General features: G+C 42.2%; 2 protein-coding genes across 4 annotated transcripts; both read right to left on the bottom strand.

Annotated features, from left to right (window-relative positions):
- Positions 1-3611: 3611 nt before the first annotated feature.
- On the bottom strand, positions 3612-18327 carry RAE1 (ribonucleic acid export 1). 3 transcript variants are annotated; one of them, XM_075278617.1, is made up of 13 exons: positions 18228-18321; positions 17947-18043; positions 17766-17870; positions 16673-16765; positions 14929-15015; positions 14743-14829; positions 8627-8698; positions 8389-8496; positions 5695-5801; positions 5529-5604; positions 5014-5208; positions 4850-4935; positions 3612-4458 (listed from the first exon to the last, which is right to left on the bottom strand). In XM_075278617.1, coding segments are annotated over exons 2-13 (1107 nt in total). In that variant the 5' UTR covers positions 18037-18043; positions 18228-18321; the 3' UTR covers positions 3612-4457. The 3 variants fall into 3 exon arrangements, with proteins under 3 accessions (XP_075134718.1, XP_075134717.1, XP_075134716.1); XM_075278616.1 differs by lacking the exon at positions 3612-4458 and having other exon boundaries at positions 4849-4935; positions 18269-18327; XM_075278615.1 differs by lacking the exon at positions 3612-4458 and having other exon boundaries at positions 4849-4935.
- Positions 18328-30847: 12520 nt separating this feature from the next.
- Positions 30848-102369, bottom strand: SPO11 (SPO11 initiator of meiotic double strand breaks). The gene is made up of 14 exons (XM_075276872.1): positions 102316-102369; positions 61461-61599; positions 59197-59310; positions 57083-57171; positions 54218-54284; positions 38434-38542; positions 38260-38346; positions 37779-37815; positions 36733-36842; positions 36556-36655; positions 34437-34474; positions 31271-31347; positions 31060-31171; positions 30848-30967 (listed from the first exon to the last, which is right to left on the bottom strand). The coding sequence occupies exons 2-14, from the start codon at positions 61589-61591 to the stop codon at positions 30848-30850; spliced, it is 1191 nt and encodes a 396-aa protein (XP_075132973.1). The 5' UTR covers positions 61592-61599; positions 102316-102369.
- Between the last annotated feature and the right edge of the window lie 18171 nt (positions 102370-120540).

Here is a 120540-nt window from a genome sequence, read left to right as displayed (position 1 = left end):
TGCCACCTCTTCATCTATAGCGAGAGAATGATAAGTAATGTATACAGTATGTGGTGTTATACAAGTCTCTGGCGTTACAGAGATTTGGCTGCTGCCACCGGAGTCCACCCTAGTAGAGGGATCCCTCCAAGTACATGTCTGTATAGTGGCTTTGAGCGGTTTTCACAATCACAGAAGGTGAGCCTTCATTCATGTGATTTTCGTACGTCCTAATCCATTACAATACCACACTATTCGTGCTGTGCATTTTTTTTCTCTTCTCGGTACATTCCCACATTGTGGGTCATTTATCATTTGCACAATTTTTCATGCCCATTTTGGCATTCGCCTTTTTATCTTAACTTTCTGTGCACCTAAATTTCCTAAAGTGCAACTGCATCATAAATTTGTACAAAATTCATCTTATGTGATTTCAATGATATACTGAAGGTTTTTTTTTATTTTTTTATGCTGCAATTGTTCTAAAGTGCAGGCAGCAGTTTTTGGGCCTTTAAAAAAAAAAAAGTCACCAATGCAGTGTAAAAATGTTAATCCAGATACTCATCTCCAATACTTAACTCATGCATCCCCCATACTCTGCAATGCACTACCACAACACATGACTGTTCCCCACAATCACAAGTTTCAAGAAGAACTTGAAGACTCATCACTACAGGAAGGTCTACAACGTCCAATAAACCTACTGCCGCTGCCACCACCATCTAAACAGATTGTAAGTCCTTGCTGCAGGGCCCTCTATCACACTGTATCAGTTGGTCAATGTTAGTATTGTACTTGTTTTGTGTAGCGCATGTAAATTCTCAAATGTACACGACCATGGAATTAATAGTGAAAAATATTATAAAACTCAGTTTATGTATATGCAAATGAGGGGAAAGAGCTCTGCCTTAGTATACTTGGGCTTTGGTCTCAGCTTAGATTCCCATTCAGTGCATATGAATAAAGCAGCAATTTATATGCAAATGATGCATAAGGCATATTTTGAAACTCTAGAAGATACTGTGATAAGCTATATAACCAATTTACTGAATGATCCCCACAAAAAGTTAGAGGGGGGAAGGGGGAGGTGGTGAAGATGTTCCCCATGCACAATCTATTAATTTTGACAAATCCTGCTGGCAATACCGCTATCATCACAATACATTAGACTGAATTTAAAGGGACACAAACCTCCACCAGTATCAAACCTTAGGGAGCCTTCACACAGAGTTTACGCTCGCTCATTCTGAACGTAAAAATCGTTCAGAGTGAGTGGCGTGAAAAACAGATCGCATTGACTTGAATGGGTGCCGGCATACGTGCGTATCACATTGAAAGCAATAAGTTTTTTTTTTTTAAAAAAGCCTCCCATTGATTTCAATGGTTAGCGCGCGTATGCCAGCACCCATTCAAGTCAATGGCATCTGTTTTTTACGCCGCTCACTCTGAACGATTTTTACGTTCAGAATGAGTGAGCGTAAACTCTGTGTGAAGGCTCCCTAAGTGGACTGACCACTTAAGACACAAAGGCACGCCCATCTATCTTCAACTCAATCTCACTGACCTTTAAAACTCAGCACCTCTAATGACTGAACGACTAAGATTTATTTACCCCCTACACACTAGTCCAAATGGAAAATTAAAAATTAACCCCTATGCTATCTGGGATGATGTTAACCTCTGAACCACCTTAAAAAAAAAAAAAAAAAAAACCCCACAACTTAAGACACCCGGCTTAAGGTTGCAATTAATCTTTAAGATGCCCTGGAGCATAACAGCAGCAGAAATATCCAAAACCTCCCTATGCAAAAATACAGTATATGTTGTATATAGTGCATGGGCTCCACTGAATTAATGCTACCTCTGAACTTGCAAAGCTAACAGAAGTGATCTAAGGACAGTTGCATGTTGGTTCCTTCATTGCATGTAAAGAGTTAACATTGAAGTCTACTGTAGAACCCATCAGACCCCCCACATATCCTTCCTTTCTGCCTTGATTAATATCACCAAATATAGCATAAACTACCTAGATCGGCTTCTCTGCTACAGATAAGAGCATCACTGCTGCCAAAATGTCTTTTGTTTGTGTTGGCTGGAAAGTACTTGATAGAAAGCAGCAATTTTAATATTCCATAGAGTCTAAGAACAAGACAAGCATAGAAGTTGCCATATCGGCATAACCTGAGCAACTTCAGTTTAGATTTACAGCTGGTATTGTTGACTTCACATAAGGTAAGAAAAGCGAAGGGTCAAGGCATTTAGAGAAGGTTATAGTGCAGATTTTGATCAATGAAGAAAAGATAATGCCCATCATAGAAGTTGCATTGCCATCTAGTGGTGAACCTGGTATGTTACAATATATTTTTTCAAGTGCTGCCCTAAGGGTTAGTTCACAAGTAAATTACGTGTGGAAAACGCCTGAAGAAAGGTCGAGACGCTTCTTTTTTTCTGATAGCGGCGGAAAACTGTTAGCAGAAAAAAAAAAAAAAAAGCTAGCGATCTACATAGACCACTATTGTAATGAGGCGGATTTTGAGGCAAAATCCACTGTCAAAATCCGCCACTGCCCCTGTGTGAACTAGTCCTAACAGGTTCACGTGTTATCAAAGACATTTGAGAAATGACAAGTTTTTTTTTTTTTCTTAAGCCCCTTTATTAACCCTTAAGGTAAATAAATATATAATGTATATTTAACACACACACACACTTGACTGCAAGGCAAATACTGCCTGTAGTTAACCTCTTAATAGCGAAGCAGCAGGCGGCTGCTAACATATGTAATAAGCCCCATAAGGATGCTGTCAACTTTACACTGGGATATTCCAGGAGCTATAACTTTAGAACTTTTGCACCAACAAAGTCATGGTGATTTGTTGTTTTTAAAGAATGCTTTGCATTTTAGAAGGTACGTCTTCAAAGGGTATAGATCTACAGTATTCAAAATAAAGCAGAATCAGGTTTATACCAGGTCATGACTAGAAAATGGCAAAAACGTGGCACAGCGAGATTGGAATAAAACCTTTCCTACTAAGTAGACATGTAGATGTAAATTAAATGTAACAAAATGGTGGTGTAAAACTCTGTCTTATAACTGATAGTTGACAAACTTAAGTCTAGAAGCACCAGATTTATCAACTCGACATCAGCCACAGGGAAACCTGGTGCAGTTTTACACTACCTAGGTTTACAATGTCCAACTATTGATAAATCTGGACCAGCACTTTCTGTATGAATAGGGGCCAAACTATCAATGCATATCTATGGGAGTTAGACCATATTGATGCCTTATTAGGCTTGTATTGCGATTTTGACTGCCTGCTCATACAAGAAACATTGGAGCAGATTTATCAAGAGTTTATGCCAGTAAAGTGGCAAGTTTTTAAGTGCCGCTTGCGCAAAAAAAAATGTTTTAACATGATAACCAATACCATAGCCACTTTCTGAAAAAGGTGAGTAACAATGGTGTGCTGTGAGTAGAGCCACTGACCTATCATTTACACTTCATTTGGTGTATATATATATATATATATATATATATATATATATATACATATACTATTGTGGCTGCCTCCTATTGGCACCTATGAGCTGGCATAGATGCCAGTAGATGACTCATCATAAATAAGGCGCATTCAACATTGATACAGGGCTCATCAAGACTGGTGAAGAATATACCACGATTGATAAAAATTTCCCCTGGTGTGTACATCAGAGAAGCAGGGAGTTCAGTGCGCTGGAGGGGAGCACACGACTACACAATAAAAGCTTTTATTTGGTTATTCCCAGGCTCTCCTCAGGGGGAGGAGGCAGTTTTGTTTTTATATTTGATTGGAGTGTTTCTTTAAGTGAAGAGGTGACAAATGCAAGGAATTGTGTGAAGTGTAAATATACACAGTAACTTAACTGAAATCAGCAAAACAGACCATAACAAGGGAAAGCAATTGGGGCGAGGAATCCAGAGTAGCTGACTTGTAAGTTAAAAAAAAGAAGAAGACATAGTGACAGATCATTCAAACGTTATTAAACCAAAATGTTATTTAAACATCTCAATTCTGTGCATACATTGCTACAGGCAACCAGCATATCACAACATGGCAACAAAAGTATCTGGGGATGATTGGCATAACCTTCACTTATCAAATAAAAAAAAATGACGTTTTATTAAGATAAAAAATAAAAACCAAAGTTAGTTTTCATTTTACACAGAGGATTTAAGGCAGTTTTAGCTGTCCGCATGCCAAGGCCTCTCCATCCCACAACATTTGAAAAGTCTCACAGACGCGGCAGGGGATGCAGAAACATGGAGGATCTGAAGACATAAGGCCGCAGCTGATGTCTTCATACTTACAGAGTTGAACTGTACACAGTGAAGCTGTGGCCTCCAGGATGCAAGTCACCATTCTGGGTTATTTTTAAACATGAAGAGATATTGTAGAGTTTGTAAGTGAAACCCAACAAAATGTCTGTTATACAATCCACCTGTTAGATAAAGAAGCCATGATGAACTATTTCTTTATAAAGCATTTTTTTGTCTGTACTTTAACCATACAATTTGTAAAGTTTTGCAGAATATGTTGGCACTATATAAATAACATGTAGTAGTATAAATATGGGGTAAATTAAATGTCCTATGATGTAATGGACTAGATGTGCAAAGTTTGGAGTTTAAGGAGTTATTTAATAAATAACATTGTATAACAACGTCTTCAAGATCTTTATCAACAAATTGCAAAGTCTGCATGAATGAATACAAAGGATTTCAATCTGTCCTTGTCATGTGGTGAACAAGAGAGATGTCTGTAAGGCTAAGGTGTTTTGTTTTGAGTGTGCTGGAGGTGGTCAATGTGAATATATATATTTTAACACTTACTATTTCTTGTTCCTGGGTTTTAGTTCCTCAGCAGCGTTGCGCAGGAAGATGTAATTCTTCTTTTGTGGATTGTAGAACTCATGGCCCTAGGGGGTGGGAGCAGGATTAGCAAATGATAAGCAGATAGCTGCACTGGGCAGACAGTATGTGATGGTATTGCTCACCTTGGACCAATCATAACTGGAGGAATAGGCAAAGATATTTCCATTGTGATTGAAGCAGCAGGCAGAGATGGGCTGGTCTAGTTGCTCTGAAGTCTTTAGTTTCGTCCGAGCGTCTTTGTCCCAGAAGCTGAAGCGTCCATCAGAGCCAACGGTGGCCAGAGTGCCATGCACCGGATGAAAGGCGATGCCATTTACCTGATAAGATGGAGACAGGATAGTGTGTGAACTATGACGGATGTACAGAAATAATTCTGTGACTCTGGCATCAATAGTACTAAGTCCCCTCACATTCCTGTTATAGTACAGCTGCAGTCTTCTGATCTCATTCAGTACTGGACATCTCTCCTGAAACTGTCCCAGGCATGTGAAATCCATGCATATGTTTCAGAAAAACACTTGATCAGGTGAATGGAACAAATTTCAGTTAGAGAATTTTCTGCAACAAATATGTCCATACTCTGGGGCTCAAAATAGAGAGGCTAAAAGCAGGAAAAGGAACGTAATGAAAGACTTACTGCATAGATGTCTTGAGGGGCTGCAGTGTTTGTTCCGTTTGATCGATGACATTTAAATGTGAAGTTGTCTTTAGCTCTATAAGAGGAAGAGACTAATGTCACTGCTTCTAAATGGAACCACAATGCGGCTGCTTAATTTCCCCCACCACCAAAGTGGAATACTTACGGATTTGGGGGATTGATGTAATGGATGGCAACTCTACCTTCAATGCTACCTAAAGCAAAGCCAGTGGGCTTGTTCTGTTTATCCTTAAATATGGCCACACATCGGTGCTGGAAAAAAGGAAGACACACAATTCCACAAATTATTTTATAAGTTTTATGTAAATAATGAACAGTTGTGGCAATTTTAGGGCGATTTTGTGTTTCAATATCTTGTATTTTTGAGATTTCTGCTTGTTGTCAACCACATTGTAATTTGATCTGTGAGTGAGCTAAATCCACCTTCCACCGTGAAAACAGATCTGCTCATTTCACAGAGTTTTCCACGCAGGAGCACTTTACTCTCATAAGATATATTACAAAGTTACTTATATTCACCTGAAATACACAATTGCAAAAAAAATAAATAAATACATTTTTAGGGCTAGTTCACACGGGGCCAAAGGGGCGGATTTTGACAGCGGAATCCACGTCATAATCCGCCCCTTTACAATGGTGGTCTATGGAGACCACTAGCGTTCTTTTTTCCGCTATCGGCAACTGCCGATAGCAGAAAAAAAGAAGCAAGCTGCCCTTTCTTCAGGCGGCCTGGCAGCCGCAACCTCTGGCGTTGGCCCATTCATTTGAGCCGACTCCGGGGTGGGGGAAGCCGCGACATCGTGGCAGGCGGGTTTTGACCATATTTTGACTTGGCTCCCCGAGTCAAAATATGGTCAAAACCCGGCCCACAGCCCCCCCGTGTGTATGAGCCCTTAATGACATCATCAGACTGGATTTGGATGGTCATATTCAACCCAGCTATAGGATGCGCTACAAAATGTATATACCGCAAGTAGAGCTGGGCAACCAAACTTAATTTAACTCACTGCTGGAACAGCCGGCGCAAAATGGCAACGGAACATGTGCAGTCGGCTGTTCAGGCAGCCATTTTGCGGTGGTCTCCTGTAAGAAGAGGAGCAGAATAGCTGACAGAGCAGAAGAAAGGCGGCATGGGATAGATGACAACACTGTGCTCAGAGCACAGGGGGAATGCCCCCTGTGTTTTCTGAGCAAGATTAGCATAAAGAAGAAAAATTCAAAAACAGCGGCGCAGACCTTCAAGATAAAGGTAAGAGATGAATAGCCGTTATAAAAGCTACATGCTTTCAGTATAAAATGTGTTTTTTTAGGTGATTGAAAACTTTTATATTTTACATTAAAGGAATTCTAAGCATTTCAAAATATTTATCCTCTGTTGTTGTAGATTGGACGAGACTCCCACCGATCCTGAAAACTGGGTATTTTACCCTTGTTGCAAACATAGCTGCGTTGAACAGATACATTCCTGCTCCCAATACATTTCAAGGGGAGTGCTGGAAAGTGTGTTCTCCACAGCTACGATCACAACAGGGTTAAAATACCCCCACACACACACTCTTAATATCAGTGGTCTTAGCAGTCAGCCTCCACTAATCAGCAATTTAACCTCTATTTTTCATGGCATAACCATAATCCACATGAAAAAAAACAAAAAACAAACTAAAATTTCAAATTGTCCCCTTACCATAAATTTTATATAAAAGTAAACACACTTTAGGCATCCCACATCCAAAAATGTCCAAACTAAAAAAAAACAACACCGTAACTGTTAAAAAAAAAAAAAAAATCTAAATAATCTCTATTCTATCAGTCTTGCCTACCTCCCCAAAAATATCAAATAAAAAGGTGATCAAAACAACAAATATTATCTAAAATGGTATGAATTAAAACTACATCTTCTGCTGGGGAAAAAAACAAAAAAAACACCATGCCAAAAATGGACCATTTGTGTCAGTTTGCAGCCAATCTTTTTTTTTTTTTTCGCCATCTACATTCTGAGTATATGCAGAGGAAAAACGGATTGCAAAATGTACACAAACAGATGACTATGCATTGCAATTCACCTTCCATAGACCTCAATGTTAAACAGAAATTAATAAAGAATTTTTTTTTACGGACACAAAGACCTGCAAGTCCAACTTTGTTCTCCGTTCAAAAGAGTGTATACACGGTAGAAAGACTCAAAACGTACACCTGTGGATTATTTTAAAAACCCATAGAAATGGATCCCATCCACTTTTCCCAGGCCTAAAAGTATGTATTCTATCTAGCCTATTTCCAGAGGTGTGCATTTCAACGTGCGATGTTTGCCTCTTGTACTAGTGTAACATAGCTGAAGTGGTTCAGCATCCCTTCTGCTGCGTCTTTCTCTTCCATACTGGCTCAAGGAAGTCTGTGACACTGGTATCGTTTTAATGGTGAGACTCTGAATAGACCAATAGGGATACAGCCAGTTAAAGAAACAGGAGTGTAAGCTGCATATATGAGCTAAAAAACAGAATCTCAGCTTTAAAATGGATGGCAGCCTTCAGCCGTCTGAAGATCCCCCAGACTCAATCTGTGTGCCCTATTAAGTGCAGACTATTCAGGAACTGCCCATGTACACAAAAACAGCACAGTCAGTACTGAGAAATGGTATATAGCCAACAAATAAGAAATAGAGAAGCAAGGAGGCACGGACCTAAAAGATATAGTAGAATTTTAAATAACCACCAAAAATGCTATGGAAATCTGAAAAATTGTTACAAAATTTACCATTTAAAGCAGTTTCCCCACTTTATATAGGGAAAGTGATAAGTGTAAGAGTGCTGTGACCTGGGCACCACATTTAGTACATTACCTGGTGTTTTAAGGGGGATTCAATTCTCCGGAATTCAGAAGGCTGGTTCTCTAGTTGGTAAACAATTAACCCTCTCTCTGCAGTGGCTACAACTGCCATTGGATAGACCTGACAAGAACATCACAAAATATAACAAGCAATAAGCTATGCAGCTCATTTCTGGTAGAACTTTCAAACAGCAAACTACTGAAATTAAATGTATGTACTAATCGAGAAACTACAACTACTGAGAGCTTACCACATCTGCACAGTAACATCGCTCAGGAAGCTGGAGTGTCATCAGAGGGTTCGGGGACCGTGTGTCCCAAAACTAAAGGAAGAATAGAACAGTGGTTCAGACCTAAACAGGTAACACTACCAGTTAAACTAAAAATATACAGCAATTTTTTTTTGTTTGATTTCATTTTTTAAAGGCTTCATACATTAACAAAAAACCATGGAGTATTTTCCATTACCTCTTCCAATTCTTAGTTCTTGTCTGCTCATTCCAGTACAGTTGGACATTTCACTGTAGCCCCCACTGATATCAAGCAACAAGCATTAGTTTTAGTTCCTTGATGTGCTACTTCAGCTCTATAATATCATAAGGGCAGTGTCAGGCGGAGGTGCAATTCAGAGCTCCTATTAAACGCAGCCAGTGTCAGAGCTCAAAATCATCCCCTTGTCTACTGTCTGACACCACCCTCCTAACAGTACAGAGACTAAATAGCATGTCAGACACCAAAAATAACAGCATTGATTGCTTGCGATTAGTGAGGGCTAGAGAAGAAATTCCAAATGTGCCAGAATCAGTGGAGCGGCATTTATTAACAGATGCCAAGAACTGGAGTTTGTGGGATGTGGTAAAAGATCCTCTATAAATCTATAATATTGTAACAATTATTCACTTCAACAATAACCGCTCTGTGTCATGGCTAGACAAGAGATATCGACTAAGTGGCCTCTCCACTGGAAAAGCCACTCTCAAATGCCAGAAAACTATTTTTTTTTTTAAGTGTTAGTCCTATTAATGGGTTAAAAGGGCTCTATCAGCAAAATCATGCTGATAGAGCCCCACATATGCGTGAATAGCCTTTACAAAGGCTATTCAGGCACCGTAAATGTTATATTAAACTACCCCGCCCACCCGTTTTAAAATAAAACCCTAAAAAAGAATGTTATCTACTTACGCATCGTGCACTGTGGGCGGGCATTCCGGGTGTGTCTCCATCTTCATCCCCGCCTCTTCTTCCTCCGATGTCCTCCGGTCCCGTCCTCCTCCGGCGCTTGCGAGCGGACACTGATAGAAAAAAATGGCCTGGGCGCATGCGCAGTAGCATGCGACTGCTACTACGGCTACTGCGCAGGCGCCCAGGCCATTTTTTTTTATATCAGTGTCCGCTCGCGAGCGCCGGAGGAGGACGGGACCGGAGGACATCGCAGGAAGAAGAGGCGGGGATGAAGGAGACAGCGCACCCTGAATGCCTGCCCAGCGTGCACGATCCGTAAGTAGATAATATTCTTTTTTAGGGTTTTATTTTAAAACATGGGGGGGGGTAGTTTAATATAACATTTACGGTGCCTGAATAGCCTTTTTAAAGGCTATTCACGCATATGTGGGGCTCTATCAGCATGATTTTGCTGATAGAGCCCCTTTAATAAATGCAACCAAATACCTTTAGCAGTGTTTTGAGTGATTTCTGGGAGCACATGGCATCTTCGGCATTTGTTTATGCGGTGTAGCTTCCTGCTGTCTTACCTAAGGCAATGCATTATGGTACAACCAGTGGCCAAAAGTCACGGGAAGGCGTGTCCCAGTGTCAGATATGACGCTCACACAGTGTGACGCAGACAAACAGGATTTTTCATGAACATGGCAACACATCACGAGTTAAAGTGATTTTGAATGTGGGATGATAATCGGTGCAAGACTCATGGGGCATAGCATTTTGGGTTTGCGAGGTCAACAGTGTCTCAGGTGGACCTGCAACATCACAGAGACAACGCTGGAAACCCCGTAGCGCACCGGTTGACCACGAGTTTTCGATGAACGGACGTCACGTCACTTCCGCAGAGTCGTACAGGGTTCTTGACAGTCTACTGTGAGGCAAATCGCCGCCGATTTGAATGTGGGGCGCCAGAACCCCATTACCACCAGGACTGTACGAAGAGAACTACACCGCATAGGCTTCAACAGTCGATGCCCGACCCGAGTCCCTTTGCTGACGCTGCAACACAGAGCTCGAAGACTGGCATGGGCCATCATCAATGGACCATGGAACAGTGGCGGTATGTTGCATGGTCTGATGAATCATGGCTCAAGTTGTACAGAGTCGATGGGCGTGAGTGTGGCGTATGCCCCATGAAGCATGGATCCTGCATGCCAACAGCGGCGTGTCCAGGCGGGAGGTAGCTCCGTCATGTTCTGGGCCGTGTTCACATGGTTGCAATTGGGCCCCACTGTCCCTGGGTGCAGGGATCAATATCAACTTATGGCAGACCATCTGCACCCCTTTCTGATGTTGGAGTTCCCTGGTGGGGATACTGTGTACCAACAGGACAACACAACAGGTCATCACTCGTTGGTGGCACGGGACTAGCTTAATGAACACACCAGTGACCTCACGACCCTCTATTGGCCTGCCTACTCGCCCGACCTCAACCCCATAAAGCATTTATGAGATTGCTGTGGATACCAATGTCCGCTCCATGGATCTAGGACCAACCAAATGTGTGCTGCAGTGCAGACTGCGTGGATCAATATCCCTCCAGAACTCTTACAACAGCTCATGGAGTCCATGTCTCGTCGTCTTGCTGCAGTTATCAGGGCTCGTGGCGGGGCAACCCACTATTAACCCCTTCCCGACATTCGCCGTCATAGTACGGCGCTGCTGGGAAGGGCTTCCCGCAAACCGCCGTACTATTACTGCAGATGCATGGTGCGCACACAGAAACTGTGTGCGCACCATGCACTGCGTGTGTCAGCCGTAATACACGGCTGACAATGCCCCGTAACACCCGCGGTCGGACCCGGGTCCGATCGCGGGTGTTAACCCCTGATATGCCGGCGATCAACATGACCGCAGGCACCTCTGGGGTTCCGTTCTAAAATGGTGCCGATCGGCACCCCCCGCGCCGGTTTCGGGGGGTGCCGGTGTTCGTAGGGGGCAGCCCGGGGTCTGATCAGTGATCCCGGGTCTGCCCCTTCACTTACCCCGTCCTCGCACCTGGCTGATCCTGCCGTAAATGAAGCTGTCAGCCTGTGCGTCTACACAGGCTGACAGCTTCCTATACAATGCAATACACGTGTAACACGTGTATTGCAGTGTATATGTAGTGAAGCGGTGATCAGCAGATCACTGCTTCAATCCCCAATGGGGACAGAAAAAAAAAAAAGTTGGACAAAAGTAAAAATAAAAAAGTTTAAATAAGTTTAAAATAAAATAGAAATAAATAAAGCCCCAAAAATCCCATTTTCCCCATATAAAATGTTTTAATTATGTAAAATAAAGAAAAATAGAAAAAAACATTACATATTTGGTATCGCCGCGTCCGTAATAACCTGAACAATAAAATTAAAACATTATTTAACCCAAACGGCGAATGTCGTAAAAAAAAAAACGTAGAAAACCGCACAAAATAATGATTATTCACCACCTTTCCCTTACAAAATGTTCAATAAAAAGTAATCAAATGGTCAGATGAAAACCAAAATGATACCAATAAAAAGAAGAGGTCTTCCCGCACAAAAATAAGCCCTCAACCAGCTCTGTCTACTAAAAAATAAAAACGTTATGCTTTTCAGAAGATGGTGATGCAAAAATAATTGATTTTTTTCCCTGAATTGAATTCTATTCTGCACAAATAGCAACGCATTAAAAAATCATATAAATGAGGTATCGCCGTAACCGTACCAACCCGCAGAATAAAGGTAACATGTTACTTATGCTGTACGCTGCACGGGAAAAAAAAAAAATGCTAAAAAGCAATGCCAGAATTGATGTTTCCTTTTACATCCCACCCAGAAAGAGTTAATAAAATGTAGTCAATAAGTTACAGGGCCCAAAATGGTGGCATTGAGAAGTACATCTAATACCGCAAACACCAAGCCCTCATATGGCCACATTGCCAGAAAATAAAAATAAAAATCTACCTTGTACAATGTGAAGACAAAAACCTCAAAAGTCGCCAAATCATTAGAACGTAAGCGGCTGGGACTAGAAGGAAATGTGTAAGCGGTGCAAGCGTTTTCAGGGGACACCCCATATTTAGAGCTTATGACAGATAATACAGCAGCGCTGATCCCCCAGAATGCCCCTCCTCCCCGTCCGCGTCATAGGAGCTGGTGGGAAAATAGAATGGGATTTGGTGTACCCAATTTACCCTGCACAGCTTACATATTCACTTCCGGGTTACTAATGCTCACTACATCACTTGATAAATTCTTTGAGGGGTGCGGTTTTCAAAATGGGGTCACTTTCTAGAGGTTTCCACTGTTTTGACTCCTCAAGGGCTTTGTAAATGCGACATGGTTCCTGAAACTGATCACAGCCAGATCTGCCCTCTAAAAGCTCTTTGGCGCGCCTTCCCTCCTGCGTCTCGCTGTGCGTCCATATATTAGTTTACACCCACAAGTGGGGTACTATGGTAGTCGGGAGAACTTGCATAACAAATTGTGGGACGCGTTTTCTCCTTTTAACCCCTTGTGAATGTGCAAATTCTAGGGCTAAACGAAAATATTAGTAAAATAAATTCAAATTTGAAAATTTCACCTCCATTTTGTATTAATTCCTGTTAAGCACTTATAGGGTTAAATTACTAGGTATATGTTGTTTTGGCTTATTTAAGGGGTGCAGTTTTGAAAATGGGGTGATTTATGGGGGGGTTTAATACAAGGGACTTTCAAAACCCCTTCATAACTGGATTAGTCCCTTAAAAAATGGGTTTTGGAAATTTCTTGAAAATTTTGAATATTGTTGTTTCACTTGTAAATCTTATAATGTCCGTAAAAAATAAGAGGGTGATTAAAGTTTGATGCCGACATAAAGCAGAGATCTGGGACATGAGACTTATGATATAATTTTGGCGGTCTGACTATCTGTATGTAATGCACATCATTTCAAACTTTATAAAATGCATATTTTTCAAAATTTCCACCAAATTTCCAATTTTTTCATAATTAAACACAAAACATATCAACCAAAATTTACCACTAACATGAAGTACAATGTGTTACGAAAAAACAATCTTAAAATCACTTTGGTAAGTTAAAGCGTTCCAAAGTTATTGCCACATAAAGTGACACATGTCAGTTTTGAAAAATCGAGCTTGGTCAGGAAGTCAAAAAGTGCCATCGGCGGGAAGGGGTTAACGGTGCCTCCGGTACCTTCCCATGACTTTTTGCCACTAAGTGTAGTTGTAGGCTCTCACGGTATCTCACTCTCTAACACCCCCTTTCTGTCTCCCTAGCTATCCCGCCCACTACTAGCTCTTCCCAACTAACTCAGCCCACCCCTCCCTATTATACTTACCTGTCTATTTCCTGTCCAGGCTTCCTTCTGCAGGGAAAGGCTCCTCCTCTTTTGTGACTTTGCCAGCATGCAGCAGTCCTGGAACTGTGCTGTATCCTTCACTCCATCTTTACTGCGCAGGTGTGGGCAGCTACTTCGGGCTCCCACACTTGCGCAATAGAGATGGAGTGTCTGATTCAGTACAACGCTGGAACTCCGGCTCTTTTGTGCACACGCAAGCAGACTTCACAGAAGGAGGAGCAGCCATTCCCCAAATGAAGGAAGCCTGGTCAAGAAGAAGACAGGCAACCACGATGGGATGGATGGGGGGTAGTAGTGACGTTCTGTTTCCAGAAACGGATCGTCACCTGATAATCAGAAAATATCCCTGGGGTGGTTGCACAACCGCCCCATGGATATGGATAAATATACATTTTTGCTTAATTATGTGATTTAGAAAGTAGGTAGGGGGACAGTGTTTAGAATTATGTAGGAATTTAATTTTTACACTTATTGGTAATTATTTTCTGGAAAACAATGAAAGCACCCCTGTGAGTAGAACTGCCCAAACGTTACAAGAAACCTTAAGTTATAAAAATTTCACACCACCACTACACCTCAGAGATTGCCAAGATGGAAATCCTCAGTAGTGGAAAAACAAGAAGCAAAGGTTCAGATTGCAGGTGTTGAACCCTTAGATGCTGAGATCAAACATGACCACAGCATCTAAGGGGTTTTGGGGTTGTACGTTCCAATAAACCGTACCAATAAGAAGCACAGCTCATCCCGCAAAAAATAGGACAATGCTAAAATACAGCAGATTAATTTTACTTGTGAAAATGCATTGTGCAGTGAACTCTACTACCTTGAGGGTTTTGTCCCAACTTCCAGTCATGACGCAGCTGTAGTTCGGAGCCTTTATCCAATGAACTGTCTTGATTGGAGCATCGTGCTAACAGGAGGAAATTAAGAGGTCTTAGTAAATGGTCCTGTTATGTTCAAGAGTATGTTATCAACAAACCTCATACACAACAGTGAGGAGTCATTTTACCTGAGCAATCTGTAGGGACTGGTTACTGTTTAGATCCCACATTTTGGCAGTTTTATCACAAGACGCTGTAAACACTTTACTGCCATCCTGAGCAAAGAAGAGAAACAGGAATAACTTAGACTCTCTGGGGACTTCAAGAGCTACTTATATCAGCAGATCGGTTAGTCCTATGATCTTTGTACATCCACTCCCTTTATATAGGAAGCCCAACCTAAAACTGGACCTCTTATACACATACTGGTCTGTGATTACAACTGGTAACTATTTGGTATGGGGATGCCAGAGTCCTCAGTTACTAGTATTCTGGTCCCTGGGTAGTAAAATGTAGTACTTCAGCAACACTAACAACTTGCCCACTATAGTATGGTTTATGCTCTATGGCAGTATTCTTACAGGGCTATTCCAGTTACAGAAAGTTGGCCCTTATCCACCCCAGTTCCAACAGGAGCTCCTGATTGTACAGCCCGCCAATCCATTCATTCAAATGGGGACCACTGGAGGCAGCCAAGTGCTTATCCTTGGTGGTGCCTATTTAAATAAATGGAGGGTGCACTCTATACAACCCTAAGCCTGGTTCTAATATATATGTGGGGGTACCAAAGGCAAGGCACGCATTAATCCAGCAACTTTCCTATCTTTAACAATCCTTCAGATAGGTCAAAACTTGCTCTAACCTGTATACCCCTTTAACAGTACAAATGTTCATAGAAGTGCATATATCTATTAATGATCCATAAAGAGTTATTATCATAGATCATAACCTGTCGTTATTGATTATACAGAGATGATGTTTCTAGCTAGGTAGTTGTAGCTACCAGATGTACCAAAATCCGACCTTGTGCAGTAACGTTTTCCAAACAGTGAGTATTTGTTTTTTGTATATTTTTCTATATGGTTTATTATGGTAATGGTAATATATTAATAATTATACATATTATTACTCCCTCCTGTCATGCAGCTGTAGATGTGTATGACATGAGGCGGAGTCAGAACAGCCTAAAGTAAAAGGTATTGCAGCTACATCTCCTTCTTGTCTTTTATTTACAGCAATAGGTTGGAGCTCCATATCTTCTCATGCAACAAATCTTACGTGATGTTAAAGGGGTTGTCCAGGCAAAATTGGATAACCCCTTTAACTTTTAAAATCAGCCAAGGCAACGATAAAAATAAAAAATGCATACTCGCCTGTCCCTGATGCTCTGGTGTCCTTCTGGCACATTCTGGTTCTTCTGCTCCAGCAGCTTCTCCCGGGTCTCACTGAACAGTTAGTGCCCATTACATGCCCTTCGCTGATTGGCCTCAGTAGCCACATGACCGCTGAGGCCAATCAGCGATTTGAGCGGAACTCCGGAAGAGATCTTTGAGCAAAAGGACCAAAACGTGCCAGGAGGACACCAGAGCATCAGGGAACAGGTATGAATTTTTTTTCCCCACTGCCCTTGGCTGATTTAAAAGTTAACACAATTGTCCATTTTTGCCTGGACATTCTCTTAAGTCATTTTACAAATGAAGGTAAAAATGTAAAATTATGATCTAAGTTCTAAAATCTAAGATTTTAATACAACTCTAAAGTGAACAGTACATGCTATAATGTGGTTGCATACATACATATGAATTAATGTGACCCGATTACTCTTATGGGAACACTGACTTTTAGGAAGATGTTTTTATTTCTGTATAGTCTCCTACTAAATAATACCCTAACACCACAAGTAAAGGGGGTAACGGTAGAAAACATGCATACATCACTCCAGCACACATCTAGGACTGGTCCTGTGTGCATTTGCTGGGCCTTAGGGATGGTCTGACCATTGTCTTGCACTTCCCAACAACGAACCTACAAGAAGGAAAAGTTCGGTCACAAACATGCAAACCATGAAATGGCATGATATACAAAGACTAAATGAGACAATGAATACAATTTATGTCTGAAGAAAACTCACTACTGACCATCAGGGTCATAATTAGCAGAGACACCCCCCCCCCTTCCCCACAGTGTCCCCTTCATTAGCCCCCACATGATATAAACTCCCCCACATTGAATATTGCCTGCTTATTGGACCCATACAGTATGCCATCTCCATTACTGGCCCTCCACAGTATACTGCCCCATTATTGTCCCTCCCACCCAACACACACTGTATACTACCCCTTTATTAGTCCCTATGTAGTAAAAGTCCCCTTGTCACAATAGCAGGGAAAAAAAAATAAAATAGGTGTTAAACTTTAAAAGGATTTAACTCCCCCTAACTATAACCATATTTAAATTTGTCAGCAACTAAAAGTTAACAGTCTTAAAGGGCTTACGTCATAAAAATATTTTCCTCTGGTGGAGGATGGTGATCCCATTCGTTTAATGTGAGAGCTGGAGACAGACATGTGCTGTACTTCAGCTATGTCTGATGAAAGGGATAAAGGATTGCCATCCACCACCAATCACATCTATACTCAGCCTGCCTGTGGTCAGTCAGACCCCGACTGATCAGGTATTTATCTGCTATCCTATGGGCACGAACAATTAAATGTCTACAAATTCACATATGGTTATATTCTTGAGAAAACCCTTTTAATGGTGCATTCACACTGAGTCTATGCTCAGCTGATTCTGAACGTAAAACACATTCGGAATGATCGCGTACAAAGCACATCCCATTCATTCCTATGGGAGCAGGCATACGTGTGCTCCCCATTGAGATGAATGGGCTGCTTTTTTCACCTATTGCTTTCAATGGGATACGCGGCATGCTGGGAACCATAGGCTTCTCCGACACCACCACAATTTACCTAGGAGGAGCCATAATTTCTACCCATAACATCTTACTGGGGACAGAACTTACGTCATTGGCCCAGGAGCCTGCAATGAGAAAGTTTCCTGGTAATGTTGGGGGGCTGAAGGAGAGGCAGGCAATGCTGTCATCAGGAGGCGAGGTGACCTCAATGTCCTGCAGAGGAGAAGAGATTATTAGCGGCTACACACCATACACCGGCGGACCAGGGCCAGTAACACTGGGAACAGACCTTCATTGGGTTGTGGTTGTCGGTGGCTGTGCTTCCAAACATTCCTGTCCCTGCAGTGCCAAACCCCCCAGTGGAACTGAACAAGCTCATTGTGGTCCTGAGACGAAAAAGATGTCAACACAGGGGTGAAGGTAGAGTACAGAAATCTATACATACAATGCAATGGGCAGGAGACTGCACATGTAAATACACAGCACCACCGGGCTCTAGAGCAGGATCATTACACAGTCAGATATTTTAGACAACCCCAGCCTCTCCCCGCGCAGCCTCCGACTCGCTACCTCTGTATGTCCGGTTATCCAACCGTCCCCGGTGTCTTCACCTCTCTCGTGTAGCTGCTTGTCAGACTCGGCCGGCAGCACCTCCCGCGCTTCACGACTCGTAAGCGACAAGTGACGTCATGGGAGCGCCGCTCTCTACTCTTGGCAACCTTATCATCACCTAGTGGTCAAAGTGTGGAACTGATAGAAAGCCGATTGTAATTTCGTGGTATAGCGCGCCATCTACTGATCACTAGCTATTATTGTTGTATAAAATCATAGGACTAATAGAAAGCCACCTGCTGGAGCACACGAGGAACTGACCCATGAGGATGGCAATCAAGACACTTCAAAACTTCAAGACTGAAGATCATAGAGTGAAACTAATAAAAATGGGGTATATTTATCATTCCCTCTACACTGGTTTTCTGATATTGTTTTCTGGTGTGAGTTACAATGGAAATCTCCACCAGTTCCTAACTAGCATAGACTTCCATTCTGATGGTGGGGTGTGCAGCTGATTTATGAAGAAGCCAGAACCTCTTCACAAATCACTCGTTCATATGCCCAAGTTGAATCTTGGGCATATGAATGATATGATACACCAGTCCCAATAAATATGCCCGATCTTGTAAAGGTTCAAGATTTAAAGGGGACCTAGTGGCAGCACAGTGGATCAGTGGTTAGCACTGCAGCCTTGCGAGTGCTGGAGTCCTTGGTTTGAATCCCACTAGGAACAACATCTGAAAGGAGTGTGGATATTCTCCCTGTGTTTGCATGGATTTCCTCCCATTCTACAAAGACATACTGATAGGAAAAATAAAAGAATATGCATTGTGATCCCTGTAAGGGGCTCATAATCTACATATATTACATAGAAATTTTCAGTTGTTTCACACTTTTTGTTAAGTATATAATTCCACATGTGTTAATTCATAGTTTTGATGCCTTTGGTGGGAATCTACAATTTTCAGTCATGAAAATACAGAAAACTCTTTGAATGAGAAGGTGTGTCCATACTTTTGGTCTGTACTGTATCGGCCACTTTATTAGGTACACCATGCTAGTAACGGGTTGGACCCCCTTTTGCCTTCAGAACTGCCTCAATTCTTTGTGGCATAGATTCAACAAGGTGCTGGAAGCATTCCTCAGAGATTTTGGTCCATATTGACATGATGGCATCACACAGTTGCCGCAGATTTGTCGGCTGCACATCCATGATGCGAATCTCCCGTTCCACCACATCCCAAAGATGCTCTATTGGATTGAGATCTGGTGACTGTGGAGGCCATTGGAGTACAGTGAACTCATTGTCATGTTCAAGAAACCAGTCTGAGATGATTCCAGCTTTATGACATGGCGCATTATCCTGCTGAAAGTAGCCATCAGATGTTGGGTACATTGTGGTCATAAAGGGATGGACATGGTCAGCAACAATACTCAGGTAGGCTTTGGCGTTGCAACGATGCTCAATTGGTACCAAGGGGCCCAAAGAGTGCCAAGAAAATATTCCCCACACCATGACACCACCACCACCAGCCTGAACCGTTGATACAAGGCAGGATGGATCCATGCTTTCATGTTGTTGACGCCAAATTCTGACCCTACCATCCGAATGTCGCAGCAGAAATCGAGACTCATCAGACCAGGCAATGTTTTTCCAATCTTCAATTGTCCAATTTCGATGAGCTTGTGCAAATTGTAGACTCAGTTTCCTGTTCTTAGCTGAAAGGAGTGGCACCCGGTGTGGTCTTCTGCTGCTGTAGCCCATCTGCCTCAAAGTTCGACGTACTGTGCGTTCAGAGATGCTCTTCTGGCTACCTTGGTTGTAACGGGTGGCTATTTGAGTCACTGTTGCCTTTCTATCAGCTCGAACCAGTCTGGCCATTCTCCTCTGGCATCAACAACGCATTTCCGCCCACAGAACTGCCGCTCACTGGATGTTTTTTCTTTTTCGGACCATTCTCTGTAAACCCTAGAGATGGTTGTGCGTGAAAATCCCAGTAGATCAGCAGTTTCTGAAATACTCAGACCAGCCCTTCTGGCACCAACAACCATGCCACGTTCAAAGGCACTCAAATCACCTTTCTTCCCCATACTGATGCTCGGTTTGAACTGCAGGAGATTGTCTTGACCATGTCTACATGCCTAAATGCACTGAGTTGCCGCCATGTGATTGGCTGATTAGAAATTAAGTGTTAACAAGCAGTTGGACAGGTGTACCTAATAAAGTGGCCGGTGAGTGTATATATATATATATATGTATATATATATGCGAGTATATATGAATGTATATGTATGAGTGTGTAGGTAACTGTTGCAGTTTTTGGAAATCGCAGCATGTCAGGGCTCGTTCACATCTGCGCCCTGGGTCTCCGTTTTGCAGGTTTCCATTTCCTGCCCGAAACTGGACAGGAGACAGAAACCTGCACGCATTTTTCAAACGCATTAATTTGAATGAGTTTGAATAGTGTCCGGCCGTGAGCGCCGGCGAGCGTTTTGTGCTCTCTGCAGCAAAACAGTTTTTTTTTAAATTGGACATGCAGGACTTTGTGTCCAGTTAAAAAAAAACAACCTGTTTTGCCACGGAGAGCACAAAACGCTCACCGGCGCTCACGGCGGGACACGGTCTGTCAGCAGAAGACGGAAGCCTGAAAATGTAGATTGGGCGCTGGTGTGAACCCAGCGTCACTTATACCTACAAAATCACTTACAGTGACCCTATAGGTATAATGGAAGCAGAATGTCCTCAGAGGAAACCTCTGTGAAGTGTCTGCAAAAAGCGTAGCAGGAAAAACTGATGTGTTGCCACCGGGGGTTTTCCCGCAGCTCTTTTTTGCTGCGGGACGCTGTGTTAGGCCTTATCCTTATAGTGTGATGTACAGTATATTGAGATGTTAAAGAGGAGCTCTCCCCTCCTGGGGCACATGTGGTTTAATACACAGCTAGAAAGCCGATAGTGCGGTGAATTCAGTGCACTGTCGGCTTTCATATCTTGTGCCCCCAGTGAAGAGCTATCAGTGTCGGTACCATAGCTCTTCACTGTCAGAAGGGCATTTCTGAACGTCAGTCAGGAACGCCCTTCCTCACAGTAGAGCCTATTGCGCTGTGCTGTGAGATCAGGGAGGAACGCCTCCCTCCCTTCCTGATAGTGCTCGTCCATAGACTAGTACTGGGGGGGGGGGGGGGGGGGCGTTCCTCACCGCTCAGCGTCATGGTTGGGCAGTAAGCAACACCCACTCTCACAGTACAGCGCAATAGACGCTACAGTGAGGAAGGACATTACTGACTGACTGTTATAAATGCCCTTCTGACGGTGAAGAGCTACGGTACCGACATGATAACTCTTCAGTGGGGGCACAGAAAGGGAAAGCCGATAGTGCGCTGAATTCAGCACACTGTCGGCTCTCTAGCGGTATATAAAACTGCCTGTGCCCCAAGTGATGAAAGGTCTAGGTCTAAGGCCTAGTGATGAAAGGATTAGGCGCAACAGCGAGATGCAGCTAAAAAACACTGTGGAAAAAAAATAGCAGTGAATCTCAATGTATTTTTTCCACAGTGTTTTTCATTGAACTTTTGTCCCCAGCACCCCGTTGTCCCCCGCCTGTGTCTGTTCGGTCTCATGGCCTCATTTCTGAAAATCCTGTACCTAAATAGTCTCAGCGATCTTATGAGGTGCAGGACTCCCAGCAAGCAGGCGCCGGCATGAGACTAAATGGACACTGGCAGCAGACAGGTGGACAGGTGAAGACGCCTTTTATTTATTTATTTTTTTATTTTACACCTCCCGCCCTACACATGAGTTGATCCAATTCCTGGACAAATCGTTAAAGGATCTATCCTTCTTTAAAATATTGATGGTCTGTCCTTAGGATAGGCTATCAATATTACATCTGTGATGATGCAACAGCCAGGACCTCTGCAGATCAGCTCTTCCAGGACAGCGTGGCTACAAGTAATGGTAACATTTCTAGGAGCCATGCTGATCACTTTCCATACAGTGTGTAGCAGTAGGTTTAGGTAGCGCGTTGTTGCACATCATATGGCGGGTGAGCAGCATGGCTCCCAACATATTATTACCTTTAGCCGCTCTATCTCACTATCGCTGGTCTGCAGGGGTCCTGATGGTGGGCCCCTAGAAAAAATTCCATTGGTGGGCCCTAGACACCCCAGTCTGACACTGGTCATCTGTAACATAGTGAGGTGCCAATGGGTTGTCGTGGATGCAGAGAGTCTAGTAATGGCTCCTGCATCTGATATATTTGTTAAAGGGGTTCGCAAGGTTTCTCATGTTGATGATCTATCTTCAGATTGATCGGGGTCCAACGTCTGAAACCTACAGTGATCGGCTAATATTGGGTGCCACTGGAACTATATAGTGCACAGAACAAAATAACTGCAGTTATGCTACCATTCAAGATGATCTGTAATAACCCAGTTCTGCTAATGGTTCTGTCCACTCTATAGTTCAGATGCCGGCGGCTCCACATATCAGCTGATCAGCAAGAGTTCTGGGTGATGGACTTCTACTCATCTCATGACCTATCCTAAATTTATTTAATCTCAGCTCAATCCGTATTGCTAGAATAAGACAAGCTACAGATGACAGAAGTACAGTATTACTGCTCAGAAGTTTATGGAGAGCGAAAGGGAGATGACTGAGCAGGATCCCAATGGGAGAGCGAGACACAGACAGAAACTGCTATAGATAAGGGTTAGCTTTGTATCTCATTCTAAGTGCTTAATGTACAATAACATTTCTCAGTAAGTGACTTACATTATCCTGCTAGGGCTTCTCTGTGAGAGTTATGGAGCAGGTTCCTCTCTCCCTTTTGTATGCAGTCTATAGCAGACATCACAGCTCTGAAACAACTAAAAATGAAAGAATTTTCAAATTAAAACAGCTAAAAATGTAGTGTACAAATTATATAACTCTTCTTTAAAAGTTAGGTAAATAATAAAAAAGTTATAGCTCTCAGAATATGATAGAACTATAACAAGCTTTAGCAATATGCAAAAGTATTAAAAAACAAACAAACACATATTTGGCACTGCTGTAATTGTTCTGATCCATAGATTAAAGCAGGGGCACAACTAGTAAAGACTGTGCCCAATAGCTAAATTTCAACTTGCCCCCCCCCCCCTCCACAGCATAGTGCCCCCTTTCCTGGACCCCACGTTATATGGTGTGTATACACACCATAATGTCTAACAGTGGCCCCTTCACTCAGTATAATGTCCCATAGCAGCCCCTCCATACAGTATAGTGTCCCAGAGTGGCCTCCACACAATATAATATCCTGTAGCGGCCCCTTCACACAGTATAATGTCCCATAACAGCCCCTCCACAAGGTATAATGTCCCATAGTGGCCCCTTCACACGGTATAATATTCCATAGTGGCAAATTTTGGGGGTTCACCACCCACAAACTATTATTATACTTTGGGGTCTCTTCAGACCAAGGGAGGTGAGTAAACATAAAAACCAGTCTTACTCACCTCTAGTGGGCTCCAGAGCAACTCCCTGCTGTCTGGAGGGCTCAAGGGGAAGTAGAGTTGGCCATGGCATGAATGGTATTGGTAAGTAGGGCTACATTACGTGGTATTTATTGGGCAAACCTTTCCAAGATTCCTGAGTCACAGACCTTAAGTGGGTCAGGAGAGTGTCGCGATGCATGATAACGTCCACATAACCCATGTCTGTGATGTCAAAAACACCATAGACAGCAGGGCATTCCTCTGGAGCCCACCGGGGATTGGTAAGTAAGTAGGGCCTGTTTAAAAATCAGCAGAGGCCTACTGGATTCCTAAGGGTGTGGGCCACTACAGCTGCTATGGTGGTAGTTTCACAAATAGAATAAAGGTAACAAATAAAATAAGACCATAAAATTGTTGGTATATACATATATGCAACAGATATAGACTTATTGTATTATACTGTGTTGGAGGAACTTACAGCTTCCGGACACTAGATGGCGATGTTATTATTGTTATGTGCTGAATACATGTAATGATATGCTATGGAAACTTGTCTATATCTCAAATGCTGCATATCTATGGTTAAGGTCCTTTCCAGTGTATTCCTGTTATATTGCTGTATAGACATGCTGATGTTACCTCATGTTCTGATAGAAGTAAACTGAAGATTAACCCATATAATCTACTCTGAAGCTTTCTTCTGCGACTGCACTCTGCAACAGGTTATGGGCCCAGGCACCCAGACAACCCAGATACCCAGGACCAAGACACCCAGGCACAGGCACACAACCCAGGCACCCAGACAGACACAGCACCCAGGCCTAGCAACCAGGCAGAGAAGACAAGAGGACTCTGTGAATGCAAAAGAATTCTCCAGAACAAGTCTCTACAACCAAGTAAGATAAGTTAAAGATGAACAGCAGCTCAGAGCTCAGACTTACAGTAGCTAAGCTGAACAATGAGAACTATCAGTTATGGAAGTTCAAAGTGGAGATGTTGTTGTCTAAGGATGATATATGGGAGGTAATCACCACAGATAGACCCAATGAGAATGATCAGACATGGGAGAAGAAAAACAGACAAGCTAGAGCTACTATCAGCTTATTAGTGGAGGATGATCAGCTCATTCACATAAGAAATGAGAATACAGCAAAGGGAATGTGGCAAGCTTTAAAAAAGTTACATGAAAGATCCAGCTTAAATCACAAGTTATTTCTACTAAGGAAACTGTACAAGATGAGATTAAGTGCAGAGAGAGACATGCATGAGCACATAAAAGCCATGATGGAAGTGATAACACAGCTGAGATCTATTGGTGAAGATATTCAGGAAAGTCATATAGCAGCGATATTATTATGCAGCTTACCAAATTCGTATACTGCTCTAATAAACGCTCTAGAAACAAGACCTGAAGCAGAGATCACACTAGAGTTTGTAAAGACCAGACTCATAGATGAATACCAGAGAAGGAAAGAGCAAACCAAAGAATCCACAGAAGAGGTTAGTGGGAATGCTCTTAAGGTTACAGATAAAAAGCGCCACAACACAGAAACAAGAGAGTGTTTCAGATGTAAGAAAAAGGGTCATTTAAAGAAAAATTGTACTATATGGAAAGCAGAACATCAAAAATTACAACAGAGAGACAGTAAACAGAAAGTGAAAAGCTCCATTTCTAACTCACATGCAGATCACTGCAATGGTACATTTAAAGCAGCTGATAAAAAGTCATCATCATCAAGTTGGTTTATTGACTCAGGAGCAACAAGTCACATGACAAGTAATAGAAGTTTCTTTACTGAGCTTGATTTAGATAAGAAGGAAGCCATTTATCTTGCAGATGGGAGCAGAATAACAGCAGAAGGTGTTGGACAAGGAATGTTGATCTGTTCTGATAAATCTGGAAATAATGTAAAAGTCCTAGTAAAGGATGTATTGTATGTTCCAGGACTAGAAGGAGGGTTGTTATCCGTAAAACGTCTAACAGATAAAGGACTTACTGTAAAATTCAAAGATGATAAGTGTACAATCCTAGCAGGAGACAAGGTTATAGTCAGTGTAAATGCAGGAGAACAATTATATCATCTAGACACAGTACAGGAACAGGTGAAGTTATGTACACATGATCACAAGAATTGTATTCATGTATGGCATAGACGTCTAGGACACCGACATCCTGAAAGTATAATGGCATTACAGAAGAAACATTTGACAAAAGATCTATTAAAATCTAATTGCTCAATGACCATGAAGTGTGAATGTTGTATAAAATCAAAAGCTACAAGAGTGTCAATGTCTAAAGAAAGTGAAACAAGAAGCAAAAGACCACTTGACTTGGTACATACTGACGTATGTGGACCCATGAAAGTGACCACATCAGGAGGTAATAGATACATGGTGACCTTCATAGATGACTATTCAAGATACACAGTCACATACTTAATAAAGAACAAAAGTGAAGTTTTCAGTAAATTACAAGACTATGTGACAAAGTCGAGTAACAAGTTTCGTAGGAAGCCAATCATCATTAGAAGTGATAATGGAGGTGAATTTACAGGACACCAAATAGAAAACTACTTAAAACAGAATGGAATAGAGCATCAAAAGACTGTTCCATACACACCCGAGCAGAATGGGGTAGCAGAAAGAAAAAACAGAACTTTGACTGAAATGATAAGATGTATGCTGACAGATTCCAAACTACCAGAGAAAAATATTGGGGTGAAGCAGCAATGACGGCCACTTATCTGCAAAACAGACTTTTTTCAAGGAAACTGAAAAGACCCCATATGAGCTATGGCAAGGTAATAAACCAAGTGTGAATCATTTAAGAGTTTTTGGTTGTAAAGCCTTTGTGTTTATTCCAGAAGAAAAACGATCCAAACTTCAAAACAGAGCCGTAGAAGGAATATTTGTTGGATACTGTGAAAACTGCAAAGGATACAGAATCCTAGATCCGAAGACAGACAGAGTTACAGTGAGCAACAGTGTAACATTCATTGAGGATCTAAATGATGACGTAATGACATCACTGGAAATGAGAAATGACGAAAGCATCAGTGATATCAATGCAGAAATATCTGATGAGAAAGAAGTGGAAATTGCAGAGAATCAAAACTCTGAAAGTAAAGAGATACAAGAACAGGCAAACAATGAACCAAGACGTTCAATAAGAGAGAACAAGGGAAAACCACCTGTACGTCTTTCATACAAAGCGAGTACAAACAAGATATATGAACCTACATCTTGGGAAGACATATCAAAACTCTCAGAAGAAGAAGCTAACAAATGGATAAAAGCAACAGAAACAGAAATGAAATCCATGCGTGATAATAAGGCCTGGACACTGACAGAATTACCAGAAGGAAGAAAAACTATAGGATGTAAATGGGTTTTTAAGGTAAAATATCAAACGGATGGCACAGCTGAACGATATCGAGCGAGACTCGTAGCTAAAGGTTATACTCAGAAATATGGAGAAGACTATGATGAAGTTTTTGCACCAGTCGTCAAACATACTACAATTAGAACCTTGTTTGCAGTTGCAGCAACAAAACACATGCAATTGAGACATCTGGATGTAAAGACAGCGTTCCTAAATGGAGATTTAACAGAAGATATCTACATGGAACAACCTCCAGGATACAAAGATAAAAGAAAACCAAACATGGTTTGTAAGCTACAGAAAAGTATCTATGGTTTAAAGCAAGCCGCTAAAGCATGGAATGATAAAGTTACAGAAGTGCTCACAAATGAACATTTTCAAAGAAGTAAAGCAGATCCGTGTCTATACTCAAAGAAATTGGGAGATAGATGGATCTATGTACTGATATATGTGGACGATATTTTAGTTTGTTTTGAAAAAGAAAGGGATGTAACAGAGATACAGAAAATTCTGGATCAACACTTTGAGATCAAAGATTTAGGAAATGTGAAACAGTACCTAGGGATACAAATAGAAAGAGAAGAAGACGGGAGTTATCTTCTTAACCAAAGTCACATGATTCAGGACATCATTGAAACATTTGGTTTGAAAGATGCGAAACCAATAAAGTCTCCAATGGAAATCAACTATCTGAAGGAGATGAACAGTGAACAAAATATGTTACCAGACAACGAACAGTACAGAAAGGCAATGGGAAAATTACTGTATCTTGCAACTGTTACAAGACCAGACATTGCAGAAGCAGTAGGAATTTTGAGCAGAAAGGTGTCAAAACCAAATAAAATGGACTGGAATGCCGTGAAGAGAGTAATACGTTACTTGAAAGGAACTATCGATGTTAAACTAAAACTACCTGCAAGTAACAAATGCATTTTAACTGGATATGTGGATGCAGACTGGGCTGGAGATACACTTGACAGAAAATCTACCAGTGGTTATGTTTTCTTACTCTCAGGTGGACCAATTAGTTGGGCTAGTAAAAAACAATCAATAGTGACACTGTCGACAACAGAAGCGGAATATGTTGCCACAGCACAAGCAGCTCAAGAAGTCTTATGGTTGAGACAACTACTGACAGACTTAGGAGAACAACTGTTGGAACCAACAAAGTTGTATGAAGACAATCAAGGTTGTATTGTTCTTGCTCAGACGGAAAGAGTTAATCCAAGAACAAAACACATTGATATAAAGTTTCATTTTTTTGAAGGATTGCCAGGAGCAAGGAATGCTGAAGTTAGAATATTGTCCAACTGAAGATATGACAGCCGATATTCTTACTAAGGCATTGAATGCTGAAAGACATCGGAAACTGATGAAGAAATTAAGTTTGACTGAATAAGTCTTTATTGTTGAGAAAGGGTGTTGGTATATACATATATGCAACAGATATAGACTTATTGTATTATACTGTGTTGGAGGAACTTACAGCTTCCGGACACTAGATGGCGATGTTATTATTGTTATGTGCTGAATACATGTAATGATATGCTATGGAGACTTGTCTATATCTCAGAATGCTGCATATCTATGGTTAGGTTCTTTCCAGTGTATTCCTTGGTATATTGCTGTATATAGACATGCTGATGTTACCTCATGTTCTGAGAAGTAAACTGAAGATTAACCCATATAATCTACTCTGAAGCTTTCTTCTGCGACTGCACTCTGCAACATTAAAATAACCATGGCAAAATTGCTGTTGTTTTCCATTTCCCCAGGTAAAGTTAAAAGCTACAGTAAACAGATGTCATACAGAAGACCTTGTGTTTTGCGGCCCATGATGGCACAGTTGCACCTGTCATGAAGTGATCTGAGACAAATGTCTTTTTTTAATCGACTGCTACCTATTAGATTATTGCCCTACGTAGCAGCCAATAAGTTACACATCTATCCAGGGTCCTCTCCAGGCCGCCATCCACTACCTTTTCTAGGCAGCCCTGGTGGTGGCAGGGGAGGCCAGCCTGAATAGTAGCGTAGATAGGTGAGTAAACTATTGGCCGCCACTAGTGTTGAGCGAATGGTATTCGTCGAATACCTCGCCGGCATAGGAATGCGTGTAATCGGCCGAACACCAAAGGGATAAACACTTCCAAGATTCAATGCGTTTAACCCCTTGGTGTTCGCTCCACACTAGCCGCTACCTTTTGCAAAAATCCCATAGGTAACAAAGGAAGAAGTTTCGACAACTTTATAAACTCTTGTACAATCCTTTGCTGTGCAACCCTGTCTCATTTCGTAGCAGCCATGATTATGCTCCATTATTGAGATACGTATGGGTGCTAGAGATGGGACCTGCATCTATCAAGCATTTATGGCATATTCTATGGCTACAGCTATAAATTACAATATGGGAATACCCTAGCTTGATACTTTATTGATATTATTGAAATACAACTATCAATTTCTAGAGGGTATCTGTTCATTGGGCTGAGTAGGTCCTGGAGATTATTGCTGTTGTGACCAATGGAGGAGGGTATGCAGACCCACAGTACATTGCCATATTCAGATGGTGGAAGATTGCAACAAGTGTTGGACTCAATCAAACTCAAACCGTTCACTTATCATAAGAGAGATTCATCAATATTCCAGTCCTAGAAACCATCTTTAGGCTGGGACCTCATGTAGAAAAAACACTGCACTTTAGCCATGCAAAGTGAATGGGAATCTGGCTAATCCCGCAGAGGAAAACTGTGAAAAATGTTTTGAGGAAAAAAAATGAGTTGCATTTGCGTTTTTTGCTGCAGCTTGTTATGTTGGGCCTTAGCCTTAAAAAGGATCTGCTGCAAAATTCTTCGTGCCACACACCTCACGACACCTTCACAGATCTTGTAAAATCTATGCCATGACAGGTCAGAGTCGATGACAAATAGAGTAACTGTTGATTGGGGCCACACGGTGGCTCAGTGGTTAGCACTGCAGCCTTGCAGCGCTGGAGTCCTCATGTTCAAATCCTGCCAAAGGCAAAAAACCATCTGCAAGGAGTTTGTATGTTCTTCCCATGTTTGCATGGATTTCCATCTCCTATTCCAAAAAAGACATACTGAGAGAAAAAATGTACATTGTGAGCTCTATGTGGGGCTCAATCTATATTTAAAAAAAACCCCTGTCAATTCAATTCTCTTTTGTAACTTATGCATCTAGATTCCTTAGACTCCTTCCCTGCTCAGAACAGTCTTCGGGCCATAGTTGATAGAAGTCTAAGGTCTGTGTTTGTTTTTAACTTACTTGGATTCTTCCCTTTCCATCGACTTCTATGTAACCTGATCTGTTTGTAAGTCTTCAAATCTGGCAGTGAATTGAGTAGTTTAGCAGACAGGAGAGCATCTTGTAACAGGATATGGAAACTTTTTCCTCTGATAAGATATATTACAAAGCTTATAGTCACTTACAAAAAACCTTAAAGACAGTTAGGGCCAACTGAGTGCCATCTGTCGAAAATAGTGTGTGTGCTGTATTTTTGGACTGAACTGTGTGCATACATCAGTAGTACTTGGCCTGAACTCACCGTGTGCATAGGAATCACAGTACCCTGTATTTCATCTTTAATATCAATTATTTATTTGTCGAGGAACACAGGTTAATGAAACTGGAAATATTGATAACAATGAAATAAATGCTGAGCAATAGCCCCATTTACTATACTTCAGACAACTTAGAAAATATGAAACTTTAACAACTAGAACTGGTTCTCCTGCTAGAAATCATGGATTAAATTTCCTCCAACTTAGATCCATCCTCCGTACTCCAGCTTGTTGGGTAGATAGATACTAGTAAGAAATGTAGGGGACAGCGATGTCAACACTTGGATTTCTGCTTTCATTTTCCTCATAGTCATAATCTCCAGCTACAAAAAGAAAAACAATTAAGACCTTTAATTTCTGTTGGTAAAATAATTTCCTTACTATTCCAATCAGAAATGCTGTATATTTTATACACCTCTTGCTTCCACAGCGGCTGGCAGGAAACATACGGTCTCTTCTGTAAACTCAGCAGCTTTCTCTCATCCATTGCAGATAATGGAATCATAGCTTCTGAAGAGACATGTAACCTAAAACAGGTAGCATCAAACATGAAGATCAACTTGTAATGCATGAAGTGAGAGGAATCGTAGTGATGTGCCATTCTTACTGTCTGCATTATTCCTCACCTCTCCATGTCAGATGGCAACAGGCCAAGCCAAGCTATAGACGGGACTGTTAAATTATGAGCCTCAAATGACATTGACTAAAGAAAGAAAAAAAAGGTCTAATCTCAGAAATGAACACTAACTCAACAAAAAACAGACACAAAAAGCTAAATACTCAGTCAGGAAAATGTACTGCAGGGGTCACTTGCTGCAGAACCACTTATAGGGCCATTAGGGGCACGTTGTCATTAAATATCTATTTCTATCTATTAATATCTCTTTTCTCTCAGATGAAAATCAGTCACACAAAGTTTGCAGCCTAATGTAGGAGAAAAATAGCTTCAACTAAGTTCACATCTGCGCTGGGCTCTCCAAGACAAGAGGGACCTGAACAAAGGAGAGCCGGACCGCTAAAACCAGCGCTGCACCTCTAATGAGGCGACTGCCTCAGGTGGCGCTATGGCGGTGGGTGGCCTTTTTACTGACCTAAGCCAGTCCAGGACAAGCTGCATGCGAACTGTCCTGGACTGGCTTAGCGTCACAGCAGCCCAGCAGGGGAAGCGAGCGGTGGCTTTGGGCGGGTCTGTGGACGCAGCGCTGCTTTAACTCACACCTATTAGCAGCAGCGCTGCTCCAGGAGGCCGCCCCTCATCCCTAGCAGAGAGCAGGTCGTCTCCCTGCCTGCTCTCTGCATGGTAATGCACTTATCTGTGTCCCAAGAATGGCAGATAACAGCGGACAATGGCGGTTGAGGTTCTTGCAGAAGTGATGAGCAGGAGATGCAGGCAGGATGAAGATCACTTTGGTCCCTGAAGAGATGAGGAGCCTCTGCAAAAGTACTGGAAGCAGGGAAGCTGAAGCTCTGTAACAACCTAGATGGATCTGAGGATTCAGTGCTTTAGTAAAGATGGCGGCACCCAGTTTTGGTGCGCGGGGGAAGTTTTGTGGGCGGAGTTTACTCCTGATGAACTGCTCCAGCGGTCAGACAATCCAAAATGGTGGAATACACAGTCACAAACCATGAAATACAATAACACAGTCTCGATAAGGCTTTCACCCCCACTTTGTAGAGAGCACTGGTGATTTGGGTTATTCTGGGAGCAGTAGTTCAACAGAAATAACATACAGTCTTTAGGCAGGCACAGAGGCACAATCCTGTTCGTGACGCCACAAAAAAGAGGAGCTTGCGCTTGTAACACTCAGGAGGGCCAGGGCTGATATCACAGGTAGTATGTCAGATGTGGCCGGCTTGTAGAGAGGCCCTGGGTCCCCAAATGTGCACAAAGCCTCCTTTTTGATGTCCCCAACTACCCGCCCCCACGTGGTACCTGACAATGACAACAGACAACCAGGTCTTGGGGGTAGTCGTTGCTCTTTTGCTAGCAGGACAAGGTAATGCAAATATACATATGGAGTAATTCTTCACATACAATACAGTGATCTTTGCAGGTAGCAGCCAGGAAGCAGGTGATGGAGCTTGGAGCAGGAAATTGCTTGGGTGGTTAAACTTGTATATACTTGTAAAGATGGCCTGTATCCAGGGGGTTAGTCCTCAACAAACTGGGTACACGTATGTAGGAGAGGAAATAGGGGTGTTGACAGCGGGAGACCCTCAAATTCTGTCAGACTAGCTATGGGCTTCTTAAATATAGATTTGTCCCAAAGACTTACTTGAATAGAGATACGTGTGAGGTCCCAGATGTATGGATAAGCAGGTCTGTAAACTTTAGTACTTGTAGACTTGGAACTTCAGAGGAAAACACTCTCTGGGGAGAATCTTGAGCCCAGAGGAAAATACATCTCTGGTTGAAGTGCCCTGATGCTTGGCTGCCATTTTCAGCTCCACATGTGTAGATCTCTTCACACAAAAGAACACAAAGGGTTCCCAACCCCCTCTAGAGAGGGGTGTAACTCCTCCTCCTCCAGGCCAGTCAAGGGAGCTTGATTGGTCCTGAAGGTCACCTGATCATACTGGACACTTCTTTACATTGGCAACATAAATTACAATGGCAAGTACAGGCAGGCGAAGTTCACAAAACATCCACAAGATGGCGCATTATTAGACCCCCATGTGTACTGGCTCCGGTGAAATAGAAATACTGCTAAATATATAGGAAGGAAGGGAGAGAAACCTCTTTACCTTATATGCAAATGTCCATACCATCTCGGTCTGCAAGGACTATTAAAGGGAATTGGACGAGCAGGACCGGGACATTACACCCCAACTCATGAAAGGTCTTCTTTAAGGGGCTTTGTGTATGTGAGGACAATATGGGTCAGGTGCCTGGAGAAGTGAGGAGTCAAAGATGTCCGTGTCTGTGACTGTATTCAGTCCAGGGGGGGGGGGCGCCTTTCTGTCATCCGCCTCAGGCAGCAGAAAGGCTAGGTTCTCCACTGGCTACAACAACGGATTTTTGTCAGCAGTCTGCTGTTTTCATACTGAAAGCAGTGAAGGACTTTTCTCCCTGCCGCTTTCTAGTGGTTTCTGCGGTGGAGTCTCTAACTAAGACTCCGGCGCAGATGTGAACTTGGCTTTGAACTAGTCAAATTGATTGAGTCTGTGAGCATTCCTACAATGTTAACAAGATCCATGTACATTAATTTCACCCAGGACATGTAGAAGTAGTTAATTTGGTTGTATTCCTTATTTGTCCATGGATTGCCCCATATCCTCATAGCATAATCATGTTTAGTACACAGCCATAATTGTAATAACAAACATGCTAACGTGGAGCTTTTGTATTTTGTATTATTATTGTATTATCTATGTTGCTTAACACACTGAATTAGCCTATGGTGGGACTATTAAAGGATTACTTTATCTTATCTTATGTTATTAATGTAGCATGTTAGTTATGCTGCATGGTGAAAGGCACAAAAAATGGTAAAATTGCAAAGAGTTAATAAAAAGTAATCAATAAGCTTTATGTACCACCAAAATTGAAAAATACAGCACATACTGCAAACCACCAGCCCTCATATGGTTTTGTCAATGGAAAAATAAAAATAAATTATGGCTTTTTATATGTGATAATGACCAAAAAAACGATTACTTGGATATTCAGACTTGAAACAACCTAGTTGTGAAGGAGATAAGATTCCTAATGATTAATCTTATTGCATCAAAAAACAAATACCTTTTATAGTAAGGCTTCCCTCAATTATCCTTATTATTGTCTATACTCACCAGAGAGCCGTATTTGTAGATGCACATAATCTCTATCCCTATAACAAAAAAAAAATCGTCACCACCATGGTGTCTCAAATTAAAGATGAGTCTCATCAGCCGCAAACAAACTGGGATACATATAATTGTATGCACAGGATAGTTGAATAGTGGAGATACAGTCATGGCCGTAAAGTGTTGGCACTACGCTCTGTACTCTGCTGAACTACAGGAACGTACTCCGCATGCTCGCATAAGTGGGCGCAAAAACATGGCCACCGGCACATGCATTCGGCTCTGCTTGTGGCCCGATGGCAGAGCTGACTGTGCAGGCGTACAAGTGTGGCCCCAGCGCCGGAAGAAGACGCATGAAGAGGACGTTCCAGAAGAAGATGAAGGCGGCACTGGAGAGAGTTCTCTCGCAGTATTGAGGACGCCCCCAGTGCTGCGAGAGAGCTCATTTGCATACCAACGGAAAACTGAATTTTAACCGAACGGCGGGGCAAAGAACACATCTAAAGGTAGGAGAAGAATAGCCTTTCTTAAGGCTATTTCTACGTGTCAACCAGAAAGAAAAAAGTTTTTAAGGGTAGAATCCCTTTAAGATCTCTCCACAGTTATTCAATGGGAATTAGATCTGGACTCATTGCTGGTCACTTCAGAACTTTCCAGTGCTTTATTTCCATCCATTCGTGGGTACTTTTTGAAGTAAGTTTAGGGTCATTGTCCTAGGTCGCAAACCAAACCGAACCAAAAGCCTTTGGTATTAAAGGATTATCTTATTAAAGGATTATTTCATGATTCCTTGCACAGTGTCAAGGCACCCAGTGCCAAAGGTGGCAAAACAATCTCAAAACATCTTGAACCTCCACCATATTTGCCTGTTGGTACTGTGCTCATTTTCTTTGCAGGCCTCATTCCATTTTCATTAAAGAGTAGAATGATGTGCTTTACCAAAAAGCTCTTTCCTGGTCTCTTCTGTTCACAAGACATTTTCCCAGAAGGATTTTGGCTTGCTTACGTACATTTGGGCAAACTGCAGTCTAGCTTTTTTATGTCTGTGTCAGCAGTTGGGTCCTCCTGGGTATCCTGCCATAGCGTTTCATTAAAATGTCGACGAAGAGATTGTGCTGACACTGATGCACCCTGAGTTGGCAGGACAGCTAGAATTTCTTTGGTACTTGATTGGGGCTGCTTGCTGTCTTGCAGTGTAACATTTCATCATTTTTTCTCTTCCTTCCATGTCCAAGGCGATTAGCTGCAGTGCCATGAATTGTGAACTTCTTGATTATGTTGCGTACAGTGGACAAAGGAGCTTCAAGATCTCTGGAGATGGACCTTTAATCTTGAGATTGTTCTACATTTCTGGGTATCAAGTCCTCAAAGAATTCACTTCTCCTTTCTGCTCTCCATGTTCAGTGTGGCACACATAGAAACAATGCAAAGATTGAGTCAGCTTTCCTCCTTTTTATCTGGTTTTAGGTGTGATTTTTATATTGACCACAGCTGTTACATGCCACAATTGAGTTTGAATGAGCATCATGTGCTTGAAATAGTTATTTACCCACAGTTTTTAAAAGGTATTAACAATCTTGTCTGGCCCGTGTGTGAAATTACATCCAATTTGCCTTTTTCTGGTTTTTTTTGTGTTGTTCCAATACAAAGTAAATAAACATGTGTATAACAAAACGTGTAGTTGCAATAATTTTCTGGAAAAAATTCAGGGGTGCCAACACTTACGGCCATGACTGTAACTGTTGTAGCTGGGCCTTAGGTATGTAAAACGGGTCATACTGCACAATGCATTTTTAACTGATACACAAAGTTTTATTCCTCTGTTTTCTTGAGTTACAGTGAGAATCTATACAGGAAGTGATAAAGAGTGGTGGATCAGAGTCATTTTAAAATTTGCTGTGATTACATGTTACAGTCATATCCAGTTGTCCAAGCTGAGTAACTCATTACATAACTGGACATTTCAGTCTTTCATACACATGTGTCATCAATATGCCTTCTTGGGAATATTTATACAAACAGCCAGTAGCTGGAGATTTCAGCTAATCTTCCACCTTGATGGGTCAGATGAAACCAGATTATTAACAAATTGCTGTAATTATCCATTGTTTAAAAATCATCATACCATGAGGATCTGCGTCAACCAAGGTGAATATAGGGATCTTAAAAGTGTCCCATAACTTCCTTACAAACAGCCTGGTATTCAGATCTGGCACTCCTTTCCCCTGGAATCAGAATAAAACAATACACAGGTTTCAGGCAGGCTGCAGAAGGCTAAAAAGTGAATGTGGTGCAATCTTACCGTAATAAGAATGCAGGGGCCGCATTTTCCACAAAAGTCGTCATCAAGAAGTCGTTGGAATGTTGCATCTTTTTCAATAATGAGGACAAAGTGAGCTGCACTTCTTAAGTCTTATATGTTAAAGAGAGCAGGTAAATACATGGATACAATAATATTCAAGTTTCTAATATTTATCCCAGCAATGTAGTGAGCTATATGGGAAACAGATTCTGGTTGTCAGCTTCTCAGGGCTGTTACTGCTGTAGTAATAGGGATGGCAGACAACTTTTCACAGAACCTTACTGTCAATACAATGTGGCATTTTTTTGTGTTCTTCTCCTACTGCTCTGCCTGTGTAAGTGTCAGTCTTCACTGTAACAATGGTCTTCTCAGTTTGAACAGGAAGCTCAGATTAAACAATTAGGTTCCTATTATATAAGGAAATACTGTATAACAATAATCACGAACATCATCTGTTCCTTTTGGAATAGAAATACTAATTTGGCAACTAAATCCGCATCATGACAGTAGACTTTTTAACTGAGTCATTCATGATGTTAAGGATGCTGCCCTCTAGAGGGCGGCATACAGAGTGCACTGTTCTCCTAATTACATCCTGGAGAATAGATTTGCATATTTTTTCACCCATCATCTATATAGTGATAACATAATCAACAGCACGTCACTTCTTATTAAGCGAAACACCAATTAAATTCAGCTATATATCATTATTGTCCATGTGCTTACAGCACTACCGCAGAGACAGTAATGATATATACTTCACTTGCTGACGCTAGGTTCTCCGTTGTTTGCGTCTGCATGGTGAGCTGAAAGGCAGAGAGCTTGTCCACTTAAAAAGCGGTTGCCTGAGAAAAGCTGTAGACCCCAACGTCCTTGCAGGACTCTTCTCTCCACGATTTTAGGCAGAATCCGTGGCAGAGATTCCAACGCATGTCTGAACCTAGCCTAAGAAATGAAAGTACCAACGGCCTGTAGCCTGGATGAGGCTGTAGCAGCATTCTTCACATAGTGTGGTTTTATTTTCACGTCTGGCACTTAAAGGATACTTGTAATCCCTTCAACATTCGATGGCACCAGGACTCCCTATAATGAAAGAAAATGGGTTTTCTTTTTAAGGCTTTATTCACACAGAGTAACACCAGGCGTTTTTTGTGTTTTTTGCACATAGCGCCGCGTTAACGTCGCGTAGTGCCGCGTATACGCCGGTCAACGCCACCGCAAAATAGCGCAGCGTTAACGCCGCGTATACGCGGCGCTACTCGGCGTTAACGCGGCGCTATGTGCAAAAAACACACAAAAAACGCCTGGCGTTACTCTGTGTGAATACAGCCTTACATTACAATAGTTCTTCATCATGGTAAATCATACAGGAGTGAATGCTCTTTGTTATTACAAAATAAATCCTGAAAATATTATAAAGAGCTCCAGCAGTCTCCCCACCTGAGGTTGGGTCCGATGAGTGCTAGTGACCCTTGTAGCCACCTGTGGCTGAACTTGAGAAATGCACTAAATGCAGAGAGTTCTTACCGAGGTGTTAGAACTGCAGTCTACTTTAGTCCCATCTTCCTCTATATATAGCAGGTTTCCTGCCACACAGCCCTTGGATGTTGAAAGCTGGGGATGAAAATCAGTATCCATACTAAAGTACAACGTTTTTTGATTATAGCAATCAAACATTAATAAGTGTAAATGTTTACATACGATATGTAAGCTTCTTCTTGGGACCTTTAACATACAGGAAATATCTGTCACTATTTTGTCCACCGTAGTCTGGCTGCCATAAAGCTGAACATTTTCATAAAAAATGTCCCTATGGTTAAGAAACACATAAAAACTTAAAAACATTTTGGGCTTTTTTTTTTAACTATATAGCGCACGTAATGGGAAAAGCGCCCTTTTTATTAGGAAAATCTTGATAAAAAGTGGCTGCATCTTAGGGTGTCAAAGTGACCGCTGTAAAACAGAATCCAATAGACTTCAATGTGTGTCGGTCTTACACACGCTACACATTGAAATCAATAGGGAAAAAAGCAGCGCATTCATGACTATGGGGAGCGCACATATGCCGGCTCCCATAGAAAGCAATGGGATCTGTTTTAACGTCGCTGATTCGGAACGGGTTGCAAGTTCAGAATCAGCGAGCATATACTCCGTGTGAGTGTGAAGGGGCCCTAAGGGATAAACGCCCAAGACCAGTAGTTTGTTGAGTACACAGTCTAGGCACCTGCGTCTGAAAGTTTGGGAGATCCACATTATTCCACAACAACAGTCATGGAAAGTGAATTGTGGAGGAATAAGGCACATTAGTGACTAACACTGAAAGGCTACATGTTGGTTGCTAATGGGTTAAACTGTGTTTTTCCCAGGAACATAGCTATATTTAAAATTGTACACCATTAAAAGTTAAACATTTTTAAACAGTTTTTTTAAAAAAAAAAAAATTCTATCCATCTTAATGGTTTTCTTTTGTTTTGATAGGTTACCAATGGATAGAACCATAACTGGAAGAACTTTGTATAGTATGACACTTGTTCAAAACCCAGTCATGATTTCCTTATTGTGGCGCAATTCTCTTCTCATGCATGCACTGTGCTCCTGCAAGAGAAGATAAGCAGGCCAAAATAAGGTAATCATGGCTGGGATTTGGACAAGCGCCAGGCCATAAGTACATACATTCCTGATCATATCTACGGTCAATCTATCAAGACTAGAGATGAGCGAACAGTGTTCTATCGAACTCATGTTCGATCGGATATTAGGCTGTTCGGCATGTTCGAATCGAATCGAACACCGCGTGGTAAAGTGCGCCATTACTCGATTCCCCTCCCACCTTCCCTGGCGCCTTTTTTGCTCCAAAAACAGCGCAGGGTAGGTGGGACAGGAACTACGACACCGGTGACGTTGAGAAAAGTAGGCAAAACCCATTGGCTGCCGAAAACATGTGACCTCTAATTTAAAAGAACAGCGCCGCCCAGGTTCGCGTCATTCTGAGCTTGCAATTCACCGAGGACGGAGGTTTCCGTCCAGCTAGCTAGGGCTTAGATTCTGGGTAGGCAGGGACAGGCTAGGATAGGAAGGAGAAGACAACCACAACAGCTCTTGTAAGAGCTAAATTCCAGGGAGAAGCTTGTCAGTGTAACGTGGCACTGACGGGCTCAATCGCCGCAACCCAGCTTTCCCAGGATCCTGAATGGAATACACTGTCAGTGTATTCCCGTATACCCGATATATACCCCGATACCCGTTCCAACGGTGTGCCCCCCCACCTTCACCCCAGAAATACCCTGCAAGTCCCCTAGCAATAGAATTGGGGCTATATACACCCACAATTTTTACTACTAGTATACAGTGCCATTGTCTGACTGGGAATTCAAAGAATATATTGGGGTTATAAATACCCTCATTTCTTGCTACTGCCATATAGTGCCAGTTTCTGACTGGTAATTCAAAGAATATATTGTGGTTACGTGCACCCACAATTTTTACTACTGGTATACAGTGCCATTGTCTGACTGGGAATTCAAAGAATATATTGGGAATACAAATACCCTCATTTCTTGCTACTGCCATATAGTGCCAGTTTCTGACTGGTAATTCAAAGAATATATTGGGGTTACGTGCACCCACAATTTTTACTACTGGTATACAGTGCCATTGTCTGACTGGGAATTCAAAGAATATATTGGGAATACAAATACCCTCATTTCTTGCTACTGCCATATAGTGCCAGTTTCTGACTGGTAATTCAAAGAATATATTGGGATTACGTGCACCCACAATTTTTACTACTGGTATACAGTGCCATTGTCTGACTGGGAATTCAAAGAATATATTGGGGTTATAAATACCCTCATTTCTTGCTACTGCCATATAGTGCCAGTTTCTGACTGGTAATTCAAAGAATATATTGGGGTTACGTGCACCCACAATTTTTACTACTGGTATACAGTGCCATTGTCTGACTGGGAATTCAAAGAATATATTGGGAATACAAATACCCTCATTTCTTGCTACTGCCATATAGTGCCAGTTTCTGACTGGTAATTCAAAGAATATATTGGGGTTACGTGCACCCACAATTTTTACTACTGGTATACAGTGCCATTGTCTGACTGGGAATTCAAAGAATATATTGGGAATACAAATACCCTCATTTCTTGCTACTGCCATATAGTGCCAGTGTCTGACTGGGAATTCAAAGAATATATTGGGGTTACGTGCACCCACAATTTTTATTACTGGTATACAGTGCCATTGTCTGACTGGGAATTCAAAGAATATATTGGGAATACAAATACCCTCATTTCTTGCTACTGCCATATAGTGCCAGTGTCTGACTGGGAATTCAAAGAATATATTGGGGTTACGTGCACCCACAATTTTTACTACTGGTATACAGTGCCATTGTCTGACTGGGAATTCAAAGAATATATTGGGGTTATAAATACCCTCATTTCTTGCTACTGCCATATAGTGCCAGTTTCTGACTGGTAATTCAAAGAATATATTGTGGTTACGTGCACCCACAATTTTTACTACTGGTATACAGTGCCATTGTCTGACTGGGAATTCAAAGAATATATTGGGAATACAAATACCCTCATTTCTTGCTACTGCCATATAGTGCCAGTGTCTGACTGGGAATTCAAAGAATATATTGGGGTTACGTGCACCCACAATTTTTACTACTGGTATACAGTGCCATTGTCTGACTGGGAATTCAAAGAATATATTGGGGTTATAAATACCCTCATTTCTTGCTACTGCCATATAGTGCCAGTTTCTGACTGGTAATTCAAAGAATATATTGTGGTTACGTGCACCCACAATTTTTACTACTGGTATACAGTGCCATTGTCTGACTGGGAATTCAAAGAATATATTGGGAATACAAATACCCTCATTTCTTGCTACTGCCATATAGTGCCAGTTTCTGACTGGTAATTCAAAGAATATATTGTGGTTACGTGCACCCACAATTTTTACTACTGGTATACAGTGCCATTGTCTGACTGGGAATTCAAAGAATATATTGGGAATACAAATACCCTCATTTCTTGCTACTGCCATATAGTGCCAGTTTCTGACTGGTAATTCAAAGAATATATTGGGGTTACGTGCACCCACAATTTTTACTACTGGTATACAGTGCCATTGTCTGACTGGGAATTCAAAGAATATATTGGGAATACAAATACCCTCATTTCTTGCTACTGCCATATAGTGCCAGTGTCTGACTGGGAATTCAAAGAATATATTGGGGTTACGTGCACCCACAATTTTTACTACTGGTATACAGTGCCATTGTCTGACTGGGAATTCAAAGAATATATTGGGGTTATAAATACCCTCATTTCTTGCTACTGCCATATAGTGCCAGTTTCTGACTGGTAATTCAAAGAATATATTGGGGTTACGTGCACCCACAATTTTTACTACTGGTATACAGTGCCATTGTCTGACTGGGAATTCAAAGAATATATTGGGAATACAAATACCCTCATTTCTTGCTACTGCCATATAGTGCCAGTGTCTGACTGGGAATTCAAAGAATATATTGGGGTTATAAATACCCTCATTTCTTGCTACTGCCATATAGTGCCAGTTTCTGACTGGTAATTCAAAGAATATATTGGGGTTACGTGCACCCACAATTTTTACTACTGGTATACAGTGCCATTGTCTGACTGGGAATTCAAAGAATATATTGGGAATACAAATACCCTCATTTCTTGCTACTGCCATATAGTGCCAGTTTCTGACTGGTAATTCAAAGAATATATTGGGGTTACGTGCACCCACAATTTTTACTACTGGTATACAGTGCCATTGTCTGACTGGGAATTCAAAGAATATATTGGGAATACAAATACCCTCATTTCTTGCTACTGCCATATAGTGCCAGTGTCTGACTGGGAATTCAAAGAATATATTGGGGTTATAAATACCCTCATTTCTTGCTACTGCCATATAGTGCCAGTTTCTGACTGGTAATTCAAAGAATATATTGGGGTTACGTGCACCCACAATTTTTACTACTGGTATACAGTGCCATTGTCTGACTGGGAATTCAAAGAATATATTGGGAATACAAATACCCTCATTTCTTGCTACTGCCATATAGTGCCAGTGTCTGACTGGGAATTCAAAGAATATATTGGGGTTATAAATACCCTCATTTCTTGCTACTGCCATATAGTGCCAGTTTCTGACTGGTAATTCAAAGAATATATTGGGGTTACGTGCACCCACAATTTTTACTACTGGTATACAGTGCCATTGTCTGACTGGGAATTCAAAGAATATATTGGGAATACAAATACCCTCATTTCTTGCTACTGCCATATAGTGCCAGTTTCTGACTGGTAATTCAAAGAATATATTGGGGTTACGTGCACCCACAATTTTTACTACTGGTATACAGTGCCATTGTCTGACTGGGAATTCAAAGAATATATTGGGAATACAAATACCCTCATTTCTTGCTACTGCCATATAGTGCCAGTGTCTGACTGGGAATTCAAAGAATATATTGGGGTTACGTGCACCCACAATTTTTATTACTGGTATACAGTGCCATTGTCTGACTGGGAATTCAAAGAATATATTGGGAATACAAATACCCTCATTTCTTGCTACTGCCATATAGTGCCAGTGTCTGACTGGGAATTCAAAGAATATATTGGGGTTACGTGCACCCACAATTTTTACTACTGGTATACAGTGCCATTGTCTGACTGGGAATTCAAAGAATATATTGGGGTTATAAATACCCTCATTTCTTGCTACTGCCATATAGTGCCAGTTTCTGACTGGTAATTCAAAGAATATATTGTGGTTACGTGCACCCACAATTTTTACTACTGGTATACAGTGCCATTGTCTGACTGGGAATTCAAAGAATATATTGGGAATACAAATACCCTCATTTCTTGCTACTGCCATATAGTGCCAGTGTCTGACTGGGAATTCAAAGAATATATTGGGGTTACGTGCACCCACAATTTTTACTACTGGTATACAGTGCCATTGTCTGACTGGGAATTCAAAGAATATATTGGGGTTATAAATACCCTCATTTCTTGCTACTGCCATATAGTGCCAGTTTCTGACTGGTAATTCAAAGAATATATTGTGGTTACGTGCACCCACAATTTTTACTACTGGTATACAGTGCCATTGTCTGACTGGGAATTCAAAGAATATATTGGGAATACAAATACCCTCATTTCTTGCTACTGCCATATAGTGCCAGTTTCTGACTGGTAATTCAAAGAATATATTGTGGTTACGTGCACCCACAATTTTTACTACTGGTATACAGTGCCATTGTCTGACTGGGAATTCAAAGAATATATTGGGAATACAAATACCCTCATTTCTTGCTACTGCCATATAGTGCCAGTTTCTGACTGGTAATTCAAAGAATATATTGGGGTTACGTGCACCCACAATTTTTACTACTGGTATACAGTGCCATTGTCTGACTGGGAATTCAAAGAATATATTGGGAATACAAATACCCTCATTTCTTGCTACTGCCATATAGTGCCAGTGTCTGACTGGGAATTCAAAGAATATATTGGGGTTACGTGCACCCACAATTTTTACTACTGGTATACAGTGCCATTGTCTGACTGGGAATTCAAAGAATATATTGGGGTTATAAATACCCTCATTTCTTGCTACTGCCATATAGTGCCAGTTTCTGACTGGTAATTCAAAGAATATATTGGGGTTACGTGCACCCACAATTTTTACTACTGGTATACAGTGCCATTGTCTGACTGGGAATTCAAAGAATATATTGGGAATACAAATACCCTCATTTCTTGCTACTGCCATATAGTGCCAGTGTCTGACTGGGAATTCAAAGAATATATTGGGGTTACGTGCACCCACAATTTTTACTACTGGTATACAGTGCCATTGTCTGACTGGGAATTCAAAGAATATATTGGGAATACAAATACCCTCATTTCTTGCTACTGCCATATAGTGCCAGTTTCTGACTGGTAATTCAAAGAATATATTGGGGTTACGTGCACCCACAATTTTTACTACTGGTATACAGTGCCATTGTCTGACTGGGAATTCAAAGAATATATTGGGAATACAAATACCCTCATTTCTTGCTACTGCCATATAGTGCCAGTGTCTGACTGGGAATTCAAAGAATATATTGGGGTTACGTGCACCCACAATTTTTACTACTGGTATACAGTGCCATTGTCTGACTGGGAATTCAAAGAATATATTGGGAATACAAATACCCTCATTTCTTGCTACTGCCATATAGTGCCAGTGTCTGACTGGTAATTCAAAGAATATATTGTGATTACGTGCACCCACAATTTTTACTACTGGTATACAGTGCCATTGTCTGACTGGGAATTCAAAGAATATATTGGGAATACAAATACCCTCATTTCTTGCTACTGCCATATAGTGCCAGTTTCTGACTGGTAATTCAAAGAATATATTGGGGTTACGTGCACCCACAATTTTTACTACTGGTATACAGTGCCATTGTCTGACTGGGAATTCAAAGAATATATTGGGAATACAAATACCCTCATTTCTTGCTACTGCCATATAGTGCCAGTGTCTGACTGGGAATTCAAAGAATATATTGGGGTTACGTGCACCCACAATTTTTACTACTGGTATACAGTGCCATTGTCTGACTGGGAATTCAAAGAATATATTGGGAATACAAATACCCTCATTTCTTGCTACTGCCATATAGTGCCAGTTTCTGACTGGTAATTCAAAGAATATATTGGGGTTACGTGCACCCACAATTTTTACTACTGGTATACAGTGCCAATTTCTAACTAGGAATTCAAAATGCGCAAGGCTCCCGGAAAGGGACGTGGACGAGGCCGTGGGCGAGGTCGGGGGAATGGTTCTGGGGAGCAAGGTAGCAGTGAAGCCACAGGGCGTCTCGTGCCTACTCCTGTGGGGCAGCAAGCATTGCGCCACTCCACAGTGCCAGGGTTGCTTGCCACATTAACTAAACTGCAGGGTACAAACCTTAGTAGGCCCGAGAACCAGGAACAGGTCTTGCAATGGCTGTCAGAGAACGCTTACAGCACATTGTCCAGCAGCCAGTCAGACTCTGCCTCCTCTCCTCCTATTACCCAACAGTCTTGTCTTCCTTCCTCCCAAAATTCCGAAGCTTTACAGAACAATAACCCAAACTGTCCCTGCTCCCCAGAGCTGTTCTCCGCTCCTTTCATTGTCCCTCAACCTGCCTCTCCACGTCACGATTCCACGAACCTAACAGAGGAGCATCTGTGTCCAGATGCTCAAACACTAGAGTCTCCTCCATCTCCGTTCGATTTGGTGGTGGATGACCAGCAACCCACCCTCATTGACGATGATGTGACGCAGTTGCCGTCAGGGCATCCAGTTGACCGGCGCATTGTGCGGGAGGAGGAGATGAGACAGGAGTTGGAAGAGGAAGTGGTGGATGATGAGGACACTGACCCGACCTGGACAGGGGGGATGTCAAGCGGGGAAAGTAGTGTGGATGTTGAGGCAGGTGCAGCACCAAAAAGGGTAGCTAGAGGCAGAGGCAGAGGTCAGCAGCTTAGGCGAAGCCAGGCCACACCCGGAATCTCCCAAGATGTTCCAGTTCGTACCCAGCCCCGAAAAACTCCCACCTCGAGGGCACGTTTCTCGAAGGTGTGGAGTTTTTTCAAGGAATGCGCCGAGGACAGATATAGTGTTGTCTGCACAATTTGCCTCTCGAAATTGATTAGGGGCTCTGAGAAGAGCAACCTGTCCACCACTTCAATGCGCCGTCATTTGGAATCCAAGCACTGGAATCAGTGGCAGGCAGCAACGGCAGGACAAAGGCCGCCTGCCGTTCACGCCACTGCCACTGCCACTGCCTCTGCCTCTGCCACTGCCACTGCTGACTGTGCTGGCGATGCACTCCAGAGGACGAGCCAGGACACCACTTCATCTGCCTCCGCCACTTTGTTGACTTCTACCTCATCCTCCCCTGGTCCTGTCTTATCTCCTTCTCCTGCACCATCAAAGGCACCATCAGGCGTTTCTTTACAACAACCCACCATCTCTCAGACATTGGAGCGGCGGCAGAAATACACTGCTAACCACCCACACGCGCAAGCCTTGAACGCCAACATCGCTAAACTGCTGGCCCAGGAGATGTTGGCGTTCCGGCTTGTTGAAACTCCCGCCTTCCTGGACCTGATGGCAACTGCGGCACCTCGCTATGCCGTCCCTAGCCGTCACTACTTCTCCCGGTGTGCCGTCCCCGCCTTGCACCAGCACGTGTCACTCAACATCAGGCGGGCACTTAGTTCCGCGCTTTGCACAAAGGTCCACTTGACCACCGACGCGTGGACAAGTGCATGCGGACAGGGACGCTACATTTCACTGACGGCACACTGGGTGAATGTAGTTGAGGCTGGGACTGCTTCCCAAACTGGCCCGGTGTACCTCGTCTCCCCGCCTAACATTCCTGGCAGGGACACGAGAAGAACACCCCCCTCCTCCTCCTCCTCTACCGCCTCCTCCTCCGCCACCGCCTCCTCCTCCGCCACCGCCTCCTCCTCCGCTGTTAGATTGACCCCAGCTACGAGTTGGAAACGTTGCAGCACTGGCGTTGGTAGACGTCAGCAGGCTGTGCTGAAGCTGATCAGCTTGGGGGACAGACAGCACACTGCCTCCGAGGTGAGGGATGCCCTCCTCGATGAGACGGCAATATGGTTTGAGCCGCTGCACCTGGGCCCAGGCATGGTCGTTTGTGATAACGGCCGGAACCTGGTAGCAGCTCTGGAGCTTGCCGGACTCCAACATGTTCCATGCCTGGCCCACGTCTTCAACCTAGTGGTGCAACGTTTCCTAAAGAGCTACCCCAATGTTCCAGAGCTACTGGTGAAAGTGCGGCGCATGTGCGCCCACTTTCGCAAGTCGACAGTAGCCGCTGCTAGCTTAAAATCTCTCCAGCAACGCCTGCATGTGCCACAACACCGGCTTTTGTGCGACGTCCCCACACGCTGGAACTCAACGTTTCAGATGTTGAATAGAGTGGTTGAGCAGCAGAGACCTTTGATGGAATACCAGCTACAAAACCCTAGGGTGCCACAAAGTCAGCTGCCTCAGTTTCACATCCATGAGTGGCCATGGATGAGAGACCATTGTGACATCCTACGGGTCTTTGAGGAGTCCACAAGGAGGGTGAGCTCTGAGGATGCGATGGTGAGCCTTACAATCCCGCTCTTGTGTGTTCTGAGAGAATCCCTGATTGACATCAGGGATAACTCAGATCACACAGAGGAGTTAGGGATAGCATCCGATCCGTCACAGCTGGAGAGTAGGTCCACACATCTGTCCGCTTCACTGCGTTTAATGGAGGAGGAGGAGGAGGAGGAGGAGGAGGAGGAAGAAGAGTTGTCCGATGATGTGATGGTGATACAGGAGGCTTCCGGGCAACTTCGAATCGTCCCATTGTTGCAGCGCGGATGGGTAGACATGGAGGATGAGGAGGAAATGGAGATTGAACTTTCCGGTGGGGCCAGAGGAGTCATGCCAACTAACACTGTGGCAGACATGGCTGAGTTCATGTTGGGGTGCTTTACAACCGACAAGCGTATTGTCAAAATCATGGAGGACAACCAGTACTGGATCTTTGCTATCCTTGACCCCCGGTATAAAAACAACATCTCGTCTTTTATTCCGGTAGAGGGGAGGGCCAATCGCATCAATGCTTGCCACAGGCAATTGGTGCAGAATATGATGGAGATGTTTCCAGCATGTGACGTTGGCGGCAGGGAGGGCAGTTCCTCCAGTAGGCAACCAAGTTCTCACCGGTCCACACAAACGAGGGGCACACTGTCTAAGGTCTGGGACACCTTGATGGCACCCCCTCGCCAAAGTGCCGCCACGGAGGGTCCTAGTGTCACCAGGCGTGAGAAGTATAGGCGCATGTTGCGGGAATACCTTTCCGACCACAGCCCTGTCCTCTCCGACCCCTCTGCGCCCTACACGTATTGGGTGTCGAAGTTGGACCTGTGGCTTGAACTTGCCCTATATGCCTTGGAGGTGCTGTCCTGTCCTGCCGCCAGCGTCCTATCTGAGAGGGTGTTCAGTGCAGCCGGTGGCATCATCACTGACAAGCGCACCCGTCTGTCAGCTGAGAGTGCCGACCGGCTCACTTTGATAAAAATGAACCACCACTGGATAGAGCCTTCATTTTTGTGCCCACCTGTGTAAAGCACCCCAACATGAAACTCCATGTCTGTACTCAACCTCTCCAATTCCTCCGCATCCTCATACTCATCCACCATAAGCGTTGCACAATTCTGCTAATACTAGGCTCCCTCCAACATGATTTCCCCCAACTCTGCTGGTTAGAGGCTCCCTCCACCCTGATTTCCACCAACTCTGCTGGTTAGAGGCTCCCTCCACCCTGCTTTCCCACAACTCTGCTGGTTAGAGGCTCCCTCCACCATGAATTTGCCCAAACTGGGCTGGTTAGAGGCTCCCTCCACCATGAATTGGTCCAAACTGGGGTTTTTAGAGGCTCCCTCCACCATGAATTTGCCAAAACTGGGCTGTTTAGAGGCTCCCTCCACCATGAATTGGTCCAAATTGGGGTTTTTAGAGGCTCCCTCCACCATGAATTTGCCCAAACTGGGCTGGTTAGAGGCTCCCTCCACCATGAATTGGTCCAAACTGGGCTGGTTAGAGGCTCCCTCCACCATGAATTGGTCCAAATTGGGGTTTTTAGAGGCTCCCTCCACCATGAATTGGTCCAAACTGGGCTGTTTAGAGGCTCCCTCCACCATGAATTGGTCCAAACTGGGGTTTTTAGAGGCTCCCTCCACCATGAATTGGTCCAAACTGGGCTGGTTAGAGGCTCCCTCCACCATGAATTGGTCCAAACTGGGTTTTTTAGAGGCTCCCTCCACCATGAATTGGTCCAAACTGGGGTTTTTAGAGGCTCCCTCCACCATGAATTGGTCCAAACTGGGGTTTTTAGAGGCTCCCTCCACCATGAATTGGTCCAAACTGGGGTTTTTAGAGGCTCCCTCCACCATGAATTTGCCCAAACTGGGCTGTTTAGAGGCTCCCTCCACCATGAATTGGTCCAAACTGGGTTTTTTAGAGGCTCCCTCCACCATGAATTGGTCCAAATTGGGGTTTTTAGAGGCTCCCTCCACCATGAATTGGTCCAAACTGGGCTGTTTAGAGGCTCCCTCCACCATGAATTGGTCCAAACTGGGGTTTTTAGAGGCTCCCTCCACCATGAATTGGTCCAAACTGGGCTGGTTAGAGGCTCCCTCCACCATGAATTGGTCCAAACTGGGTTTTTTAGAGGCTCCCTCCACCATGAATTGGTCCAAACTGGGGTTTTTAGAGGCTCCCTCCACCATGAATTGGTCCAAACTGGGGTTTTTAGAGGCTCCCTCCACCATGAATTGGTCCAAACTGGGGTTTTTAGAGGCTCCCTCCACCATGAATTTGCCCAAACTGGGCTGTTTAGAGGCTCCCTCCACCATGAATTGGTCCAAACTGGGTTTTTTAGAGGCTCCCTCCACCATGAATTGGTCCAAACTGGGGTTTTTAGAGGCTCCCTCCACCATGAATTGGTCCAAACTGGGGTTTTTAGAGGCTCCCTCCACCATGAATTTGCCCAAACTGGGCTGTTTAGAGGCTCCCTCCACCATGAATTTGCCCAAACTGGGCTGTTTAGAGGCTCCCTCCACCATGAATTTGCCCAAACTGGGCTGGTTAGAGGCTCCCTCCACCATGAATTGGTCCAAACTGGGGTTTTTAGAGGCTCCCTCCACCATGAATTGGTCCAAACTTGGCTGTTTAGAGGCTCCCTCCACCATTAATTGGTCCAAACTGGGCTGGTTAGAGGCTCCCTCCACCATGAATTGGTCCAAACTGGGTTTTTTAGAGGCTCCCTCCACCATGAATTGGTCCAAACTGGGGTTTTTAGAGGCTCCCTCCACCATGAATTGGTCCAAACTGGGCTGTTTAGCGGCTCCCTCCACCATTAATTGGTCCAAACTGGGCTGGTTAGAGGCTCCCTCCACCATGAATTTGCCCAAACTGGGCTGTTTAGAGGCTCCCTCCACCATGAATTTGCCCAAACTGGGCTGGTTAGAGGCTCCCTCCACCATGAATTGGTCCAAACTGGGGTTTTTAGAGGCTCCCTCCACCATGAATTGGTCCAAACTTGGCTGTTTAGAGGCTCCCTCCACCATTAATTGGTCCAAACTGGGCTGGTTAGAGGCTCCCTCCACCATGAATTGGTCCAAACTGGGTTTTTTAGAGGCTCCCTCCACCATGAATTTGCCCAAACTGGGCTGTTTAGAGGCTCCCTCCACCATGAATTGGTCCAAACTGGGCTGGTTAGAGGCTCCCTCCACCATGAATTTCCCAAAACTTGGCTGTTTAGAGGCTCCCTCCACCATGAATTGGTCCAAACTGGGCTGGTTAGAGGCTCCCTCCACCATGAATTTGCCCAAACTGGGCTGTTTAGAGGCTCCCTCCACCATGAATTGGTCCAAACTGGGTTTTTTAGAGGCTCCCTCCACCATGAATTGGTCCAAACTGGGCTGTTTAGAGGCTCCCTCCACCATGAATTTGCCCAAACTGGGCTGGTTAGAGGCTCCCTCCACCATGAATTGGTCCAAACTGGGCTGGTTAGAGGCTCCCTCCACCATGAATTGGTCCAAACTGGGCTGTTTAGAGGCTCCCTCCACCATGAATTTGCCCAAACTGGGCTGGTTAGAGGCTCCCTCCACCATTAATTGGTCCAAACTGGGCTGGTTAGAGGCTCCCTCCACCATGAATTTGCCCAAACTGGGCTGTTTAGAGGCTCCCTCCACCATGAATTTGCCCAAACTGGGCTGTTTAGAGGCTCCCTCCACCATGAATTTGCCCAAACTGGGCTGGTTAGAGGCTCCCTCCACCATGAATTGGTCCAAACTGGGTTTTTTAGAGGCTCCCTCCACCATGAATTTGCCCAAACTGGGCTGGTTAGAGGCTCCCTCCACCATGAATTGGTCCAAACTGTGTTTTTTAGAGGCTCCCTCCACCATGAATTTGCCCAAACTGGGCTGGTTAGAGGCTCCCTCCACCATGAATTGGTCCAAACTGGGTTTTTTAGAGGCTCCCTCCACCATGAATTTGCCCAAACTGGGCTGGTTAGAGGCTCCCTCCACCATGAATTGGTCCAAACTGGGTTTTTTAGAGGCTCCCTCCACCATGAATTTGCCCACACTGGGCTGGTTAGAGGCTCCCTCCACCATGAATTGGTCCAAACTGGGGTTTTTAGAGGCTCCCTCCACCATGAATTTGCCCAAACTGGGGTGTTTAGAGGCTCCCTCCACCATGAATTTGCCCAAACTGGGCTGTTTAGAGGCTCCCTCCACCATGAATTTGCCCAAACTGGGCTGGTTAGAGGCTCCCTCCACCATGAATTGGTCCAAACTGGGGTTTTTAGAGGCTCCCTCCACCATGAATTTGCCCAAACTGGGGTGTTTAGAGGCTCCCTCCACCATGAATTTGCCCAAACTGGGCTGTTTAGAGGCTCCCTCCACCATGAATTTGCCCAAACTGGGCTGGTTAGAGGCTCCCTCCACCATGAATTGGTCCAAACTGGGGTTTTTAGAGGCTCCCTCCACCATGAATTGGTCCAAACTTGGCTGTTTAGAGGCTCCCTCCACCATTAATTGGTCCAAACTGGGCTGGTTAGAGGCTCCCTCCACCATGAATTGGTCCAAACTGGGTTTTTTAGAGGCTCCCTCCACCATGAATTTGCCCAAACTGGGCTGTTTAGAGGCTCCCTCCACCATGAATTGGTCCAAACTGGGCTGGTTAGAGGCTCCCTCCACCATGAATTTCCCAAAACTTGGCTGTTTAGAGGCTCCCTCCACCATGAATTGGTCCAAACTGGGCTGGTTAGAGGCTCCCTCCACCATGAATTTGCCCAAACTGGGCTGTTTAGAGGCTCCCTCCACCATGAATTGGTCCAAACTGGGTTTTTTAGAGGCTCCCTCCACCATGAATTGGTCCAAACTGGGCTGTTTAGAGGCTCCCTCCACCATGAATTTGCCCAAACTGGGCTGGTTAGAGGCTCCCTCCACCATGAATTGGTCCAAACTGGGCTGGTTAGAGGCTCCCTCCACCATGAATTGGTCCAAACTGGGCTGTTTAGAGGCTCCCTCCACCATGAATTTGCCCAAACTGGGCTGGTTAGAGGCTCCCTCCACCATTAATTGGTCCAAACTGGGCTGGTTAGAGGCTCCCTCCACCATGAATTTGCCCAAACTGGGCTGTTTAGAGGCTCCCTCCACCATGAATTTGCCCAAACTGGGCTGTTTAGAGGCTCCCTCCACCATGAATTTGCCCAAACTGGGCTGGTTAGAGGCTCCCTCCACCATGAATTGGTCCAAACTGGGTTTTTTAGAGGCTCCCTCCACCATGAATTTGCCCAAACTGGGCTGGTTAGAGGCTCCCTCCACCATGAATTGGTCCAAACTGGGTTTTTTAGAGGCTCCCTCCACCATGAATTTGCCCAAACTGGGCTGGTTAGAGGCTCCCTCCACCATGAATTGGTCCAAACTGGGTTTTTTAGAGGCTCCCTCCACCATGAATTTGCCCAAACTGGGCTGGTTAGAGGCTCCCTCCACCATGAATTGGTCCAAACTGGGTTTTTTAGAGGCTCCCTCCACCATGAATTTGCCCACACTGGGCTGGTTAGAGGCTCCCTCCACCATGAATTGGTCCAAACTGGGGTTTTTAGAGGCTCCCTCCACCATGAATTTGCCCAAACTGGGGTGTTTAGAGGCTCCCTCCACCATGAATTTGCCCAAACTCTGCTGGTTAGAGGCTCAATCCACCCTGATTTTCAAAACAAATGTTGGTGCCAACCTCAACTTACTACAAGGGCCAAATTCACTGCTGGTGACAAGCTCTCCTCACTGCAAGTGCCAAATACACATGTTTCAAGGTGTTTTCCTACTGTCAGAGATGTGGTATTGAGTGTGTAAAGTGTGTAGTTGTTAGGCTGTGATGTTGGGGTAATAGAGGGTCTTTGGTGTGTTAGATGCCCCCAGACATGCTTCCCCTGCTGTCCCAGTGTCATTCCAGAGGTGTTGGCATCATTTCCTGGGGTGTCATAGTGGACTTGGTGACCCTCCAGACACGGATTTGGGTTTCCCCCTTAACGAGTATCTGTTCCCCATAGACTATAATGGGGTTCGAAACCCATTCGAACACACGAACATTGAGCGGCTGTTCGAATCGAATTTCGAACCTCGAACATTTTAGTGTTCGCTCATCTCTACTCAAGACAAAAGACTATTAACCCTGTGATGGTTAGAGAACATCTTTAAAATTCAGCAACATTTTCAAATATTTATTTTTGCAAAAATGTTTAAAGAGCACCCACACTTTCATGAAAAGTTGAAATATCCAGGTATGAGCATACCTCTTGGTGGCATATGTATTGGTCTGCACAAGTTTGTAGATCACAGATAAGATTTTCATGGTCAGGGCTGTGGAAAAATAGGATAGTAGAGAAATAACATGATTATTAAAGGGACCCTCATAGTAGGAAATCAGTATCAAACTAATGACAGTACATTATAGAGCTGCTTACACACTTTCCAAAATTGCTTTTCTTATTCTGCATTGCAGCCCCATTTTCATGAATGTCAGTGATATATTCTTATGGAAATTAACTGAAAAGGGCTCTATTCTCTTGCCAGAGTTGCCCCTCACAAGCTGAGCAAGTGACAACGGCAGAAAGAAATGGTAAGAAACAGCTAACACCTGCATATAACACCTGTGGTTGGAGCTAAGATCATAACTGCAGCACCCAAGGGATTGCCCTAGTAACCTCATACCTATCCCCCCTTTCCCCTCGTGCCTTCTTCAGGGAGCTGGGAGCCTGGTCCATGGGCCTCGGTCTGCAATCGTCTTCTAGTGTCTCAATCCTGGCTCTGGCAGGATCGATTAGTTAGGCCTATCATTTGCATAGATTAAAAGATGATGCTATTATAAAGCTGAGAAAAGGTAGACAATATTTATTAATGTATTTTGGTGGTATGGCTATCTGTCTGAAACACAGAACATTTCACATTTTGACTTAAAGCAGGGCCTTAAATGCTGATACACAAACAACGCCATCATTTTCAAGTGGCAACACCTTTAATAATGCCTCCTTTTTTTAATGTAGATTGTGAGCCCCATATAGGGCTCACAATGTACATTTTTCCCTACCAGTATGTCTTTGGAACATGGGAGGAAATCCACGCAAACAGGGGGAGAACCAGGGACTCCAGTGCTGAAATGCTAACCACTGAGCCACTGTGTTGCCCCAATAATTCTGACCCCAAAACAGTAGTAACAACTCCAATTTTCCCACACACAATTCAAATGATCACCTTTGTACCCCTTCTAGATTTTTGCACCCACTCATCAGTTATTCTAGTGCCTCCTTATAATAATAGTCCCTGCTTATAAATAATATTATATCCTTATCAGTAATAGTTCCCTTATGAATGATAGTCCCTGCTTATAAATAGTGCCCTGTACCAGTAATATTCCCCCTTATCTGTAATAGTTCCCCATTATCAGTAACCGCTTAAAAGTCTATTCAGGTGCTGCTACTCTTTTTTTTAAAAGACCCCCGTCTTTATTACATACCTGTAAAACAATATGTAAATGAGCCTGCCCGTGCACCTTGGGCGTTCCTCCAAGCCTATGTGCACCCCCCTGTGTCATACCTTCAAACAGCCCCCTCTTTTGCTTGTGTTCCGAAAATTCCTCCTCCTCTTCCGTGTAACTGTCTCCAGAGTCTACTGCACATGCCCAAGCACCAATTTCTTGTGGACAGTGGAAGAAAGCGCACAATAAAATGGCACTTGGGCATGTGCAGTAGCGCTCAGAAGGGAGCGTTACTACGCATGCCCTTGGTTTCAATCTACAGGAGCGAGATTAGAGACTCTGGAGGCAGTTAAACAGAGAGAGGGGTGGTTTGATTGTATGACACAGGGGGGTGCACAGAGGTTTGGAGGGACGCCCCTGACCCCCCATAGTGGCCCAACATGGTATATAACACTCCACACAGTATAATATGCTCTACAAAGCCCCAACACAGTATAATGCTCCACATTGGCCTCACACAGTATAATATCCTCTCCAGCTACCCCACACAATGTAATATGCCCCACACAATTATAAAAGGCTCCCCACAACATCCCCCAGTATAATGCTTCACAGTGGCTCCACACAGTATAATTTGCTCCCCACAGTGGCCTCACATTGTATAATATGCTCCTCAGAGCCCACTTCCCACCACAGTATAATGCTCCACAGTGGCCCCCAAACAGTATATGTTCCCCACAGTGCCCCCTTCATATAATGAACTACAGTGGCCCCACAGAGTATAATATGCTCTTGAGAAGCCCCAAACAATATAATATGCTTGACCGTGGCCCCACACAGTATAACAGACTCCCCACAGTGCAGAGAAATAACTCTCTATGTAAAATAGGCTTTCCTCACTGCCCCCCCCAGTGTAAAGCTCCACAGTAGCGCCACACAGTATTATGCTTGACAGTGGCTCCACACAGTATAATGCTTCACAGTGGCCTCATGCAATATAATATGCCTCCCTATGGGCCAACCCAGTATAATACTCCACATGGAGTCAATCCATGACCTTCTAGCTGCCATGTACAAAAGAGTAATAGGCCTTGGTCTACTACATGTAGACAGTAATGTACAATACACTGCATTTCATAAGTATTGTAGTGTATGGCATAGGGGATCAAGCGGTCCCAGCTCCAGCTCCCAGCACCTTGTTAAACAGAAAATAATTTTTTGAAAAAGTATACAAAAAAGTTATTAAAAAAAGTTCAAAACCCTGTTCCATTTCAAAACATAACAATAATAGGTATTGTCATGTTAGAAGACAAGAAAATTATGATATAATCTGATAGCTGAATGCAGTAAAATAAAAAAAAAAAAACACAAAGAACAAATTAATATGTTTTGGTCATCTTACCTTCCCTACTCCACCAAATAAAGGCTATAAAAATTGATTAAGAAGTTGTACATGTTTTGTTCACCTCGATTCCCCCCCCCCCCCCAAAAAAAAAGCAAAAAAGCAATAGAACAGAACTATCACATCACTTCATCTGTAAGAAAGATATGGGTATCAGAAAATGGTGCACCCCAGCAAATCATTTATTTTGGAAAAGTAGTGAAACATAGGGCAAACTTGAAACCTGTACCAACCCCTTTAATGTTTGCTAATAATATACTGTGCATAATTGAAGACTCTCACCAAAACGCTGTGCAGACTTTGGATGGTTGCTTCTTATTTTTTGAGTGGTACAATTTTTAGTCATTTGTAATCCAACTGATTCAGTAAACCTGGACAAGAACAGTTGCACACATGTTTATGACAAATCCAGGACACATAGAAAGGCCAATTTCCTAAAACGTAACTAAATTTTCAGACAACTTTTGATTCTCTGGCAGTATTTGTGTCATTAATACATTTTGTAACATACTTTTAACAAATTTTGGCTCCTTTCTATGAAATTCTGCATATTCTTATTTATTCACTTGCTTCTGTATTGAGAGCTGTTTCTGCCTCTCATTGAATGTCATACCTCCCAACCAACCCGGATTCAGCGGTACAGTTACAGATTCTGGGTCCTGTCCCACTGTCCCAGTCCGCATGAAGTATGTCCCGGTTTCAATTCATCTGCGTCCTTTCCGGGTACAGATGACTTGAATACAGCTGTGAAGCAGGAGTCGTCTGTGGACAGCCCCTTGTTTTACCGCTCTGCCCTGTGTGCTCCGACCGGGAAGCTGTAGGCGCAATGTGATGACGTCACTCACATCGCTACGGGGCTGGCGTCACGTTGCTATGACAGCCTGAAGCCTTGTGAAGGCTCTCTGGCCTGTCATTCTATTGCTTCTATTGCAGGCTATGCTAGGTACCCTGAAAAAGAAGCCCCGGTATTTTGCAATACATTGCATTACTGATCAGACCCCCTGGGGTTCAAGACCCCTAGGGGGTCTATCAAATGCAAAAAAAAAAAAAAAAAGTTTTAAAAAAGTAATAAAAAATATATATATATAAAAAAAATTAAAAATATTAAAAGTTCATCACCTCCCTTTCCCTAGAACACATATAAAAGTAGTTAAATCCTGTGAAACACATACACATTAGGTATCCCTGTGTCCAAAAACGCCCGCTCTACAAATCTATAAAAATATTTTTCCTGTACGGTAAACACCGTAGTGGGAAAAAAAGTCAAAAGTGCCAAACCACCGTTTTTTCACTGTTTTGCCTCTGATAAAATTTTGAATAAAAAGTAATGAAGCAATAGCAATTCCCCAAAATGGTAGAACTAAAAAGTACACCTGGCCCCGCAAAAAAAGACGCCCTATGAATCCCCGTACACAGAAGTATAAAAAAGTTACGCACCCTGTCAGTATTGAGGGAGAAGCTATCTCGCCGGAAGAAGCCTTGGCTGGTAAATATAATGGAGTGGATGGGGATTACATAACCACCCCAGGGATATGGGAAAATATATATTTTTAAAATTACTAATGTTATTTAGAAAGTCGGAGCGGGGAGGGTGTTTAGATTAGTGTAGGGATTTCAAATCATCCTGGACAACTCCTTTAAACTGGGAGCCAGATGAGAGGGGAATTATACTGTGGGGCCAGAATACAGGGACATTAAACTGGGGAGGCCAGATGAGGTAGACATTAAACAGGGGGACCAGATAAGGAGACATTAAACTGGGGGTCATATACAGGAGAGAATTAACTTGGGGGTCAGATGAAGAACGACATTAAACTGAGGGAAGATGAAGGGGGGAATTAAACTGGGGCAGATGGAGGGGGACAGTAAACTATGGAAGCACCAGGAGACTGACATTATAATGTGGGAGTGAATGTAGGGGCATTATACTGTGTGGGAGTACAAGAGAAATGGATGGGAATGGATGAAGTCAAAGTAGAAGTGGGTTGGAATAAAGATGTCGTGGAGCGCATTGTGCGCTGCACATTCTGTCCCTCTTTCGGTTCTTTGAAAATTGGGAGGTTCAGGATATAGTACTGGCTGTATAACGTAGAGAAAATGAGAGGAGGGGAGGGTTACTTTAAAAACAGTTATATCTTTATATAACATTATAAACTGTAAAAATGTATATCTTTATATAAGACATTATAAAATGTACAAACTTGCTTTTTATTAAGAGATGCAGGATTTCACAGAAAGAATCCAAAATTTCTTAATAAAGCATATTAAAAATGTAATTAATGACACAAATACTGTTAGAAAATCAAAAGTTATCTGAAAGTTTAGTTGTGCTTTAACCTTTTTCCTTTGCATTTTATGCACTCCAAAATAGCAGCATCCAGATGTCTTCCACTTACTCTATATTGGTCCAATTTGATCTGTTTTCCACTGTGAGAACTGGGGCTTCATTTTTCGAGAGACTCTCCAAAACCTCTTGCACGATCTGGTCAATTGCAGCAACAACCTGAGAACTGAGGTAAGAAGATTTTGATATACAGATTTCAAAACAAGAAGTACTATGAAGGTATTGCTGGCATTAGTCAGTGCATAAGGATTGTAAAATAACAGAGTGACATGTGACATCAGGAGGAATTTTTGAAAAGTGTTGGCCATAATGGTAGATAATCGTGCAAGTTTAATATTGAAACAACTGGTCAGACTTTCTACTTTCTATCATGATTAAAATGACACCAATAAAGATCGTGGTAGTTCTTATTAGTGACAGCTCCATGGATGATTCTCCATAGAGAGATAAACTTCACCGAGGAATAGTACATATATCCAAGTAATTTTCACCGAAAAATATGGCCAATAATAAAATATTCAGTGCTTTATTGCTATACATTAGAAGTATAAAGTCCCAAATATAAACAATTATGAGCAGAGAAAACAAAAAACAGAGGTGCGTGGTGGGAAGAAGACCTGCGCTCACTGGAAATGATGTACACAAGAACTAGAATGTCCAATTATGGAATCTTTATTGTGGTAGGTACAACCACAAGATGCGTTTCGGGCCAAATCGGGCCCTTTCTCAAGTGCAAACATGCAAGTCAAATGGCAGGTTTTCCAGAATCTTTTTCTAAAATACAATGAGGCAGATAAACTAATAGATATGTTTTTTTTAAAAACAGTTTTTGATTAGTTTGTGCTCTTTGTACAACATGTGGAGACGGCTTATTGAAAAGGGTTTTAGTTTACTATGCTAAACAGTGACACAGTACTTGCACCAAAATTTTATCCAAATTTTTGCATCAAAATTTTTAAATTCAAAGTTTTAACTTTTAACTTGCTTAGCTTGCAAAAAAATGTATGTTTAACCAGATCGCCAGGGCAGTCATGTGCCCGTCCCCAGTACATTTTCAGATTTTTCGGTGATGTTTCGTTTCCAGAAACAGAACATAACCTATAGTAACCCCCTCACCCCATCATACCTACCTGTCTTCCTGTCTGGATCTTCAGGGTACAGGACATCACTACCTTCAAGGGAGCCATCTGCCGGCCGCCCACACCTGCGCAATAGAGCCAGAGTGCTGGCTACAATGCATGCCGGCCCTACAGCTCCATTCAGGCACCAGCAGACGTCAAAAAGAAGAGGGGCTGGCCCCAGAGAAGGAAGTGATCTCCTGTGACCAGAAGACACAGGAAGACAGGTACATATGCTGGGGTGGAAGGGTGAGCTTTCTTAGTTAGTTGGGAAGGGCTGGTAGTGGTCTGGCTAGCTAGGGAAACAGGGAGTGGGTGTGTGAGATGGAAGTAGTGTGAGTCAGCTCTAAGTGAAGCACAATGCATCATGGTAGTTGTAGGAAAACAAAACAGGAAGCTACCCATGTAAACAAATGCAGAAAATGACAGGAGCTCCCAGAGGAACCCAGTAATCACTCAAAACACTGCGAAGGGTATTTGGTTGCACTTATTAACCTATTAGTAGCAATTTACCTTTTTTGAAAAATATTTTTTTTGCCCTGAAAACCCCTTAATCCACAACCATCAGTTTGGCCTGGATAATGGCATGTGCTCGATAGTTGAGCCTGTGCCATCCATAGCGGATATCACCTGTCACATATATGATTGGATTGTTTACTGTGAGCCAACACATTGGAATACATACATCTGGATCATGTATTCTTGTACCAATTCTGTACTATATTGTAATGAGCTTGTAATATACTCCACATGCAGTACAAATGCAGATGCACATGTGCACGTGCAGTACATTACTTATCTTGTACTGATTCTGAGTTCAATCTTGTATTATACTTCAGAGTTACGCCTACTATTCTGCTGGTATAGTTAATGGAGGAGAATCAAGAGTTTATAACCCCATCACCAGGCTGGGAGCCTGGACCAAAATACTGGAGGAAATCCATAAGGATCTCCAACATTATTTAGGGCAAATTCACATGAGAGAATCAGATTCCCCCGATTGTTCCTCCCATTGTTTTAAATAATGGTCCTGCTTGATCTAGCTATTCCATGGGAAGCCATGGGGCGGAAAATGAATAGGAATCTTAGATGAATGTTTACCTTAAATTCCTCTTCATTCTCCAAGTTTGAACAAGCCCTTATGCCAGACTAACAGATCTGAAGATCGGATTCCAGTTACAGTAACTGACTCTCTTACCTAGTAATAGGTTCTTGTTTCATCTCCTTTACTTCTGGATTTTGTCTTTCTCTTCTCTGTATGGATCTTAGCAGGGATTTTCGGTGTTCTTCTACACAGTGGAAAAAGTCAGGACTCTGCATAAAAGCCATGTGGAAACCTGCAAGTATGAATACACATATAAGGGATAATTAGCAAGGCAGAAAATGAAGAGGATTCCTCTTCATTTTCCGACCCTTCGGAATGGGGGTAATGTGCTGTAATCTAGGTCAGGATTGAGCAGCGGGTTTATTTTTTTTTTTTGGAGTCCTGCTTCAATCTCGTCCTCCCACTGAAAATGCTGATTTTTTAGGCCAGGACGCCACTTACTGTAAATGCTGAGGTTTGCCCACGGTGTGAACACCTTGGAAAAAAGGGTGTCATTTTACAGTTACTGAAAATTCCATTCCGACTTTGTATTAAATTACGAGAAACCCTGCGGTATTGGAAATCGCAGCATGGAAATTATACCTACAAAAACTTCAGCAGTTTCCCCATAAGTATATTTGAAGCAGAAAGTCCACAGAGGAAAGAACCGCCTTATTTTGCCGCCATGGTTTTCCCACAGAACTTTTTTCCTGTGGGATGCCATGTGGGGCTTAGCCTTAAGGTGGGGTCCACCAAAAAAATAAAAAGCACCAATGATTGCTGTGTGAACATACTAAAATGATATTATAACATTAATAAAGAGACTTCACCCTTCACATGTGTATTAGTTTAGCTCTATTTGTAATTTGTACGTTTGTAGGTGTGAGTCCTCAGCATTCTGTACCTGTGTTGTCCCCACCATATACCATTTAGGTCTGCCTGCATCCTGCAAAGAACCATGGCTTCATCTGATATCAAGTGAATGTGGCCTCCCTTTCAGTGATATGATTTATAATCATGTCCTTTTCCAGTGAAGTGTTCACAACAGTATTGACTTATATGTACTGTATATATGGCTCAGTTTGTTAATGAATATCTACTTATTCCTTTGTATAAGACTACCCAAAGATAAAAGGTAACCTTTTTCTTGCCGAGGACATCTCTCTACGTCCTCCGAGGGTGGCATTTCTGTAGCGGAGGACGTAGCTAAAATGTCCTCTCTACTAATGCCGATATCTCAAGATTGAATGCAGCTATCTTGAAAATGATACCAAGGACTTCATGATAAAACTTATAGTTTCGGAGTGATTCACTGTTGAAAACGCTATTTGGCATTGAGATCCAACTGCAGATCTCAATTCCTGACAGCGTTTCAACAGTGAATCGCTCCCTAACTCTAAGTGCTATCATGAAGACCTTGGTATCATTTTAAAGATTAATGTTTAACCCCTTAGTGACCAGCCTGTTTTGGACCTTAATGACCAAGCCAAATTTTTGAAATTTGCCCTGTGTGACTTTATCAATGAATAATTCTGTAACAGTATATTGCATCCAAGCGATTCTGATATTGTTTTTTCGTGACATGTTGTACTTTACTGAGAAGGTAAAATTAGACTGATATAACTTGTGTAAATTTATTAAAAAACTCGCAAATGCTGAAAATTTTGAAAATTTTTCAATGTTTTCCATTTTTAGCTGCGATATCTCACATATACACAATAATACAGGGCAAAAAAGTTAGTAGTTATATATTTCCAAATGTTCCTTTTGTGTTTCAAGCATATTTGAGATAATTTTAGCATATTTGAGTAACTTAGACAATTTACAAGTTTATCAAGTTTATAAGCAAATTTTGGAAATTTTGAGTGTGTGATTTTTTCCTGTACCAAGCTATGTTTGCAGACAGGAATAGGTGGCATAATGACAGAAACTCCCATTAAATGACCCAATTTGGAAAACTAGACCCCTTCAGGTATTCTTTGAGGGGTATAGTGAGCATTTTGATCAAACAAATATTGTTTTGCAAGAATTATTACAAATGATGAAAAAAATTTCATTTTCATTTTCTTCAAATATGTGTCATATTAAAGCCAGTTTTTTTGCACACAACACATCAAAAAGAAGAAACACACCCCAAAATATATCACCCCACTTCTCCCGTGTTAAAAAATGTTCACTTTGTGGCCTTAGTCCTATGTACGCACATACAGTAGGGCCTAAGAGGTATGGAGGGCCAAATGGATTTCAAAACACAAATTTTGCTTGCAGATATTTTATGTCCATTGCACATTCAAACAAGATTTGAGTTACCAAAGCAATTGAAAACACCCATAAATGACACCATTTTATAAACTAGACCCCTTAGGGTATTCATTGAGGGGTATAGAGAGTACTTTGACCCTATAAGTTTTGAGAAAATTTGCGTCAAACAAAAAAAATTTCATATTTTTTACACAAGTGTCATTTTATAGGCCGTTTTTTTTGCACATAACACAAGAAAATGAAGAAAAACACCCCAAAATAGATGACCCCATTTCTCCCGTGGTCAAAAATGTACACTTTGTGGCCTTAATCCCATGTACGGACGCACAGTAGGGCCCAAAAAGAAGGGAGCACCAACTGGATTTCAAGACACAATTTTTGCTTCTAAATGTTTCAGGCCCATTGCGCATTCAAACAAGATTTGAGTTACCAAAACAATTGAAAACCCCAATAAATGACACCATTTTATAAACTAGACCCCTTGAGGTATTCATTGAGGGGTATAGTGAGTATTTTGACCCCATAGGTTTTAAAAGAATTTGCGTCAAACAAAAAATTCTCATATTTTTTACACAAAAGAGTAATTTTAAAGGCAGTTTTTTTGCACATAACACATGAAAATGAAGAAAAACACCCCAAAATAGATGGCCCCATTTCTCCCGTGTTCAAAAATGTACACTTTGTGGCCTAAATTCTATGTACGGACGCACGGTAGGGCCCAAAAAGAAGGGATCACCAACTGGATTTCAAGACACAAATTTTGCTTGCAGATATTTCAGGCCCATTGCACATTCAAACAAGATTTGAGATACCAAAACACTTGAAACCCCCCATAAATGACCCCATTTTATAAACTAGACCCCTTAAGGTATTCATTGAGGGGTATAGTGAACATTTTGACCCTATAGCCGTTTCACAGATTTTACTAACTTAGGGATGTGTAGGTTAAAAATTAGTAAAATGTCCCTTTATCCCCAAAGTTTTCATTTTCACAAGGGGTTAAAGGAGAGAAAGCCCCCCACAGTTTGTTACACAATTTCTCCTGAACACGGCAATACCCCATATGTGGCCATAATCTGCTGTATGGGGACATGGTGGGGCTCAGAATGGAATGAGCGCTATTTGGATTTTGGAGGGCAGATGTTGCTGGAATAGTTTTCAGGTGCCATGTCGCATTTGCTGAACCCCTAAAGTACCAATACAATGGAAACCCCTCAAATGTGACTCCATTTTAAAAACTACACCCATCAAGGAATGTATCAAGGGGTATTATCATTTTGAGCCTAAAAATGCTTCCCAAAAATTAATGTACAAAATGAAAATTGAAATTTTTAAAGAAATATGCCATTTCGGTGCCCAATACGTTGCACCCACTTTGTGTTGTCAGAGACCTGCACTCCTAAAACTATTAAGGGGCCATCCCGAGGGTCAAAAAATTATATATGTGGGTGTAAACTGCCGCTTGGGCACACAGCAGGGCTCAGAAGAGAAGGAGCAGTGCGCTTTTTAGCTATTGGGGTACAGTGTTAGAGGGACTTTCGGGGCGCCATGTTGCTTTTGCAGAGCCCTGAAGGTGCCAGTAAACTGGAATTCGCCAAGAAGTGACCCCATTTTGTAGGGGAAATTTTAGGGTCTCGGCAAATATGACATGGTGTCCAAAAACCAACAATCTAAATCTGCACTCCAAAAGCACATAGCGCTCCTTCACATCTGCGCCCTGCTGTGTACCCAAATGGCGGTGTATGCCCACATGTATGACACTGGTGTACCCCGGATAACGGACTTAATGCCATATGTAGGTAGAAAGGCTGTTTGGGCACAGCCGGGCACAGAAGGAAAGGAGCGCTATATTGGTTTTTGGAGCACAGTTTGGTTTTAGGACACCATGCCACTTTTGCAAAGCCCCTGAAGTGGAATCTGCAGACATGTCACCCCATTTTGGACACTACCCCACTGATGGCATTTATCAAGCGGTGTAGCGAGCATTTTAACCCTTGAGGGTTGCATTTATTTGGTTTCCAGAAATGAAATTGCGGCTGATAATGAGAAGTTAAAAATGAAGTTTTCCAGAGATTCGCCATTTCAGTATCTGATATGTTGTGCCCAACTTATGTCAGCAGAGATACACACTCCAAAAACTGTTAAGTGGGTATCCCGGGCATAACAGCTTTCAGAGCGTTCATCTCTGATACGAGTCGGACACAACATATTACGCACTGAAATGACCGATTCTTGGAAAAATTGGCATTTTCACTTCTCACAATCAGCTTTGTATTCATTTATGGATAATATGTTATAGCAACACTTGGGGGTTAAAAATGCTCTCTGTACCCCTGGATAAATCCTTCAGGGGTGTAGTTTCCAAAATAAGGTCACATATCAGGGGATTCCACTTTACTGGCACTTCAGCTCTGCAAAAGTGTCATGGCATCCAAAAACCAAACCGTCTGTGCTCCAAAAACCCAATAACCCTTCTTTTCCCTTCTGTGTCCGGCTGTGCCCTAATATCAGTTTATACCCACATATGACATTACGTCCGTTATCCTGGGTACACCAGTGTCATACATGTGTCATACATGTGGCATAAACTGCAGTTTGGGCGCACAGCAGGGCGCAGAAGGGAAGGAGCGCTATGCGACTTTTAGAGTACAGATTCAGATGTTTGGTATCCGGACGCCATGTCATGTTTGTAGAGCCTATAACGTACCAGAAAACTGGATTCCCCAAAGGAGTCACCCCATTTTGAAAACTGCACCCCTGAAAGAATATATCAGGGGGTGTAGTGAGTATTAGTATCCCGGACGTGATTGCAGAGGGGATGGCGAAGAGGGAATATATAAGCGGTGCGGAGGACATTGCAAACACCAAATTCCCTACTATGTCCCATGATTGGGGGAGTCACTCTGGGGTCACTTCCGGTTTCTTTTCCCTCGTAAGCTGTAAATCTGGGGTGTCCCCTGATATCCGCTTGCACAGCTTATATATTCCCTACCTGACGCAGCCAGTTGTATTCTAATGATTTGGCGATTTTGGGGTTGTTTGTCTTCACATTACTAGATGCTATATTTTCTTTATTTTTCTGGTGACGTGGCCATATAAGGGCTTGTTGTTTGCGGGATGTGATGCATTTTGTAATGACACCATTTTTGGGTGCCTACAACTTATTGAATACATTTTATTAACCCTTTTTTGCAGGATTTTTTAAAGAAAAATCAATCCTGGCATTGCATTCTACCTTTTAAATTTTTCGCCATGCAGCGTACAATATAAGTAACATGTTCCCTTTATTCTGCGGGTCGGTACGGTTACGGCGATACCTCATTTATAGTATTTTTTTATGCGATACTAATTCTGTAGAATAAAAACACATTTAGGGACGTAAATCAATGTTTTTTGCATCGCCATCTTCTGAGAAGCGTAACATTTTTATTTTTCGGTTGACAGTGTTGGTTGAGGGCTTATTTTTTGCGGGACAATGTGCGCTTTTTATTGGTACTGTTGTGGGGTGTATATGACTTTTTGATCACTTTTTATAGCATATTTTGTAAGGTGAGATGGCGAAAAATCACTACTTCCGGCGGGTTTTTTCCGGGTTTTTTTTTTTACGTTCACCGTATACATTAAATATTGTTGGAGTTTTATTGTTCAGATTGTTACGGACGCGACAATACCAAATATGTATTGTTTTTATTAAGTTTTAGGGTTTTTTTTAATATAATTCATTTTTTATAGAAAAAAGGAAATTTTGGGGCTTTATAAGTTTATTCATTTTTATCAGACACTTTATTTATTTTTCACTTTTTATTTTTTACTTTTACACTTTTTACTTTAGGACACTTGGATTAGTGATGCTTTGATGCAGTTAGTGATGCGTGTGCAGTTTGACAATTTGCTTAAGGTTTTTAGTTGCACTGTATGAACACGGCTCTAGTCCTTAATTGGATTTGCACCACACCCGTCTTCTGCCAAGGTTGCCCCTGTTCATTAAGTGGTTAATCTGTCTTGCCTGTGATTGACAGCTTTTCTTCCTGTCAGGTTCTGGGCGGGTTCTTCCTTCCCTATTTAGTCTTGGCTCACAGTCACACTGGTGCCGGTTATTGCCTCTAGCTTTCTGGTATCTCTTGCGTTTATTTACTTGTATGCTGATCCTTGACCTCTGGCTTTCCTACTGACTATTCTCTTGACTCCGATTTGGCACTGCATCGCTCTCTTGTTACCGAACCCTGGCTACCTGACCTCCCTTTGTTGTTGTACGTCTTGTCTGCGTTTTGTGTTTCACGTATTCAGGGAGGGATTGTCCTCGTGGTTGTCGCCTATCACCTAGGATAGGGTCTGGAAATAGGAAGGGAAAGCGGGGGGCTTCAGTTTAGGGCTCACTGTCCCTTGTGCCCCTCCCTCCAGGGTTCACCAGCAGCTTCTGGGGAATTATCATCTGGCTATTCCCTAACACATACAAGTATAATGTAATTTTCCCCTGAGCTTTACTAGTGGGGAATTCTTATGTAATACTCTCTAAACATAACCAGGAAGTTTATTGGCGCTGTGACTCAGGCGTTTACCATTGTCCAGGTGGCAGCGCCAAAAAAAAGTCGCACCAAACACTTATACATCACATAAACAAAGTCATGAGTCATGAGTTTACATTTCACCCAATCCCTGTCCTGTCCATACCTGAGCTTTCTAGAGTAAAATACATCTCTAGTGATATCCGTTACACGCTAAAATAATAGTAATAACGATTATCACTAGAGATGAATGTATAGGTTGCTAAAATTTTTATAGAGGGATGGAAAATAACATTTATATGTAAAGTCCTATTTAATTTGCATGTACAAAATGGTATGGCACATTTCTGCGATTTTGGCGATTCTTTACCACCCAGCCCTGTAAATATATACATGTGTGGTATGCATGAACTCCTGACATATGGCAGTTTTTTAGAAAGTACATTTTGTTTGCAGAAAGGGATTGCTTGAGCTGCACTTTAGTGGCGAATTTTAATTTTTGTGCAATTTTTGCTAGCGATCTCTGTTGCAAAGTTGCATGAAGGTGGTTGTATATATGGAACATTAAGTTGTATTTTTATATATGGTATGCTGTTCAATCTGAAAAAAAGTTAGATTTTAGTATCACAGTCACAGTTTGCTAGGTGCAGTATAGATTTTTAACATATTAGTGAATAACAGCAAAATCCTGCCTGTCTTCTGTATTAGTATTTTTGGGAGTCTGAGCTCTTGTTGTAGTTGATGTTTGCGGTACATATAGTATATATATATATATATATATATATATATATATACACACACTTTGACTACACCTTAAGCTATTATTTTAATTGTATTTTGCATTTGAATGTGAGATTGAACATGAGCTTTAGGTGCAAATATGTGTTTTAGTGCATTTTTTCAAAAAATTATTTGTGTTTGTCACAAAGTTGCATGAAGGTGGATGTGGCTATCGATGACCCATTGAGACATATGTAATCTTTAGGTTCTCTATTTTCAAAAAATTTATAGGGTTTAGGGGTTCACTTACTTTTCATGGTGTGTAATCCCTACATTTTATAGGATGATACTTTTTTTAACACTTCCATTTTCAAAGTAGATTTTTGTTCCTTCCAGTTCCGGTGATTTTCTGAAGAAACGTGCATGCGGGTGTAGGCCATAGTGGTATGAATGAACTCTGCACAGGTTGAACTCTTATCTTTAGGAGGTTTTGTGCACATAATTTTTGTTTGGTTTCTGCTTTTAGCAACTAATATACATTTATTGGCATTTTTTTATAAAAAAAATTCACTTTAAATCAAAATTGCATGAAAGTGTCTGTTCGTATACAGTACCAAGTGGCATTCTGATAATGCTGCAGGTGTCTACTTTAAGAAAATATATAGGTATGGGGGGAGGGTTGGATGATTTTTTTAATGTTGCAATTTAGGCTTAATTTGTCCATCTCAAAACTGTGAAAATTGCTCTGGCTACTGGAGGTGCAAAATTTCCAAAGACCCTCTGGCAGTGAAAGGGTTAAAGGGGTTGTGCACATGACTTTAAAATATGGCTGCATTCTTCTCAGGAAGTGACATCATGTCTGTTGGACACATTGTCATGCTGCAGCTCAGTCCCATTTTAATGGGATGGAGATGTGGCACTGCCATGTGACCAAAGGACATGATGTCACTTCCTGAGAAGAGGAATACAGTGATGTTTTGAATTCCTGCACAAAACTCTTGATCATGATAGTGATCAGGGAAAGCCTGGTTCACTGGGAGCCACAGTGGAGCATATAATACTGTGTGGGGCCACTGCGGAGCAGATAATACTGTGTGGGGGCCACTCTGAAGCACAGAATACTGTGTGGGGGCCATTGTGGAGTATATTATATTGTTCCCATATTGTTTACATGCCAGGCGCTGCTCACTCACCGTATTCTTGATAACTGCAGTTGTGGGTACTAAAGCTGTATCCCTTTCAAGTATCTGAGATATGGCTGCAGCACCCATAGCCGTCACTATCACGAATTCGCTCTAGGGAGGGTGTAGGGGGAAAAAAGTTTTCACCAGGGCCCACAAGATCTTAGTTACGCCACTGGGCAGAAGCTTATTTGATTATGTTATTAACTGCTTATATTACAATAATTTTTTATTTGCTAATAAAACCTACAGGGCGTAAAAGGATTGTCCCAGGTCAGAAACTTGAATGCAGGCAACAATAGAGGGCTAGAAAATAAAAAAGCAGTGATACATACCTGTATAATTCCTTCCGCACCTCCACTGCTCTGTTTGTATACAGAGTCAGTCACCGCTCTCAGCAGTATAAAGCGGCGCCTGGCTGCAGCTGTTTGGTTGACATGTCATCACCAGTGGATTTGCTGTTATCACTACTATACAAACATAGTAGCAAAGGCAAGGGCTGGCCCACCGCAGAATTGAAGGGGAGGATGAATGTATCAGTTTTTTTTTACTTTCTTTACCTACCCTGCTGCCTGTATTCAAATTTCTGATCTTGGACTACTCTTTTACCCTGTACAGGTTTTTACCAGCGTGTAAAAAAATCATTATTCCAATATCTGTTGTTTTACAAACTTACACTAGATGGAGCTCTAGGATTACAGACAAAATGACAATCCTTGTATAGACCCATTTATCCATTATATCAGCTTTGTAATTGTATAATCTTCAACATGAGACCAGCAGGATGATATAACCCACCCCTCTGTCGAGAATAAGGCCAGAGCTACACTGTGACGTTCTGTAGCAGTGACTGCTGCAGTCCCCAAGATTGCATTCAATTCAATGCATTTATTTCTACTGCAACTGGAGTTCAAAAGTAAATATCAGTAAGTGGCAGTAAAAAGACCTGCAGAGTAGCCCTGGCCAAAAGGGCACAGTGGTACATTGTAATGTATTCTTAACCCATTCCCATTGCAAGCATTTTCCAATTTTTGTTTTTAACACCCCATCTTCCAAACCCCATAACTTTTTAATTTCTCTGTTCACAGAATCATACAAGGGCTTATTGTTTGCAGAAAAGATTATACTTTGTAATGGTATAATTTATATTCCATATGATGTATTGGGAAGCTTAAAAAAATTAAGTATGGGGTGAAAGGAGAACTAACTTTGTACTGGGTTTCGTTTTTATGGCGTTCACTGTGCAGCCAAAATGACATTTTACTTGTATCTTATGGTTTGGTATAATTCCAGGGATACAAAATTTATTTAGTAATTTTTTTTTTTACATTTTAACCCCTTTAAAAAAAAAAAACCTTGCAAAAAAAAAATTCTTGAAGTGGAGACCCAGTAGCAATGACGGCTGCTCAGCTCCTGAGCGACTACCACATTTAAACACCCGACTTCTGCCTTAATAATACAAGTGATGTTGGTAAAGGGTTAAAGGGCTTCTCTCTGATGTTATAGTAAACAACTAATTATAAACTTGTACTTTCAGTTAAAACTTGGTTCCAAGACAATCACCTGCTACTGTCCAGTAGGCAGTGCGTTGGTACGAACCCTGCACAACAGTGACACCACCTTGGATTTATCCTGGATGGATACAAATCAAGCCAGCCCACTGATTCTATAGTAAACTAAACTTGTATGTCCATTTCCTTAAAAATGACCTTTCACCACCTCCACCAACTCCAGTTCTTAGCATTTGTTAATAGGTGCCAATTCACTGATTCTGATGCAGTTTCTCTAGCCCCCACTGTTCTGGAGTAATAAGTACAGTTAGTTTTCATGCCTGAAACTCTTAGGGTAAGTGCACACTGATCCATTTCCTCTTGGGATGTGGTCATGAATTATATTTTAAAAAAACGCCTGGCGTTTTCTGATCAGGCTTTTGCCAAAAACGCTTCAGGTTCCGCTTTTGAGCAAAAAACCGAGAGCAGGAAAAACCGGCTCACATTGACTTGCATTGAAGTCGTGAGCCAGAAAACGCTCACGGCTTCAAAAAGAATGGACATCTCGCTTCTTTTTTGCCGCTAGCGGAAAAAAACGCAAGCCGAAAAGACTCAAAAGCGTTTTGTATACTTTGAATGGTGAGGCGTTTTTTGGTTCAGGGTTTGGAGGCGGATTTCTACCAAAACCCTGACCAAAAAACTCTGTGTGAACTTACCCTTAGGCTCTGTAGTGTCAGGTGGGCAGTGTCAGGCAGGAGCAGGCAAGGGGGTCATTCAGAGCTCCAATCAGAGGCAGCCAGTGTCAGAGCTCAGAATCACACACCTTGTCTGCTCCTGACACCGCCCTACTGAAAGTACAGAGCCTAAATAGCATCAGGAACCAAAAACAGCATTGATTGCTTGGGAATGGTGGGGGCAAGAGAGAATTCCAACTGTGCAGAAATCAGTGGATAAGAGCCTATGGAATGATGCAAAGAGCTGGACTTGGAATTTTATAAGTTACTTTAGTTTCAAAAGTATTTATTGAATGAAAACACATCATGAACACATTGTGTCACAATACAAATCAGCATTGAATATAAAAGAGAAGATAAAATAGTGTAACGTTAGATTCCGGCAAAGATGTCAGGATATGTGAAAAAGTTACCCACTTAACAGCTAATAATTAGAGATGAGCGAGTACTGTTCGGATCAGGCGATCCAAACAGCACGCACGCATTGAAATGAAAGGAAGCATCTGGTACTTCCGCTTTGACGCCGGCCGGCCGCTTAATACCCCGTGTGCCGGCTACGTCCATTCATTTCAATTTCTACTAATAATGTAATTAAATACACTACCTATAAATTATTTTTAAGGGACTTTCCAGTGTTTAAGAATTTTTGATAAAGGGCTCAGAGTGGGCTTAGGAATAGTCGTTTCATAAGAGATGACTGCTCAGTTACTCACTGGCTGCACTGGTGACTTGCCATTGACTGCACATTTCCTGTGAAGAGGGACCAGAAAGTATAGACTGACAGCGCCGGCATGGCTTCTTTTATTTTTGAATCCATTCTGAGCCCATTGTCAAAAATTTACAAACATTTGTGAAAGAATGGGTTACTCTAAAGAGCTCAGCGAGTTCAAGTGTGGTAAGAGGATGCCACCATTGTAGCAAGAAATGAATCCCCTAGATATTCCAAGATCGGCTGTGGGTGTTATTATTGAGAAGTGGATGCATTTAGGAACCACAGATGCTCAACCACAAAGTCACAAACCACATAAAGTTACAAAGTGGGGTCACCAAGTAAGTACTTTAATGGAACCTTCATAAAAGTCACCAACACTGTGATGGCTCAATAACTACCGAGCTCTGAACCTCCAATAGTGTTCATATCGGCAACAAAACTGTGAACCAGAGCTACATACAAGTCTTACACCATTAAGCACAATGCCAAGCATTGGACACAGTCTTTGTATTGTTGTAGAAAACCTTTACAGAAGACTGAAAACTATTTTAACTGGAAAGGGAGACCAGACTACAAAATAAATAATACCTAAGGGTTTATAGGGTTATGGGGATAATGTCACTCCCTAAGGAGAGATCACCTTCTCAGGTGTATGGAGGCTTACAAAAAGCCATTTTAGCTCCACTGGGGGGATTATAGGAAAAAAAAGCTAATCTGTTTCCCAAGATGTAAATAGGGAAACAGTGCCTCTGTTTGCTGCCCTCTAGAGGTAGCTTCCTTGAACATCATACCCGACTTTCCAACAAAGTATAAAAGTATAAGTTCTAAAAGCATCACATGTAGATGTAATGTGTCCATATAGTTTACATTTGTATACAGCTCTTCTGAACAGAACAAGTCCTATTTGCACATACTGCCGCTAACTCCCTCATGTTGCTACTACAGTCTGTAAATAGAAGAGAGATGTCTCTCTGTGTGTGAACTGAGACCTCTGTTTGCGGGTCACTTCTTATATCGGATGATTTACAGAACACATACGTTAAGGATAATGGATTTTACAGGCATAGTGTTGGGGAAGGAAAAGAGTCTTTTTGTCTTTTGGGAGAGCGGAAGGCTGCCAGCTTGTCTGATCTGCAGGTACAGGAATGTCACATTCCTGCCTAATGCATAGATCAAAAATCTCAAGTTAAAAGTCTACAATAAGCTCATCTGAAAACCTTATTTTACAGTTTATATACTGAATCTCCATAAATAGTTATAGGGATCTGACAGCTATACTAATCTAAACATACATATGGTGAAGGTCATGCAAGGAATCCAGGTGCTGCAACTGTAGGCGTCAATGCCGAAGAATGATTGGTGAAGAAGTAAAGGCTACCATAAGTACTGTGTCATGCCAACAGTAAAGCATACGGAGACCACCGATGTGCGGGGTTGCTTTTCATCCCAAGTGGTGGGCTCACTTACAATTTTGCCTAAGAACACTGCTGTGAATAAAGAATAGTAGTCTGAGGGTCCTCCAAGAGCAACTTCCCCTTACAATCCAGGATTGATTTGTTAATGAACAGTGCCTTTTACAGCATGATGAATCACCATGTCAGGGCAAAAGTGAGAACTAAGTATCTTAATGAACAAAACATTGACATTTTTGGTGAATAGCCAGAAAACCTCTGAAATCTCAATCACATTGAGAAGTTGTCAATTCTCAAAAAAGTGAGTGGATAAACATAAAATACAAACTGTGAAACTCCAAGCACTGGTTAGACAAGAATGGGTTGTCTACAGTTAGGGTTTATCCCAGAAGCTGAGGGAGAATTGTAGAAGCCTTGTAAAATAAGAGTCAACACTGTAAATATTGAGTCTCTGCAAAAACTTATTGTATTTATCAGTTAGCATTTAAAGAAGACCTTTCATGTCCTCCTCGATGTGTGGTATTATACTGTATGCCACTAGAAAGCTGACAGTGTGCTTTCTCACATTGATGACATCAATGAATATGGTCGAAGATTTGCGCAGGAGCCCAGGAGAGGTAAATAACACTTTTTTTATGTTTTATCACCTCCACTGGGTCTCTGATCCTTATACTTCAGTAGTCTGAAAAGACCGCCAAATATAATAATAATTCATGGCTGGTGAACCCCCAAAATTTTGGGTTTTGTCAAACCCGAAATATTTGCAATGTACACTGTAGGGGCCACTGTGGGATATTATACTGTGTGCAGGAGCTGCTTTGGGACATTATACTATTTGAAGGGGCTGCTTTGGGACATTATACTGTCTGGAGGCCACTTTGGGACATTATACTTGATGAAGGGGCCACTGTGGGACATTATAGTGTGTGTAAATAGGGTGATATACTATGTGGGGAGCCAGGAAAAAGAGCACTAGGCCATATGAGGAGTAGAGGGGGGCCAAAGTTAAAAATCTGCCATGCAGTGCAAGCATTTATAGAGTTCGTTGTGTCATGTATTGTCCCATTAGGTGCAGTGCTTGACCTATATTACAATGTATTAGTTCTCCAAACGGGTGCTCCTTAAAAAAATGCACCAAAGAAAACATAGCAGCTCCACAGAAAGGTCACATAGTAGCTGACGGTCTATATTTTATATCTTTGTTAGGAAAACAAAAAAAACCTCTTTAGTGTTCGGTGTGTAATAAATTGCAGAGAATGCGTCTGACATGCTGTCCATATATCTGCCAAGAAGCACTTTCCCATTAGGAGTCTGCCACAGAAGGGTTGTCTTGGCCTAGTTAAATCTCTCTGTTCTGGCTGGTAATCCTCTCTGGGCTTGTCAATGGACAGAATAAATAAAGACACTGCGCACCATTGATAAATGTTTGCCTAATCTCTTTAGGATGAATGTGGTTGAATTCCATTAGCATTACAGGATGGTGCAGGTTTTATGCACAAAATCGTGATTTAATAGACTTCAGTGAATAAAGAAGAAAAACAACAGCAGACACATTACCTAGTAACAAACTGGCCTAAGGATGTTGCTCAGGTTTATCATGTATAATGAAAAATTCAGCACCTTTCTAGTAGATTCACTTCTTAAACATTTTCGAGATGTCTTTGGAATCAGGATATTAATGACCTATCCTTAGGATGGATGAGCACACTGACCTCTTCGTTGTTTACCTCAGTCTAATATATACATGACTACCTACTTATAGCTTAACCCTATGCACTTGTAGCTGCTAAACCCTGCACTGCTAAATACTAAGCATGTAACTAGATAGACCGAGGCAAACAGTGAATGAATGAGGCCGAGATGCTTGTCCAAGATGATCAGTAGGGGGTGCCAAGAGTTAGATATGATCTGACTTTGATGGCCTATTGAAACAACTCTTCATCAATATTCTGATCCTTGAAAAATCTATTCGACCCCATTCCAACATCCGCCGTACTAGTACGGTGCTGCCGCACCATGCCCTGCGAGTGTCAGCCGTATGTTAAGGCAGACAATGCCCTGTAACACCCGCGGTCGAAACCGGGTGTTTGGTGTACCCAATTTACTCCGCACAGCTTACACATTCACTTCGGTGTCACTAATGCTCACTACATCACTTGATAAATTCTTTGAGGGTTGCGGTTTTCAAAACGGGGTCACTTTCTAGAGGTTTCTACTGTTTTGACACCTCAAGGGCTTTGTAAATACGACATGGTTCCTGAAGCTGATCACAGCCAGATCTGCCCTCTAAAAGCTCCTTGGCGCGCCTTCCCTTCTGCATTTCGCTGTGCATCCAAATATTAGTTTACACCCTCAAGAGGGGTACTATGGTAGTCCGGAGAACTTGCATAACAAATTGTGGGATGCGTTTTTTCCTTTAACCCCTTGTGAATGTGCAAATTCTAGGGCTAAACGAAAATATTAGTAAAATAAAATCAAACGTGTAAATTTCACCTCCATTTTGTCTTAATTCCTGTTAAGCACTTATAGGGCTGAAATACTAGGTATATGTTGTTTTGGCTTATTTAAGGGGTGCAGTTTTGAAAATGGGGTGATTTATGGGGGTTTTAATACAAGGGTCTTTTAAAACCCCTTCATAACTGGATTAGTCCCTTAAAAAATGGGTTTTGGAAATTTCTTGAAAATTTTGAATATTGTTGTTTCAATTGTAAACCTTATAATGTCCGTAAAAAATAAAAGGGCGACTAAAGTTTGATGCCGACATAAAGCAGAGATCTGGAACATGAGGTTTATGATATAATTTTGGCGGTCTGACTATCTGTATGCAATACAGTACAGTACAATGTGTTATGAAAAAACAATCTCAAAATCACTTTGGTAAGTTAAAGCGTTCCAAAGTTATTGCCACATAAAGTGACACATGTCAGTTTTAAAAAATCGAGCTTGGTCAGGAAGTCAAAAAGTGCTATCGGCGGGAAGGGGTTAAGGCCCATGTAGTGAACCTCAACATAAAAAAATGCAGTAAAAGCATATAATTTTTTTTCTGCATTTTACATTGTATTTTTTCTGTGTTCTCTTTGGTTTTTCTCCCCTTATAAAAACTAAGGTAAAATTGACATGATGTGTTTTTCAAAAACACATGCATCTTTAGAAAATGCAGCTTTTCCGCAATGTGTGGATAGGATTAGCCAGAACCTCATTCACTTGGCTGGTACTATAAAACGCTGCTTTTCTGCAAGCTGGGGCTTCAGCCTAAGGCCGGGGCCCCACTGGGCAGAGATGCCGAGATTTGTTAAAATGTCATTGAAGTCAATGGGAGTCTGATTTTTACACATGTATTCTTTACAAGTGTACTATGCAAATGTAATGTCCTGGTACTGCTCGTCCAATTCCCTTTAATAGTCCTTGCAGACCGAGATGGTATGGACATTTGCATATAAGGTAAAGAGGTTCCTCCCCCTTCATTCCTTCTATATTAACAGTATTTCTATTTTACCAGAGCCAGCACACAGGGGGGTCCATTAATGCGCCATCTTGTGGATGTTTTGTGAACTACATCTGCCTATACTTGCCATTGTAATTTATGTTGCCAATGTAAAGGAGTGTCCAGTATGATCAGGTGACCTTCAGGACCAATCAAGCTCCCTTGACTGGCCTGGAGGAGGAGGAGTTACAGCCTCTCTAGAGGGGGTTGGAAACCCTTTGTCTTGGTCTTTTGTGTGAAGAGCTCAAGACATGTGGAGCTAAAAAATGGCAGCCAAGCATCAGGGGGCTTCAAACAGAGATGTCTTTCCTCTGTCCTCAAGATCCTCCTCAGAGAGCGTTTTCGTCTGAATTTCCAAGTCTACAATTACTAAAGGATACGGACCTGGTTATCCATACATCTGAGACCTCTGCACGTATCTCCCTATTCAAGTAAGTCTTTGGGACAAATCTATATCTAAAAAGCCCACAGCTAGTCTGGCAGAATTTGAGGGTCTCCCGCTGTCGACACCCCTATTTCCTCTCCTACATACGTGTACCCAGTTTGTTGAGGACTAACCCCCTGGATACAGGTCATCTTTACAAGTATATACAAGTTTAACTACCCAAGCAACTACTAATTAAACTATCCAAAGCATCCCTGCTCCAAGCTCCATCACCTGCTTAATTGGACACTACCTACAAAGATCGCTGTATTGTATGTGAAGAATTACTCCATATGTACATTTGTATTACCTTGTCCTGCTAGTAAAGGAGCAACGACTACCCCCTAGACCTGGTTGTCTGTTGTCATTGTCAGGTACCACGTGGGAGTGGGTAGTCGGGGACATCAAAAAGGAGATTTTGTGCACATTTGAGACCCAGGGACCCCCTAAAAGCCGGCCACATCTGATATATTACCCGTGATACCAGCCCGGCCCTCCTGAGCGTTACAAAAAAATGAACGCGCGTTTACTCCGTGTGCATGGGCCCTAACAAATTGCCAGCCCCAGATGTCACTCCTGGGGCCAGTGATCCACCCCAAAATAGCGGTACCCAAGTGTTGCTGGAAAAATTTCACCTCGGTCCACTTTGACTGAGATGTTAGGGGGGGTTTTAATCACTGACTGTGGCCACTACCACCAGGTATCAGATGTATAGCACAGCAGAAACACAGCAGCTATGGTGGCCACTCAGCTCCTGAGCAGTCGCCATATTTAAATATATGCCAAACTATTTCTGGCTAATCCCATCAACACAATGCAGAAAAAAATCTGCAGCAGAAATACTGTGACTTCAAAAACAGTCACGTTTTTGTAAATCACAGTATGTCAAATATACCTATGGAAATGCTGGTGTTTTCCATATAAGTATAATAGACAGAAATTCCGCAGAGGAAAACTCTGTGGACTTTCTGTAAAAAAACGCTGCGGAAAAAAAAGTGATGCGTTTCCGCCGTGGCCTTTTACATGGTGTTTTTTGGCTCCTTCTCACTGTGTGGGGCCTTAGCTTTAGGATTGAAAACTCATACAGCTACTTAATGGTATGTAGTGCTCCTGTCTGATCCTCTTGACAGTACATAGTCTAAATAGTATATTAGGCACCAAAAATAAAAGCATTGATTGCTCAGGATTGGCAAAGGCTAAAGAAAAAATCCAACTGTGCCAGAATCAGTGGAGCCACCACTATTAATTGATATAAAGAGCTGGAAATGGTGAAAGGTTTGCCATCTTGGACTTCTTCTTACACGAGCAGGCGCAGAATGCCTGCTCACGTAAGAAGGAAGTAAAGAAGAGGAGGAGGAGGCTTCAACTACAATGAAGAAGTGGGCGGGGATGCAGATTGAGAATAATGCCCTGTACTCTGTAGACACTAATTTGCATAAGAAGAAACCGGTTTTATCATGAAAACACCGGCAACATAACTGAAACAACAGATTCACCTGATTTAGCCTTTCTAAAGGCTACATGAAGATAGGTTTAGTTAAAATTAAAAAATCCCAATGATAGCCTCCCTTTAAGAACAGGACAACTCATCTGATAGAAGAGACCTCATTTAGCATATTCCTATTGGTTGGAATTTGTTACATGGATATTTTTTGCCCCTTTTTAGCTCTGTGTGCCTTTATTCTAAAGTACCATATTTACTAAAACAGTACAAGATGTGTAACAAATCTTTGCCTTTTTGTATCTTCTAAAAAAATACAAACATTATAAATGCTTTGTAAACAGTTTCAACAGATTAACAATGTGCCCTTTCCCAAACAAATTAGGCACAAACACATGAAACACCTTGCAGACACAATAGAAAATAAGGGCAATATTAAAATAAAATAGACACAAAAGGCTTACTAGATTCCCCAGTACAACTGCAGCTGCACAGAATCGGTGGAGGAGCATTTATCGAGGAAGCAAAGAGCTGAAATTCGCGGAGGCAGTGATAGGTCCTCTTTAGGCTGGCTATATACATGGCTTTAAAGTTGACCATGAGGCAGCTATTCGATCGATTTTGGGATCGATTCAACCAACATTGCCAGTAAACCTACCCAATCAGGGGTCAGTTTAGGAAAAAACATGTTCAGAGTCTTTGCAAAATGGCAAAAGATTGGCCAATTTTGATGATCATGACAGATACTTATATTTCCACCCACTGCTGAAAATTTCCAACATGGGATCAGTTTTTTTGGCAGACAGAAGCTTGCCATAAGCCATTGCAAATAATGCTTATTGTCTGACATGGCCAATATTGTCTGACATTTGCCTTACGTGTATGGCCAGCTTAATACAATTACAAGATCTGTGATGCTATTGGCTGCTTTTTCTTACAATTTCTTACATGTGTTAAAGTTTGCAGTGATCAAATGTACTGTGCCCTATTATGTGGCAGTGAGTTGCAGAACTTTCCTACTGAAATGAACGTCAGTATATTTGTCAGGCAACAGTATTGTCTCGCCATACTTGCATTCCTATGAAATCTTGTCATACAACTAGAATGGACTGCATTTCTCCCGAAGATACACCAAATCCACAGAAACCTGCCTATTTCTATCAGTTTTCTCAAAGCTAATGGTCGTTTTGTTGAAATCACTTGCCCTATACTAATCCAGCCATTCAGACTTCTGTTTCTTAAAGTGCCCACAGCCTCTGACCTCTTTAATGTCTAATTGGCCTTTAGCTTTTATTTCAGAGGAAAGCAGTGACTCTCCAGGATCTGGGGGTAATCTTTCCCATCTGAAAAGAAAACGCAGCAATTACCAATTCGACATGCACGTTATAAATGATGCAGACTTCCTTTATGGGGCTGAACATTTCACTTTCTACTTATCCTGTGATGTAACATTGAGCTTAGCAATATGTTGGGTAATGCTCCCGTTTAGTGCATTAGTTCTCCAGATCTCAATATGAGCAAAGACAGAATGAAATGTTCACTGAATACAATGCATAGTAAGATATATAGCAGCAAGCACTTGTAGTCTGTGTCCTCAAGAAATTCCGTAAGTGATATACTGTATGGAAAGGTGCTGCTTTCAATAAACTTCATGGATACACATCCAGAGATGCTGCAGGTAGTGCAAGGGCCATAGGCGACCATAAGAAAGAAGGCCCATTGATCAATTAGCGATTCTGTCCTTCAGGGACAATGGAACAATGGAATTATTTTTGCATCTGATTGTAACATAGATTGGGATACCCTGGCTCCTATTTTCTGTGCGGACCCTCTGACTGGTAGTACATACAGGGGCACGGTTAATGTGGGTAGTCTGGCTATTGTTATGAACACAACCTGGAGGATGGGCTTGTGTGTAAAAATCTCCATGAAAGCAATTTCTGAAGTTGTATAGAGTAACGTTCCCCTTTAATACAATAGTCATGAGGACAGAATATATCTTTACTTCTCTTCCAGCGGGTCCTTTAATCAGCAGAAAAGTTTCTGTGTGATAACAGAGGGGAAGAATTCCTGCAGACAACATGAAAGCCGCCACAATCTGCACGGCCTAATGGGGGCTGCAGCTTGTATCAGGAAAGGCTTCTGCTGGCCTGTTCTGTTTGCAGCACCCCGCGGTACAGTATCTGGGATTCCGGGCTACATTTGTTAAATGAGAGGAGGACACAGCTGGTTTGTGTTTAAGGCTGGATGGTAACATATAATAAAGAGGTAATAGGAGCTGAAAATAAAATGCTGTCATCTGTTGTTTTTTTTTCTCTCTGACTGGAAAGTCAAGTGTTTGGCTGCCAGACAAAAATGATCAAAAGCTTGTTCTCTCTTAACTAAAAATGACTAAAACGGACTGTTTTCCCCTTCACAGCACTGGGCAGGGAACATGGAGACTGTACACAACAACCATGTCAAGGAGCTCAACAAAAAACATCCATTACAAAATGGGCAGAAGATCATACACCTGTGTCCAGTGTGGAAACTGGAGACATATCCGAGAACAACCATTTGCAGTTTTTAGAGGCATAGACAGAGAAGACATGTAACTAATAAAGTAGGTATATTCTTGTATATGGGAGGCAGGATTATAGTAGTTACACTCTAGTCCATGGGAGACAGTATTCTAGCAATTATATTATTGTACATAATGTGCAGTATTATAGTAGTGATACTTTTGTCCATGGGAGGCAGTATTCTAGTAGTTATATTCTTGTACATATAGGACAGTGTTATATTGGTTATATTCATGTACACAGAAGGCAGTATTCTAGTAGTTATATTGTTGTCCATGAAAGGCAATATTATAGTAGTTATATTCTTGTAAATAGGTGGCAGTATTCTAGTACTTAAATTATTGTACATATAGAGCAGTGTTATAGTATGGTAGTTATATTCTCGTACATAGGAAAAGGTGCAAGAAAAGAACATAGAAATGTAGACCGTGCTGCTTGGATGGAAACAACTGGTGCAACAGCAACGTAGCAACACAACTTTATTCGGAAATATGACAACACATGTTTAATTTCAGGAATCGTTATTTATTTAATTATTGTTAGTTTTCCTTGTACCTGATATTCTTAATATTGTATATCCCCTTCTTTGTATTTGATACATTCTTTGAGTACTACTGACCTCCTGGTGATTACTTATATTAATTCCTTAGTCTACAGTGGTTTGGTCTTGCTGATGAATAGTTCTGCACAAGAGCAGGCCCACTACTGTTAAATGGGACGCTGAGTTACTGTGGCTTTGGCATGGCATGAGCATGCACCATCCCCTTTCAGTAAGAGTGCAGTGGACCAATTAAACAAACTGGTGGGCCCAATGCAAAGTTTCCATAAATGGACCACCCACCCCCATCAGTACCATTTAGTAATACCTCACCGGAACAAATTGTAATGCTCCCTCAGTGGCTCCCACACAGTATAATACCCCTTAATATTATATAATGCCTCTCAGTGGCCCAAACCACCAACTAATGCTCAGACATCAGATATTAACGACTCCCCTCCCAGTGGCCCTTCAAACATTAATCTGTCTCACCCTGGTGGCCCCTCAGACAAAGCATTACAATGTTCCCCTCCAGGTTGCCCCTACAGTATTGTGTCCCCTTTTCCACCTAATACTTACCCTGTTGCTCTGATGTCTTCTGTCTCTGCTGCTGGCAGCTTCATTGAGCAATACGCTTGCTGTAAGAGACATCAATACATTGCTAGTGCCACTGAACAGTACACTGAATGGTGAAGCAGGCATCGGATGGTTCCCTGTCTCAGCACTGCACTCTACTCGTCTGCACACATACACAGATGAGTTGGAGCTGTGACATAGCAGGGTGGCCCGGATCAGCACTATAAATGCATATCTGCCTCACTGTCCCTGAAGGCCACTGCTATCATAGGGTTATCACATGTGAGTATAGACATTAAATGAATGTATATGTGTGACTATGCACAGTATATAGATGTCTGTGAGTATATATGGTATATAGTTATATATGTGTGAGTATTGTGAGAAGGTGACAGGCGAAGTCCTAGAGTCAAGGTATATTTGTCCCAGGTTCCTGACTTATGTGTGGTCCAGGGCGGATCAGGAGTGGACCTCAGCCCAGGTGTAGATGCTAGGCCCATTGGTGAGTCATAAAAGGCTGCTGTTCCTGCAGATCAGGGCAGGACCTGGTAGAAAGAGGAAGTGGGAGCTGCCCTGACATTTTGAGTCTGGTAAGACCAAGTTGGACTAGCTTGTTTCTGTTTGTGTGGCTGACAGTAAGCCACATGTATAGTTTGGTATTTTTTTGTTACTGTTTAGTTAGAGCTCAGACGAGCAGAGATTTGATTTATTTTTGTCTGAATTTAAGGCTGTGTTTTGTTTTGTATTTTTTATGCCTGAAGCCAAGTTTTCTTTGTTTTCTGTCTTTTTTTTTTTTTTTTTGCAAATAAACCAGTCTTCTGCACACTTTTGTGTCCCTGTCTTGACTATTTGGGTCTGAACCACTGCTGCTACCGAGCTAACTTCCTCTCAGTATATATGGTAGATAAAAGTATATGTGTGAGTACATAGTGTATGGTATATGAATATATATGTGTGAGTATATGTTTTTTTTTGTTTGCTTGTTTTTTTAAAAAAAAAAAAAATACAAAGGTTTTGAACTTGCATATTTTCTACATCTTTTTTTTCCCTGCAATGTGTGTATGAAATTAAATCAAACCTCATTCACTTTGCTGGTACTATAAAGCACATCATTTTTTTCTGCTACTTTTCCGCAACATGGAGCCTTAGCCTTAATGGCTTTTTCTACTAATCAAAATTTATAACCTAAAATAGGTGACTACTTCTGTGTCACAAGAACAGGTTCCTTGAGTTTTCCCTTTTGAATAGTTTGCTGGTTGAATGAGCACACTGCCATTCTGTGCAAAGTGTATGGAAGTGACGGAGGTAGAATAGTTCAGAATGCAGCTGTTGTCATCTGTCCCACAGACTTTGAATGGAACGACAATATGCATGAACGCCAATCCTTTCAGACAGGTGAACATGGGAACTTGTGTTTGTGATTAATGGTAATTTCAGTCATAGGACCCCACTGATCAGACACATATAACCATTTCTGTGGACAGATAACAAGCTATGGTTATAGGAAAGCCCCTTTTAGAGTACGTCTACATAGGATGTACACAGAGAGTCACTGCAGACTTGTCAGCAGCTAATTTGATGCATTGTACAATCGAAGCAAAGTGGATGCTATCTAAACAAATCCCATCCACCCTCTGCATAAAAATCCCATTGAATAAATTGAATTGATGTGCAGAATGTGTAGGAGCAGACTCATGTCATCTCATTCTGCAAGTCATTCTGAGTGTTGTCTGTTGTGGAGTAGTTCAGGAAAATCCACTGTTGGTTTCCTGCAATGGAATATCAGCAGAAGAGACAGGCTATGTGGAAGTATCTGCAAACTGTAAAAAAGAGTAGCTACAGAGAATTTACTAATATATGTGCTCTGAAAGTTGTTTTGTTGAATCACAGTGTGAAGTGCAAACCCTTTGTAGCCTAAAAATGGCCGATGGTCATGTCATGCTGCAGCGTCCACTACCACATCCTATTTAAATGTACTTTATCTGAATCAGATTCCTAGTTGTCCAGGACCATTGTCCAGCCAGGTAACTGGCAGAGGTGCAGTGTATGTCATTGGAAGGCGCTGGCCAGGGCTGCTTGAACTATTGGGCCAATGGTACACTTCCATCGGGCCCTATGGTAGGAGGGGGCCCCTTTGGACAGGTGGACACTCCTGCATTTGCTGTCCCACTGTCCAGGGCAGTGGGTTTGGGCTGCCCCAACTCATTAATGTTCGGAGGAATATATATTTAGAAATTTGTTTCATAAGCAACAACTATATAAAATGCAACTATAATTATATAAATTTCTGTTTTTATAATAATTATGCATTTTTTATTGTAAATAGTATAGCATATTTTACTGTACATTCTTGTATTGTTTGCATTAGATTCGACCTGATGAGGGGGGGGGGGGGGTGCACCCTTGAAATGTGTTGTCATATGTCTAAATAAAGTTGTGTTTCCACGTCACTATTGCGCTAGTTGTTTACATCCAAGCAACGCTTTCCAAATACCTATACTTTTCTTGTACATTCTCTGTATTTGACTGGGTACTACTACCCTATGAGTTTTGGGTAGCGCAGCAGTTTTAGTGAAAGCATCAGGGCAACAATTAATTCTACATACTTTTTTTGGCATTAGGTAAATAAATATATACGGTACATACATAAACAGTATAATGCTTCACAGTGGCCTCTGCACAGTATAATGCTCAACAGTGGACTCTGCACAGTATAATGCTTCAAATTGGCCACTGCACAGTATTATATGCTCCACAGTGGCCCCAGCACGGTATAATGCTTCACAGTGGCCCCCACACAGTATAATGCTCCAGAGTGGCCCCCACACAGTATAATGCTCCAGAGTGGTCCCTGCAAGTGTAATATGCTCCAGAGTGGCCCCTGCACAGGGAAATACACTCCACAGTGGCACCACACAGTATTATATGCTCCACAGTGGCCCCAGCATGGTATAATGCTTCACAGTGGCCCCCACACAGTATAATGCTCCAGAGTGGCCCCCACACAGTATAATGCTCCAGAGTGGTCCCTGCAAGTGTAATATGCTCCAGAGTGGCCCCTGCACAGGGAAATACACTCCACAGTGGCACCACACAGTATTATATGCTCCACAGTGGCCCCAGCACGGTATAATGCTTCACAGTGTCCCCCACACAGTATAATGCTCCAGAGTGGCCCCTGCACAGTGTAATATGCGCCAGAGTGGCCCCTGCACAGTGTAATATGTGCCAGAGTGGCCCCTGCACAGTGTAATATGCTCCAGAGTGGCCCCTGCACAGTGTAATATGCTCCAGAGTGGCCCCTGCACAGTGTAATATGCTCCAGAGTGGCCCCTGCACAGTGAAATACACTCCACAGTGGCGCCACACAGTAAAATGCTCCACAGCGGCCCCTTCACAGTGTAATATGCTTCACAGTGGGCCCTGCACAGTATAACGCTTCACAGTAGCCTCCGTACAGTATAAAGCTTCACAGTGGCCCCCACACAGTATAATGCTTCACAGTGGCCCATGCACAGTAAAATATGCTACATGGTGGTCCCCGTATAGTATAATATGGATTGCACATGTACAGTTCATATTATACTGCGTTAGATGACAGAAGGAATGAAAGCAGATTCTGCATGAAAAATCCACATGCAAAAGACTTTATTTGAACTTAAACGTATTAGTGTTATGGTAGTTCTATTCTTGTAAATAGGTGGCATTATTACAGTAGTTATTCTTGTCCATGAAAGGTAGTATTATAGTAGTTATATATCTACACAGAAGCAGCATTATAACATTTAGATTTTGTAGAGCAGTAATATTACAGTATTATTTTTTTTTTACATAAATAGTTTTCTAGTAGTTTAATTCCAATGCATAGTGCACAATATTATAGTAGCTACAGTGTTGGCCAAAAGTATTGGCACCCATGCAATTCTGTCAGATAATACTCATTATGATTGCAAATGATTGCAATCACAAACTCTTTGGTATTATTATCTTCATTTATTTTGCTTGCAATGCAAAAACACAAAAGAGAATGAAAAAAAGTCAAATCATTCATGATTTTACACAAAACTCCAAAAATGGGCCTGACAAAAGTATTGGCACCCTCAGCCTAATACTTGGTAGCACAACCTTTAGACAAAATAACTGTGAACAACCGCTTCTGGTAACCATCAATGAGTTTCTTACAATGCTCTGCTGGAATTTTAGGCCATTCTTCTTTGGCAAACTGCTCCAGGTCCCTGAGATGTGAAGGGGGCCTTCTCCAAACTGCCATTTTGAGATCTCTCCACAGGTGTTCTATGGGATTCAGGTCTGGACTCATTGCTGGCCACTTTAGAAGTCTCCAGTGCTTTCTCTCAAACCATTTTCTAGTGCTTTTTGAAGTGTGTTTTGGGTCATTGTCCTGCTGGAAGACCCATGACCTCTGAGGGAGACCCAGCTTTCTCACACTGGGCCCTACATTATGCTGCAAAATTTGTTGGTAGTCTTCAGACTTCATAATGCCATGCACACGGTCAAGCACTCCAGTGCCAGAGGCAGCAAAGCAACCCCAAAACATCAGGGAACCTCCGCCATGTTTGACTGTAGGGAACATGTTCTTTTCTTTGAAGGCCTCTTTTTTTTCCCTGTAAACCCTATGTTGATGCCTTTTCCCAAAAAGCTCTACTTTTGTCTCATCTGACCAGAGAACATTCTTCCAAAATGTTTTTGGCTTTCTCAGGTAAGTTTTGGCAAACTCCAGCCTGGCTTTTTTATGTCTCTGGGTAAGAAGTGGGGTCTTCCTGGGTATCCTACCATACAGTCCCTTTTCATTCAGATGCCGACGGATAGTACGGGTTGACACTGTTGTACCCTCGGATTGCAGGGCAGCTTGAACTTGTTTGGATGTTAGTCGAGGTTCTTTATCCACCATCCGCACAATCTTGTGTTGAAATCTCTCGTCAATTTTTCTCTTCCGTCCACATCTAGGGAGGTTAGCCACAGTGCCATGGGCTTTAAACTTCTTGATGACACTGCGCACGGTAGACACAGGAACATTCAAATCTTTGGAGATGGACTTGTAGCCTTGAGATTGCTCATGCTTCCTCACAATTTTGTTTCTCAAGTCCTCAGACAGTTCTTTGGTCTTCTTTCTTTTCTCCATGGTCAATGTGGTACACACAAGGACACAGGACAGAGGTTGAGTCAACTATAATCCATTTCAACTGGCTGCAAGTGTGATTTAGTTATTGCCACCACCAGTTAGGTGCCTCAGGTAAATAACAGGTGCTGTTAATTACACAAATTGGAGAAGCATCACATGATTTTTCAAACAGGGCTAATACTTTTGTCCACCCCCTTTTTTATGTTTGCTGTGGAATTATATCCAATTTGGCTTTTTGACAATTCTTTTTGTGGTATTCCATTGAAGACAAATTAAATGACGATAATATTACCAAAGAATTTGTGATTGTGATCATTTTCTGGAAGAAAATGAGTATTATCTGACAGAATTGCAGGGGTGCCAATACTTTTGGCCAACACTGTATATGGTTGTACAAAGGGTAGGTGTTACAGTGGTTACTTCCTGAACACAGGAGGCAGGATTATAACAGTTATGAACATAGGGGGCAGTACTATAGTAGTTATAATCTTGTATGCAAGGAGCAGTGTTATAGAAGGTATATTACAGTACACAACTGACAGTACTATAGTAATTATTTTCATACTGTGCCCAATGAAAAGTCAATGAGATCCTCGGATTCATAAGAAACTGATTCCTAAAGTCTTTTCTATGAATTTTACATTGCATACTGCTTCCTGTTAAGGGCTTCTAGAAGCTAAAGCCAGGAAAAAAAAATGGAAAAGCAACTTAATTTTTTCAAGGTCTTTCTAATTGACCTCACTCAAATCCTATTTGTGAGTCCAAAGCAAGGAACACTTAATGCTGACAATATGCTAACTGCTCCAGGCAACGTGTCTCACGGGGAAAGCTCTGAAGTGTTTATAAAACACAACTCTGCTCCATTAACGTCTTAGCACTGTGACCATCAGCAGTTCACTGGACGTTCAGAATGTAAGGATGGTTACCAGGGCACAGCTGATATGTTTCCTTTAGGAACAAGAATAGAAATTTAAACTCAAACAGCAGAAACAGAAAAGACTGCTAGCTGTGTGGAGGATTGGGGAGCAGCTCACATCCATGCGCACTAAAAATATTTTATCAAAGTCATTTCGTTATTACTACAGAAACCTGTTACTGATGGTTATGGACAGCTATTGGGCGAAAGTTATGCTTGAACTCTTGGGGACACAGCCGAATAGTTCCTTAAGGACCAGGCCTCCATTTTTTTGAACTGACGTGTCACTTTATGGCAATAACTTTGAGATGCTATAAAACACCACTGATTTTGAGATTGTTTTTTCGTGACTTTGTACTTTATGTCAGTGGTAAGCATTGATCAATATTTTTGTATTTACTTCTAAAAAAAAAAAAAGAAATTTGATGGGAATTTGGAAAACAATGCAATTTTCATACCACCCAAATAAATGAATAAATACAGTGAGGGAAATAATTATTTGATCCCTTGCTGATTTTGTAAGTTTGCCCACTGACATAGACATGAACAGTCTATAATTTAAAGGGTAGGTTAATTGTAACAGTGAGAGATAGAATATCAAAAATAAAATCCAGAAAATCACATTGTATAAATTTTATACATTTTATTTGCATAGAGAGATAAGTATTTGATCCCTCTGGCAAACAAGACTTAATACTTGGTGGCAAAACCCTTGTTGGCGTGCACAGCAGTCAGACCCCCAAAACATAATGTTTCCATCTCCATACTTGACAGTAAGGATGGGGTTCTTTGTGTCATAGGCGGCATTTTTCTTCCTCCAAACACAGCGAGTTGAGTTAATGCCAAAGAGCTCAATTTTTGTTTCGTCTGACCACAGCACCTTCTTCTAATCACTCTCAGAATCATCCAGATTGGTCAGATGAGACAAAAATTTGGCTCTTTGGTATTAACTCAACTCACCGTGTTTGAAGGAAGAGAAATGCAGCCTATGACACAAAGAACACCGTCCCCATAGCCAAGTATGGAGGTGGAAACATTATGGACATATGCGAAAACCTCATCAACTGTAAAAAACGTCTGACTGCAGTGCTTACCAACAAGGGTTTTGCCACCAAGTATTAAAGGGGTATTCCCATAACTCTTGTTCTGCAGCCTGCAGGGCTCTGTGCTCTATTCACTTCCTGGATTTCTCGGCACATTGATGGGCGGGGTTTCACTTGCTCTGCTATCTGCAATGTTTGCAGTCAGTAATGAGGGATTGGTTGTAAATGCATTACCATAGTATAAAGCGGATGTGGAAACTGATGTAGCAGAGCTGGATTTGAGTCAGCTTGCATTACATATAGAGATAACGGACACCCTATCTCAGCCCTTATCAGCCAAATTTAATTAAACTGGCTGATAAGTGGAAAAGCTGAAGATAGACAGCACAGTAATCCCGTAGCTCTCAACTCCCCCCTCCCCTATCTGAGGAGCTCTGTTGCTTGTCAGCCCCTCCCCCCCTGAGAGCAGGGAGCTACATCACTTGGGAAATGAGCAGATATGCCCAGTGGCCATAGAAACGCAGTGTCAACAATGAAGTGAATAAATTAAGATAGCCGCCAAATAAAGCAGTTTTGATAAAGCAATGTATTTAGGAAAGTCTTAAATCCACATAAACTAGCAGTATAAATAAGATGCTTTTCATGGGACAACCACTTTAAGTCTTTGTTGCCAGAAGGATCAAATACTTATTTCTCTATGCAAAATGCAAATACATTTATAAAATGTACACAATGTGATTTTCTGGATTTTATTTTTGATATTCTGTCTCTCACTGTTAAAATTAATCTACCCTTAAAATTATAGACTGTTCATGTCTTTGTCAGTGGGCAAACTTACAAAATCAAATAATTATTTCCTCCACTGTACCATCTACCATATCTCTGCTTTATATTGGCATCATCTTTTAATTGTCCTTTAATTTATTTTGGACGTTAAAAGGCTTACTAGAGATGAGCGAACAGTGTTCTATCGAACACATGTTCGATCGGATATCAGGGTGTTCGCCATGTTCGAATCGAATCGAACACCGCGTGGTAAAGTGCGCCAAAATTCGATTCCCCTCCCACCTTCCCTGGCGCCTTTTTTGCACCAATAACAGCGCAGGGGAGGTGAGACAGGAACTACGACACTGGGGGCATTGAAAAAAATTGGAAAAAGTCATTGGCTGCCGAAATCAGGTGACCTCCATTTTAGACGAATAGTGGATTTCAAATCCGGGTCATATGAGAATGTGAACTTTGTGACTATGAGACAGGGATAGCTGTACAGGCAGGGATAGCTAGGGATAACCTTTATTTAGGGGGGAATGTTATTAAAAATAACTTTTTGGGGCTCTATCGGGTGTGTAATTGTGATTTTTGTGAGATAAACTTTTTCCCATAGGGATGCATTGGCCAGCGCTGATTGGCCGAATTCCGTACTCTGGCCAATCAGTGCTGGCCAATGCATTCTATTAGCTTGATGAAGCAGAGTGTGCACAAGGGTTCAAGCGCACCCTCGGCTCTGATGTAGCAGAGCTGAGGCTGCACAAGGGTTCAAGCGCACCCTCGGCTCTGATGTAGGAGAGCCGAGGGTGCACTTGAACCCTTGTGCACCCTCGGCTCTGCTACATCAGAGCCGAGGGTGCGCTTGAACCCTTGTGCACACTCTGCTTCAAGCTAATAGAATGCATTGGCCAGCGCTGATTGGCCAATGCATTCTATTAGCCCGATGAAGTAGAGCTGAATGTGTGTGCTAAGCACACACATTCAGCTCTACTTCATCGGGCTAATAGAATGCATTGGCCAGCGCTGATTGGCCAGAGTACGGAATTCGGCCAATCAGCGCTGGCTCTGCTGGAGGAGGCGGAGTCTAAGATCGCTCCACACCAGTCTCCATTCAGGTCCGACCTTAGACTCCGCCTCCTCCAGCAGAGCCAGCGCTGATTGGCCGAATTCCGTACTCTGGCCAATCAGCACTGGCTAATGCATTGTATTGGCGTGATGAAGCAGTGCTGAATGTGTGTGCTTAGCACACACATTCAGCTCTACTTCATCGGGCTAATAGAATGCATTGGCCAGCGCTGATTGGCCAGAGTACGGAATTCGGCCAATCAGCGCTGGCTCTGCTGGAGGAGGCGGAGTCTAAGATCGCTCCACACCAGTCTCCATTCAGGTCCGACCTTAGACTCCGCCTCCTCCAGCAGAGCCAGCGCTGATTGGCCGAATTCCGTACTCTGGCCAATCAGCACTGGCTAATGCATTGTATTGGCGTGATGAAGCAGTGCTGAATGTGTGTGCTTAACACACACATTCAGCTCTACTTCATCGGGCTAATAGAATGCATTGGCCAATCAGCGCTGGCCAATGCATTCTATTAGCGTGAACTGAGTTTGCACAGGGGTTCTAGTGCACCCTCGGCTCTGCTACATCAGATTGCTACATCTGATGTAGCAGTGCCGAGTGTGCATCAGATGTGTAGTTGAGCAAAACTGACTCAGCACTGCTAAGTCTCTGCATTCGCATAGGAATGCATTGGCCAGCCTTCGGCCAATCAGCGCTGGCTCTGCCGGAGGAGGCGGAGTCTAAGGTCGGACCTGAATGGAGACTGGTGTGGAGCGATCTTAGACTCCGCCTCCTCCAGCAGAGCCAGCGCTGATTGGTCGAGTTCCGTACTCTGGCCAATCAGCACTGGCCAATGCATTTCTATGGGGAAAAGTTAGCTTGCGAAAATCGCAAACTGACAGGGATTTCCATGAAATAAAGTGACTTTTATGCCCCCAGACATGCTTCCCCTGCTGTCCCAGTGTCATTCCAGGGTGTTGGTATCATTTCCTGGGGTGTCATAGTGGACTTGGTGACCCTCCAGACACGAATTTGGGTTTCCCCCTTAACGAGTTTATGTTCCCCATAGACTATAATGGGGTTCGAAACCCATTCGAACACTCGAACAGTGAGCGGCTGTTCGAATCGAATTTCGAACCTCGAACATTTTAGTGTTCGCTCATCTCTAAGGCTTACAAGTATAACAGCGATTTTCCAGAGTTACAATAAAATTCCCCTAACCCATTTGTTGCTAGGGATCACTTCAGTTCTGAAGGGTATTTTAAAGGCCTATATATTAGAAACCCCCATAAGTCACCCCATTTTCAAAACTGCACCCCTCAAATATTTCAAAACAGCCTATAGGAAGTATAACGCTAGGTTCACACCTGCATTCTTCTTTCCGTTCTGTGCTTTCCGTCTTCTGCATGCCAGAAGACGGAAAGCACAGACCGGGTCCGGCCGTGAGCGGCGGTGAGCGTTTTATGCTCTCCGCCGCAAAACCGGATTTTTTTATCCGGACACAGAGTACTGCATGTCCGACTCTGTGTCCGGATTATAAAACCCGGTTTCGCGGCGGAGAGCGCAAAACGCTCACCGCCGCTCACGGCCGGACATCTCTCTCACCCATTCAAATGAATGGGTGAGAAAGACTCCTGCAGGTTTCCGTCTCCTGCCTCTGTTTTAGGCAGGAAACGGAAACCTGCAGTACGGAGAGGGCAACGCAGATGTGAACGAGCCCTAACCCTTTAACCATTTCACAGGAAATTAAACAATATTGAGGTTTAAATGTAGACATTTCATTTTTTTTCAATATTACATTTATTTATCCCTAAAATTAACATATTCATAAGGGGTTAAAGGAGAGCATGCACCTCACAGTTTGTTGCACAACTTCTCCCAAGAATAGAAATCCCCCACATGTGGATATAAACTGATGTTTGGGCAGACAGCAGCACGTGGAAGGGAAGGAGCGACACTGGGTGTCTCAAAAGCAGATTTTGCTGTCATAGTTTTCAGGTGAAACACAGCAATACCTGATATGTGGTCATTAACTGCTGTATGGGTACATGGGGTAGGAGCTCTTTGGCTTTTGGAGGACAGATTTTGCTGAAATTGTTTTCGGGTGCCATATCACATTTGCAGAAGCCCTTAAAGTACTATTACAATGGAACCCCTGCCCTTCAAAAGTGACCTCATTTTGGAAACCAAACCCCTCAAGGAATATCTGGAGGGGTATTATCATTTTGTTATGCCATGTTGTTTTTGCTGCGCTCTGGAGGTACCAGTAAATTGGAAATCCCCAAGAAGTCACCCCATCTTGTAGGGGCAATTTTAGGGTATCCGCAAACGTGTCTAAAACCCATCAATCTAAATCTGCACTCTAAAACCACATTCACAAATGTGCCCTGCTGTGTGCCCAAATGTCAGTTTATGCCCATATGTATGACACTGTTGTACCCAGGATAACGAACTTAATGTCATATGTGGGTATAAACTGCTGTATGGGCACAGGAGGGCATAGAAGACACAAAGTGCTATTTTGGTTTTTGGAGCACAGTTTGGTTTTTATATGTTATGCCACTTTTGCAGAGCTGCTGAATTGTCAGTAAAGTGCAAACCGCAGACATGTGACCCCACTTTGGAAACTACACTCAATACATTTATCAATTAGCAATATGAACATTTTTAACTCTTGATTGTTGCATTGATTTCATTTCCAGAAATGAATGCGCAGCTTATTATGCAAAATACGTCATTTCAGTGACCAATATGTTGTGCCTTGCTTGTTGTCAGCAGATGCACACTCCAAAAACTGTTTAAAAACAGCATTTGGAACATTTGTCTCTGATAAAAGCAGGCCACAACATATTGAACATTGAATTGATGTATTCCTCGAAAAACTGCCATTTCCCCCTTTCATCATAAGGTGTGTATAAATTTTGGGAAACTAAATTATAGCAACAGGGTTGGTTTATGGCCATGGGGACATTAAATAAGCAGAACAAATATAAGAAATATGACTGTGGCATTAAAGGGGTTAAAACTGTATAGTAAAATGGCTCCCTACTTCACCACTGTCTTCAAGTCATTGGGGTTCAGAGGTCATCAGTGAGTTGGAGTTGGGGCAGCCCGGACCCACTGCTCAGGACAGCAAATGCAGGACTGTCCCACTGTCCAAAGGGGGTCCCTGTTACCATAGGGTCCGGTGCAGGTGTACCGTTGGCCCTATGGTTAAAGTTGCCCAGCCCTGGTATTTAGCTCATAGTAAAATAGCTAGACTGATATATTGTAGCAATCACTCAGTGACAGGTTATCCACAATTTAAAGTACACAATGAATGATTCCATTTAAAGGGAGTCTGTCAACAGGAAAATTGGTATCAAACTAATGACAGTACATTGTAGGGTTGCTTCTACACTTTCTAAAGATGCTTTTCTTATTAAGCATTGTAGCTTCATTTTCATGAAAACCAGTGTTTTATTCTTATGGAAATTAGCTGAAAAGGTCTTTAGGGACGTTTCTTTATTGCCAGGGTTTTGCTCTCCGCTCCAGATAAACACTCCTAACTGCAGATAAAGTGTGACAAAGTGGAAGATGTCATTCAAGCAATGCGGTGCGGAGATAAACGGCAGTTATGGGCGATTATCTAGAGCAAAGAGTGAAGCCCTAGCAAGAGAAGAAGCGCACCTAAAGCCCTTTTCACATAACTTGCATAAAGCTGGATTCACATTAGGTTTGGAGTCTCCGTAGAAGACTCCGCCTAAAATAGCTGCAGAGAGAAGTCCTGAAAGGAGGACTTTTCTCTCTACCAGTTTTATACTAAAATTAGGGCAGACTATATTACAGGCTATGGGGTCCACAGGTTTGCACGTGTAACCAGTTTTTATGCCATTACAGAAGGACATGCAGATCTAGGTCAGAAACCTAAACATTAGTGTGAACCTAGCATAAGAATAAAACACTGATTTTCATGAAAATGGAGCTGAAATGTAGAATAAAAAAGGTATCTTTGGAAAGTGTAGATGTAACGTTTCTGCCTGTTCGGGTCTCTGCACCACTGTCCGCTCGCACACTGTGGCGCAGGAGGCGTGTTCAGTTTGATGCTTTGCTTAGTGATTTTAGTTGCACTGTGTGAACACTGCTCTATCTCTGTAATTGAATTGCCACCACACCCATCTCCTGCACCTTGTTTCTCCCTGTACTTACATCAAATGGTTATTTCTAGCCTTGCCTGTGTGATTGACAGGCTGTCTTCCAAAAAAGCCTAGGTTGGGTCTTGGGCTTCCTATGTACAGGCCATCAACCCACATAGGCTGGCTGTGTGACTGTGTCCTTAGACTTTGTCCCTGTTAAGCTCCTCATTCTGCTACTATTGTATTACTGATCTCTGACCCTTGGCTTCCCTTGTGACTATTATCTTGGATTACAATTTTGTACTGCATTGCTTGACTGTTACTGGACCCTTGGCTAGCTGACCTCCCTTTGTTGTTATTTGTCTTTCTGCGTTCTGTGTCATCACATCTATCTAGGAAGGTCTTGTCGAACAGTTGTTATCTGCCGCCTAGGGCAGTGAAGCAAGCAGGTAGGGGCAGCGGTGGGTTCAGCTTAGGGCTCACTGTCTGGTTGCGCCCCTTTCCCCAGAGTTCACAAGCAGCTCTGCGAAATTGCTCCTCTAGCAATTCCCTTACAGTAGAAGTTGCCCTACAAGATACTGTCATTAGTTTGATACCAATTTTCCTGCTGATAGACTCCCTTTAATGGCAGCAAGCAGAGATCTTGAAAACCTGAACCATATGAAAACTTTGATTTGAAAATCCCTTTAATATAACTAGTCATGGGGAAAAAAGACAATTTTATCTTTCCAACTGAGAATCAATGGGCAGGAAACACATGTAGCAAAGTACACAGTTAATCTTTCCATCTTGTCTAATAAACCAGTAACAGTCAACTGTGTACATATATAGCTATAATAAAAAAATGACCCTCAGGTTAGGGAGGTTAAAACTCGTGAGAAAAGCATAAAAAAGAAGTGTAAGTGCATAACATACCCAGAATTAGAGAAAAAAAAAACCCATAAAAACTATCCAGGGAAAATGTTGCATGGATGAGCAACCATACTTGACAGAGTACCAGTCTATTAAACACTAGTGGACGTGAAGCTAGAGGTTAGAAGAAGCGTAACGGGTCATTGCCTCGAGGTGCTTGGCCCTTGGATCGGCCATTAAATCACCAGGACTGCTTTAACAAGGCAACCATTCTCAGGATCTGTAAACTCCTTCTGAGAATACAAGATTAAATCACTTGTTACAAGGTCCGGCATGTCTCAAGTCATAAAAAGAAAAACATGTAGCCCTGTGGTAAACATGTCAAATAACATGTTATAAGTGAACACAGTACAGCTCAGTTTCTCGGGCTTGGGTGCTATAAAGATGTCAGTCAATGAAGAACATACAATAACAATATGGCCATGTTGTAAAATAGACACAAGAATGAAAAGATTTACAGAGAAAAATCTGTAAGAAATAATTTTTGACTGGCCGCCTTTGTCAAGCTTTTAAAGGGCTTCTATCATTAGAATTCCCTTTTTTAACTAAGCACACATAGGAATAGCCTTTATTATTCTGATCTGTGCTGCCGTTCCTGGGAAATATCTTATTTCTTCCATATGTAAATGAGTTTTCAGATAGTGCTGGGGGCGTTCCATGCGCTCAAACAGGATGTGGGGTGTCCCATATGCTGTTCGAAAACTCTCCAGCGACACCTCCATCTTCTTCTCTGGACCACCTCTTCTCCCACGTCACCTTTGTGTATTCATCCAAAATATTGTTAATGGAAAGGGACCCGGAATTATGTCGGCCCCTTTCCAATGATGCTATTATTATACACTAGGGTTGCCTCAGACCCCAGAGTATAATAATCGGAGGACCATGGGAGGTGATTAAATATAACAAATACTGATTCACCTATCCTGGGACTCCAATGGCTCCCGGCATCTTTCTCGGGGCTCTTCCAGCCTGTTACTTAAGTCACACACTCCAGATGTCACTGCTGTAGCCTATGCTTGGGCCCCAGCAGTCACATGGGGTGCAATGGTGTAGTGATTTCAGTGTGCCCCATGTGACTAATGAAGCCCAATCACAGGCCCCAGCAGTGATGTTTGGGGAGCATGACCTCAGTCTCCCTGCAGAAGAGGACCGAAGACTATGGTGAAGACAGCTGGATGAAAAGAGGATGCCCAATGAGAGGTGAGGAATGGTGAGTACAAGTGTTTGTTGTTTTCCATCACTTTGCCTGGGCCTCTGATTATTATACTCTGGGATCTGAGGCAACCAAAAATAATTGGGAGGCTGAACCTAACCTAACTTAATATTCATTGATTATCACAGCGTTCTCCTGCAGCAGCTTAAGGGGAACTCTAGGGAGCATTTTATACTATTTGGGTCCACTATGGGGAGCATATTATACTGTGTGGGGCCTCTGTGGAGCATATTCTGAGTGGGAGCCACTGCGAAGCACATTATACTGTGCTTGGGCACTGTGACACACATTATACTGTCTGGCGGCCATTAAAGCTCATTATACTTTGGGGGGGGGGTGACTATGAGGCATATTATACTGTGTGGGAGGCACTGTGCAGCATTTTTACTGTCTGAAGGCCACTGTAGAGTATTATACTGTATGGGGGCCACTGTGTAGCATATTATATGGTGTGGAGGCCACTGCGCAGTATATTGTACTGTGTGTGGGTCACAGTGGAGCATTATACAGTGTGGGAGTCCCTGTGGAGCATATTTATACTGTTTGGAGGTTAAGGTAAAGCATATTATACTGTGTGGGGCCCCTTCATTATTTACATCACACCCCTTTTATTTTATAGCTGTAATTTTATAGTGTATGTAACTAGTGAATCGGTGATGGTGCTCACAAAAGCACTATGGTCCCTTCAAACAGTTGATCAGCAGGGGCCCTGGGTGTTGAATCCCCACTAATCTCTTATATCACTTAGACTGTTTACCAAAACACGCAGCTCTCAGTATTGTTTCCATGCTGAGCGCTGCTCACCCACCATATTCTTGGTAGCCGCAGTTGTGGTACTATAGTTGCATGGGCCAATTGTTAACTATTCTTGGAGCGACACTGCTCGCTTGCCATATATAGTGTAGAGGTGGGTTTAAGTACTTCAGTGGTGCACATAGTATGGCAGTGGTGAGCAGCATGGCATTGTTATTACCTATAACTGGGCTGTGTTTCTATGGCTGATCTGGCAGTAGGCCCCTAGGAACAATTTAACTGGTGGGCCCTAAACATTCCAGTCCAACTTTAGTGGGGCCTTAGCCTTACAGAGCATTGTTAGCTGCATTTTCGCATCATGGGGCCTCAGACTAATATGGTTTTTGATCTCCACAGTAAGGCTTAGGCCCCATGTTGCAGAAGCGCCCCCTTTTTGTTGCAGATTTTGCTGCTGTTTTTTGAGCCAAAGCCAGGAATGGATTGTGCAGAAGATAGAACTTCCTATGTATTTCCCATTCCATTTGTAGCTATTCTTGGCTTTGGCTCAAAAAACGCAGCAAAATCTGCAACAAAAACCTGTGCTTCCATAATGTGGGGCTTCAGCCTAAATGATGCCTTGGATCCATCCTGCATATATATATATATATATATATATATATATACACACAGGATGGATCCACTATCCACTAATATATATATATATATATATATATATATATATTTATTTATTTTTCACCTATTTTAATACAAATGCAAAATCCAAAATGCAAGGACGGAGAATACAGTTTTACTAGCCTTGCTGGATGCACAGCTGCCAAAACCTATCCTTTGCTGTATTGTCACCTTTGAACTATTGGCCATCATTGGAAGCACCCTGTAATTGCAGTACCTGTACCAAATTCTCCGATGTTCATGTGGCATTTTATATTTCCATTTATTGCATCATTTACAATTCTGCTGGCAGATCAATAATTTCTAAATGTTTCTCTAATATAAATGTGGGTATTTTTAACTCCAGATTGTGTTTGTTGCATTATTTTTTTCTAGCCATCTGAAACTTTCTCCTTTATTATCCGTTGTCACAAGCGTTGTCAAACAAATGCTTGTTGGGGCTCAGCCCCTGGAACTGTTTACAGAGATGATCATTAGGAAGAGTTTAGTCAGAACAAAGGAGTCCTTGTTTGCATTGTTTCCCGTTGACATATCAACAGGAAAGCTAAGAGTAGACAATGCATTCCTATGGAATCTGTAGCATTGTTAGAAAACCTTCCGGATCCTGGCCGCACCCTTTCATCCCCGATAAATAAAAGCGTCTGGAGGGTGAAAGAGATATTTGTTCTGATTAACCTCTTTTCCAGCTGATGGCCTCAAACAGCTGCCTCACGTCAGAACTCCCAGTTATATTATTAGACACAATGGGGGAGATTCAGTAAGCAAAAGAGAAAAATAGTTTACAAATTTTTGGTGCAGTATTATAGAACTTATGCTTGTGCATGACAACTATTAGGTGACACCAGGAAGAGAAAAGTGTCTAAAGAGGTGTTCACACTACTGTTAGTATCCGTCAGAAAATGTTTACAACGGACACTAACAGATCTGTCAAAAATCTGTAAATGGCTATGGCACCATGTGGCGTCCTGCAGCAAAAAAGAACTGCAGGAAAAATTGTGATGGCAATACATTGTGGTTCTTTCCACAGTGCTTTAGACAGAAAGTTTCCTCTGTAGACTTTCTGTTTCGATTATACCTATGGGGAAATCATTGGGGTTTCTGTAGGTATAATTGACATGCTGCGATTTCCAAAACCCCACTGGTTTTGGAAATTGTGGCGTGTCCGCAGCACAGTTTTTATCGCAAAGTGGCCATGGGATTCCCTAGAATCCCATCCACTTTGCTCTGACTGTAAAATGTCATGTTTTTTTCCACAATGTTTCCGCTGTGGGAAAAATACAGCGTTTACGCCATGTGGGGCCCCAGCCAAAAATACCATTGATTTCAATAAGATTTGTTCTGTTGTCAGTTAGTGTCTGTTTTAATCGAATCCGTCACAGATCCCTTATATTGGCGCAGATGATAGCACAAGCTAAAGGACTTTTGGGTCCATTCAATGGATGTGAGGTATACGTTATTCTTTTTAACATTAATGTCATATAATGTATAACTAATAGTAACGGACAGCCATCTATTATACCATGCATTCTTTTGTGGTTTTTTTATTTTTATATTTTTTTTTTGGGGGGGGGTTGCTCATGCTCAGAAAGCAGAACTGAAAAAATAATAACACACATTGACAGACACTATCTGATGTTAATGTGTCGATTTTAATTTTACTTTTTTTAACACATCCGTTAAATGGATACATTAAACGGATCAGTTAAAATCCTTTGGAGTGTCATCCAATTTTAGATGTTGGAGATGGGAGCAGACATTAAAGGGAGCCTGTCAGGTCGATTTTGGGACACTAAACCACCCACAGGTCCCTATAGACTGGGGGGATAAATGTCCCATCCCAAACCTCCCAGTTTAAAATCCACTTGTGTCCGTACTTAAAAAAAAAAAAAAAAAAAAACCTTTAGGGAGCCTTCACACGGAGTAAACGCGCCGCGCATTGTGGCGCGTTTACGGCGCGTGTACGCCGCGTTTTTTTACGGTGCGCGATTACGCCACGTTAACGCGGCGTAATTGCGCACCGTAAAAAAACGCGGCGTACACGCGCCACAATGCGCGGCGCGTTTACTCCGTGTGAAGGGGCCCTAATACCACAGAGCAGGATAGGACCTATTTATCATCATCAGAACAAAACAGGGCAATAAACCCTCATAGGAAAAGCCTTGGCCTGCACCTACAGTCATGTGTATGAGGCCTTACATAGAGGACCAATCTTCTAACTACAATGTGGCATATAGCATATATGTCATTCAGCTTATATTATTATAGAAGTGCTGAGGACTATTTTCCCCCTTATATTGCCATTATTCCCACAATATACTGTATATCATTCAGTCAGTATTACCTTATGCAGGTGTTGTTTCTGTGAGGAAAGTTATGGGATTCTTTACCTCACTTAGGTCATGTGACTTCTCTTTGCCTTTGCTCTGGTATCAATCCCATAATGCTTCAGCACAGCATCACCTGGACAGTCAGAGGACTGAACTATCACTGCTGCTAGGGGCCAGTGATATTATCTTTTTCTCTATATATTCTATTAAAATATTCTATTAAACAATATTAGGCAAAATAAATATACAGTCAGGAAGGCTGTACAGTGATATCCTTCAATATAGGTGTGTCTTATGTCAGCAGTAGCTGGTGAGAACAGTTTTTGTCCCACCCCCAGGACAACCTGCGTAGTACAGTCCATGCTGATTGAATTGTATAGAAATATGTTGCCTGAGATGGTAAACCCTTTGAGAGAACAGAAAGCCATATTATTCTCAGGTGGAGTCACCCTGAGACCACATGACCTAAGGTCCAGGAGACCAAAGAGCTCTCTAGAGCATCCAGAATGGCTGATCAAGTCAAGCACAAAGTGCCGTGGCCAAGTTTTCATTGAATGCACTCGGGTGACACTAGAAGTGACATTCTGTGATATATTCACTTGTAGGGGACTTCCAATCTCTTCCAGACTATTGGAATAGTCACGGAAAATACCCCCATCTGCCCCATTGGCCACAGCGAATTTATTAAATTAACAGTAATATGAAACAGAGATTTAAACAAAAAACTCTAAGACCATGCCCCGCCTCTTCCTCCATAGCTTCACCCGGATGTAGACCGCTACTGGTCAGCGGACATGTGGGCTAACTCATCCTTAAATCGGGGCATGGACCTTACACCACGCTGTGACAACTGAAAGAAAAGAGAAAAACAGCCAAAGAAAAAACAACCAAATGCTCAATTACAATCACACCGCACGGGAAGGGTGGGAGGGAGTTCCTCTCACCAAGCGTCGGTAGAAGGTCTAGAGCTCCTCCCACGTACCCGAGATATATGGATAAAGCTCCACCTTTAGAAGGACATAACTCCGCCTACACCCACGCCCACTCCAAACTCCCGGAAAGGCGCGAAACACAGAGAAAGAGCGAGAAGGGGTGAAGGTGAGGTCACACTTGAACATAAACACCGGTGTCTGTACTTAATCTTTACCACCATTAGTTAAAACACCCAATAGTCTCTGCCCTTTTCCCTACCCACTTCAACGGCTACCATTATGTTGATATGGAGCATCAGGTCTTATCCTGCTCCGTCTCATCGTAATGGATTAGAAGCCCCCATAGATGTAAATACATCACTAAATACACTTGGATGTAACTCTGAGTGTCATCCAACAATATTCTGTTGCAAACTCGGCCTCACATTGAATGCACACTGGGTCCTATGCATGGGGTATAAGGTCCCTTGCAGGCAACTGTGTGCGAGTTAAGTGTGCTATTCAAGCTTATCCGACAGTCCAGACCGCAAAACTCAGGACAGATCTTAATTCTATCCGTTTTTGCAGCCGTGCTTCCATGGCTCTTATTTATTGAATGAATGGGGCTGCGGAATCACCGCCGGTACATGGATTATGTGCCGTTCAATCGCAGCCAGTCCATGCTCATCTGCAAGGCGCCTAAGGTTGAGTTAACATGGCAGAAAAGAGGACATCCACTTCGGATTTTTCTTCATTCCCCTCAGCACAATTTCAAATTATGCCACAGCTTTCCACTGCTGATTAGGACCAGATAAATGGGTTGTCTTAAGCCTGTGAATTATGCCCCTGAATCAGCAGCAGATTCACACGGGACACTTATGTATTTTAGTGTCCTGCTTTAGTCTCTGCTTCCCACTGAATCATTTAGGCTGAATCTATAGCCCACGCATGTACATCCCCTCCCTCTGCAATATCTTCTAGTTATCATATAATCTTGTATGGTGCCGTCTGCATTACAGGAAAAACATAGGAACTGAGCCACACTCACTGGGAACAACCAGGGAGGTGCAGCCTAATATAATGATGTATGGAAGTGAAGTTGGATGGGTAAGTGACCTCTTTTAACTAGAACAACTGGAAAAAAAAAAGATAAAAAGTAGATGGATTTTTTGGAACGTTTCTATAGATCTGACTGAATATAGCACACAGTAATGTATATAATTATGAATGTATAATTTAGTACCTGTGCATTGTGCTATTATGGCTTTGTATAGGACAGTTGTAATATTAGCTCTTTTTTCCTCTTATTTACAAGGGGTTTCATTCTTATGAAAACACCAATAATTCTTCCTATTTAGAAATAAATATATATATATATATATATATATATATATATATATATATATATATATATATATATATCAGATGAGCCCAATTAAAGGAGGCCTACTTTAGAAGGATGTTTCACATTTTTATGCAGGTCACAGGTTTCAAGCAAAATGGGAAAGATAAAGGATCTCTTTGCTGCCAAAAAGCATCAAATAAGCAAAAACAATTCCAGTGGGCCCAGATATACATGAAGACTAACTTTAAAACAGTCTTGTTTACTGATGAGTGCCGTGCAACCCTGGATGGTGTAGAAGGGTAGAGTAGTGGCAGGTCAGTGAATGGCCACCATGTCCCAACAAGTCTGCCATATTAGCAAGTCAAGTTTTTAGCTGGAATCATAAAGAGAACTGGTACGCCCCTTTAGGGTCCCTGAAAGTGTGAAAATGACCTCTGCAAAAGTATACAGTTTCTGAATGATTATTTTTTCCACGTTACACAATGAAGAACCATGCCTTCCATAGCAAAATCATCTTCATGCATGACATTGCACCATCCCTATTAGAAAAGAATACCTCCGAGTCATTGACTGCTATGGGCATAAGAGGAGAGAAACTCATGGTGTGGCCACCGTCCTCTCCTGACCTCAACCATATTGAGAGACCCTCTGGAGTATCCTCAGGGCAAAACAGTAGCTCTGGGAGACTATTCTGATATCCTACAAACAAATTGAAACAGAAACTATCCAAAAACTCACAAGTTCAACCGAAGCAAGAATTGTGAAGTAATATCAAAGAAGGGGTCCTATGTTATCATGTAATTTGGCCTGTTAAGATGTTTCTGAATGAAATAGCTTTTGATTCCAGTAAATGTGACTTCTTAATACTGCTAATTCAACAAATGACCATATTCACTTCTATACAACCTATAACATTTTTAGAAAATCTGTTGTACATAATAATTTGAAACAGTGGATTTAGGTTTTTTAATTTGTGAAAAAATAATTTATCATTAGGAGGTTTGTGCAGGAAAGCGGTTGAAGATTTCAAAATTATGCTGACTGTAATTTGCATCGACCATTTAAGAAAATGGAAAAAAAAATAAAAAATATTTGCATAATAATTTGGAACACAGTGTAGTCACGGTTATATGCTACTACTACCACTTATCTGCTGCTTATAGCTGGTAGTCACAATAAAGCCGTGTGACCCAAGTACTCAGGAAAGAGATTTTTCATTTTTTTGTGGAGTCAACCTGGATGTTTCAAGAGATTTAGTAGTATGGTTTACATAGAGTGTTATATGAACCCCAAAGTACGCAGCTATTTTCCATATGGTTTATTTGCAGGATGCAGATAAAGGGCGCTTTCTCAGTGGTGCGTATGCCTTTTCCATAGTGCTATACTTAGCAGTTTTCCTACATTCCCAGCAGCAATAGTGTTTGATAAACGCCAATTTAGGTCACTTTTGCAAGGTTTGTCTGGGGCTCGACCTGTAGCAGAGTTAAGTTCTGAACATTATGGCGTGATAAACACGACATAGAAGTGGACTTACCGGACCCCAACTGTACTATAAATCTGCAGTCCTATTGCACTTTATTTGATAGGTGCTACTGATAAGGTCAGAGGCCGTGTTTATGACCAAATGACCAGTAAACTTGGGTAACTTTCGTGGTCCTAATTGATAAGGTGGAGGGTCGGCAGTAAGGATAATGACACCAGAATACCAGCTTATTGTCAGTATTCATTCTTCTCTCAGCCGAGGTTTATTTAAGACACCATGAAGTTAAACAGCAGCAGACAAAGAAAAAGAGATAAGAACAGTGTAAGTTCTGTGTTCGCTCCTGATTGGTGTATTACATCTTAATCACACAAAAAGAAAGGTTAAACAGTTCCATATATGGTCAGCTACTTCCACTCCTGGTGGTGTCTTCTGGTGGAGGTCTCCTGGCAGCCAGCCAAGCTTGTGCTCTTCTATAGGGGTCTTCTCCTGGGTGCAGCCACCATCTTGTATTTCAGTTTCAAACATAAACAACTATATCTAACATTCAACTTTTAAGGATAACAATGTTCATACATTATGAAATTACAACCTTCACATTACAATAGAGGGGACAAACAGTGAGTGACCATAGAAGCAGAACACATTCACCACGGTTTTGAGAGAAGTGATCTATTCCATATCTGATGGGACTGTAATGCAATCAAACCCTTTTAGAACTTTGTATTCAACTTTTATACCAAGGTTAGTGACTACTAGCTAGCGCTCTCCTCTCGGTTATACCTGGTAAAATTTGCAAAGTGAAAGGCAACCTCCTGCGACATTTCCTTACGGCCACTAGAACCGTCATCTCCAGGCATTGGTGCAGCACTGTTGTCCCTATGCCTATGGAATTGCTCCAGGAGCTTCTCCGCATATGGAGAATGGGGACCTCAGTGGCAGAAAACTCTGCTGACTTTCGAAATTCGAGAATCTCTGGTGTACGTTGGTACTGTCTGCGGAGTTTGCTAATCTTTTCTCCTCATCCCTAGGATCCCTTCACATCCTCCTCTGGTATATACCACCAACCCACCTGCCCACCATGCTCCTTCCTTTCCTGTTTTACTTTGTCTCCTTCACTCCTCTTTCTGTGATGTCCTTGTATTTGCTTGTCTTCTTGTTACCCTAGGTTAATTGTTACTCCCTTCCTTGTTTTCCCCTCTGAGGCTGCAAACAATGGCTACTTATGCACAACTCCCAACTTTCAAAGGACAGAAAGAGCAACAAAATGTGTGGCACAATGTGCGCGAAGATGGCAAATTTATCTCTGCCCACTTCTGTGTTGACGCCACCCATTTTTCTTTGTACCCAGGGCCGCCATCAGGAATTTTGGGGCCCCATACAGCCTAAGTGTCTGGGCCCCCCCCCCCCCACTGTTTTAAGACTACTTCATTTTGCGACAATAAACCAGTGATTTTCAACCTTTTTTGAGCCGCGGCACACTTTTTACACTTCAAAAATCCCGGGGCACACCACCAACCAAAATGGCACAAAATGACACTAAAACAGTACATATTATACATATAGTTAATAATATAGATTCTAAATGGTTGAATCTTTGTTTGAAATAAACTGCAGCAAAATCTGCAACAAAAACGCTGCGTTTATGCAACGTGGGGCCTCAGCCTTACACCTCCTGCATACAAGTGGCACGCATGTGGTTTTCACTGATATAAACATTAAAAATTAATTGACAGGGCCACAAATGCAGACAGATATAGGGTATATATAGGACAGATACAGGGTACGTATAGGACAGATATAGGTGTTGTATAGGACAGATACAGGGTACGTATAGGACAGATATAGGTGTTGTATAGGACAGATATAGGGAATGTATAGGACAGATATAGGGAATGTATAGGACAGATATAGGGTAGGTATAGGACAGATATAGGACCTGCTCTATAATTTTCAGCTCTTCAATTTGGCCCAGATACACAGCCACAAAAAGAATGGCTGTATATATGGGTCCTTAGAAATGTATAGGTCTGTACTTTTATCCACAGTTGTGTATAAAAAGTCTGGTCATGTATATTACAGGTTACAACTCAATGTGCCTCATATTAATAGCAGTGAACCCCATCATGTCCCTCACATTAACCCCCTGTGTGCTTTACATAAGGGACACTGATATGTGAGACATATGGAGGTAATAATTAAGTAAATATCTTCATTATATAGTACCCCCATATGTCACACATGTTATTAACTCTTATGTGAGCCACACAGGGGTTAATATGAGGGACATGATGGGGTTAATTGCTATTAATGTGAGGTACATGGAGTTACTAAAACTAAATTAATAACCCCAAATGCCTGACATTAATAAGAATAATTACTAACCTGGTGTTTTCTTTTACTTTCACTTTGTTCAGCTTCCTCTCCTCCTCTCCTATTCTGGGCTGCAGACGGCAGGAGCTCCTCACGTGTAGCAGCAGGTCCAGGGAGCCCTTATCCTGTGCAGTGAGAGGCTCACCTCTGATTGGTGGGCAGGGAGAGAAGGGGGCGTGTCCTACACCTGAGCTCTAGCAGAGCAGTGTAAGGACACTCCGTCTACATTTACAAGTACACGGGGACTGGCTGCTGTGCCTGCAATATACAGTAGGTCTCCCGTGCCAATCTTGGCACACATTTGGGGAACTTTCCCCGCGGCACACCCGGCACACTGGCTTAAACAACCTCCTCTGACCTGGGCAGTGGGCACTGCAGGGGGCCCGATCGAAATGTCAGGGCCCCGATCGGTCCCCGTCCCCCAATCCAGCCCTTGGACTGCTGGCGCCAGGGGCCGGGCCCCCCCCCAATTTTTCAATTTGGCCGGGCCCCTGACGCCAGTAGCGGTAGTACTGCCCTATCGGCGGCCCTGTTTGTACCTACACAGTATAATGCTCCTACAGTCACCCTAACATTATATGACCCCATATTATAATGTCTCCCTCCAATTTGCCTTACAGTATGAAGTCCCTCTCCTCGTACTCTAGCTCTGACTGGGGGCAAATAGAGGCAGTTATGTCCCCCTCCAGCTACTCCTACAATTTAATGTCCTCCTCCAGTTGCCCCCAGTTTAATGTCATCCTCCATTTGCCTCCCCAATTTATTGTCCTCTCCTCCATCTGTTCCCACTTTAATGTCCCCTTCATCTGCCACCAATTTACTGTCCCCCTTCATCTACCCCTAGTTTAATTGCCCTCCTTCAACTGCCACTAATTTAATGTCTCTCCCTTCCATCTACCACCAGCTTAATGTCCCCACCTTTATCTTTCCCCAGTTTAATTGCCCTTCTTCATCTGCCACCAGCTTAATGTCCCCCCTTCATCTGCCACCAGCTTAATGTCCCCCCTTCATCTGCCACCAGCTTAACCCTTTTCTCTCAGAGGATGTCAGCTCTACGTCCTCCCAGGGTGGCACCACAGTAGTCAAGGTCTTACTTACTACGTCTTCCCTAATAATGCCGATATCTTTGGACTGCATGACGATATCTTGATGCTTTGAAATGCATTTTAAAGAGGAGAATCTCATCTTTAAAATGATACCAAGCACTTGATGATAGAATATATATTTTTGGAGCGATTCACTGTTGAAAACACTATTTGGCATTGATATCCAACTGCAGATCTCAATTCCCAACAGCGTTTTAACAGTGAATCGCTCCAAAACTATAAGTTTTATCATCAAGTGCTGCTGATTCTCCTCTTTAAAATGCATTTTAAAGCATCACGATATCTTCATGCAGTTCAAAGATATAGAGCTTCAAAGTGTCCCCCCCTCCTGTCTAAGCAAGCAACTTACCAACTGTAAAAGGAAGAGGAGAGGGGGAAGAGGGCTCCTGCAGCATGCACAGAGACAGAGAAGCAATCTGATCTTTGTGCACAGCCTGTATGTGACCCCAGGAGGGGGGGAGAAGGGGATTCAGTCCCTATTTCCCCCCTCCTGTCAATCAGAGTGCATACTATACTTTTGTCTCTGATTGTCACATACAGGTATAATATACTTCCCCCCTGAGCTTTACTAGAGGGGTATTCTTATGTTATACCCCCTGAACATAACCAGGAAGTTTATTGGCGCTGTGACCCAGATGTTTACCATTGTCCAGGTCGCAGCGGTTTGCGGTACATATAGTATATATACACATTGTATACACCATAAGCTATTATTTAAAATGTATTTTGTATATGAATGTGAAATTGAACATGAGTTTTAGGTACAAATATGTGTTTTTGAGCAATTTTTCAAAAAATGTTTTGTGTTTGTCACAAAGTTGCATGAAAGTGGATGTAGCTATCGATGACCCATTAAGACATTTGTAATCTTAAGGTTATCTACTTTCAAAAAATATATAGGGTTTAGGGGTTCACTTACTTTTCATGGTGTGCAATCCCTACATTTTATAGGATGATACTTTTTTTTAACATTTCCAGCTTCAAAGCAGATTTTTGTCCCTTCCAGTTCTAGTGACTTTCTGAAGACACGTGCATGTAGGTGTAGGCCTTAGTGATATGTATGACCTCTGCACATGTTGAACTCTTATTTTTAGGAGGTTTGGTGCATATAAATTATTGATTGGTAGGGGCAACACGGTGGCTCAGTGGTTAGCACTGCATCCTTGCAGAGTGGGAATCCTGCGTTCAAATCCCACCAGGAGTAACATCTGCTAGGAGTTTGTATGTTCTCCCCATGATTGTGTAGATTTCCTCCCATTGTACAAAGACATACTGATAGGAAAAAGAAAATGTACATTGTGATCCCTATATGGGGCTCACAATCTACGTTAAAGAAAAAAAAAATATTGTTTGGTTTCCACTTTTAACAAGTAATATACCGTATTTTTCGGACTATAAGACGCACTGCTGCCGGGGCCTGCAGATTGCCGCACTACTGCCACAGCTGGTTTTCTTCAGCGGCAGGAGCGTGACAATACTGCAGGCCCCGGCAGCTAAGACACTCCCCGGCATCCGCCGGTCTATTACAGCAGATGCCGGGGACTGTCTTAGCTGCCGGGGCCTGCAGATTGCCGCGCTACTGCCGCTGAAGAAAACCAGCGGTGGCAGTAGCGCGGCCATGCTGCAAATCCACTCCTCCTCCGCAGGTCCCGGCAGTCAGTTAGCCCCCCCCACCGGCCCCATACCTTTAGTGATGCAGGCCGGCTCCTGCACGGCGAGGCCGCAGGAGCCGACCTGTTCCGATGACAGCCGGGAGCCTAATGAAGGCTCCGAGGCTTGTCATAGATATATATTACTATCGCGATAGTAATGTATAGAATCTCCCATAGACGGCAATACACTTGTATTGCCGTCTATGGGACTTGCAATCAAACGATTGCAGGTTCAAGCCCCCTAGGCGGGGGATATTAAAATAGTAAAAAAAAAAACAAAAAAAAACACTTAAAAAAAATATAATATAAAATAAATAAAAGTTCACCTCCTTTCCCTAGAATACATATAAAAGTATAACATTACTGTGAAACATACACATTAGGTATCCCTGTGTCTGAAAATGCCCGGTCTACTAATATTTTTATGTACAGTGAACGTCAAAATCAAAAGTGCTAAACTGCCGGGTTTTTCTCTCTGTTTTGCCTCTGAATTAAATAAAAGGTGATCTAAGCAATAAACATTTCCCAAAATGGTATATCTAAAAAGTACACCTGGCCCCACAAAAAAAATGCCCTATACATCCCCGTACAGCTGCAGGGTCACCTGTCAATGTGGCCTTGCAGCTGTTCCAAAACTACAACTCCCATATATTAAATATTTTACCATTTTTTGCCTGAAAATATTTTTTCCCTATTTTTCTCCTCTAAAACCTGGGTGCGTCTTATAGTCCAAAAAATACGGTACATATATTTGCCTTTTTTGATAAAACATTCACTTTAAATGAAAATTGCATGAAGGTGCCTGTTCGTATACAGTACCAAGTGGCATTCTGACAATACTGCAGGGGTCTACTATAAGAAAATATATAGGTATGGGGGGTTGGATGATTTTTTAAGGTTGCAATTTAGGTTTGATTTATCCATCTCAAAACTGTGAAAATTACTCTGTCTACTGGAGGTGCAAAATTTCCAGAGACCCTTGGCAGTGAAAGGGTTAATGTCCCCACTTCATCTGCCCCCAGTTTAATCGCCCCCTTCATTTGTTGCTAGTTTAATGCCCTCCTTGATCTGCACCCAGTTTAATTGCCCCTTCATCTGTCCCCAGTTTAATTGCCCCCTTCTTCTGCTTCAGTTTAATTGACCCCCTTCATCTGCCTCCAGTTTAATTACCCCCCTTCATCTGCCACCAAATTAATGTTCCCCTTTATCTCTACCCAGTCTAATGTCACCTCCAAAGTTTAATATAATAAAATCACTGAAACTCACCTCTCCTTGTTGCTCTGACTCTTCTGGACCGTTCAGGGAGCTGCAGGCGAGATTTGAGTGATGTCATCACATCATGCCTACAGCTCCAACGGCCGGAGCATAGAGAATAGAACAGTGGTGAAGAAAGAGCTGTCCACAGACAGCTCCTGCTACACAATTGTTTTCAACTGATCTACATCCGGAGAGTTGAATCCGAGACATACATCCCGCCGACCAGGACCGTTGGACACGACCCAGAGTTCAGGACTGTCCCGCAGAAAATGGGACATTTGGGAGATATGCTTATGTCTGTGCCTATGGGTACTTATCACTTTTGCAGAGTTCTTATGTCATCCTCAAGTTTAGACGCTTTGGCACCCCTTGTTGCTCCATTTCCATACCTGTTCTTTTGTACCAATGCCGGACTTCATTTGCTGTGTTGGGCTTTGCTAGGCCCATTTGTCTACATTTTACACTTTGAAACTTGTATTGTTCAAAAAACAAAACAAAACCCATTAAACATAGGTTAAACATAAAAGATCTCTATCTTTGCATTTGCTATAGGTTTCTATGAGCATCCAATAATCTAGAACATTCAATGTTATGATATCTGTTAGGTCACTTTTCTGCTGCCTGAATTTTACGTTGTGCATACAGTACATTGACAGACCACAATACCTGTCATTTGCCTTGTCATGTAGTAAAACAGCACACCGATGCCATTGCACATATAGGCATATTGGCCCTTTGGGGCATCTTTTACTGGAGTTATAATTCCAGTTGTACTGGCTGTCATTCTGCTTTCCTAGGAACAGATACAGAAATATCCGCATAAAATTTTTAGTTGACAGAAAAGAATGACTCAAAGATTTATATTTCCTGGGAATTATTTGATTTTTTTCAATAATACGTTTTGTTTTGAGGCAGTAGAAAGCCACCATATAAACTGAGCTCAGAGTTCATTGCTCCCTTGTGATATTGCAGCGCTTAAAGATGTTTGATCACCTTCCAGCACGAATATTAAGTATTAGCGGACACTTTCTTCAGTGGAGTCCTGAGAGATCAGACAGTTCTGAAATATGTTCACGTGTTCCAAGAACATCAGATGTAACTGCGCCAGAATGTTTTTTAGTACTTTCCAAGGCGAAATGTCCCGCCTGAAGAATGACTTAAATGGGTTGAAGAGAATTAGAAAAGCATGCTTTGCCAACAACAGCGCCACTTGTGACTTGGAGTTTTGTGGATAAGAAATGCCTCTAAAGCTATTTCAGCTGATTTGCATAAGAATAAAATGCAGATTTTCATGGAAATAGAGTTACAATCCTATCCTATTAATATTATAAAGGTGAAAGTTTGTGAGTTTGGATGTTTGTGGGGTTGTGTGTTTGGATGTTTGTTCCTCAATCACGCAAAACTCGCTCCACCGATTTGGCTGAGTTTCCACAAACATAAATAGGCTACTTTTCGTCACTGTAGCGCACATACGTTTTTCCCAGGACCTCCACAAAACCCAAACTCACTTCTCTATCTTTGTAATCTCACACACTTTCAACCATAGCAAACCACAAAACTTCCTATTGCCCTCTACAGCCTCACCCCTAACCCCACACAATCACATTTACACATACTTTACCACTTTGCCCCTCACCTTAACGATACTCCAGGAGGCTACCTCTTCAACGCTCCGAAGCAGCCATGTTTGCCCACCCTCCACCCCTTTCACGATCTGCGACACCCTGTGGAATTCCTCAACTCCGTAGAATTACCCGGCGTCCCTTCACATAAACTAGAACTCAAAATTGGCGTTCCTGTTCTACTCATGCGTAATCTGGATGCACCCGGATTGTGTAATGGCACCAGGCTACGTGTCACACTACTAGGAACAAATATCATTGAAGCCACTATTCTTACAGGAGCAGCTACAGGTGACAGTGTGTTAATCTCACGCATTACAATTATACCAAATAATTTCCCATTTCAATTCAAACAACTACAATTTCCCCTTAAATTGGCTTTTACAATGACCATTAATAAATCCCAAGGACAACCGCTGAAAGTAGCAGGAATACATTTAGCCACACCAGGCTTCTCACATGGACAACTTTCTGTTGCTTGCTCAAGAGTATCCTGTGCCCAAAAGTTACATGTACTGGCAGAAAATAACAAATCATACAATGTCGTATATCGCAGTATATTAACTTGTAATACCTCTGTCCCAAAGACACTATGTACAGTTTCTCACAACACCGCATAGCAGCTGAAATACAAATTACATTCAACACAAAAGTCTCACGTATTCTCAGAATTACAGCAAAAACAAGATACAAAGTTACATTTCATATCCCATACCTTATACACAGTACGAAAACCTTACCCGCGCCCGTATTTACCCACTTCTACAATCACCGCAGACGAAGTTGCGGGTACCAGCTAGTGTACAATAAGAGACAAAAGTTTGGAAGCTGCTCTACAAGGTACTGTCATTAGTTTGATACTGATTGTCCTGCTCCCTTTAAGGGCATGTTCACATGGCAGAAACCAAATTCCGCTGTGTGAACTTCCACGCGGCTAGCCACAATGGGATGCCGATGCAGTGCATCGGCATTCAGTCGTGGCATTTTGCTCCTGATTAGGCCCGAATGAATTGAGGAAAATGGGGCTGAATTTGGTGTGGAATCTGAGTCAGATTCAGCGCTGAAAAAAAAGCCTCCCATTAACTTCAATGAGTTCCTTTTTCTGCTAGTAAAAAAATGAACCCATTGAATTCAATGGGAGGCTTTTTCTTCAGCACTGAATCTGACACAGATTCCACACCAAATTCAGCACCATTTTCCTCTGTTTGAATGCACCCTTAGACAGGTGTGGCACTGTTTTTACAACCACTTTAATGCTGAGTTCGCATGCAGTTTGTTGGACTGGATTTTGATGCGGAAATAGGGAGTTTTCGCGCCGCAGACGCTGCAGCTGATTCAGCTGCGGAATCTGCGACAAGATAGGGCAACTCACTACTTTTTTCCATGAGAAACCGCTAGCAGAAAAAAGAAGTGAATGGCTCCCATTGAAGTCAATGGGAGGCGTTTTTGGACCCGGATTCTAAGGCTGATTCCGCATCAAAATCCAGACCAAAAAACCCAGTGAGAACTCGGCATAAGGCTGGGTCCCCAACCTGCAAAATGGATGGGATTCTGAACAATCCCATCCACACATTGCAGAAAAAATTCAGCAGTGATTCATGGTATAGAGCAATAGCCTAAGAAAGGTCTTTCTGGTTCCTTAGGCCCCGTTCACACGGGGTGCGGATGATGGATTTTGGTCCTGATTCTGAAGCAGGAAAATGCGTCAGAATAGGGCCAAAATCTGCCTGCCGCGACTTCCGATAGTCGTGGCACTCCGGTCCGGCGTAGGCCCAAATGAATGGGCCTAATCTAGAGCGTGCTGCCATGAGGCAGAATCAGCCCCGGAATCCGCCTGAAGAAAGGGCAGCTTGCTTCTTTTTTCCGCGAGTGGCAACATGCCGCTCACGTAAAAAAGAGCGCTAGTGATCTACATAGACCGCTATTGTAAGGGGGTGGATTATGACGTGGATTCCGGGCCAAAATCTGCCCCCTCTTGCTCCGTGTGAAAGGGGCCTTAAAAGCTGTAAGAAATAATATAAAAACCAATATTGCTCCATTCAAGGCTGAAATGGCATAGATTTTCCTGCAATATTATAAATGTTAGCTAAGTACAGTCAAATTCCATTGATCTGCCATTAGTCTTACATGGATTGTAAATATAGGGAATCTACAGTAAATGTAGAAAGCTTTCTGCAGACAGGGGTGAACCAACCTAGGTATCTTAGTTGGGGCTCCACTAAATTGTAGGACATGCCCCCCCATTTACAAATCAAAAAATGCCCTTATTTAGCCCCTACACAGTATACAACCACCTTTTTTTGGCCCTCACTCAGTATATGGCCCCCTTCTTTTTAGCTCCCGAACTATATATGACCCCCCCTTTTTGGCCCCCCACAATGTATGACCCCCTTTTTCTTGGACCCCACGGAGTATATGACCAACAACAGTATATGACCCATTTTTTATGACCACCTCCCCCCAATATACGACTACCTTTTTTTGACCCCTTACACAGTGATATGTTACTTGAATACATAGTGGAGGACAGCATTCTTGATAATGCGGGCATTTTTTAAAAAGCCGCCTTTGTGCTGCAAATTTTCTTCTGCAATGTGTGGATAGGATTAGTCAGAAAGCAATTCATGTTTCAGGTACTGTAAAATGCAGTGTAAGGGTAAGTTCACACAGAGTTTTTTGGTCAGGGTTTAGAGGCTGTATCCGCCTCAAAACTCTGACCAAAAAGACGGCTCCCATTGAAATCAATGGGAGCCGCTCAGGTCTTTTCTCAGGAAGCCGTTTCTTCCGGCTCCCAGAAAAAAAGAAGCAAGATATTCATTCTTCAGGCCGAGTCACCTCGCGATTCGGCCTGAAGACACTCCCTCCTCCGGACTAGTCCCATTCATTGGACCTAATCTGGAGCAGAGTACGCGGCTGGATGCCGGTGCAGTTCACCAGCTTTCAGTCACGGCTACCAGGTTTTTGGATCGGAACCTGAGGCGGCATCTGCCTCAGTGTTAGATCCAAAAAGCCCCATGTGAACTTACCCTAAGGAAGTCAACCGTAGGTTTTAGAGATGCTTCAGTTATTGGTAACACCGCAGCTGGCTTTGTGAATATTACATTGAGAACTGTCACTATTCTATTGGAAATGTACAAGGGGCTTCTCCTGTTCTCGTACATCTACTGAATATTGAAATGCTCACAGTGAGGTTTTCTGTTTTATCAATTTTTTTCTTTTGTCATAAGTTTACACAGTGTATGCTTTTTTAACCCATTGCCACTGTGGGCATTTTTTGTTTTTATGTTTTTGGTTCCCCCCCCTTCCAAACTCCATAACTTTTTTATTTTAATGTTTCCAGGACAAATTGTTCTTCATGAGGCTGCCATTAGTTATTCTGTACAATGTACTGGGAAGCTGGAAAAAAATCAGAACAGGCTTCGTTTTTATGGCGTTCACTGTGCAGCCAAAATGATATGTCAACTGTATTCTATGTTTTGGTACCATTCCGGGGATACCTAATTTATATGGTTTTATTTACATTTTAACCCCTTAACAAAAATCCAAAACTGTGCCAAATTTTTTTTTTTTTTTTTTTAAAGTCACCATATTTTGACACCCATAACTGTTGTATACTTCTGTGTACAGGGATGCATAGGGCGTCTTTTTTGCGGAACCAGGTGTACTTTTTAGTTCTATCATTTTGGGGAATTGCTATTGCTTTGATCACTTTATATTAAAATTTTTATCAGAGGGATAACAGTGAAACGGTGGCACATTTGATTCCCCCCCCCCCCCCCTGCTATGGCGTTTACTGTACAGGAAAAATATTTTTATAGATTTGCAGACTGGGTGTTTTCAAACTCCTAAATATTTTTTATAGATTTGCAGACTGGGCGTTTTCGGATACCTAATGTGTATGTGTTTCACAGTATTTAAGTACTTTTATATGTATTCTAGGGAAAGAGGGGTGATTTGAACTTTTATTATTTTTTAATTTTTTTATATATATTTTTACTTTAACAACAACAAAAAAAATGTATGCATTTATTAGACACCCTAGGAGTCTTGAACCCCAGGGGGTCTGATCACTAATGCAATGCATTAAAATGCTAATGCATTGTGAAAAAACAGCAATTCTATTGCAGGCTACATAGAGTAGAATCCATAGAGCCTTCACTTAGCAACAGGATCCTGGATCTGGAGCTTGCTATCGCTTGCAATCGCTGGGAAAATGGCAGCCCCCATGCGCCACCGGGAAAATGGCACCTCGGTCAGCTTTGACTGAGGCACCAGAGAGGTTAATGCCCACGATCGCTATGGCGGCCACCTGGCTCCCAAGTGGCCACCATGTTTAAACACCCGATGTCGGGAAGGGGTTAAAGAAACCTGAAAAAAAACCTGCACCACAGCTGCTTGACAAATCTCTAACAATGTTGAGCCTGAACACAGAGCTGTTGTTTGCTGTTATCAGCTTCTGATTGAGAACCACATACTGTCCTATGAGCACTCTTCTTACTTAATTCCATTAATTTACAATGCTATTGCGCCATTTTTCATACGTGCAGCACTAGCCTCGTCTGTCATATTGCAGTTTATCCGAGATCTGGGCGCATTTCTCTGCCCTGGTGTTCACCGTCTAGCTGTCTTCATAGGTAGACGATGAGGTAAGTTGAAGCTTGTAGATGTTCTGTTCCCAGCCCGTTCCTGTGTTTTTGTGACGTAGATACACAGCATTGTGTGAAAGATGATTATTTGGAATCTTTGGAATGTTGGATCAGTCAGTTGTAACAATCCCTTGATCCCAATCTTCTCTTAATCTGCTTAACTTGTTGCGCGCTTCCTGACGTTATCACTCTATGGTAGCGTAAATCTTACCGGCAAACTTCACAGATGTTTATGGCTGTTCTTCAGTACTTCGAGCCCTACTTTTATGAACCACAAAGCTCAGAACTAACAAATACTCAAATAAAAAGGAAGCAGATATGATGTTGCCCTCCACAATTTCATACTATGGTACTGGTACTGCATGAAGACCAGTGGGGTCCAGATTTTCAGCTGATAATGAATAGCCTTTATTCATGAATATGGAAGAAGCTGATAGAAGGCCCTTTCTGGCTGACAGGTGCAGCGTAATAACCCACTGACTATCTAAAATATACAATTAACTATCTGAATGAAGAGCCCTTTTATCTAACTGGATCAAAGCTTGCTCTTGGGGAGGCTTGGACATCTGCGCGTATAAAAGACGCTTTATGGGCAATTCAGAGGTCCTGTTAACCAGTTCAGAATCTGAGGTATAATGCACTATGGGCCCCGTCAGATCATGTTTTTTTCTGTCTCTATTTTATTTTTTTTATTTTTTTTAGCAGCAGTATAGCAGTAGTGGGACACATTTTACCTCACCCTCCTCAATCTCTGCCACAAGTACAGACACAGTGACAGGGAGTGAGGGGGAGTACAGGATGTGGTTATTTAACTCCTCAGATGCTGTTGTCACCCATCAGTGCCCTGCAATGCAATTCCACAGCTCTAAGTTTTATCTTGAGGCTTCATTCAGAAGAACAATATTTTTATGCTCCTTGGTGCCTGTGGGAGACCATGGATGATAAAAACAAAAACTGATACAGGGCCAAGAAGCTTCACTGTGCAGTCTAAGAAGGCGATCACACCACCGTTGGTGACCGTAGTGTCCGTTGCTGTTGTCTGCTACCAGATTTTAGCACTGGATACTAGCTGAATTTCTATTCATTTCAATGGGATTTTATTTTGTTTCCATTAGTGTCCGTTAATATCCATTTACACCCAATGCGTCACAAAGCTGTTTTTTTTTTTACATGCAGGACTTTTGTGTCCATTTAAAAAAAATGGACATAGAGTGTCAGTTATTTTTTAACATTGAAGTCTATGGGGAATGGACATATAACGGACAGAAAAGGATGGCCATGAGTTATTTTCTGTCCATTTTTTTTTCCGAGCAACTCTAGGGATAAATGAGGAAATCTATTTTAAAAAGTTTATAGATGTAAAAAATGATGTGTAATGCATAAAAAAGACATACAATATAAAAGGTAAATAAATGTTTTTTTTTTATTTTTTATTAAACAAACAATAGAGCAGAGTTGGTTTCTTTAAGATGGTGTTAAGGATGACTTCTTCAGTTGGTTAAAGTGTTAGCGTACCCTGCCTTAACACCATCTTTAAAGAAACCATTTTCAAAACACAAGCAGATACAAAAAGGGCTATTATGGTTTCTTTAAGATAGTGTCAGGAGAGGCCTCCTCAGTGGTTAAAGTATTGGTTTTCACTTTGACCACTAAGGATCCCTCCACTGACTCCATCGTTAAAGAAGCCATTAAATAAAATGGAGCAGTCAGCATGTTGAAGAATAAAGTCTCTCATTTTCAGTGCTCAGGACTTTAATCATTGAGACTTTTCAGCATATTTGGCTGTCCAAAAAAAGAAAAAAAAAATGTCCGTGGAAAAAAATTACACTCTTCCATCCTGCCAGTCC

Source organism: Leptodactylus fuscus, chromosome 6 (assembly GCF_031893055.1).
Source record: "Leptodactylus fuscus isolate aLepFus1 chromosome 6, aLepFus1.hap2, whole genome shotgun sequence".
In the NCBI taxonomy this organism is placed as follows: domain Eukaryota; kingdom Metazoa; phylum Chordata; class Amphibia; order Anura; family Leptodactylidae; genus Leptodactylus; species Leptodactylus fuscus.
Note: the sequence above shows the minus strand (reverse complement) of the source record. Positions and strands in the feature narration are given on the sequence as shown.

Bases quoted from the DNA above. Each gene is read 5' to 3' on its own strand.
- RAE1 (XM_075278616.1), bottom strand. From the start codon at position 18,036: ATGAGCTTGTTCAGTTCCACTGGGGGGTTTGGCACTGCAGGGACAGGA. The intron at 16,766-17,765 runs GTAAGTTCTGTC...TCCTTCTTGTAG, and splicing joins CAGGCTCCTGGGCCAATGAC to GTTCGTTGTTGGGAAGTGCA. The intron at 8,497-8,626 runs GTAAGCTCTCAG...TGTTCTTGTCAG, and splicing joins GATGTTACTGTGCAGATGTG to GTCTATCCAATGGCAGTTGT.
- SPO11 (XM_075276872.1), bottom strand. From the start codon at position 61,591: ATGGCTTTTATGCAGAGTCCTGACTTTTTCCACTGTGTAGAAGAACAC. The intron at 36,843-37,778 runs GTATCCTTTAAG...TTAACATATAAG, and splicing joins GAATGTTGAAGGGATTACAA to ACTTAAGAAGTGCAGCTCAC. The intron at 36,656-36,732 runs GTAAGATTGCAC...TTCTGATTCCAG, and splicing joins GCCCCTGCATTCTTATTACG to GGGAAAGGAGTGCCAGATCT.